Consider the following 127,610-nt stretch of genomic DNA (forward strand, 5'->3'; position numbering starts at 1 on the left):
TTATAGTAATAAAAATAAGATTTTGTTTAATATGAAATTAAAAAAAGGTACTATCTTTTTCATGTTGGGTAACTTGGAAGATACAATTTGGCCGTTCGATTAAAAAATATTTACTGTCTCGATTAATATATACGAATTATATATTTATTATATATAATTATTAATACACAGTTAAAATTTTGAGAGAATAGAGATTTTATCGTAGAATATACACATAACTTATTCCTACTTTTAGAAGATAGAAAAATGATTTATAATAGAATCTCAACTCAAAGAACGATAAAAAATAAGGCAGAAACAAAAAGCTGATAAGATGACTGAGGCTAAGGAAACAAGTAGAAATAGAAATCGAAAAATAATGAAAAACAAGAATAATATTAATACACGGAGAATGGTAAAAATTTTATTTGAACATAATTTAACTTTAAATTTCTCATTTTATATTCATAATCACACAATTTGGCACAAAAAGAGTACTAATTAGATTGTTGCAATTTCATAAACACATTAAAGATCAATAAACATATCCCATTAAAGTTTTATAATCTATTTCTTTATACATAGAATAAAGATTTGCTAACAACAGCTTATAAAAAAATTCCCTAATAAATAGTTGGGTGGCTGTAGTAAAAAATATTAAACAATTGAACTCTCTAGACTCTAAATTTTTTTTAAAAAAATGAATTAGTGAAATACACAAGATTATTTCGAAGAAAAAAAAAGATTAGTGATTTTAACTCAGCTACATTAATACAAACTATGTCTACTGCATTGTAGCAAATTACTCGTTAAATTAATCAAGATACATACAAACTAATTCAAAAGGACTAAGGTTTTTTTTTCCACAAATCAAGATGTTTGTGTAATATAAATTTGATGTAAACTATAATGAACATAAAATAACTCTTTGAATTTACTAGGACATGATGACTATCAATATTTTAAAATTTTAATAATAGTGTCTCATTACACTATAATTAAGAAATCATAGAATGGAGAGACTTTTTCTTTTCATGTTTATTATTCTATTTAATTTAATTTAAATGTGATATGACTCAAAATTTTAATATTCAAAACACTTGTTTTTGCACTGTCCCAATCAAAGAAAACCAAAAATAAATAATCATATTACAAGAAATTGTAGAAAAAGTCAAAAGATTTATAATTTATTTTGTGGTATTGTGAATTGTACTCCAATTTTAAACCAAGTAGCAACCTCATCTATTTGTAATTTCATTTACATATCACTATTAAAAAAATTGGAATTAATTAAGAAATTTATCGCTAAATAACCCATGGCTATTAATTTCTTTTGACAATTTGTCCTTAAATAAAATAAACAATGGTTTTTATTGTTAAGCAATAGAAGTTGTCCTAATTTTGTCTTTTTTATATATATATATAATTTAAGTCAACGCGTATGAATATATGCACTATTCCTTCGTTACAATGAGTACAAACTTAGAATGATATTATAGGTTTTTGCTAAAATTTCATAGTATTGTGTAATATGTTTATATCGATTAACAAAATAATATAACGACTCTTGCATTCTTTAAGATATTTCCTACCTGGAGAAAAAAAGCATCTTCGACAGGACTAAAGAAAATGTGTAAGAAATCGAGGGACCGATGATTTGAACCTATGATCGATCTGTACCTGACATGTTGGGTTAGGTAGTCGGATTAGCACCCCTTGTCGCCTAAATTAAACAATTTCCCTCAATACATTGTCAAATAAATTTTAAAGTTGATTTTTTGTTTTTCCTTGTTATTTTTTATTTTATTTTAATGATATCAAACTGTTAGTTGTTGTTAACCAATAACCATACAAAGAGTTCAAGTAAATGCAAAAATACAATAATTTAACTTTAAATTTCTCATTTTATATTTATAATCACACAATTTGGCCCAAAAAGAGTACTAATTAGATTGTTGCAATTTCATAAACACATTAAAGATCAATAAACATATCCCATTAAAGTTTTATAATCTATTTCTTTATACATAGAATAAAGATTTGCTAACAACAGCTTATAAAAAAATTCCCTAATAAATAGTTGGGTGGCTGTAGTAAAAAATATTAAACAATTGAACTCTCTAGACTCTAAATTTTTTTTAAAAAATGAATTAGTGAAATACGCAAGATTATTTTGAAGAAAAAAAAAGATTAGTGATTTTAACTCAGCTACATTAATACAAACTATGTCTACTGCATTGTAGCAAATTACTCGTTAAATTAATCAAGATACACACAAACTAATTCAAAAGGACTGAGGTTTTTTTTTCCACTAATCAAGATGTTTGTGTAATATAAATTTGATGTAAACTATAATGAACATAAAATAACTCTTTGAATTTACTAGGAAATGATGACTATTAATATTTTAAAATTTTAATAATAGATGTTTCATTACACTATAATTAAGAAATCATAGAATGGAGAGACTTTTTCTTTTCATGTTTATTATTCTATTTAATTTAATTTAAATGTGATATGACTCAAAATTTTAATATTCAAAACACTTGTTTTTGCACTGTCCCAATCAAAGAAAACCAAAAATAAATAATCATATTACAAGAAATTGTAGAAAAAGTCAAAAGATTTATAATTTATTTTGTGGTATTGTGAATTGTACTCCAATTTTAAACCAAGTAGCAACCTCATCTATTTGTAATTTCATTTACATATCACTATTTAAAAAATTGGAATTAATTAAGAAATTTATCGCTAATAACCCATGGCTATTAATTTCTTTTAACAATTTGTCCTTAAATAAAATAAACAATAGTTTTTATTGTTAAGCAATAGAAGTTGTCCTAATTTTGTCTTTTTTTTTTATATATATAATTTAAGTCAACGCGTATGAATATATGCACTACTCCTTCGTTACAATGAGTACAAACTTAGAATGATATAATAGGTTTTTGCTAAAATTTCATAGTATTGTGTAATATGTTTATATCGATTAACAAAATAATATAACGACTATTGCATTCTTTAAGATATTCCCTACCTGGAGAAAAAAGCATCTTCGATAGGACTAAAGAAAATGTGTAAGAAATCGAGGGACCGATGATTTGAACCTATGATCGATCTGTACCTGACATGTTGGGTTAGGTAGTCGGATTAGCACCCCTTGTCGCCTAAATTAAACAATTTCCCTCAATACATTGTCAAATAAATTTTAAAGTTGATTTTTTGTTTTTCCTTGTTATTTTTTATTTTATTTTAATGATATCAAACTTTTAGTTGTTGTTAACCAATAACCATACAAAGAGTTCAAGTAAATGCAAAAATACAATAATTTGAAAAAGACTAGCCTTTACTTATAATTAATGCCTCTACCTAAATCACCAATAAAAATATATCTTCACAACCAAGAAAAAAAAACATCAAAACTCCTTTATGGAGTGAATATTAAGGATTATAATGAGAATTATTTATTTTCTATATCTAAAAAATTAGGGAAAAGAGTCTGAAAAATATTTCAACTTTGGTCGAAATTGCTATTACGATACCAAACTTTATGGAGGACCTTTTACCCCTCTGCACTATTTAATAGTGTATTTTAAAGGTATATATGTGCCCACGTGGACACATTACTATTTATAATGACACAATATTTATGATGTTCACATGGGCCCATACATACCTTTAAAATACACTATTGAATAGTGCAGGGGGTAAAAGGTCTTTTCCAAAGTTCGATATTATTACAACAATTTAGTCAAAGTTCAGATATATTTCAGACCTTTTTCCCGAAAAATTAAAAGTAAATTGAAGGTATCTTTTATGGTGAATTTAATGTAGAGAATTTTGAAGTGATATTTGCTTCAATGTTTAATGTTTAGCTATCTTATTTGAGTATTTAATCTCATTTAATTTTAGGATTTTAATTATTGTGTGCATATGTTATTTGTATAATTGATTAATCTTCTTCTTCTTCTTTTCTTTACGTTGGTAAGTTGTAAGAAGTTTGTTTTTCGCTCACCTTAATCAAATGTAGCAAATTTAAATTCAAAGATTAAAGAATTTATTAATAGAGAGCGTGAATCTTAATATATTATAAATAATGATCGCACTCCGATTTAATAGATACGATGATTGTGCTCGAGCTCACTCATAAATAATGAGACGTTAGTGGTCAACCGACAAAGCTCGTTCTAATTATGAGCGCAATATATAGAAATTCTAAAGCATCACCATACTAACGCTTACATATATCGTTCTACGATATAGTTAAGTACCATCACATTGTAATGCTAACAACCAATTCTCTAACATGTTATATAATTAACAACAATAATATATTCGGCGTAGTTTTATAAGTACTAAAATTTTAGAAAGATAAAATGTATACAGACTTTACCTTTATAAGGTATAGAGATATTGTGTTTGATAGATTCTGAATGGTAGAAAAAAAGATGATAAAATAATAAAATACAAAGCAAATGCAGCAACAGATAGATAGTAATGTGTTATATAATTATATATATTTAAGCATATCATAACAATAAAGATGTGAGAGCACAACAATCAATAACCAATTCCTCATAAACATTAATTGATTGGTCAAATAAAGATGTATGGTAAGTTCAATTTCCATATATAACAAATCATTGTGGGTCCTTTTTTTTTTATATATATATTAATCAATTATGCCGGCCATTTATAGTTTTCTATAATTATTTATTATATAGGTGAAGATTAATAATGAAGTTTGATTTTACTATGTTTATATTTATCAATATGCAATTATGATTTTTTTTAAAATTGAGATCCCTTTTTCTTATACCCTTTATATAATAAATATTAATCATAATTATATAAAAGTTGGTAATCATCTCATATCACTATTACTAATTAATAATCATTTTTTCATATAAATTAAGTTACTTTTGTGTAATTATGGTATGAAAAAAAAATCTAAAATATACAAGGTTAGTCATGACAAATATGGTGAATTTTAGTCACTAAGCCATTTTCGATAACACCAAATTTCATGCCAAAAATGATTCATGAATTCAGATTTTATGATCTGAAAATCCCAGAAAAAAAATTTTAAAAAAATTATGTGTATTAAAAATACATTATCGAGTATAATTTTTTTTCTCCTAATTAATACACATTGGATATTATTTCATATATTTTAATAAAATTGTCATGCATAATTTTAAAAATATTTGGTAGATTCTTACGTAACTGTTTTTATTAGAAAAACTTAATTTACAATAAACAAATTTAGCATGTGAAAAATAGTGGAGTAGCTAAGATTCTGAAGAGGAAAAAATTAAAAGAGAAAAATATAAAATTTTATCGTAATATTCTTGTCATGACATACAAAAATATTGCTCAATTTTTTTCCCCACATCCGATGTCCAGTATCTGTTTTAAAATACCGATTAATAAGGACTCACAACACGTAAATTTCCTTAAATGGAGAAACGCTCCTTATTAAAATTATTTCATTTTCAAAACTCAAACTCGGAGATTGTTAATTAAGAGTGGAGGAATCTATCCGATCCGTCAAATACTACTATAAGTCTAAACACGAGTATATGCAAAATAAAATTGTCCACACCAAACAATTACTTGCCATTTTGTCTGATTTGTAAAGGTCAAACAATTCCATCTAAAAACCTACAAATACCTAAAAATCACCTCTCAAATTTTACTATTATAAATATTATTATGTGACATATAATTTCATTTTCTAAGAGTCATTTTCACAAGTTTTGGTTCAAAAAATAAATTTTATAGCACACACAAATTCAAAAATTAAAATATTATCAAACCAATAAATATCAAAGTTGAATAGAATTTGGCTTTTAGAAAGGTACTTATTAGATAATGCGAGCAAAAATAATAAAAATAATAATGATTTTAAAAAAAAAAAAGTATAAGAGGTGTGGCAAAGAAAAAAGTCAAATCAATCAGACTCGACAATTAGAAAAAACATTTGAATTTGACTTAAAAAGAAGCAACACTATGAAAATCATAACTTGATCACCATTGATAAATGAAAATATTTTCAAATTACTTCATGTTTGCATGGCCTTTTGATATCTAACGTATGTTGAAATTGAAATAATACAACGTTTTTGATAGAAAATAATGACTCGTTCAAAAATAATAATTATAATAATAACTATTATTACTATTACTATTACTATTATTATTATTATTATTATTATTATTATTATTATATTAAAAATTTCTCTCTCCCTTAAAATACAATAAATTCATGTCCTATACTTTGGTCAATATTGAATAATTAATTTGATGTATTAGCTTTTTCTACTTTCTTCTAGGAATTGTTTTGTCTCTTTGTCTTATAGGGAGATGTAAATTGGATATAAATCAATTTAGAAAAAAATAAAATAAGATTGAAACTAATTTAAAGAATTTTACAAAAGACAAAATATAAAACAAAAGAACTTTACAAAAAGATGGTAAGTTTGTCAACTATTTCAATAGAGCTAGTGGAATTTATCTATAACCTTGTTTTAATAAAATGTTGTCATAATGTGCAATTTTAAAAAACTTAAATATCAATTTGAGGAAAATTTTCCATATCCAACAAAGTGACTTTAATTAATATTTGCAACAATCATATTTTTGATGAGGTATAATCTCATGGAAAAAATAATTTTCATCCTACATACATCACTTATATTTTTTAAAATAAATAAATTATGTTAGATTTCTTGGCAACTAAACCACTACTAACTAAAACAAATTCAATGAGCATATCATCAAGAAAAGGACCAACAACTACTTCCAAAAAGAAGTAATGTCAAGTCATCCACAAAAACATACTCTACAACCCCCCCCCCCCCCCCCCCCCCCCCCCCCCCCCCCCCACCCCCCCACCACACACACAACCAATCATTGAAGAAAAATGAAATATTAAATAGCTAACCAACGAGGGTAGAATCGTAAGTATTTCTTCATCCTCAATCAGAAGTTTCAAGTTCAAGCTTGGGTATGAAATCGTCTTTGTTAGGAAGATTCTCAACTAAACCTGAATGTGCAACAGTCTTTTATTAGGGAGTGATTTACCCAATGTAAAACTTTCTTATGAGAATTCCGATTTAATCGAACTCCGGTGTAGATACCAAACACCAACAAACCATAACAAATCACTAAAGAAAATCGAAGAAGTAGAACATATGACCAACGAGGGTAGAGTGAAAATCACTCCTTCATCCTCAACTAGAAGTTTCGAGAACGAACAAGGGTATGAAGTTGTCTTTATTAGGGAGTGTTTTACCCCAATGTGGAACTTTCCTATGCAAATCCTGATTTAACCAGACCCCAATGTGGGTATCGAACACGAACAATCAATGATTAAAGAGCAAAAACTTTCTCTAATGTGTATAAAATAGAAAATTTGATTAATAAGACTTCAGAATATTACAACAGTACTGACTAAAGTTGAAACATAACTTCAAACATTTGGTTCAAAGGGCTCTGCAGAACAAATCTACAACCAACAAAATTGGGTTAAGAGAAGTATAAACCACATTTCTAATGAGGCAAAAAATTCCTAATCTGTTAGTCATTATTCGCCGCGACCTGCCAAGATTTACACATCCCCTAGAGCCCTGAACTATATGTCACGAACGACAACCACCATGGAAAGTGAAAACTCGAGTACAACGGAAGAGAACTAAGAAGAGTGAGCAATAGCAAGAGTAAGCTCTGAAGTGAGTAGTTTTGCTAGTGTAGAACTTGAAAGTACAACTGAATTTGCTAGTGGGGAGAAATGAGGGCTGGTTAGTCCCATGCACTAGTCACGCCAGCTGTTCCATACGATGCATTATACCCCCCAGATGCATAGCCACTGTTCATATTGGCACCACCACCATAATAGTCTGTAGCACCACCACTAGCACCTCGATTGTAAGAGGAATCTCTTCGAAAGTCACGTGCACCAAAACGAGCTCCACCACGACGATTCTTGCCTCCATAAGTGGATCGAGCAGCAAAGCGAGAGAGCCAAGCAGGTACTTCTTGGTTTGCTTCTTGCATCAAGTCAGATAGTGATCTTGCCAGTGAAGAATTGTTCTCATTGAAGAAGGCAGTAGCTAAACCTGTTTTTCCTGCTCGTCCAGTTCTTCCAATACGGTGCACATAGTCATCAATGTCATTTGGCAGATCAAAGTTAACAACATGTGCAACATGGGGGATATCGAGACCACGTGCTGCCACATCTGTTGCAACCAAGATTGGTGTGTGACCAGTTTTGAAGGATCTGAGGGCATGCTCTCTCTCCTGCCAAAGATGCACAACAATAGAACACAGGTTAAAAACAAATTAAAAAGTCTCCAGAATAAACGACATGAAGGAATAAGGTAAAAATGGAGCCTGGGATCACTGAACCCTGAGAACTAAAACACCATGCTGACATACAACAAAGAAAGCGGATTTAACTAGTCAAATTTGGCATTCTGAAACTCACTTAACTAATCAGGAATCTGCTATAGCAGAAAAGTTATGGACGATTCGATGCTCAATGTCACAATGCCAATACAAAATACCTTCCATAGGGAACCTAAAGGATGCCGTCTCATACAACATTGCCATATAGAAGCTCAAACTTAATAAACAAACGTTCATAATAGCACAAAAGAAATACAGCAGTGCTTATCTAACTAAAGCCATTTTACAACTCATTCTTTAAATAAGATATCCGTAGTCAAACCCGAACAGATGAAGCAATGAAAAGCAACTTCTTACTCTACTTTACAAAAAACCCAAGAGTGTTACATTAAAGAAGCATGTGATTGGGGACTGCAAGCATACAACGCATATTCCATTTTATGAGGAGGTAGCTCCCAGCCAAAAGGACAACGAAATTTCCATAGAAATTTGCTTACAGCAATTTCGACAACATGAAACTCTGTTACAGACAAATAAGAGCAAACGGAAGCACGATGCAGTGCCACCATATGAAATGTCATTTTAAGGAAAGAGCAGGAGGGTTTTACCCAAGGAGGAACAGAATAGGACGTCAATTTTCTTTCACTTTCATTTTAAGAGAAATAAAGAGACAAAAAGGAGATTGATTATGTGCTCTCTCAATTTTAAAACTGAGAATCAATACTTCTGATTTTATTTTACTTCTACGAGGGAAAAAACTTCTTCCATTTGTGGACAAATAAGATAACTGAAGAACCAAGGAAAGAGAGGAGGAAGGGAACCTCAACCCCCTCCCGGTTTCTAGACTATGGCCTTTCAATATTTGGTTTGAAAATTGAAGTGGCGCATACGCACTATCCATCTAATCATCACGGACAATGTAAAAGAAGTTATTTTGAATCTAGAGAAGCACCTAACATAGTGAAGATCATGAAAATTGAGATTCCACAGTAAAAAGCTATATTGAAGCATGTCCTGCTTGTTGACCTCCAAAAATTTAAATACATCCTCCATTTCAAATGTTAATTCATGGTTCAACTTGGTAAGACTTCTAATTGAGCAATGGGAAGATAATAGTTATTGAAGATGGCCAAATTATGAATCGCAAAATTCAATTCAATATATATAATGAACATAATATGAGCAGAAAGAGAGAGAAAAAGCAAACAACTCTAGAAAGATAAAATAGTTATTGTTATAAGCTTGTGTATCATTAGATAAGTCAACCAGAACGCACTAGGAGTAAGCAACCGTACCTGCTGAGTTCTATCACCATGAATAGCAGTAGCAGGGAAACCATTCATACAAAGCCAATGCTCCAGTGCATCAGCTCCCTTCTTCGTCTCCACAAAAACAAGGGTAAGAGCTTGCTGAAAAACAGAGAGAAGCAATGTGTATAAATAAGTTGAGAAGTTTGAAACTGGATGTTTATAAAGAAAAACAAAAAGTGAAAATTATGGGTATGACAACTATCGTTATAAAAGGGTAAAGTTAAATTCCTTGTGGAGTGTTCCACAGATATGAATTTATATGTTTCAACCACCAAAAGCCAGAAGAGGAGCCAGGATTTTTACTTTATGGGTTTTCGACCACAATTCTTTTTGCTTTTTGGGTTCTGAATAGTTTATTTTTACATATTAAATAATTTTTTTTAATGCAAATACAGAGCTTGAGCTAAAGTTACTTGGTTCTGGCGAATTCTTAACCACCACTGTGGCTCTGTCCCTACCAAAAGTAAAATATTATTGGAAGGACATCCCAGGGTACACCAGACACACAGCAGTGAAGCAGATAGACAATTTAGACAACTATCACCCTTGGCTGCCTCTTCCTTTAATACCTAAAGTGTTCTATCTCCAGAGGTCAATCTTTAGCACCTGTACTTGTCTTTTCTTCATCACAAACACGCTGAATTTAGTGATGTGCTGCGCTACCGCGTACACATGAATAACTGAGTAAAATTGAAATAATAGACAGGAGCTACCTTGCCATGAACACCGTTTTCCTTCTGCGCATGAAGAAGATCCATCAAGTGACTTCTCTTGTCAGTCTCTTGAACATATTCAACTCTTTGGACAATCAAATCTGTGCTAGAGCCGACCCTTCCGACAGCCAAAAAGATATAAGTGGATAGAAAATCTGAGGCCAGTCTCTGCGTTCAGATTAAAATTTTAAGTGTATTAATTTTGCAACAAACACTACCAAGGCGCTTTTTCCTATGCTTTAATCAAGTAATATACATCCAAAAATTAGAGGAAAATATGAGATCCGTTTAATTGTAGAAGAGCAAGCAGCTCGAGAATTTGTAATGATTTTAAAAGGTCGCCAGAATGTTGCTCATCCATGAGGAGGAACCAAAACTAGTTTGTAGTCAGAAGCAACAAATTCCACAGGATAATGGAGTTATTAAATAAATTAATATCAAGGGAAAAAATTGAAGGATCAATGAAGAGCCTGTCAATGTAGAAAAAATAACCTGAATCTCTTTTGGAAAAGTGGCACTGAAAAGCATGGTCTGTCGCACACCTGGCGGAGGCATGTCCATCTGCTGCACTATTTTCCTTATTTGAGGTTCAAAACCCATGTCAAGCATCCGGTCAGCCTCGTCTAGAGCCAAATACCTTATCATCTGCAACGAGACTCTTGCTCTCTCAAGTAAATCTACCAACCGTCCAGGGGTTGCTACGAGAATATGCACACCTCTCTCTAATTCTCGAAGCTGTTCACAGTGTCACAACATAAAATTGACTGTGAGAAACAAATTACAGCTTTCATGATGAAAGATGTTTTTGTCAGTAAGGGAAAAGTGTCAGACATGATAGCAATGTAGTCAACGATGTACCAAAGGAAGATAAACTTGTACACATTAAACAATGCAGAGACGCAATCTCTCTCAAGCCTCACCCACAGATTCTCATATTATTACGAGCCCAAATGAGTGCCTGCAAAGGGGTTGAAAAGTAAAGCTACTACTCTATATTTTTTTTGGGACCAGTAACATTAAAGAAAAGCTACTATACAGATATATATATATATATATATATATATATATTGAGAAGGTAGAAATCTACTTCATAGTTCCATTATGAAATGAGGATATAGAATCAGAATCCATTTCACAAATTACTCAAAAAGAATAAAACTGAGGGATAATTCTCTCTATTTCTCTCGATTCTCTCTCTGACTCACACCACATACATTTCTTAAATGCACCCATAAACATAGCAAAAACCAGATATCGCATATTCACTATCTCCAAAACATTGCAATTACAGCTACCATTATATTAACAATATCAGTTCAACTGGTATGAAACCTCTTCACGTGAGTCAAATTTCAGTAAAATGAAGGCCAACTTCACACTTGTATAGGTTTTTTTTAGACTCGTTAAGTCTCTGATTCAAGGTCAGCATTGTCATAAGAATCTACTCACTTAAGAAAGAGTCCTTATCCCAAAAAAAAAAAACTAAGAAAGAAGGTCCCTACCAAAAAATAATGATTAAGAAATAAGGTTATAGAAAGTGACAAAACGCAGGCAAGATCCAGTTTGAACTTGACAACAACTTACTCAGAACATGAATCCCTCTGGTGGCATAAGAAATCCAAATATCAGAATCTCAGAATCAATCCAACTGACCTAAAGTTAGTGATTTTGCCAAAACATTATGGAAGTGGACAAAATTTACTTCTAAGTAATTGCCCTGGGGACAATTAACTTTTGTTAGAGAATGCAACACAATATACACTCCAGAAAGTGCAGCACCAACAGTAAACGGGATGCTCTAATATGCTACGAAGTAAATGTAGCAACCTAAACACAGATGTCATATCATCGTATACTGGCTCACTTTAATTTATCACACCAATATTACGACAGAAGCTAACATTACATATGAAAGAAAACCCAACAACTAATAATTCAAATAAAAAAATAACGGATAGATGCCAGCAAAACATAAAAAATTAAGACTGAAGTACCAAGCAAACAAGAGAAAATATAGAACCTGTTGGTTTATAGGAGCACCACCATAGGCAACAACCACCCTGACCCCAGTTTGATATGAAAATTTTTTTGCCTCATCATGAATCTGCAGATCACAACACAACCTTCCTTCAGATAAAACTTGTTTTTGTGAAGCAAACCATATATCAATGTACAGAGAACAAAATCCTTCTTCATATCTTCTTCTCTTATTCATCTATATAGACCAATAACCAGAAAAACTTACTTGGCAAGAGAGCTCCCTCGTTGGGGAGAGAATAAGAGCTAGAGGAAATGCCATGCGTGGACGTGGAGGTCTAGGAAATTGGCCCCTCATGATCCCACTTATGATGGGGAAGCAGAAAGCAGCAGTTTTTCCAGAACCAGTCTGAGCACAAGCCATCAAATCCCTCCCCGCGAGTGAAATAGGTATAGCATGCCGTTGCACAGGGGTTGGCTTAACATACTTGCACCTCCTTATATTTTCATTGACAGCTTCACCTAAATCAATATCTGCAAAAGTATTAACAGGAGGGGGCACATTATCCCCGCTTGTTTCCACTGGAATATCCTCATATGCATCAAAATTGATCGCAGAACTCTCTAGTTCACTAACGGGTTCACTATCATCGTTTGTAAAGGGGTTAACTTCCCGATCCCTCCCACGATCCCAACCACCACTTCTGCCATTCCAACCACCACCACGTCCTCCTCCACCAGCATAACCAGATTGGTATTCATTCCTTTGACCACTCCAACGACTCCCAACCACATTTGGGACACCATAACCACTATGGTCATTACCTAATGATGCAGCAGCCCCAGCATACGAAGCCTGTGCAGGAGGATCAGTTGAAGGTCTGTTTCGCAGATGTGGTGGAACATATGCTGACTTAGACGGAGCTCCAGCCGGATTCTCGGCTGCAGAAACAGAATCGGCCCACGACATTGACATAGTCAAAACACCCAAAAATCACACACTCGTTACCTTCCCTCAAGTTGCCAAAACAAAAAAAACAAAGAAGATATCCCTAAAACCAAAATTTCAGCTAATTTTACAAATCCAAGCTACTTAACCTCCCGAAAACCAAAATTCAGATCAAAACCCAGCAACTTTCGTCATCATCAAATCAAATTCAAATTCACCAAGTCTCAAATCAGCCTGCAAATTCCACAACCCGGAAAATCAGTCAGCCACTTATCACCCACTTAAATAAACACATATTCTATATAAACAACCTCATATCAAGCATATGCAATCCAACCCAAATGAAAACACAGAAAATGCAACAAAAAAACCAAAACTTTGAAGTAACAAATCATAACCAAAATGATCACACCCCCACATAAAAATTGAAAACAAAAACACCCATCACTTATATGCATGTTAAGAACAATCCCCATTTCAGGCAACATATAACAATTCCCATCTCAATAACCAGCAAAAAAAACACCAAAACAGGAAAAAAAGGGAAACCCCATTTCAAAAATTGAAAACTACACCTAGAAAACACAACCATAATCAACAACACCCACTTCACAAAATTGAGATAAAAACATGAAAAACAAACAAATACCCATTTCAAGAATCAGTTAAAAACAACAAAAATTCCCAAATCAACACAACACCATATCAATATTTGAAGCAAATACATACAATGTAAGATAAAAAACAATAAATGAACTTGCAAACCTCTAAGTTTGAGAAGCAAAAAAGGTAAGTGTTTCCGATCGGAAGCAGATGAAGAAATGCAAAAAAAATATCTTCTTTGATGTTTGATTATTTTTTTTTCCTTTTTTTTTTTCTATATATATACAAAAAAAAGTTAATCTTTGTTGCTTCTCCGTTGATTAAACGTAAAGGGTTTGAAATGAAAAAGAAAAAAATGGGAAATAGAAGAACCAGTAGAGAGAATTGAGACTTCTCCGTACGTTATGTATACACAGTTCTTGATTGCGGCTGGCCTAAATTTTTGCCTATTTTTCTTCTTTTTCTTTCAACTATACTATATACTACCATTAATAATTCTCATTTGTTGTTTTTTTTATAGTTTTTTTCTTTCTTATAATCGTAATGTTCGAATCAACTTTTGCATATTAAAAATAAAGATGTATTGAAGATATCCTTTTTAACTCCATGCGAATTATGGGAAAAAGGATAAATATACCCTAAATTATCGTAAATGATATGCACATACCTTTCGTCATACTTTTGGGAAATTGGTGTCACTGTCCTAAAAAAACTAGAGCATATATACCCTTTATACTAATGGATTTACACGTGTCATAATCCTATCCACCAACCCGACATTTATTAAATATCGAATTGACGGATAAAATTGCAGCACATGTTCCTATTTAATCTTCCGTTAAAGTGAAAAGTATATATGCTTTAGTTTTTGGACATCAGGGGCACCAATGTCTCAAAAGTATGACAGATGGTATTTGCATACCGTTTTGCGAGTATATTTGTCCTCTTTCCCGCAAATTATTAGTTTCATCCTCAATTAGTGACAGTTTTAAAAACACGCTTTTACTTGTACACCTCTAATCTTGCAACACGAGTGAAATACATCCTTAAATTCTCGTCAAGTTTGGGAGTGTTCTCAACACTTCTTTCACGACTTTTTATAAAGAGTCACGTGCTTGTATAAAGTTTGAGAGCTGAGACCACTTGTTATATCATGTGATAGATTGGGGTGTATCTTAGTTATATAGAGGGTGTTTTTAAGGCTGTCAATAGTTTGACGCGAAACTAATAATACGTGCCGAGTTTACGGGTATTTTCAATACTTCTATCATGAGTGAAATAGACCCCTAAATTCTCATGAGTAAAATACATCATTAACCTAATAAAGTTAAGAACAAATATGAGCTTAAATACACCCTCGGTCTTGTAACATTAGTGAAATACACCCCTAAATTCTTGTCATGTTTAAGTATGTTTTCAACACTTCTCTGCCGACTTTTTATCAAGAGTCACACGCTCCTATAACAGTTTGAGACCACTTGCTATGTCATATGGCAAATTGAGGGTGTATCTAAGTTTAGTTAGTCAAGTAGAACGGTGTTTTTAAGGCTATCGATAGTTCAAAGACGAAATTAAGAACTTACGCTGAGTTTAGGAACTGCTAGCATAATGAACAAAATTATCTTATATGTATTGTTGGTGGTGACATATATCATATGAAATTAATCGAGACGTAAAAAAAAAAAGAGGTTAAAATTGGCTTTTCTCATTTCCCCCCTCTCCTTTTTCCATTTATTTGTTTCCATCACCACCACTCACTCTTTCCTCTCTCTCTCCCTCTCTCCCTCTCTCCCTCTCTCCCCTCTCTCTCAGTGGAGCTGAGAAAACGATGTCGTAGAACAGGAAAACCAAATCAAACCCACCCCATGTCTCCTTTTCCTCTTTGTGTAGATGTGTAAACAAAGAATCTAAGATTCTTATGCTGTAATTGTGGTAAAAATCCAATCTTTTTTGCATTTCTGTGATTGTTGTGAAGAAAGGATTCAAACCCAGAAGAGAAAAAATGAGCTTGGATCCAGTTGTGTCTTCTTCTCAAGGGAATCTTGATGAGCAGATTGCTCAGCTTATGCAGTGCAAGCCCTTATCTGAACAAGAGGTGCATTTTCAATTTTTTTTGCTGTTTTTTATTTTGCGGGTTTTGTGTTTCCTGATGTATATTGGATGATTTTTTGATGTGGGGTTGATAATTTTTGATTCATTTTGTGATATGGTGAGCTGATCTGAGAATTTGTGTCGTCTTTTTTCATTTTTTTTGAATCTTGGGTTTTTGCCTTTTGTGTTCCTCAGCCTATGTGGGGTTGATGTCCATTTGATTTTTTTGATTCAGATTGTTTTGTTCTTCGGAATTGATATGATTATTTTTCAAATTTTGTCCTATTTCTTGTTTATTATGTTTCTTTATTGTAATTTCCATATCTAAAATGATCAATTTGCTATATTTTTAAGTACCATTTTGATATTTTCTTAGCTTGATCAGTAGAGCTTGAAATTCTGTTGATTATGTTCCATACAGATTGTAGATTATAAACAGTTAATTGTATCAAGGCAGCATTTTTCTCCCTGGCAATGCAAAATGAAAACTTTGTACTTAAGCTTAAAAATATGAACTTTGTGAATGATTGATTAATTTCAGTCTTCTGATAATGGTTTCCAGCACAAGCTATAGTGCTAAACAGTGAATTTTATTTGAGACAATGTATTTTTGTTAATAAGTAATAAGAGCATATATGTGTTTTTCTTTGTGTTCGCAACATCAAATGGAAAACTTGGTCGGGTCTCCCTGTTCTTTTACCTTAAAATTTACGACTTGTTTTTGACATACAATGGTTCGTTTGATCAGGTTATGTTTTTCTCTTCTGAGATGTCTTAAATCTCTTTTCTTGGGACAATCCAAGACCTAATGATTCGTGTGTCCAGTGGTTAATCATGCCAAAAGAAAGTAATCTAAATAGATGTTTGTAGCAATATTTGGCTCTTCTGCTAAACTTGATTTTCAAATTTACATTTAGGATAGCCCAATGAACATTCTTCAGAATCCAATGTGTTAAGCTTTTGAGCTTACAGCATTTGAGCATGTCTTTAGCCACTCTTCTCAATGGCTTTTTGCATCTAGTCCTTTCTCAGAATTTCTTTCTTTTAAGGTTTCTTGCTGTGTTTGTCATGAAGGTGTTACATTTATTAGCTTGCAGGTTTTTTATTCTTATATTATTTTGATGTTACCAGGTAAAAGGATTATGTCAGAAAGCAAAGGAGATATTAATGGATGAAAGCAACGTGCAGGTATGATACTTTAATGTCTGCCTTTTCTCTTTTTATTTTATGCTGTTTATCCCCCTTCTTGCCAAGGGAGGAAGGAGCTAAGCCTTGGTCTGGACTTAAAATTCTTCTTTTTGTTCCTGACTTTAGGCTTCCTTCACTGGATTATGTTTGTTAATCTCTTTGTGTTCAAGTTTCAAACTGTAAGAAATGTGGTCTTGATCTGTCTCTGCACGACGCCAGTGGAGCATTTCATATGCTTATTTTCTTAGATATTTGTGTTTGTTTTCTTTATTTTAAAAATGTGCTTTTTTTGTTTGACATTATTGAACTGAAAGGTATTAACTGGTGGTTTGATGTTAGATAGTTTCTTTATAAATATAGGCGATCTAGTATTCTATAAACTTTTGTTATCTCTCCTCTAGATTGCTGAAGCTTTAGTCCACAAGCATGTAACCAAGGCTTTTGCATACCTTAATATACATAACACAGTAGCTGATCTGGTTAACATGAAACTATCTGATACAGGATGGTATTGATTCATTGTATCAGAGACGGAACATAAAAAAATAAATTGTTCTCTTATCAGCTTAATAGATGATATGGATCTCTTAGAAAGATTTAAATGTGCATGAATATATGATTGTTGGATTGAATCGTTTTAACTTTCCCTGTTGCAGCCTGTGAAAAGCCCTGTGACTATATGTGGTGATATTCACGGCCAATTCCATGATCTTGCTGAGCTTTTTCGTATTGGTGGGAAGGTACATTTGCCTCTTTCTAGATCTTGTTTCTCTTTATGGAATTAGCCAGTTCATGCTTGGGTTAGAAGAATTGTCTTCTTATTTTTACTTCCTTGCTTGGTAGCAATGAACATTTGGAAATATGTTAAGTCATTTGGTAACGATGAACATTTGAAAACACGTTAGTCATTTGGTTGGGAAAAACTTCTCTCTCCTGTGGGAGGAAGGTGAAGTTGTTCTCGATAGATTTGTAGAGTGACAAACACGGGTGCATATGTCATTATCTAACTATTGAATTATAGACTTGTTGTGGTAGTCAAATCACTTCCTTTCTTGGTAGCAGTGAACATTTGAAAACATGTCAGTCATTTGGTTGGAAAGAACTCTCTATCAACTTCTTTTTCCCTCTGAGGATAGGTCTTTGATATAGCTCTTTCACATTAGTCGGGCCAAATGAAACCAAATGCAAGGGAAAAGTTTTATGAGATGGTTGATCATTTGCTTAACAAGCCCTATATCTATCCTCCTATGGCAAATGAGCAATATAGTGCTAGTTTCAAAGAGCAAAAAACAATCTGGTTTTTACATACTGTTGTGTTGAGTTTTTTGATAATTTCTCTCTTTATTTTAGATAAAATTGTAATCTTGTACTTTGATGAAAGGGGATGGTAGTCAAATTTCTTTTCCTAACATGTCCTTTTTTTGTTTTACTTGCAGTGTCCTGACACTAACTATCTATTTATGGGAGATTATGTAGATCGTGGATACTATTCTGTGGAAACAGTAACGGTGAGGTTCTTTTTTGTATTATACCTCCAAAAGGATTTATGTTATGTTATTTTTTTGGATAAGGTAGGAGGATTTCATTGTGCACCGGTGATAACTCAGTTGTTTATTTGCAAAGTAGTGTCATGCTTACTTATCACCTTCTGCAAACCCCTGACACTACTCTTCCCTATTTATCGTATTTACCTTTTTTGGGAGGGAGTTATTTCTTTGGGGTGGTCTTTAAGACTTGGAAACACATTATGCTTTCCACTATAATCTGAAAAGTGCGAAGCTTTCGTTGTTGTACTATTTGAATGGAACTGGTATATGTCATGGGGTCTTGATTGTCATTTCTCTTGGATGAGTAGTTTATATGGGGTCTTGGAATATGACATTATAAAATGCACACAATTGCAGATATTAAGAAAAGCTCTTTACTGCTTTAGTAGTTTCTAACTTCAATTGGCTCAATATCATCTGAACGATGGTGTCATTTGATTGTTAACTTGTTTGCAGCTTTTGGTGGCTCTCAAAGTGCGTTATCCTCAACGGATTACAATTTTGAGGGGAAATCATGAGAGTCGTCAGGTATATATAATTATGCTAAGATTTTACTATTTACATCTTGCATCAAATGGATGCCTTTTCTCAGTGAGTTGCATAGTATTTGTTCATTATGCTTTTATTATGGATTCTGTTTTGGTTCAGGTTTATATTTTGAGATCTGATTGTCTGTTTGTATCTTGCAGATTACTCAGGTTTATGGGTTTTATGATGAATGTTTACGAAAGTGAGTCCTCCCATATTATACATTTTGTGGGTTGTTGTCTCATAGTTTTTTTTTTTTGTGGGGTGGTGTTACTGCGATACGTGGAGGATACATCTGTTCAATTATCTTATTTTTTTATCACCAGCATTCATTTACCATTTGACTTGATGTCTGTCTAAATTCTTTAACTTTACCTTCTTATAGAAGTTTATGGACACAGTATTTACCGATAGAGTCATTTACAAATGTACAGATAGCTGACATGATTGCCTGCGTGTTGTAGTGTAGTAACTTTTAAGATGTATTTGGAATGTGGTTTAGCTATGTAGGTTGTCATTCAGGAACCATTTAGCGATTTGCTTAAAATATTAGTAAAATTTCAAGGGAATGGGACAGATGGGTCAAATGTCTTATGAGAATAAAATCATTTGAAAGTAGGAGCAGCTTTACTAGTTAGAATTCTTGGAGAGAGGATATTTCCTGTTCAAAAGGTACGTAATTTGGGACAACACAAACTGATGAAAGGGAAGTGTGTTCAGCAAATTTGGGAAGGATTTCTTGTAGCTAGCGTGCTAGATCAACATCCATTACTTGGATAAAATTACAATTATGCTATGCACCCAAGAGTTAAGTTGCTCGGACTCTCCAAAAATGTTGCCGTACCCGTGTCGGATCCTTCAAAAATACACTGTTTTTGGAGGATCCAACACATACCCATCGATATTTTTGAAGAGTTCGAGCAACATAGCCCAAGAGTGTGGCCTAGTGGTCAATGATGTGGGTTGAGAATCATGAGGTCAGGTTCAAATCCCAGCGGAGGCAAAAACACTAGACAATTTCTTCCCATCTATCCAAGCTTTGGTGCACAGAGTTGCTATGGAATTAGTTGAGGTGTGCAGGCTAGCCTAGGTACCACGGTGTTAAAAAAAATAAAAATAGAATTACACTGTCAATTTTGACCGAATCTTCATGCACTCCTTTATTTTAAGTTCAAAAAGGATGCATTTAATCTGTTGTCTCTCTGAATTCCTTAAATCTACCTTAACTTTTTTTTAATGCTAAAAGTATGAGTTGGGACCATCTTGTAATATTCCTTATTTCTTCTGATGTGATTGTAAATTTTTCATCTGAATTTGAGTATTATACCTGCAAATGTGTGCTGATTGGCTGCATTTGCACTTCACAGATATGGTAATGCCAATGTGTGGAAAACTTTCACAGATCTGTTTGACTACTTTCCTCTCACAGCTTTGGTTAGTATGCTTTTCTCAGTTTAGCTATGTTCTGGATGCCATGCACGAGTATTATTTATTTGTTTTACATTACATGCATGTCTCTTCATGGTTCTTTCATCTTAGAAAAGGAATTTTGCTGCTGATGCTACTTTAATCTTGCGATACAGAAATTCAAAGACCTTTTAATATTGTTTAGGTTGTAAAACCGATTAGCGCTGCTGCCGACATGCCAAACATCATATCATCACTGTTTCTGCAATATTTGCTTGTTATTTCAAAATGAAGTTCGGTTTTCTTTCTGTGTAATTTTAGGAGGGAAAATATGCCTCCTGTGCATTTCTTCTTTATACCTTAAAAACTTAAAAACTTTTATCACTTGAAATTTGTATGATAGTTTTCTTGGAATCTTTTTAGGTTGAATCCGAAATTTTTTGCCTCCATGGTGGTTTGTCTCCATCTGTTGAAACTCTTGATAATATTCGTAATTTTGACCGCGTCCAAGAAGTCCCACATGAGGGGGCCATGTGTGATCTGTTGTGGTCCGATCCTGATGATCGTTGCGGGTGGGGTATTTCACCCAGAGGTGCTGGATATACATTTGGACAAGTAACTTGCCTACTCCTTATCACCTCACTTTCCCCCCCGTACTATGTAGTGGTTCATATGAGCTTGATATAGTGTTATTTGCGTTGCAACAGGATATATCTGAGCAGTTTAATCACACCAACGGCTTAAAACTAATTGCGAGAGCACACCAGCTGGTTATGGAGGGATTCAATTGGGCTCATGTAATCGGTTCTATCTATCTGTATATTTTATGTGCTAGTCTGATCAAAGAGAGGCTTATTTAAACAATTTCTTGTTGCAGGATCAAAAAGTGGTTACCATATTTAGTGCCCCTAATTATTGCTACCGCTGTGGGAATATGGCATCCATCTTGGAAGTTGACGATTGCAATGGCCATACATTCATTCAGGTTTCTCTCCCTCTCCGCCCGCCCCTCACACCCCACACCCCACACATAACACTCACCTATGTTGCTCGGACTCTTCAAAAATGCTACAAGGTGTGCGTTGGATCCTTCAAAAGTAGTGCATTTTTGGAGGATCCGACAACATCTTGGAGAGTCCGAGCAACATTGACAACAACTATGCGGCTATGCCTGCCTCGGGGTTGGCTATTTGAATCCTGCTTTGTCATTTAAGCTCATTTCATATCATCATCATATTAAATAAAATAAGATTGGAAAATAAGTTAAACGTATGCAGTAATAATATTAGCATTTCTAACAAGTCTAAAACTTATTCTCAACTACTAGTACGGTAGTACCTATATGGATATTTTTCTTCCATTGGGTCCTATCTTAGCTAAACCTGCCTCGATAACCCAAACCTCCTGTTACAAACTGCTGTCTTCCAAGATGACAGAGAACTACTATAACTCAAAAGTAGGGGGATCAACTATATTGATCATCAGTGTCCATATCGCTCTATGTAAGTTCATTTCGGTCCAGTTGTATACAACAACAACAACCCAGTGAAATCCCACTAGGTGGGGTCTGGGGAGGGTAAATAGTACGCAGACCTTGCCACTACCTCGTGGAGGTAGAGAGGCTGTTTCCAGGAGACCCTCAGCTTAAGAACATCAAATCTAAGTGACAGGAGAGATATATATAAAACAAAACAACCAATACAAAAGATAGCGTATAATCAACAAATGAGACAATAACATCAAGAAAGATAATGGGAGTGAAACGCAGTAAACAACATAAGGTTAGGACTACTCCAAACGCTAACAACCCAAACCCTCACAAGGGAAGACACACGCTAACCCTACTAACCTTCAACCTTAATACGCGACCTCCACTCCTTCCTATCTAGAGTCATGTCCTCGGTAATGCGAAGCATAGCCAAGTCTTGTCTAATCACCTCTTCCCAATACTTCTTGGGCCTACCTCTACCCCTCCGCGTACCCTCTACCACCATTACCTCGCACCTCCTCACTGGGGCGTCTGCGCTCCGTCTCTTCACATGTCCAAACCATCTCAGTCTCGCTTCCCTCAGCTTGTCCACCACAGAGGCCACTCCCACCTTCTCCCGGATAACCTCATTCCTAATCTTGTCGCTCCTAGTGTGTCCACACATCCATCTCAACATCCTCATCTCCGCAACATGCATTTTATGAACATGTGCGTTCTTAACTGGCCAACACTCCGCTCCATACAACAAGGCCGGTCTAACTACCACTCTGTAGAACTTACCTTTAAGTTTCGGTGAAATTTTCTTATCACACAATACTCCAGAGGCAAGCCTCCATTTCATCCAAGCAGCCCCAACGCGATGTGTGACATCATCGTCGATGTCGCCACTCCCTTGGATTACAGCCCCAAGATACTTAAAACTTTCCTTCTTAGGAATGACTTGTGCGGCAAGTCTCACTTCCACATCTGTCTCATCCAACACATCGCTAAATTTGCACCCCAAATATTCTGTTTTGGTCCTACTCAACCTGAACCCTTTGGACTCCAGCGTTTGTCTCCACACCTCCAACCGCGCATTAACTCTGTCCCGCGTCTCATCAATCAGTACTATGTCATCCGCAAATAACATACACCACGGGACCGTCTCCTGAATAGACCGCGTCAACTCGTCCATCACCAAAGCAAATCGGTCCAGTTGTATATAAAATAAAAATCAGAATAAAAAATACTATTAGTTTTTCATATTTAATATTGGTGTATAAATCTCTGTCAACACTAAAAGATTCCTAGAAACACTGAACTAAAACTTAATTCTAATTACTCCCTCCGTTTTAAAAAGAATGCTTTTTTCCCTTTTTGACAACTCTTAAATTCTAACTTTTCACGTGACATGCTTAAGACCACAAGATTAAAGGACATTTTGGTACATTCTACGTATCTTTAGTTCAATGCCACAAGATTCAAAAGTCTTCTTTCTCAAACTTCCTGCCAAGTCAAAACCAGTCAGATGAAACAGAGGCAGTAATTAGTATCGCCTATTATTCATGATGTTTGAAATAACCCTTTTTTTCTTCCGTTGCACCCTATGTTTCGTAAGATGATCTGTGAGTTCTCGCTAATAACAAGTGGTAGTTTGGAAATTGCTATTATTCATGATGTTTGAAATAACCCTTTTTTTCTTCTTCTTTCTGTTTTGCAGTTTGAACCAGCTCCTAGGAGAGGAGAGCCAGATGTAACGCGAAGAACACCAGATTACTTCTTATGATCAGAGCTGCACAAACTTGGTGATTTTCTCGCAGCAGTTCTCGATAAACTGGTCTTTATGCTATGACCATCTGTGAAATCCTATAGTTATTACAGCTATAGTATTGCGACACTGCAAATTGCACAAAGCATGTAAATCGGGCAGGTGATGCATTCTGTCTTACATACAGTTCTCCTGAAACTTAACGAAAATGCAGCAAAGAGACTGCGAAAACTGGTGAAGGAGTCACTATGCATGTATCATTTCCTCCTACAAACAATGATTTATCCTTTTTCTCTCCTTATAGTAAGTTTTTTGTTACTCATAGAAAGGACCATCATTTCGTTCCCCGATTAATTTCTCACCCTGTTAAAGGACGATAACTCTCGTGTGAGCTCTGTAGAGACAAGACATTATTTTTACCTTGTAATGGGGTGCTTGAGTAATTTATAATCTTTCACCTTGCTCAGTTTGCTCTCTTTTTTGATTCTGCTTAAGTGGTTATATTCAAGTTGGTTGATATTTTGAACTCATACTAGCTAGTTTTCTTAATCACCTCATGGGGGTTTGTTGCCCACAATTACGCCTCAGTTCTGAACAAGTTAGGGTCGGTTACATAATTGCAATTTGCACATGGTATGCTTTGAAGTTCACATGTTTTGTCAATGTGAATCTTACCTACAAAGTATAAACTTCCAAAACACAATAACAATACTCTTTAGTTGTATGTGTGTGTGACTTGATTCTATCATACTTGGAAAAATTCAAGATAAATTTGTAGTTTTGTCTATGCTTGTACTTCTCTTCATTTTTCGAGATTGAGTTGTTGTTTGGTCTACTTCTAAAGACTCTTTCTTCATCAAGCTGAGTCTACTAGTTGATCGAAAAAGCACTATCCAAAGGGCCTCATAGAGACGGTCACCGATAGACTAAAATCATTCAAAGTTGAAACGAAGAAAGTAACTTTTTTTGCTTTTTCAACTATAAGGTCGGATTTTTCACTAGAAGCTTAGCCTAGAGTTGATCGTACTATTCTCAAACTATGTAGAGGTCTATATTAATAGAATGATACTTTTTTACATTATACAATTTTCTTGTATTTTGTCTATTGAATGGCCAAACTAGGCAAAGATAAAGCTCTAGCATATGAAACAGGTAAAGTGACCAACTTCTTAGCTCTTCCAACATAAGCTCTCTTTGTCAAGTTATCATAATCATTCTCCTCTATTGCATCCAATATCTTCCTGTACAAAATTAAGGATGACCAAACCTACAAAATCACAACACATACAAAAAACTTATCAAGAACTTGTAACAAGAGGTCAATCCAAGATTTGAAGTTTACGAGTTCCTACAGTAATAACTACGTTTTGTTTTCCCCTCTTTAGTGAGTCCCATGCGTTAGTTTGTGGATCGTGGTCTCATATACTAACACCTACAAGCTAAGTTGTTCAAACTCCAAAAATGTTGTCGTGCCCTTGTTGGATCCTCCAGAAAAACACTAGTACTTATGGAGGATCCGACATACAATTGTCGACATTTTTTAAGAGTCTGAACAACATAGACACAACCTTTTGTTTAATCTTGAATTGATTTTTGGGAAAAAGGACAAATATACCCTCGAACTATCGTAAATGGTATGCAGATACCCTCCGTCATACTTTTGGGATATTGGTGCCCCTGTCGTCTAAAAACTAGAGCAAATATACCATTTATACTAACAAACATACACGTGTAATAATCTTATGCACCGACCCAACAATTATTAAATATCGGATCGACGGATAAAATTGCGCCACGTGTCCCTATTTAGTCTCCCGTTAGAGTGAAGGGCATATATGCTCTAGTTTTTGGACGGCAGGGGCACCAATGTCCCAAAAGTATGACGGAGGGTATCTGCATACCATTCACAATAGTTCGGGGTATATTTGTCCTCTTTCCCTTGATTTTTTTGTTGAAGTGAACTTACTGGCCAACGACTAGCTTTGTTAAGATGTGAAGCACCCTCCTCAGCCAGATTGAAGTAAAATCTTGCCCTTCTGATCTGCTCCTTCATGAATTTTCTCCATTGATCTGTCACTTTCCTCGTGAACACGTCCTCATCGCGTATTCCAAACTGTGCTAGTTCATCTTGTGGCAGATAAACTCTTCCTCTCAATGCACTAGAAACATATCAATAGCAAAATGGTTAGATAGTTGTGACACTCATGACAGAGGACGGGCCGCCAAGGGCTGGTTAAAGAGAAGGACTGACAGACTTCTAAGCTGACAAGCTTCTAAAGAAGTGAAGAGTTTTCTAACACATAACACAAGTTCACATGGTACACATGCTCAAGGGACAAATCCGTGAGACCTGTTGTACCAAAACAAACAATACATGTCATGGGCTCGGATTGTGACAATAATACAATATGAGTACTTTTAACTTACTCTTCTCCAACATCTCTTAGAATGTTAGTAAGTTGATTCCCTATGCCCAAATGTAGTGCTGCATTATATACAGTTTGAGCTGAAACAGAACTTTCTGGTGCAATTCCCATTATTGGCACACTCATTAGGCCAACTGTTCCAGCCACACAGTAACAGTACATATACAGCTCCTGGAAATTCGCGTATCGGCTTTTCCTTGTGTCCATTCTCATTCCATCTATCATGTCCTTGAACGGCTACACATCATAAACGCGAAAAATTCATCTCAACATACTATAAAAGGTTAGTTTTTTTCGACAAGAGATATCGAAAATTTTGTTACCTTGATGTCTAAAGGAAATTTGCAAATGGTATCAGTTAAAGCAGCATCAAGCATGTCATAAGGTTTGTTGTTGAAAATGTCTTCTAATCTTTGTTCCCATCTATCAAGAACTGAGTTGTTCATGTAATCTGCATTAGGACCATCAACAAGTTCATCTGTCCTTCTGCACCATACTGAAAGAAAACAAAAAAAAAAAACAATTTTCAATTGTTCTGTTGGACGATATTCTTAACATGGTGTGATATTATCTGCTATGAGCCAAACTCGCAAAGTTTTCCCCAAAAGGCGTCATACCATTAAGAATATCACTACACCTTATATGTAGCTTATTCTCTTATATTGGGCGATACTCTTAACATGGTGTGATATTGTCTGTTATGAGTCAAGCTCGCAAAGTTTTTCCCAAAAGGCATCGTATCATTAAGAATATCACTACACCTTATATGTAGCTTTTTTTCTTATATTAGGAGATACTCTTAACATGGTGTGATATTGTCTGTTATGAGTCAAACTCGCAAAGTTTTCCCCAAAAGGCGTTATACCATTAAGAATATCACTACACCTTATATGTAGTTTTTTCTCTTATATTGGACGATACTCTTAACATGGTGTGATATTGTCTGTTATGAGTCAAACTCACAAAGTTTTCCCCAAAAGGCGTTATACCATTAAGAATATCACTACACCTTATATGTAGCTTTCTTTCTTATATTGGGCGATACTCTTAGCATGGTGTGATATTGCCTGTTATGAGCCAAACTCGCAAAATTTTCCCCAAAAGGCGTTATACCATTAAGAATATCACAACACCTTATATGTAGCTTTTTCTCTTATATTGGGCTATACTCTTAACATGGTGTGATATTGTCTGTTATGAGCCAAACTCGCAAAGTTTTTCCCAAAAAGCGTTATATCATTAAGAATATCACTACACCTTATATGTAGCTTTTTTTCTTATGTTGCGCGATACTCTTAGTCTTAACATGGTGTGATATTGTCTGCTATGAGCCAAACTCGCAAAGTTTTCCCCAAAAGGCGTCATACTATTAAGAATATCACTACACCTTATATGTAGCTTTTTCTCTTATATTGGACGATACTCTTAACATGATGTGATATTGTCTGTTATGAGTCAAACTCGCAAAGTTTTTCCCAAAAGGCGTTATATCATTAAGAATATTACTACACCTTATATGTAGCTTTTTCTCTTATATTGGGCGATACTCTTAACATGGTGTGATATTGTCTGTTATGAGTCAAACTCGCAAAGTTTCCCCAAAAGGTGTTATATCATTAAGAATATCACTACACCTTATATATAGCTTTGTTTCTTATGTTGCGTGATACTCTTAGTCTTAACATGGTGTGATATTGCCTGCTATGAGCCAAACTTGCAAAGTTTTTCCCAAAAGACGTTATATCATTAAGAATATCACTACACCTTATATGTAGCATTTTTTTCTTATGTTGCGCGATACTCTTAGTCTTAACATGGTGTGATATTGTCTGTTATGAGCCAAACTCGCAAAGTTTTCCCCAAAAGGCGTCATACTATTAAGAATATCACTACACCTTATATGTAGCTTTTTCTCTTATATTGGATGATACTCTTAACATGATGTGATATTGTCTGTTATGAGTCAAACTCGCAAAGTTTTTCCCAAAAGGCATTATATCATTAAGAATATTACTACACCTTATATGTAGCTTTTTCTCTTATATTGGGCGATACTCTTAACATGGTGTGATATTGTCTGTTATGAGTCAAACTCGCAAAGTTTTCCCCAAAAGGTGTTATATCATTAAGAATATCACTACACCTTATATATAGCTTTGTTTCTTATGTTGCGTGATACTCTTAGTCTTAACATGGTGTGATATTGCCTGCTATGAGCCAAACTTGCAAAGTTTTTCCAAAAGGCGTCATACCATTAAGAATATCACTCCACCATCTCCATACTCATCTCGCGGAACCATTGACTCTGATACTAGTTAAGGCCTAGTAATTTGAAAATTTTGAGATAATTAAATCACTATAGCTTACCATAGATAGCCCATATTGCCTTTTGTCTGTCTTCAGTCATTAGCTTAGTCCCTACAACATGATCAAATTGAACATTAAGTTATATTTAAACAACAATGAAGGGAGTTGGAAAAAACTCAATAGGGGAAAGAGTACTACTCATGATCTATATTACTCAGACCCTCCAAAAATGTTGTCTCACCAGTGTCGATTCCTCCAAAAATGCACTGCTTTTGGAGGATCGTCCACAGACACTCCGTCAACATTTTTGAATAGTCCGAGCAACATAGCTCTTGATTGGAAGGCTTAAAAAAGATGGTTTATAACCATCAAAATAAAAACTTTGAAAACAAAAACTTCATACTAGAATATTAGCAATTATAGCAAAAACTTGAAGTCATAAATTGTACAACAATAACATACACATGGAAATCCCACTAGTAGGGTCTGAGGAGGGTAGAGTGTACGTAGACCTTACTCCTACCTCGTGGAGGTAGAGAAGCTGAAAGGACCCTCGACTCAAATGCAACAAATCAAACTAGTTCATAAAAGGAAAAACGACAATAAAGAAAGCACAACAACTAATAAGGAAAACAACACAACACATTTACAACAACGACAAAATAGTATGATAATCGAGACACAATAAACAACAGAAAGCCATAAAATGTACAAGAAATAGATATCTATTAGTACTATAAGTAACATGTCAAACTTGAAAAGAAAAAAAGGGATCATCAAGAAAATGTACCTAAGTAGAAAGTCTTAGCATATTCTTCACAAATTTTCCTGCATAATTCATAAGCTTCATCAAGAAACATAGGATCAAATCTTGGATTTCTACAACACAAATATTCATTTGTAACATTTGTTTGTTTCCAAACTACTTCGCGAACGCGACGATGAGTATGAGCAATTCCTTGTACTGATAATAATTCATGAATGGATTGTTCTCTCTTCTTAGGAGAAACTGTAAGAACTTGATCAGCTCTTATTAGTAATTTTGTTTTGCATTTTTTAGATGAAAATATTTCATTTCTTGCATTAAGGCAAGAATTGGATGAATAAGAAAGTGTTGCTGGACACATTTTTACAAATTGTAACAACAAAAAAAGATGTGAAAAATAAGAGAGTTATGGAGATATAGTATACTTTATATATACACAAGGAACTAACAAAAATTCTCTCCATTATTAAGATATTATAATATACTAAACTCCATCTGTTCCAAAATAAGTGTCGTTTTTTTGCTCTATACTCCATTTGTTCCAAAATAAGAGTTGTTTTAGTAAAGATAACTGCTGTTTTTGGAATTTCAAGATGATAATTAGTACTCGCTTTGTTTCAGTTTGTTTGTTTTATTCACTTTTAGTCTATTTGAAAAAAAATGTATGTTTCCTTTTTGACAACTGTTTAATTCTGGCTTTACACATGACATATTTAAGATTATAAGATTAAAAAGGGTATTTTGATACATTTTACATATTTTTAATTTAAGACTACAAGATTCAAGAATCTTCTTTGCTTTTTAAAACTCTGGTTCGTAATAAGTCAAAGTCAGACAAACAAATTAAAATAAAGAGAGTAATTCTTTTCGATTTTATCCTTATATTAAAGAACTACTTCTTTTTATTAGTGCTTAATGCTCAAGAAATATATGTTAAAAATAGGCATATGTATTATTTTTTTTAATGAATGTAAGAAAAAAGCTAAAACATCACTTATTTTGATACGGAAGAAAAACAATTTGGCTGAAATTTGAGAAAAGTTGTAAAACTCAAAGTTTTATGTGCTTATTGTTGGATTTTATACACTAAAGTGCTTAAAACTTGGTCCATTTTCGTATGCTTTTTAATATTTAATTTAACTTATATATACCGATCATCATCGTATGAAGAATATAATATGTTATCGCAAGTAACTTATTTTATTTTTGAGGTTACTAATCCAAATTTATATGAATAATTACTTGTAATTATCTTTTTAGTGACTTAATAATAGCATAAAAATCCATTTGCATTGACAGTATTTAAACTCTTTACTACTTTCTTTAAGTATTTTTGAGACTCGCTAGATGAGAAATTATAATTTCCTTTTTGGTGTGGCCTATAAGTTTTGAGGTCAGATCGTTGAATAAGCCACTAATACTTGCATCAAAATAAGCTATCTACATCGCCTTTTCTGATTCTTACTTAAATGTGAAATGATTTGTATATCGAAATATTCATTTTATGCTTTGGACTTAAAAAAGAAAATGCTCTTTTAGGCTATGATTATTGTTCTTTTGGTCTCTTAGTCTGATTATTAATCATGTCATTTTATTATGTGAAGTATCCTATATAGGGACATGCCACTCATAACCTGACAAATTGCATGTTCATATTAGACAGAGTCAGAATATGAAGTTTATGAATTCAAAATTTTATTCCGTTTAAGTTATTTAATTTTAAAGTAATAATTTATACATATTTGATAAATTTCTTGAGATAAATATAATGAGTTTGGAGTAAAGCTAACAGGTTCATCCGAACTTGTAACCTGTATTCTAGGAATCAAATCCAAAATAACTAATTAAAAATAAAATTTTTTTATCTATCTATCCCGTACCGAACATAGAGTACTTTAAAAGCCTGCAATTAAAATTATATTATTTCTCATAGTTCTAAGTTAGATATACATAGTATTGTTGGTATTAGAGTTACAATGCTTATTCCCAAAAGATGCTATTTTGTTTTTTTATTTATATGACAAAATGTTAAAAAATAATTATTGGAAGAATCGTCCCTCATGCAAAAGTATAGAATTAATAATTAAGGATCTTGTCAACATTTGATACCTCTAACATGAAACTTTTAGATTTTGTTTTCTTTTGATAAAAAAATATGAGCAAATAAAAATAATAGAGTTTAATTTTTTTATGAATAAAATAATATATATACATTGAAATAATGCTATGTTAGAGTAAACTAAATCCATTTCACCACAAACAAAAATAGGAATGTAAAAAAATCTTAGGGTTATTAATTAAGTGACAGATCAACGATGAATTTCGTAGCTAATTTATATTTGTTAAGTGGTTGAAGGAGGTCGACATCAATCTATTAGATTGATATCATTTTGTATTTTATTTTACTTATCTTATTGAGTTCTTTTTCTTTATTGTTTTCCTAATTTAATTCGCGATGAGTTTAAATTTCGTGCACAGTTAATATATAAATTTTTTTGTTTGTTTTTAATTCAATGTTTGGTACTTTCGTACTAGAGCTCGATTATTTCAGATTCGTGCCGCGTAGGGCTTTATTCGGGAGAAGCGTTCCCTACCAAATATTTTTTCATAATCAGGGCTCGAACCCGAAACCTCTAGCTATATTAAAGGATAAGCAACCCATCCACTGCACCATAACCATTGATGGTTCAAGCTTGATATGATAACATGAAAAATTGGTAAAAATTTAATTATTTTCTATTAATTTAATGAATATTATAATTATTAATACTCACAAAATGTTAAACTCAAGTTTGTTGGAATAATCGTCTACCAAGTAGAATTAAGGATCTTGTCTACATTTGATACCTCTAAAATGAAGCTTTTATATTTTGTTTTTTTCTGCAAATTTATGGGGGAAAAAACAATTTAGTGTGAATTTTTGTATTAATTAGAAGAGTATATACATTGGAATAATTCGATTTTGTGAGTAAATTAAGTCCATTTGAAAGATGTCAACATCAATATATTATTCTCCGTTTGGAGACACATTCATGATTTTAAAGTTTATGGAATACTCTGCCTAAATTCAGATCACGCACTGCAGGGCCATGGAGCTTTGACTGTGTTTGGATCACACACTACAAGGCCCATTCGGGGGTGACGCTCCCAACAAGATTTTCTCTATACTCAGAGCTCAAACCCAAAACCTCTACTCTCCCACCAATGCACACAACCAGTGGCGGACCCAGAATTTTCGTTCAGGGGGTTCGAAAAATAAAAGTATAAACGTATAAATAAGCCAACAAAATAAAATTTCAAGGAAGTAGTAGTATATAGTTTATAGGTACAAAAAGTTAGTTTCGTTACAAGAAATCTGAAACTAACATGAGTGATTATAGTGAAACAAAAAGTTAGCCCTTTACAATATGTCAATCTAGAACTAGGATGCTAAGTAGAGCAAAAAATGGAGCTAACTAGAACAAAAAAAAATTAGCACTTCGTAATGTCTCACTCTAGGACTAGAGTGCTAACTACAAACTCCAAAAAGAGGTCAGTGCTAATACTTCTCAAGCATGTTTACAATACTATTCGACGAGGTTTCATTGCTTGAAAAAGGCTTTTACCTTTTAAGCAATAAGCATGAGTTTTGATTTTTCATTTCGAATTGAATGTGAGATTCAAGCATGAAGTATAAAGTATAAAACAATCAACAATAGAATATTATGGGAGATGATTTTCATATTTGAGTTTTGAGTTGGGGAAGAACAAGAAAATGATTTAGGGATTTGAAAAGTGAAAAAGTTATTAGCTTTTAGGAATGGGAGTATGGGAGTTGGGACCCTTTAATTTTTTGGGTTTAACACCACATTTTAGCACGTTTTATTAAAAAAAAAAAAAACTGAAAGTAAAAAACGCTAACCCAGGGATTCGATCCCTAGACGTCAGGCTTAACTTTGAAGGGAGCTGCCATTGGGCTATCTCCTTCACCTTGTCATTGAGGGGGTTCAAAATATATATATCCACATAAATCCAGAAAATTCACCTTATATATAGTGTAATTTTTTTTTGAGGGGGTTCGGGTGAACCCCCTGGGCAACACGTGGGTCCGCCCCTGCACACAACCCATGTTGGTGAATTCAAGTTAGTAATATATAATAATAACTGAATTCATAATTGAATATTTTAGTGAATTTTTAATATATATGAATAAAAATTATTGGGTTTTGGGTTAACATGAATTCGTAATTAAAACTGTAGATCCATTGTTGAGTGGATACCCTTATGAAATGATCAATCAACTTTATTCTAGATGAATTTAAACTTTATGCACAATAAATATATTATTTTTTATTACGATATACTATTATAACGTACAATAAATATTATAATAAGATAACGTATAACTCAAGGAGATTGGAAAATGATAGAGATAGAATATTAATTGGCCAATAAATGATGATTATATTATGATTCTTAGTTTGGAAATACTCTATATTTGCAAAGAAATTAAAATTCCATGTTGACCATATATTAGGTTGTACTTAAGCTCGTGATTAATAATCTTTATTAGATGGATAATTAATCGAAAGACTTGAGCAACCGTCGAACGATGTGCTTATTGATCTTGTATAACAATCAGTCAATCACTATACAAATACAAAGCGAATCGCTCTTCTATTATACGAATAAAATATTGCTTTTCGTGAAAATATGTTATGATTATAATATCCTCATGCAATAGTGGTGAGTTTCACACACTCTAAGCCTAATTTTACGAGCGATTAGAAAATCAGATACGATGTAAGTGTTCACCACCCAACTTACCCTACCCTACCACCTATAGGCGATCGTCTTACGACCACATATACTTGTGCATTGTTATATACTTTTTCACTTTAGAAACAATTGAATTTAAAATAAAAAAATTATGTAAACTTTGAAGCACAACAAAGCGTTTGTAGTCCAACGGTTAGGATAATTGCCTTCCAAGCAATAGACCCGGGTTCGACTCCCGGCAGACGCATTTTTATTTTATAGACGTAACTTTGGCACGGAATCTTACAATCAAATATAATCCAGTTTCCCATAGACTCTCTGCTCAAGTATAGAAATATCGAAAAACAAGTGTATAAAACAAATATGTCGATTCTATACATCTTTCTGTTCTGTTATTACTCTGTATAAGCTATACATGAATGTGCAATATGAGTATAGTATCATTTGTTCTCTCTTAAACCTCCTGTTATCGGTACGAAAGCAGCCAAAATAACGGATACCTTAGACAGTAGAAATCCGATCGTTCCAAGCATGAGATCTTGAGGTGTCAGCACTCTGGCAACGTCTCCGAGAGCATATTTTGCTGCAACAGTTGTAACTGCAAGAGCTAATACTATGTTCAACACTGAGCCTTTGAATTCTTTATCAGTTTGATCAAGTGTTTGTGTTCTGTTACTTGGAGTCAGTTCTGAAGATGGTATACCGTCAACAGATCTCTGCACGAGTAATAGATAGAGGAATCCTCCGATACCACCTGTTAAGAAGGCGATTGCAGACTTATCCCCGGCTAAGAATGCAATAGACGAGCCAGCAATGGTAAGGATTGCGTCGTATAGCAATAAAGATAGCTTCAAATCTGTGTATTCCTTCATTGTGTCTTCGTTTGATATGTTCTGAGTACTAATGGAAGATGATGGCGAAGTTTTCTCACTTAATGACACAATGTTGTCCTCGGAAAACTCAGTAACAGAACATGGTCTAAACTCCATCATGGAACTATCACTTTTCTCACCGAGCAAGACATCCTCGATATCAAAGTCATACTGGATGGCTGTACAGTCTGATAAATTCTTCTCATTTCCTACCAATGCAGAATTTAGAAGGGAAATGACGGTTACGTTCATGCCTCCGAGTCTCCACTGACCTGCTTATTCATATTGGCACGAAAATTTAGAAACTGTTGGGCTACATGTTCATTTATTTCCTTTTTGATGCTTAAAATATGCATAATAGTAATCAAACAAATGCTTCACAGCTATGTTGCTCGGACTCTTCAAAAATGTTGAGCAGTTTTTCCAATGCTTGATGAGCTTTTACTGGAGAGTAATCGGGATTCTTACTGATTTGAGACAGATTCAGACATTTTTGAAGAGTCCGAGCAGTTCGGAAAATATCATATGCCAGCCAGATGTACTTTTCTAGACAAAAAGATCACATCTCGATCCTTATAAGAATTGATCTTACATGCTATGTCAGTTGGACTCTTCAGAAATGTCGACAGTTGCATGTCGGATCCTCCAAAAGTAGTGCATTTTGGTGACGATCCGACACGAATGCAACAACATTTTTTTGAAAAGTCCGAGCAACATAGCTTACATGTACGTCACTTAGTTGGAAATACTGACCTGATTCTGGACTAATCCAAACAGCTGCAAGTTTTCCAAGTTTAGGTCCCTCAAATATGAACTCATCTAAGGAACCTCTTCGGAATTGGAGAAGATCAGAATCCTGTGACTGCACAGAACGGACGTTCTCCAGACCAGCCGATATCCTCTGTAAGATTGAGTCACCATTTTCATCTATCAAACAAAGCAGGACTTCAGAGTTTATATCGGTAAGATCTGATCCATATGCATTACTCGTTTGCAGCTTGACTTGGTAAATCGAATTGGATCTATCCAATTTCGAATGATTGAGCAATGTTTCCAGCGACCATTCTCCACAGAATTTCACGTTACTGGCTGGTAAAAGGCGGGAAGGTTTTACATAGTCCCGAAAATCTGAAAAATCAGTTAGCATGATTAATCATTAAAGTGAGAAGATGAAACAATAACGGAAGCTAAAACGAGTGAATGAAATATAAGGTGTTCGAAAAACAAAAATGTGAAAAATTTATTAAGTAAAGTCTCGACTAAGAAGTCTTCCAACACTTCTCTCCGTTCCTTCAAATCATGCAGAGTATATAACTTAAGTTTAAAGCAAATTCATTTACCAATCAATAGGCGCTCAACGTAAAATAAAGAATTTTTCCCTCTTTATGCGATAAGAAATGGAAAACACATTACTTAAACTCCGGTAATAAGCATATTTTAAGCAAAAATTACAGCAAAGCTCAAACATGTTTGTCTTTATCCCATGTCAGAGCTACAATTTTCACTGAGAGGATTCAAAATATAAAGAAGTAAATACACGAAGAAACGAAGAAGATTCAACACCTACTATATATATGCGCATTGTATGAATGTATATAAAATTTAACCTTGTGTATACGATATAATTTCCTAGTGAAGGGGGTTCGGAGAAAGCTCTTCGCACCCATCTGATAGGTTTTTAGGCACTACATAAAACTCTTCTATACATGTCAAAACTTTCATAAAAGTTCACATTACTTTTTTCTCAGTATGTTAAAGTGTCCCAATATCAAGAAACAAAATAACACAACAGTGTTATCAGAGGGGAAAAATGCAAATAAACTCTAAGGTCCATTGACCGTTGGCCTTTAATAGCAAATCGCAAATAAAGTGTGGCCTCTGATGAAGAAACGCAAAATGGAGAAACAAATACAAAAAATGTATGTATTGTCCAATATATATAATTTTAAGCATGAATAACGAATATACGGACAGATTTTTTTTACACTCATTCGCAAGGAAAAGTATGCCTTAGAGCCTTGATAACAGACTGAAGAAAATAAGCAGAAGCTTAGCAGTAAGTCAATTAACTAATTCAAAGTTAGTTCATAATCTCACATTAAAACAAATATAAATTGCTTCTAACCATTTATGTTGCTCGGACTCATCAAAAATCCCTCTAGGTGTGTCGAATCCTCCAAAAATACATTTTTGAAGTATCCAACATGTATACGACAATATTTTTGAAGGGTCCGAACAACCTAACTACTAGACTAACAGTTATAACAACAAGGTTGCCAAAAAAAAAAACATCATACATAAATGTGCCCTTTAACTTCGATTTATTTCACATTTTCGCAGGACACTTAAAATTGTATAAAGTTGAACAAGTAAACACACGAGTTCTACATGACATAATACATGTAGGACAACACGTATGACACAAATTATCATAACTAACTGTTGTAGCAATAAAGAAGACTTTTAAAATTTATGATCTAAAAACACTCGGAGACTATATGTATAAATCATTTCGTTAATAATAAAAAGAGTAACTTTAGACGGACTAAAAAGGAAAGTGTAACACGTAAATTGAGACAAAAAGGGTACCTTGAAAGTCTGATTTTTTGACGTGAATTTTCCAAGAAGAGCTGCAAATCCTTCTAATACGAATTGGGTTTATTGAATTACTCTTTGGGACAGCAATTTGAGTTGCAAAGATCAAATTTTTGATGAATAATGACTCCATTTTTAGCTAATTTCTCTTCAAAAAATTCAACTTTTCTTGAATTTGACTGATAGAAGAAGAAGAAGAAGAAGCGTATGGAAATGGAACAACTAAAAATATCTTTTGAGGCCCAAATGGTTAAAAAAAAAAAAAAGCCCAATAAGAAGGGATTTGGGCTATTTTGATTATTTTTGGGTCATTTGCACATGTTCTTATTTTTGGGTGGTCTTTAATTTTTATTGTCGTAAAAATAAGTGGTTGAAAATGTTCATGACGTCGTGATAACAAAGAATTTTCGTTCAACATAAGTGTATAGTTTTGCATCATAATATAGCACGAGTTATGCTGCTTAGCCGCTTAGGTCCTATAAAACTTATGTCAATAGAGGCAGAAGTTCAGTTGGGAATCCACAAGTTAGGTAGTAAAGGACATAATATAACTTAAATCCTGTAGAACTTATGCTGATAGAGAAAAAATTAGTTTCAAAACCTACAAATTATGTTATAAAATACATAACTTAAGTCCTACACAACGTATGCCGAGTAAAACATAATTCTCTAAACTTATGTCTAGCGAAATTAAGTCATAAAAATACTACACAATTTATGTTGCATAACTTTATTCTTATAGAATTTGCCGAACGAGGCAAAAACTCTCTAAATTTATGTCTAAAGAAATTAGGTCATACATAATGGTGCTTGGTGCTTTGGTCCTCAAAAAATTAAAGGTCACACCGAAATAAGGGCAATCCGTGCAAAAACTTCACTCGTTGGGTAATCTATTGAGATAATTATAATCCAATATATATGAGTGATCTAGTTTTTTTTTTAAAAGCAAGCAAATATATAGGTTTTGTATATTTCAATAGCTATAATATACATAATCAATAAATTTCCATAATATTATCTAAATTATTATTTCTCTCCTTAAACATCTCACTTAATTAACATTCTCACTAATTAAAACACTAAAAGTAGGGCACTTAAAGATGATGGGCATTTGAACCTAATTCCACCAAATTTGTGGAAATTAGGGTGTTCACTAATTGAGCTAGCTAGCATTAGGATTTGCTAATAGAAAATTTTAAATTAGTACTTAAACTTCAAAATATAATTAGTACTTCCTTTTGATCCTTTTTATTTTATCACTTTTAACTAAAAATATTTAGTCTAAAATAATTATTTACAAAACCAATAAGGTATTACTCATTTAAGAAAGAGCAGAAAGGTATTTTCATCAAAAGGAAATAATGCAAATTTAAATAAATAATTTGTATGACAAGACCACTGATAAATATAATGGGATGATTGTGAATTCTTCATTTCTAATTAAATACATCGAGTCCGAGTTTTGAAAACATGAGAATGATTTACCCCTTAGTAGGTGGTCTATCGTGTGTGCAATTTAGATTAGTCGAGGCAATAACAAATCTAATGTGTAATATTTATAAATATGTAATTATGACTCTATTTACTACTTTATATTTATTTGAGTTCATTATAAAAATTTATAAACTTAAATCCTGCATCGAGTGATGATTTATCTTAACCGTTAAATCAACTTTACAAAGTTCGAAGACTCCAAAATTTTAAAAATACTGACTGATAAATTGATTCTAAGAATAGTATCATATACTTTTGATATTATTGACATAAGTTTGGTATTTTACAGATCATATTCCTCAATTATTTATTCTCTTTTACTTTATTATTCCAAACAAGGTTTTGGTTCTACTCTATCTACCATAAAAGAAAAAGAAAAAATTATTAGGCGATGCACAATTAATATGGAATGCCTAATGTCATTTATTTAACTTATTTTTTTTTTACCTTATGTTAAGAAAATAATTCTTTATTTTTAAGCAACTTATATTATTAGAAAAATATTCTTCAAAGATTGGTAGTAACAACCTGCTATAAAATTACAGAGCATGAGTAAAAATACGATAAGTAGATGCATAATTTTGAGTTTGATCAGATCAGACAATGACACACCGAAAAAAGAGCAAAAAATAGGAATGATAGAATGAAGAACAAAACTTTATGACAGATTATTTTTGTAAGAGTTCAGTTTGCATGTGCTAAGCATATAGTAGTGTTCCTTCGTAAATCTTCGAATTTCATCCTAATCAAAGATTTTCTTTTATACAAGGAGACTCATCCCGACATGTTGCAAGATCAAATTTTACTTGCTCAATGAACATGTCGAAGTAGTCTAGACAAGTATAAATTGATCCTGTTAATCACTTTACCTTCCAACAACACAAATAACTATAACTTATTTTCTATTACAAATTCTTACTTAGTTAAACTTCGTATTCAAACAAACATCATCACATGCATATTACTAAAAATAATATTTTAAAGAACTTACCCACTTTAGTGGTTATCAAGTAACAAATTTGCCTTCACATGTTAATTGTTGAATTGTTTTTTCCGCTGTTAATTTATTCACACAATTTGTCATGTGAAACTTAGGTGGTTAAACTTAATATTCCCTCCGTTTTACTTTATATGACATTATTTTTTATTAATTTTATTTTAAAACAAACAACATAATTTTTTTTATATTTCTCTTACGAAAAATTCTTGTATCCAAATAAATATTATGACATATTTACGTAAAATATAATCCAAGTTCTTTGAGATGACTCAATTGATTTGAAGGGTGATCGTCCACATGTATGATTCGAGATCAATTCCCATCTTAATTCCTTTTGAAACGAGCATGTCGCAAAGGCTGCGATAGAAATTTATCGACAGCTAGTTATTCAGTTTCAAAAAGAATATTCAACCTACCAAGGGATTATTTTTGTCACTTGGCATACGTGTAAAGCCTTTTGACCAATTAATAAATGAAAATTAAAAAAAAACATGTTTTTTATGTCTTGATATTATTGAAGATAGTGTTTCCACATAGATAATAATAATTTAATGAATAACGTGAAACAAGTTATTACTCATCTTAGGTCATAGGTCCACTTGATAATAATTTTTAAAAAATTGAGCAGAAAATATTATACAAGAAGGCTCCAATTGAGCACCATGTGCAAATATTTAAAAATAAAGTACAAACCATAACAACCTTTTTTGGAAACATAAAATAATAAAAAATGATTCGATGATGATTATTATAATAATAATTTTTCGTATAATTATTTGACATTAAATATCATTGGTTTTTAAAAATTATTTTTACAAATCTCAAAATTCAAATTCGAGATATGATATAATAAAACAATCCATGATCCATCACACTTGTTGGTAGTAATATAAATAGTTAATTATACTAATATTAATACAAAAAAAAATAAAAATTGAGACAATAATGATATGTATTTTGTAGTAGTTGTAGTAGTAGTAATAATAATAATTATTGAGAATCATGAAGTATTAAGAATACAAAAAGTGATTTCATTCCATATGTCCACGTAGTTATTTGATACTCTTGGCTAGTGAGAAATGACAGATAACTAGTTAAGGTATACACACGATAATGTGTTGATGTAAGATAACAAACACCCCGTAAAATCAATTAAAATGCTGTATCATACATAAACGTGTCATTTAACTTGACCTCAGCTGAAAACTATGCCCTCTAACTTTGAGTCTACGTAACTTGTATAAAGTTGAACAAATAGATACATATGTCCTACTTGACATCCTAAATGACAATTCACGTTCTACATGACCTATGTGTACTATGTCACAAAGAACACATGTGTCTACTTGTGCACACGTAAAACTAAGAAACATAAATATCTACTAACACCATATTCAAAAACATATATATATATTATACCTTAAAATACACACAAACCGACTCGAACACCATCCATCCCACCATCCATCCCACCATCCATACTATTTAAAATTGTCCCACTCTTGGTACTTCTATATTACTAGTCCATCTTCCAAGAAACTTGTATAGTCAACTCTTTCACCACTCCAAAACCAAAAAGAGAAAATGACACAAAAGATTGAGACACCAAATCTTGATTCACCTTCCTCCACCATAGAACCACCACAACACCTCCCAACAACCACCAACCCCACCACCCCAAAAAAAAACCACAAACTTACCCTCATCCCATTAATCTTCCTCATATACTTTGAAGTAGCTGGTGGTCCATATGGTGAAGAACCAGCTGTTAAAGCAGCTGGTCCTTTACTAGCAATTCTTGGATTTCTAATTTTCCCCTTTATTTGGAGTGTACCAGAAGCCCTAATTACAGCTGAACTTTCAACAACTTTCCCAGGTAATGGGGGTTTTGTCATTTGGGCTGATAAAGCTTTTGGACCCTTTTGGGGTTCTTTAATGGGTTCTTGGAAATTCCTTACTGGTGTCATAAATATTGCATCTTTCCCTGTTTTATGTATTAGTTATTTAGAAGAAATTTTCCCAATTCTTGATTCTGGGGTTCCAAGAAAATTAGCAATTCTTGGTTCAACTTTGTTTTTATCACTTGTTAACTATACTGGATTAACAATTGTTGGGTATGTAGCTGTTGCACTTGGGGTTATTTCACTTGCCCCTTTTATCATAATGTCATTAATTGCTATACCAAAGATTCATCCTCATAGATGGTTGAGTTTAGGTCAAAAGGGGGTTAAAAAAGATTGGAACTTGTTCTTTAATACACTCTTTTGGAACTTGAATTTTTGGGATAATGTTAGTACTATGGCTGGTGAAGTTGAAAATCCAAGAAAGACATTTCCTTTAGCACTTTTTTCTAGTGTAGTGTTCACTTGTTTAGGGTATATTATACCACTTATGGCTGTAACGGGGGCGGTAGACGTGGACCAACGCGATTGGGACACAGGGTTTATGGCTAACGCCGCGGAGATCATATCAGGGAGGTGGTTGAAGTTTTGGATTGAGATTGGTGCTGTATTGTCTACCATTGGATTGTTTGAAGCTCAATTGAGTAGTTCAGCATTTCAAATTTTGGGTATGGCTGAAATTGCATTTTTACCTAAGTTTTTTGGGCTAAGGTCTAAATGGTTTAATACACCTTGGGTTGGGATTGTGTTGTCAACAACTATATCACTTGGGATGAGTTATATGAATTTTCAAGATATTATTTCTAGTGCAAATTTCTTGTATAGTTTAGGTATGCTTTTGGAGTTTGCATCATTTCTTTGGTTAAGGAGGAAGTTTCCATTGATTAAAAGGCCTTATAGGGTGCCAATGAGATTGCCACTTTTGGTGATTATGTGTTTGGTTCCATGTGGTTTTTTGGTATTCATCATGGCTATAGCAACAAAGCTTGTGTATTTGATTAGTGGATTGATGACTATTGGAGGGATTGGATGGTACTTTTTGATGAAGTATTGTAAGTCAAAGAAGTTGTTAAAGTTCAATGATAAGGTAGATGATGCTTATGAGGAATATGTGGAGTAAATGTAATCAATAGGGAGGTAGTTGGTGTGTTGACTTTTTTTTTTTTTTTTTTTTTTTTTTTAATTTTGTATTTTTATAGATGTGACTTCATATATTGGAAAGATTGTTGCTTTAATTTGAGAAAGAATTGAATGCAAAAATGTCCTCTTTTGTCCTATTCATTTTCTAAATTTTCTTTTGTTTATTGTACTTCTTTTTGGTTTTCTATCGATGTTCGATATCTGTATTGGATCCTCATTTAATCTGGACTCTCGTTGTGTAAGACTTATTTAAGGGGGAAGTGCTTCCTAACAGAGAGCTCAAAAGAGATCTTATCTATCCAATCACAATCTGATCGAGGACTAATTACAAGCTTGGATGTCCTCCTAACAACCACCACAAGCTTTGCCTTATTCATTTTCTCAATTTTCTTTTGATTTTTGTACTTCTTTTTGTTTTTCCATCGATGTTCGATATTTGTATTGGGTCCTCATTTAATATGGACTCTCGCTGTGTAAGACTTATTTAAAGGGGAAGTGCTTCCTAACATAGAGCTCAAAAGAGATCTTATCTATCCAATCACAATCTGATCAAGGACTAATTACAAGCTTGGATGTCCTTCTAACAACCACCACAAGCTGTCTTATTCATTTTCTCAATTTTCTTTTGTTTTTTGTACTTCTTTTTTGGTATTTCATTGATGTTCGATACTTATGTTGAGTTCTTAATTAATATGGACGCGCATTGTGTAAGGCCAAGTTAAGGGGGAACTGCTCTTTAATAGGATTTTTTTTTTCATATTCAAGGCTCTGAAAGAAAACTTATTCATCCCACCACAATCTTTGTTGGAAAATGATTTTTAAGTATGTAACTTACACACATCTCATCTAATAGCTTAATTTTTGTATTTTGTACTTAAGAATAACAGATCATGAATAAAAAACACACCTGAACTATCACTTTTTCACGAATTTCATGCATCTACTTACTTAGTTGATTGATGACTATTTGAAGGATAGGATGGTATTTTTGATGAAGTTCTGTATAAGTCAAAAGAAGTTGGCTAAAGTTCAACCCTAAGGTTGATGATGATATTTATGTTGAATAATTAATAGGTATACAAGTGGGGATGGATTTTTTTTTTTTTTTGTCTTTTCTAGTTAGTTTGGTGCATGGTTTTTCCCTTGCTTTTTGGTATGGAAAGCTTATGATTTGTGAAGATTTTTCATGATGTAGACTTCATATATGGAAAAGATGTACACTTTTAGTTCACAAAGAATTTGAAGGCAAAATATATTTTTGCTTTGTCATATTCATTTTCAATTTTCTTTTGTATTTTATACTTTAGGATTTAACATATATACGCTGCAACAACAATAACATATCAAATATAATCTCATAAAGTGGAGTTTGGAAAGGGCAGAGTATACACAAATTGTATCTCTAACTTTGAAGTAAAGAGACTGTTTTCGATAGTTTACTCAAGGAAAAACAATCCAAAGAACTAATTGTGGGATCACACTATTAATGTAATTTACTTGAGCTTTTTCAAACCAATTTTGAATTGTTTTACTTGAGCCAATGATATTTTGGAAACAGCCACTTTACCTCACACAAGATAAGGGTAAAGATCTGCTTACACACTATCCTTCTGTCACGACTCAATTTCTCAGGTCATGATGACACCTACTACATCCTATAAGTAGGTAAGCCTAACTCATAGCCCGAAACCATAAGCAACGGGCTATCAAGCAGAAGTCGTCAATAAGAAGCAAGAAGTTTATTACAAAGCAAAGAAAATGGTAATTAACAGAAATGCAACATCACCAAGACAATGAGCATCTAATCAAAATAAGAGTACAAGACTTTTACAAATACAAAAATTCGCATAAAAACCAAACGAACGATTAAGTGACCGAACTATCTATCCCAACAAGTCATAAAGTACTTGGAGTCGCTATAGGAATGCTCTAAACAACGAAAGGAAGACACAAATACAAAAATGACCTAGAGGGTCATTACACGTTCACAAACTCCACTTATTATTTAATACTAGTTATTAATAGTTAGTAGCACTTATTATGTTGATAGATTAGACAAAAAAAGAAGAAGAAGAGAACAACCGATAGTTGGAGGGTAAAACTCCCAAAATATGATAGGTCTAGTATATTTTTGACCATTAACTCTTCGGGTTATACATACCAAGACTAGCATCAGCATGAACATGATCCAAAAAGAGCGAAAATACGTACGTGGTCTTTTCTAGATTCAGTATCGAATAGGGGCTGCGAGAATGCAGACTTCCACTACCACAAATTATGATGTAGGCTCGACCACTTGAGCTGGCACCCCTCCCAAGTGTAATGGAGTTCACCAGCCTAGGCCATAGGCCTTCTTGATCACCCATTGACTCCGTCTAGGTAAGTCAATAGGTGGATCATGCTTTCTGTACTGAAGTCAATTCAAACTGTTCATCTTGTGCTACTATCAAGATCAACATCAGGTTACAAAAGCACGATTCACCCAAGAATTATACACACAAAGGTCTCATGAAGGCAAAGCTAGTGAAACTTTTCTTGATATTGCAATTTATAGAAGGATTTTAGTTGCATTTTGCATCGTAAATATGTTGTATACAGTTTTTCTGTGGTATCTCATAGACCAAAAAATAAGGCGAAGTAAACAATGAGGACTACTGAGGGGTCATACTAAACTTACCGCTAAGCTTACAAAGAATCCGAGAAATGCACCAGCTATGACTTCAACCTCTGTATGACCAACCTGTTCTTTCAACGGAGCAAAACTAGACGATGAGGCTCTTCTCTCATTGGGTTTAAGCAATAAAGTAGCATTCTTTGACCTTGGTTGAAATGGACTTGATTCCTCTGATAATTGAGGATCGAAGCTCTCTGTATCTGAGGATAATTTCTCTTGTATAGAATCCGTCAAAACATCAAGTTCGTTAGTAGACGGAACTGAGTTTATTTGATTTCTGAACAAAGCTTTATTGAACGCTTTTGCGTGAATGCCTACTTCCCTTCGGACTCCCTACAGAAGCAACATGTTGATGGTGAGACAAACCAGGTGTATAAAACAAGGAAAAGGAAGAACAATTTTTTTTTTACCAATGCAATTTTTCAGTTGAAATTGAACCTTATGTTGCTCGGACTCTTAAAAATGTAGCAAGGTGCATGTCGTATCCTACAAAATAGTGTATTTTTGAAGGATCCACACAGATGCAACATCATTTTTGGAGAGTTTGAGTGTAATAGATTAAACTTGGCCTAGAATATTAATTAGCAAGGACATCGATCTGGTGAAGTGTGAAGGATATGGTTCACGTTTTGAATGTAAGATAGTGTCTAAACATGATTAGCAGCTGAAATGAAACAAAATGTTCGAGCAGTTGGATTTGTATCATCCCCGTGATGATCCAGGCCAAGTCTGATGTGATCCGAGAAACTTAAGGATAGCACGAACCGTATGTACCTTACAAGAATCAGATGATACATATGGTCGAATCCATACTCGGGTAGATATGATGGTATGGTATTATTTTAGGCTTCACATTTTGTGGAAAATTTACACTTTCACGCTATGTTGCTTGGACTCTTGGATAATATTGTCAGGTGTGTATGAATCTCCAAAAGTAGTGCATTTTTAAGGATCAGACATGGGTATGACAACATTTTTAGAGTCCGAGTTCAACAACATAATAGCACAAAGAGAAACTTAGCTCAACTCGTATAGCCTTTGTTTGAAAATATAATTGGTTCACATCTGTTTAACTGGGTAAATGACTGAAAACACTCAAGTTTCGTTACATACCTGTGCATCATACATCACAAGGCCTGCGTAAACCACTGCTAAACCAAAAATCGAATCAGAAAACCCCCTGCAGTTACCGCACTAATAGCATGTCACTCATAGCTAGAAAACACCAACTAGCCAAGAAAAAAGAACTAATTGCAACACTACAATGTTTTCTCCCAAGCTCTAATTCACGCGTAACTTCCATTAGAGGAAAATAGAAAAGGAGTAAATACCTTTCCAAGCCAAGGGCAGTGGCTGTGGCGACTACAGCCTGTCATTTGAAAGTAGATGAAATTAAATGAGACAATAGACAGAAATGGTATGCTGCTCGGACTCTTAAAAAATGCTGCTGGATCTGTGTTGGATCCTCCAAAAGTAGTGCATTTTTGAAGGATCCGACATGAGTGCAGCAACACTGTTGGAGAGTCTGAGCAACATAGCAGAAAAGAAAAGACAACAAAGCTGCTACTTTGTGAATAACTAAATTTTCTTTTATCATAGACTAATCTGGGATTGAACTTTGAAGCGTTGATCAGTTTATCGTAAAACATTGGCTTAGGAAGCAGATGTGTAAATGATAGGTGAAGTTATACAAGGTTGCACAAAGATAGAAAGATGAAATCTTACAGATGAGTGTGTGGAAGGGAAACCCCCAGCCTGAAAGGCAGTCTTGAAATTGAACTCATTGCCATAAAATAGAGATGAAGTAAATGGCTTCATTAGCTGACCAACAGCTGCAGAAATAGCTGCTGCAACCAAAACCTGTGGGGCGGCTTAAACGAATCAATAACATTTAAAGGCATACCATCATACAGCAATGAGATTTTCTGAGACAAATGTCTACATATTAATGAAATCGATGTTTCAGTTTGAGAGACGTTGAGCCATTTTCTGGAATCGTGTACCAAATAAGTAGAGCTCATACAGAGTTCCTAACATAGTAATTGAAGAGAAACAACGGAGAGTTCCTGCTTGACATCTGAGCTAATCGCTTGGTATTATGATAACATAACTTGATTATCCAAAAACAAAGACTAAAAGGACATCTTGCATTATTTTGTTTTGTGTAACATAAACATTAAGTCCAATAAGCGAAATGCCTGGAACAAGAACCAAACGAGACATCTTTCAAGTTTCACCAAACATAATGGATATCGGAACCTAAGAAGCTATGAAGTGGAGTGACTAACCTTGTTACGAATAACATCAGTAAAGTCTTTTATTCCAAACCCATGAAGATTGAAGACACAACAACTTAGGCAAACGTTTATAGGTCAAAGAAGAGTAAGAAAAACATCTACCATGTTTTCCAAGACAGGGAAATACTAGGATTTTGCTTGTTGAGTTCTTGTACATTGAAGTATTATGTCTCACCATTAGCAATGACAATCCAACTGAACTTTAGCTCAATTGATACATAAAGACACCAACTTTACAACATAGTGTAAATCCAACCAATTTAGGATTCTACTTTTGTTTGTTTTAATAACAGTGGTGTTTGAACCAACTCGCACACACCTCAACTAATTCCACTAGTACCTACTAGCTCCCACCAACACATGTAACGTAATGAGAAAAGTCTATCCACCAAGGCTTTTGGACAAATGGCAACAACAACCAATTTGGAATCTAATTGACAAGTTTACACACATTATAAAAACTAACATACAATAGGAGCGGGGGTTTTACCCTGTGCGCACCCAAAGGTAGCGGCTACGGGTTTCCTTGTCATCAAAAAAAATAAAAACTATCATATAATAAGTAACAACCATTCAAACAAATTGTAAGTTAATTTAATCATCTATCTGAAACTGACCCTCCAACTATCACCATAAACAATGACAATCCAACTGAACATAACCCCAATTGATTCATAAAAACACAATCTTTACACAAAAGAACCTTAGAACATCAAGAATTGAAAAAAGATTGCAACTTTTTATCAAACCTATGAAATAGAGTGACTAACCTTGTTATGGACAACATCAGTTATGTCTTCTATACCAAACCCATGAAAACAAACCAACTTAAGCAAAGGTTTATAGGTCATAGAAGAGGAAGAAAAACATCTACCATGTTTTCCAAAACAGGGAAATACTAGGATTTTGGTTGTTGGGTTTTTGTAAATTGAAGGGTTTTGTTTGTTGTAGAAACTTGAAGAAACAGCAGATGGGTAGCCCCAATTCTGCAATAACAACATGTTCCTAAGAGGAGAAGTTTCCCCTTTTTAGATGTGTCCTGTGCTAAACTTTGCTCCAACCAAATGAACTACACAATAGTGATGGAGCTTGTGTGAATTTACTTAATTTTGGTTTTTGTTTTCCCCTTATTGATTCTTTTATTTCTTTTTGTACTTTTCTCAAGGGTATAATGGGTTATGTTGGGAGATTTGTCTAATGGCTAGGATTTTTCAGAGGAAGATGTCATTCGTTTGATGAGAAATAAAAAGGAATATCGAAAATTTGAATGACCCAAGCTAAAGCAATTATTGTTTTGTAAGACAAAGTTGCTCGTTATCTATATTAGTGGGAGGTAGGAGATATATTAAGAAATTAGTGAAGTTAGGAGGAGGCTCCTCTCCAGTGCTAGTGCTACCCTATACAATTGACACGTGTTTAAATGGATCAGATTAATTTTCTTGACTAAATACTATTAACCATGGTCATTACTAATTTTCTTTCTCTCTCATCTCTCCTCTCTTTCCTTTTTAAGCTTAATTCTGCAAGAACTTGTTCTCAATCAGCAAAGAATTTGCTTTGTTAGCAAAAAGATGAAGAATACTAATAACAAAATCGTTTTTTCTTCCCATTATTTTCACACCATAATAAAATAAGACAACATTCAAAGGATGTATTTGGGTTATAAAATTTTAAAAGTCCAACCAAATGAGACTACTTTGAAGCTTGGTTTGATTTCAATGGTGATCGACAAAATTCCGCCGTCTTTTTGTAATATCATTTTTTTCAATTGGAGTTTCTACAAGGGCCAACTAAAGGACCTGGAGAGGGCATGGAAAATGGGTGGAAAAATGTGTTGTCATATATCTTTTTTTTTTTTGTGAAATTCTCCATTGGATTTTTTGGGTTTCTTCTTGTCTTGTGGTATTTATAACTGTAATCTTTAATTGAGGCTACTACTCCATTTCAATCTTTCTCTTTTCAGACTCCCTATTTGTTCATATGTAAATGACAAATCAAATTTAACATTATTGATGTAATTTTAATTTTCAGTTGTTTGATTTACACGAATGACGTTTGATTGCTCTGTTTTTCAGAGAGTTTTTGAAGGGAATGAAGTGTTTATGATTGAGAAAGGAATGAAGGAGAGAGAATTAGTAATAACCATAGTTAATGGTATTTGGTCAAGAAATTAATCTGGTCCATTAAAAAATCAAATTGACTCGTGTCAATTATATAGGATAGCACTGTGGAAAACTAGAGGGATCGGAGAGGAGCCTCGTCCGTGAAGTTATTAGTTTGGACACCGAAGCAGAGGCGTATCTAGGATCTCAAGAACATGGGGGCACCATTATCTTCAAAATAGGCAATTAATTCAATTATATAAATTTTACGGTGAGAACAAGTTGACGAGCAAGTAGGTAGTAGCAATCTTTATATAGTAATATATTAGCAAAAAACATCATTCACTTACAATTGTCCTCGACGAGTTTTCATATTTTGAAAACGGTCAATAATGGCATCATTACTTACATTTTTAAATATACTACGCTCTATATAGCAAACTAAACAACCATTCAAAAGATCTTCATCCATCCTATTACGCAAATCATTCTTTATGTATTTCATTGATGAGAATGCTCTTTCCACGCTTGCGGTAGCAACAGGAATAATCAAAGTTAACTTCACAAGTAGATACACAAGTGACCAAGTTTGATCTAGTTTTGTCTCTATCATCACTTTTGCAAGATCCTTGATTCCCTTCAAGTTGAGAAACTTGCTATCACACTTTTGAGCATAGACAATAAAATCATCAAGTTGAAAATTGAGTTCCCGAAGCTCTTTATCACCAAACTCACTTGGGTAGTACTCGGCTAGTTTCATTATCCTATCCTTGTGAAAATTAGCAAATGAATCAACCGGACTCAAACTAGCCATACCGAGAAGCAAGTCACTAGTCACCACATCAAAACGATTATTGAGTTCTTGAAGTGCCAAATCAATGACGGCATAAAATACTTCCACACGAAAGTGATGCAAATATGAAATATTGGACCTCTTACGCTTCGACTTCCCATTAGAGTAGTCTTCATTCATTTTGGGAATTGAAATTCCATGTTTACCACAAAATAAGCTAACCTCATCCATCATAGAGTCCCATTCATCCTCTCTCATCATTTGCAATCGTTTCTTTGAAAGGTCAAGCAATCCCATAGCATTAACGATATCTTGATCTTTCTTTTGTAAAACTTTATTCAACTCATTCGTCAATAGCAACACCTTAAACATCAAGTGCAACATAAAGACAAATTCAAATTCATGAATCTTGCTCAAAAGATTTTCCGCCGCAAATCTATCAAGATGATATGGACAATCACGTTTCATATCCTTAAGCACATTAACAATTGAAGAAAAAAGAATCAGGAAATTGTCCAAGGTTTTAAAATGAGACCCCCAACGAGTATCACCCGGTCGTTGGAGGCCACGTTCTTGATTCAAACCTTGCCCTGTATGAACTTCTCCAAATTTAAGCAACTCTTCCAACTTATCTTCTTGATGTTGTCGAAGTGAATCTCTGCGTTTAAATGAAGCTCCAATAGTATTCAAAATATTAGTGAGAACATAAAAAAAATTATCCACATCCGAATTCTTTTTGGAAAGACCTACAAGTGCCAATTGCAATTGGTGAGCAAAACAGTGAATAGAATATGCAGATGACGTATCTTGTAAAATCAAAGACTTGAGACCATTTATTTCCCCTTGCATATTACTAGCCCCATCATAACCTTGACCACGTATTTTGGATGTACATAATGAGTGATCCAAAAGCAAAGAATAAATTGCCTTTTTTAATGATTGAGAAGATGTATCATTTACGTGGACAATACCCAAGAATCGCTCTATCACCATTCCACTTTTGTTGACATATCTCAAAATTAGAGCCATTTGCTCCTTATGAGAAACATCCTTTGATTCATCAACTAATATTCCAAAATAATCACCGTCCAAGTCTTCAATGATAGCCTTAGTTGTTTCTTTAGCACAAGCCTCCACAATATCTTTTTGAATTGTCGGACAAATCATCATATCATTTTGTGGAGCATTACCTAATATTACTCTTCCCACATCAAAACTTCTATCCCCATACCATTTCAAAAGTTCAAGAAAAGCACCCTTATATTCGGAACCTTCACTTTCATCATGTCCACGAAATGGAAATTCCGATGTTAAGAGAAATCTTGCTACATCAATTGAGGCATTTAAACGCATCCGATAATCACTTCTTGCCTTTTCACTTTGCTTGTCAAAAGAAGATTGGATCGATTGCCGTTGGTTTTTCAAATCTTGCATCCTATTGAAACATTTATGATGGATACTATTTACCTTACCAACATGTTTTTTGAATCTTTCTAAAGCTTTGTTCCAACACCTAAAACCATCTCTTGTAAATGAATCTCTGGCATTTCCACGACTTTCAAGTTCATTCTTGAACAAATAACAACACAAACAAAATGCCGCATCTGCTTTAATGCTATATTCCAACCATTGAGATCTTCTCTTAAACCAAGTTGGTCGAAATTGACGCATTTTATCTACAAACTTAGTTTTAGGGAAGATATGATCAACAGGTTGACATGGCTTTTTTTGAATGTAATACCTCCTTACCGCATCTCGAATATTAGGACCATAAGATGAAATAGGCATTCGATCTTTGGGATCTGCTTCAAGAGAGTTAAAATCAAGCATACTATCCATATTTGAAAGTGGAAAAGAATTTGTATGTCTTTGAACTTTCGGAGCAACTTGTGAACTCACAAATGGTTGATTAGAGCTAGAACTTGGTTGGCCATCTTTTGGCTTTGGTAATTTGATGAGAAACTTATCCATTTATGATTTGATGAATTGATTGTAAGAATTATTTTACCTACAAAATTAAATATTCACACTTCTATTCAATCTTATAAAAACAAAATAATTTTTAAAAAATATAAGCGCAAATAACAAGTTTACTAATGAAGGAATCACAATTATTAGATAACTATTTAGTAATCAAGAAATTCTTATAAATTTAAATATTCAAGCAATCAAATAATGGAACCACTTCATAAATCAAGAAAAACATATAAAACAAATGAAGTACATTAATAAATAATTTTTTTTTTAGATAACATATCTTGTTACTTGTTCTCAAATCTCACTTCTCCTTCACCATGAACAACAAAGTGGAAATGTGGAATGAAGCCAAAAGAAGAACAATATGATGTCTTTACTCCTTTTTACCTTTTAGTTTAGGGCTTTGAAAAGTCAAAAGAAAAAGTTAAAAAAAATAAATAAGAAAAACGTCTAAATAAAGAAGGAAAGGAGAAAAAGAAAGTAAAAAATATAATTTGACTTTATTGACACTTCTAGCTTAAGGTCTAAACATAGCTAATGCAACCTAAAAATATGGGTATTTGAACCTCTTTTTATTTATAAATTATTAAAAAGATCTATGAAAAGTGACACATTTTGTTATATTAATTAAAAATTAAAAATGTTAATGTTGATAGAAAAATTTGAACCACAAATCTATAAGTTATGCACCCCCTATTTGTACTTACTTATCAATATACTAGAGTATTCTTTTTAACTTTGGGTTCACCAATACAAATTTAAAAAGATAATTAGAAAAACAGTAGTATTATATAGGGGTTAGGAAGGGGAGGATGGGTGCATGTGAACCCCCTCCCCTTCATATACATACGCCTCTGCACCGAAGTTAAGAAAATATAACTAAAGAGAGATTGGAAAAATAAAATAAAATTTTGTAGTATTAAATTTATTTCTTCAATATTCTCTTTACGAATCATTAATCCAAATTCATATGAAAGGTCTCATTTAAGAAAACACTATTGAATCTATGGCTTTGAGAAGTTGAGAGACTAAAAAAAGCCCAAATCTATCGACCTTAGTAAGAGTCGTACCTTGGTAGGTGAAGAGGCTGATTCCAGTGAGGAATTGATATTATCTTAGTTGGACAAGAGATTTTGACAACTGTATTAGAAATCACAAAAAGTATATTAGATATTATTCGGCTAGAAAGAAAAATGCTTGTAATAATAAAAGACCGTATTTTCTATCGAAGATAATTCTATTGTTAAAATTGGAACATTAAAATTAAGTAAACAATAGAAGAAGAAAACAAACATGAGAAATTTTTGGATCACAATAATAAATGTAACCAAAATTTGCATCTAAGATCTTCAAAACAAAAAAAAAGTCCAACACTTTCCCATCTTTGAAAAGAGGAAAAAAAAGAAAGCTTTTTTCCCTCATTTTCTTTGCAGTTACACCATGAAAGCTTCTGAAATTCCTTCTTCATCTCAACACCTTCTTGAAAATGAAGATCAACCCACTACCCTCACCCCTACCCCCACCCCCACCAAAAACTCCAAGAAATTAGCTCTTATACCACTTATTTTCATCATCTTTTTTGAGGTATCTGGTGGCCCTTATGGTGCAGAAGCAGCAATTGGGGCAGCTGGACCTCTTCTTGCAATTCTTGGATTTCTGATTTTCCCATTTATTTGGAGTGTCCCTGAAGCTCTTGTAACTGCTGAACTTGCTACTACTTTCCCAGGTAATGGGGGTTTTGTTATTTGGGCTGATAAAGCTTTTGGACCCTTTTGGGGTTCTTTAATGGGTTCTTGGAAATTACTTAGTGCTGTTTGTAACTTAGCTTCTTACCCTGTTCTTTGTTTAGATTACATTAAATTGATTTACCCAATTCTTGATTCTGGTTTACCCAGGTATATTGCTATTTTCTTCATATCTATGTTCTTATCTTTCTTGAATTACTTAGGTTTGTCTATAGTTGGTTACACTGCTGTTGTTCTTGGTGTGCTTTCCCTTTGCCCCTTTTGGTTAATTACATTGTTTTCAATTCCAAAGATTGATCCTAGTAGATGGTTGAGTTTAGGCCAAAAGGGTGTTAAAAAAGATTGGAACTTGTTCTTTAATACCCTTTTTTGGAACTTGAATTTTTGGGATAATGCTAGTACTTTAGCTGGTGAAGTTGAACAACCTCAAAAGACATTTCCTAAGGCACTTTTTTCAGCTGGGATTGTTACATGTATTAGTTATGTGTTACCACTTTTGGGTACTAGTGGTGCTGTCCCTTTGGAACAAGGTGAGTGGATTGATGGTTATTTTGCTAATTTGGCTTCTATGATTGCTGGAAATTGGTTGAAGTATTGGATGGAACTTGGGATTGTTCTGTCTGTGATTGGTTTGTATGAGGCTCAGTTGAGTAGTTGTGCTTACCAGATTCTTGGAATGGCTGAGATGGGGTTGTTGCCTCGGGTTTTCGGTGTAAGATCAGAATGGTTCAATACACCTTGGGTTGGGATTCTTGTACCAACACTAGTAGCATTGGTTGTGTCCTACATGACATTCACGGACATCGTGTCATCTGTGAATTTCTTGTATAGTCTCGGGATGTTGTTAGAGTTTGCGTCGTTTTTGTGGTTGAGGAGGAAGATGCCTAAAGCTAAGAGGCCGTATCGAGTGCCATTGTCAATGCCAGGACTGTTGCTGATGTGCTTCATTCCATCTTGTTTTCTGGTTTATGTTATGTTTGTTGCTCATAGCACCGTGTATATAGTCAGTGCCTTGCTCACTGCTTTCGCCATTGCTTGGTACTTCTTCATGGAGTTTTGTAAAACCAAGATGTGGTTTGATTTTGAAACTGTTGATCAACACAAAGTTGATGATGAGATATTTTGATCCACCGAGTTTCAAACCATGCACCAGCTTGCCCTCGAGGATTTCTTGATATATAATAAAGAATTGTAAGTTTGATTTATTTATCATTTCTCATGTCTTTTTCGTATTGTAAAGTATTGGGAACACGAGTAATGTGATTCTTTGAACACACCTTGGATTGGAATTCTTGTACAGCATTGGTTGTATCCTTCTTGACATTTGCAAACATCGCGTTGTTTGTGAATTTCTTGTATAGTTCAGAATGATGCTAGAGTTCGCGTTGTTTTTGGTGTTGAGGAGGAAATGCCTAACGCTAAGAGGTCGTATCAAGTGCCATTGTCAATGCCAGGGTTGGTGGTGGTGTGCTAAGCTTCGTTCCGTCTTGTTTTCTAGTTTATGTTATGGTTGGTACTTCTTCATGGAGTTATGTAAAACCAAGATGTGGTTTGGTTTTCAAAGTTCTAAAGACAAGGTTGGTGATGACATTTTTTAATCCATCGAGTTTCGAACTGTGCACCAGCTGGCCCTTGAAGATTTTTTTCTTGATGTAAAATAAAATAAAAACGTTAGTTTGATTTATGTATGAATTTATGATGTGTTTGCTTAGTGTAAAGTAGTTGGAACATGTAAAATGTGATTATTTCTTAATTTGAGTTGAAGATTTGCTTGTTGACTTTTCTCCAATTATTGCTTAAAATCTTTAATGTAATAATAAAAGATATTGAAGTCCTATATTTTCATGAAATTGTAAATTGACCCCTTATTTTCTTTCTTTTGGCACTATTGGAATAGTATTAAAAAAAACCATACATGTGAAAGAGTCTAATAATAATAATTCATGGGATTAAGTACTAGCCACTTTTTGATTTGATCAAATGAAAAATTATTTCTTGATTTTCAAATCAGACAAGCAATATTTAATGAAGGGATGACAAGTTTCTGAAGAAGGGATGCATATTGTACCATAGACGACTTGTTGATAAAAGTGAAAAACTTGTTGACAAATCTTAATGAGAACGTTGAGTCTCGAAAAACATATTTCTTGTGTAACAACATTGGCAAGTCTCATACATGACATAATATTATAATTCATAATTTACTCGATTATTAATCACTAAGTCACACACTTAACTAAGTTTGTAGTTTCATTGAATGTTCAATTAATGTCTGTATAATGGAATATTTATCCCACCAAACAATGAGTGGTACAACAGCAAGAAAGAAACAAGTGAAGTGGCATGACAAATATCAGCGCGGAAATGGATTCAAGATTTTAAGTTTTATGTATTTTTAACTCAGATTATAGTTAACTATTTATAAATCAATTTTAAAAGTTCAAGTTAATGATCAGTCAAAATATAATAATTCAAAAATAAAGAGCCATTAACCACCCCTTTCCCACCAAAAATAAATAAATAAAAAAAAAGCATCAACATGTTTCATTCAACTTTTTTTGCTACCTACCAAATTTTCAAACTATATAAACAAGAAGTGTACAATAGTCTATAAGGCAATCATTATTCTCCTACCGCCACCATTCTCGTCCGTCCACCGCCACGAAAATGGACGTAAAAATCGAGGAAACAACTGTAATTCACCCGTCAACACCTCCTTTCATCGACGACCACATCCTCTCTCTATCCCACCTAGACACAGACATAAACCTTCATGTCACATTTCGGTACCTCCGGGTCTATGTCAACGACCCGGAAATCCAACCCATAGAACGACCCGACCCATTTCAAGTTGTCACATCTTCTCTCTCATCCACCCTTGTCCACTACTACCACTACACGGGTAGCCTTATTCGACGTGAAGACGAACACTTGGAGCTCCACTGTCATGCTGGCAGTGGGGTCCCCGTGGCATGTGGCGTGGTGGATTGTACCTTGAGTGGAATTAACTACCTTGATGATTACCATGATGTGAATTTCATCGAAAAATTGGTACCCGACCCGAAAGGGGAAGATGCTTTGACCCGACCCTTTATTCTCCAAGTGACCCGGTTTGAGTGTGGCGGGTGGGTTCTTGGAGCCGCGATCCATCACTCGTTATGTGATGGACTCGGGGCAACCCTTTTTTTCAATACAATGGCGGAGCTAGCTCGTGGGTCGGGTCGGGTCAAATTCGAACCGGTCTGGAACCGATCAAAATTACTCGGACCGAGGAACCCGCCCCGAGTCGAGTTCCCATTTCATGAGTTCCTTAGTTTGGATAAAAACTCTTTGCCTTATATCGAACCGAGTAAACCAGCGGTTCGAGAGTGTTTTAAGGTGAAGGATGAGTGGTTGAACCGGCTTAAGGGTTTTTTACATGAACAATCCGGTTCAAATTATACTACTTTTGAGGCATTGGGAGCTTTTATATGGAGAGCAAGGTATATATAATCTTGACTTTTAAAAATTAATTTTATATATATATATATTCTAGAAAGGTACGCAAAAATATATCAATTCGAATTTTTTTTACTTGTTATAATAAAATATTGTCAAATAAAGTAATCAGTATTATAGAAAGATCTAATATAAGATCTATGTGAATACAGGGTGAAGGCAAGTAAAATTCCAAGTGAAGAAAAAGTGAAATTTGCATATGCAACAAATATAAGAAGAATAACAATACCAAAATTGCCCTTTGGCTATTGGGGAAATGGATGTGTCCCAATGTATGTTCAATTTCTTGCACAAGAACTTGTGAATCAACCATTGTCAAAAACTGCAGATTCAATCAAGAAGAGTAAATTCAACACGACCGATGAATACGTAAGATCGTTCATCGATTTCCAGGAACTGCATTACCATGAAGGGATTACGGCAGGTAATTCTTAGCACTGAACTCGTTGTACTTTTGAAATTTAGATATTTGTTGAAAGGAGAATTTGCACTTTTAGTCCCTCTAATATTAATAAAATTGTATTTTAGTCCTTGTAATATCTGACTAAGTAATTTAACCTTCGATTAATGTACATTCACTAATAAATTTTGAATCTGTCACTGATATTTATATTGATTGATGAAAATATTGAATTCAGTTAAATCTGTTAATTAAATTCTGAATCCGTCTCTGCAGGTAATAGGGTGAGTGGTTTCACTGATTGGAGACATTTGGGACATGCAACTGTTGATTTTGGATGGGGTGGTCCAGTGACTGTTTTTCCACTTTCAAGGCACTTAGTTGGAAGTATTGAGCCTTGTTTTTTCTTGCCCTATTCTTCTACTAATGAAGGGGGAAAAAATGGATTCAAAGTTTTGGTGTATTTGCAAGAAGAAGCAATGGTTGATTTCAAAAAAGAGATGAAGAAATTGGAACATATTGTTCTTTCTTGATTTTAGTAATTTGAGTGTTTTCTTTGGGGTAGTGGTGGGTGGTGGGTGGGGGGTGGGGGGTAGAAGACAGAGGGTAGGGGAAATAATTGTGTGATTGTAAGGTAGTAAGAGAAATGAAGAATGGTCATCAAATAAAAGAAATATAATTATGAGAATTAAGATGATTTTACTTTTGTTTTTAATTATGATACAAACATTTATTGTTGCCTCTTCATTTAAAAAAAAAGAAAGAGATTTAACATTTTCTTCCTCAAGCAAAAGTTTATATGTGTACAAGCTAAGAAAAAAAAAGAGATTTATGGTTTATGCATTAACAACCTAAAAGAATATTTGTATATTCATGTTAGTTATAAGGTAATAACTAGTAAAAAAAAAAATTATGGTTGTACATTAATTCGCAACCTAATAGAAATAATATTGTAACTAATGTTAAACTTTAGCTTGTACACAAATATATGACTCGATATATCGACTGATATATGATAGTAAAGAACATTTTGGATGTAACTGTGATAGATATCGACGATTACCCTTCTTGTGCAAGATGATCAGAGGACTCTATGTGAAAAGAATTCATCATTTCTAGTTTTTCGAAATGAAAAATCATTAAAAGAAAGTCAAAATCGAATTCATCTATTAATTGATCTTTTTCAATTAAAAATTTTAGTCAATTAATCAATCCGTTTAATCATTCTAGAGACATTGTTGATCTTAGCTAAGATTCTATCAATTTTAATTTTGAAATTTTTTTGTTTTGTGAGGCAGTTATTATAGGAACTATTAACACTATCTTATAAGCTATATACACACATTTAAAAACAAATCATGTATTGACTAGAATCACATATGTTTTTAAGAATGCAATTATCATCATTTGATTAGATCAAAAGGAGGTTGATACAATAAGCCAAAATGTTATATTTTGATTAGATCAAAAGGAGGTTGATACAATGAGCCAAAATGTTGGAGATCTCAACATCTTACATAAATATAAAAAATTGCATATTATAAATTATTAGTACAAAAGATCACATAACAAGAAAAATCGACCCTTTGGGAAAACACACATACAAATTTAGCAGTTGAAATGGAATTTCTCCAATTAGGAGGAAGAAAAGGATTTAAGAGTAAAAGAAATGGTGAAATGGTTGAAGTGAATTGTTTGATAAATATTTCTAGTAGACTGGTGGTGGTGGTGGAGGTGAGTAGTATGATGGCGATTGTTCATAGGTCTTTGGTGGAGGAGGAGGTGATTTGTATGAAGGTGTAGATTCTTCGTAGTATGGTGGAGGGGGAGGGGATTTATAGGAAGGGGTAGATTCTTCGTAGTATGGTGGAGGAGGAGGAGATTTATAGGAAGGTGTAGATTCTTCGTAGTATGGTGGAGGAGGAGGGGATTTATAGGAAGGGGTAGATTCTTTGTAGTATGGTGGAGGGGGAAGGGAGTTATAGTAAGAAGGTGATTTCTCATAATAAGTTGGTGGTGGTGGTGGAGGAGACTTGTAGTAAACTGGCGACTTGTAATATTTTGTTGGTGATGGTGATTTGTAATATTTTGAAGGAGTAGGTGATTTATAATACTTTCCAGGTGATGGAGATTTGTAGTACTTTGCAGGAGCTGGTGACTTGTAGTACTCTTTTGAAGGGACATGTGCCTTGTAGTAATTCTTTGAAGGAGCTGGTGACTTGTAATACTTCACTACCACTGGAGCCTTGTAGTATTGTTTCGAAGGAGCAGGTGACTTGTAATACTTCGTAACAACAGGTGCCTTGTAGTAGTGCTTTGAAGGAGTGTGTGACTTGTAATACTTCGTAATAATAGGTGCCTTGTAGTAGTGCTTTGAAGGAGCATGGGGCTTGTAATACTTCGCAACAATAGGTGTCTTGTAGTAGTGTTTTGAAGGAGCATGCGACTTGTAATAGTAATGTGATGGAGAATGTTCAACATGTTTTTCCGGTTTCTTGTAGTATGGAGAAGGTGCTTTGTAGTCTTTCTTAGAATTGTAAGAAGGTGAATGAGAAGTATAGTCATAAGAGTAGTCAGCAACAACAGTGCTGGCTACAAAGCAAATTGCCAAAGCAAATGCAAGTAGAGGCCATTGCCCCAAATTTCCAAAGCTTCTCATTTTGATTTTTATGGGGAAAAAAAAAGATAGAACTAAGACTTTTGTTGCATAGTTGAGTTGGGATCTTTGGTTTTTATAGTAGCAAAAGTAACATCCTTAGCTTCTTGAGATTAATGTAATGACTTTATGGTTAGCCACTAAGATCATTATATTAATTAAAGTCCAAATAAATATTAGTTTACTTTAATTAGTGGCTAACATTTCATTTTGGTGATTGAAAAAATATTTTGCAAGTGGGATAATTTAGAAAGAATATATAAGTTGACTTGTATATTGAACATTGAAGTTCAAAAACAACAAGGCAAAAAGAAAGATATACACACACTAGATTATACCTTACATAAGTCATTTATAAGGCGAATTATTTTTCGTAGAAAATATTTTCCTTCCTACCAAACGCATCCTAAGACTCGGAGCTCACCTTGTACGATGCATTCTTAGTAAAACATTTGAGGCATCGCAAATCAACACTTCAAGAATGTGTTCAACGCGCAATTGTATTAGGCTTGGGGATCGTCCCATCATTTTTGTGCAATCGAATATATATCGAAAACAATCTTTTTAGTATTTATATATCTTCAAAAGCCATCTTTATTGATCATAAATTAGAAGTTGAACACATTGAAACTCAAAATTAGAGGTTCTTATATCTTATATTCTACTCTAGGAATATTACAATTTTGATGTTTTAAGTTTTTCAAGATCCTCATTATGCAACCTCCATATTTCTTTGTTTCTTTTTAACGATCTCATCCGCAGTGAGTGTTTATATCAAATCAATGAATGCATGTCATGTGTTTGAAAATACAGTAATATCATATAACCATGATTAATGATGTATATATATATATATATATATATATATATATACACACACTCTATTAAATTATATATCTAATTACAGTAAGTTACATCAATATAATGTAAACACCCGATGCGAGTAAGTATTTACCTAACTATATTATCCTTGTTTCCTCGGGTATAGAAATGTTAGGGAATAACAAACATATATATATATTCACTCTATTAAATTATATATCTAATTACAATAAGTTACATATCAGATGTAAACACGCGATGCGAGTAAGTATTTACCTAACTATATTATCCATGTTTCCTCGGGTATAGAAATGTTAGGGAATAACACACAACTTAAAAATATCCATATCTAATCATTACTCTTTTATTGAAGAATAATTGTATAATGTTGGAGTTGTATTATATCATGTAATTAAGAGTAACTGATCCTATAACTTATAAGGCTAAATATCATTTTAAATTTATTTATCTAAAACTTGGTTGTATCACAATCATCAAGAAATTCAACAATGGAAAGAGTTGTCTTTAAACGCTAAATGAATTTTTCTCGTGTGTCTAAGCTTTGGTGGAGTAAAGTTACTCGATCCTTATATTAGTGGGAACTAGATAACAAGTACATGAAAGGAATATATAGTTGTTGCACACACAAATTGATCCAGACACAATTCGACTAATTAATTAAAGAGAGAGATATTCAAATAATAATTCTAAGAAAATGTATTTTGATTATTTAAATCTGAAAGAGTCGAGGGTACATATGACGATTTGTTTCCAAATAAATTTGATTTCATTCATATTTATGGATCGTTAGGTGTTGTAGTTGAGTTGTATTTTCTGTTATTATATAAAGTTGATTGTATATTTCATAGTTATATTAGAATTTTTTAGAATATGCTAACTTTTTCACGTTTTATTTTATTTTAAGATTTTACAATTTTAATATATTTATTCTTGTTTCATACTATTTATGAATTTAGATATTAAAAAAAGTAGTAATTTCACCAATTTTTTTAGTAGATAGGTTACAAACTATTATAGGAAAAATAAATCTCTAGAGATAATGAGTTCAATTAACAATTCAGATACAGTATTATACAAAGAAGATAGGTAATAATCTTGATACAATTAGGAACTTACTTAATCCTCAAGTTATTAATACATAATACAATTCATTAGAACAAAACAATATCGAACACACAATAAGCAAAGCCCATCATTGCGACAAGCATATATTAAATTTTGGAAGAAAAAATGGAATTAAAATAGGATGTAAAAGTCATGGAAGTGATAGAGTTATTGAACGTTTAGTAGTACGTTGGTGGAGGAGATGCTGGCGGCGGTGGAGGTGAAGCATAGATGACAGTTTGCTCGTACTCCTGAGGTGGAGGTGGTGAGTTATAGGTTGTAGGTGATTGTTCATAGTACTTTGGTGGAGGTGGAGGAGATTTATAGGAAGGCGTAGATTCTTCTACGTATGGTGGAGGGGGAGGGGATTTATAGGAAGGCGTAGATTCTTTGTAGTATGGGGGAGGGGGAGGGGATTTATAAGAAGGGGTAGATTCTTTGTAGTATGGTGGTGGGGGAGGGGATTTATAAGAAGGGGTAGATTCTTTGTAGTATGGTGGAGGGGGAGGGGAGTTGTAGTAAGAAGGTGATTTCTCATAATAAGTTGGTGGTGGTGGTGGAGACTTGTAGTAAACTGGCGACTTGTAATATTTTGTAGGTGATGGTGATTTATAATATTTAGAAGGAGTAGGTGATTTGTAATATTTTGATGGAGTAGGCGACTTGTAGTACTTTGCAGGTGATGGTGACTTGTAGTAGTACTTTGAGGGAGTTGGCGCCTTATAGTACTTCTTTAAAGGGGCAGGTGACTTGTAATACTTCTCTACCACCGGTGCCTTGTAGTAGTGTTTCGAAGGAGCAGGTGACTTGTAATACTTCACAACCACTGGTGCCTTGTTGTAATTCTTTGAAGGAGCTGGTGACTTGTAATACTTCACAACCACGGGTGCCTTGTAGTAGTGCTTTGAAGGAGCATGTGACTTGTAATACTTCGTAACAACAGGTGCCTTGTAGTAGTGTTTTGAAGGAGCATGTGACTTGTAATACTTCGCAACAACAGGCGCCTTATAGTAGTGCTTTGAAGGAGCATGTGACTTGTAATACTTCGCTACAACAGGTGTCTTATAGTAATGTTTTGAAGGAGCATGTGACTTGTAATAATAATGCGATGGAGAATGTTCAACATGTTTTTCCGGCTTCTTGTAGTATGGAGAGGGTGAATGAGAAGTATAGTCATAAGAGTAGTCAGCAACAACAGTGCTAGCTACAAAGCAAAATGCCAAAGCAAATGCAAGTAGATGCCATTGCCCCAAATTTCCAAAGCTTCTCATTTTGATTTTTGGAGAAAAAAGATAGAACTAAGACTTGTGTTGCATAGTTGAGTTGGGATCTTTGGTTTTTATAGTAGCAAAGTAATATACTTCTTGAGATTAATTAATGTAATGGTTTCATGGTTAGCCACTAAGATGATAGGAAAGTCCAAATAAAGATTAGTTTAGTGTAATTAGTGGCAAGCATTTATTTTGGTGATTGAAAAAATAATTTGCAAGTAGGCTAATTTAGAAATAATAGATAAGTTGACTTGAATATTGAACATGAAGTTCAAAAACAAGGCAAAAAGATCATATACACACACCAGATTACAACAACAACAATATATTCAGTATAATTTCACAAAGTAAGGTCTGGGGAGGGTAGAGTGTACCCAGACACCATTGTTACGATAGTGGGTTAATTTGATGGAATTTCCATAAGAAAAATCTTGATGTTTTTTTTTACTTTTTCAAGATCTTCATTATACAACCTCCATATTTTTTTGTAAGTCTTGTTATTTTAACTTCCGCATTAGGTGTTTAAATCAAATTAATGAATGTATGTCATGTGTATAAATATACAATAACTTCACTTAATCATGGTTAATTAATATATTCACTCCATTAAATTATCTAACTACAATAAATTATATAAATTTGGTGTAAATACCCAATGCTCATAAATATTTACCCAAACAGTGTTGGTGTTGGAGTTGTACTATGCAATTGTAACTTTCCTATATAAGACTATAAGTAACATTTTTTTTTTATATCTAAAACTTGGTTTTATGTCAAGCAAGAAATTCAATAATGGAAAGAGTTGTCTTCGAACATTATATGATATTTTTCCATCTGCCTAAAGCGAGTAAAGTTACTTGGTACATGTATTATAGTGGGAGCTAGCCGCTAGATAGCAAGTACATGATGGAATAGTCGCGGTACGAATAAATTGGTCCAAACACAACTCGTTTAATCAAAGAGAGAAATTCAAGTAATAATATTAATATATTTATTTCTCAAGAGGAACATATGATATTTTGTTTCCTTCTAATATTTGGATTGTTAGGCGTTGTAATTAGAGTTGTATCTCATGATATTATATAAAGTTGATTGTATATTTCATAGTCATATATTAGCATTTCTAAAATTTATGCCAACTTTTTCACATTTTTATTTTATTTTAAAATTTTATAATGTTAATGTATTTTAGGCGTTCTTGTTGAGTTGTATAGCATGATATTAGATTTTGTTAATTTATAAATATTTTTTTGTAGATTTTACCAATTTTCTTAATTAGATAGGTTACAAACTATTGCAGGGAAGAAATTATCTAGGGACAATACCACTTCATTTCAATTAACAATTTGGATACAATATTATTACACAAAAAAGAGAAGATAAGTAACAAACTATTAATCTTGATACAATGAGGAAAACTTAATTAATTCTCAAGTAATACATAATACAAATCATTAGAACAAAACAATATAGAACACACAATAAATAAAGTCGATCATTTCGACTAACATACATTAAATTTTGGAAGGGAAATGGAATAAAAATAGGATGTAAAATTCATGGAAATAATAGAGTTATTGAATGTTTAGTTGTATGTTGGCGGGGGTGGAGGTGAGGCATAGGTGGGAGTTTGCTAATAATAGATTGGTGATGGTGGAGGTGGTGAGTTGTATTTTGTAGGCGATTGCTCATAGTACTTTGGTGGAGGGGGAGGAGATTTATAGGAAGGGGTAGATTCTTTGTAGTATGGTGGAGGTGGAGGAGATTTATATGAAGGTGTAGATTCCTTGTAGTATGGGGGAGGTGGAGGTGATTTATAGGAAGGGGTAGATTCCTTGTAGTATGGGGGAGGTGGAGGTGATTTATAGGAAGGGGTAGATTCCTTGTAGTATGGGGGCAGTGGAGATGATTTATAGGAAGGGGTAGATTCTTTGTAGTATGGGGGAGGTGGTGGGGATTTGTAGGAAGGGGTTGATTCTTTGTAGTACGGGGGAGGGGGAGGGGACTTGTAGTAAGGTGTAGATTCTTTGTAGTATGGGGGAGGTGGTGGGGATTTGTAGGAAGGGGTTGATTCTTTGTAGTACGGGGGAGGGGGAGGGGACTTGTAGTAAGGCGTAGATTCTTTGTAGTATGGGGGAGGTGGAGGGGACTTGTAGTAAGGGGTAGATTCTTTGTAGTATGGGGGTGGTGGAGGGGACTTGTAGTAAGGGGTAGATTCTTTGTAGTATGGAGGAGGAGGAGGAGACTTGTAGTAAGGGGTAGATTCTTTGTAGTATGGTGGAGGGGGAGGGGACTTGTAATAAACTGGTGACTTGTAATATGTTGGTGGTGGCGGCGATTTATAGTACTTAGAAGGAGCGGGTGATTTGTAATATTGTGATGGGGATGGTGACTTATAGTAATAATGCTTTAATGGAGCAGGTGACTTGTAGTATTTTGCTGGTGATGGAGATTTGTAGTACTTTACAGGGGATGGTGACTTGTAGTAATAGTTCTTTGCTGGAGCAGGCGACTTGTAGTAATTTGCAGGCGATGGAGATTTGTAGTATTTTGCAAGCGATGGAGATTTGTAGTATTTTGCAGGCGATGGAGATTTGTAGTACTTTGCAGGGGATGGTGACTTGTAGTAATAGTTCTTTGATGGAGCAGGCGACTTGTAGTACTTTGCAGGCGATGGAGATTTGTAGTACTTCTTTGAAGGGGATGGTGACTTGTAGTACTTCTTCGAAGGGGCATGCGACTTGTAATAGTACTTTGAAGGGGAAAGTGACTTGTAGTATTTCTTTGAAGGAGCCGGTGATTTGTAATACTTCACTACTACCGGCGATTTGTAGTAGTGCTTTGAAGGAGTGGGGGACTTGTAGTAGTCGTGTTTGGAAGGCACCGGTGACTTGTAATAGTGTGACGGAGAATGTTCAGCATGTTTCTCCGGTGTCTTGTAGTATGGAGATGGAGATGGTGATTTGTAGTACTTCTTAGAGGTGTAAGAAGGTGAAGGAGAAGTATAGCCATAAGAGTAATCAGCAACAACAGTGCTGGCTACAAAGCAAATTGCCAAAGCAAATGCTAGTAGAGGCAATTGCCCCAAATTCCCAAAGCTTCTCATTTTGATTGTAAAAAAAAAGGATAAAACTAAGACTTTTGTTGCATAGTTGAGTTGAGATGTCTAGTTTTTATAGTAGCAAAGTGACATCCTTCATGGTTAGCCACTAATATCATAGCAAAGTCCAAATAAAGACTAGGTCAATACTTAGTGGGAAGCATTTTTCCACAACTTTTTTTCTTAAAACTTATTCTAATGATTGAACAAATCATTTGAAACATAAAAAAATGAGAAGATTAGAAGAGGAATGCCACAACTTCCATCCCATTGGGAAAGTAAAAGATTAATGACCATTTGCAGAACAAGAATCTATATGTTCACTTGTACAAAAACTGAACAAGAAGTTCAAAAACTTACAGAGGATCACACATGGAAGGCAAACTTGAGACTCGTTAGGGACTCGAGATGAGGTACTTTGGGACAGATGTGGAGGCTGTTGCCTCGCGAGACTTACACCTCAAGTGTCAGCATGTATACCTGAGAGGCATCAAACGTCCAACACACGGGGCTTGTCTCAATAGTTCCTGTGCAATCTATGTACTTAGTCTTTCTAAATCACCCTTCACTGATAATAAAAAAAACAATGAGTTAAGAAAATTGCAAGTAAAAAGATTAGAGTCAAATGTCACATATTCTTCGTCAAGAATGCTAAATACAGAGAGGTTTCACAACACCTTTTATCGAAAACATCTTGATATGTCTTATTTTTAGCTGAGTCTTCGTTAATCAAACTCTATATTTTCGTCTTCAAATCTGTTTTTTTAGTTACTTGAGTCAGATTGATAACAATATTGTCCTCTTCATGTTCATGGGGTATGACATTTATTTTATTAGTTAAAACATGTAAAGGGTAACCATTTTTTTTTTTGATAACCGAGAAATATGCCTGTGACCCACCCTTTGGACCAATTACAGCCTTCTAAACTCGGTGGATAATGGGTACGCCCCTCTTGTAAGAGGTAACAATTTACAAATAACTACATAAGAAGATTAATCTTTTACTAATGAGTATCATAGTGTTATGAGTTGTTGGTTAATTTATTAACTTATGACTCTTTATTTCTTTTTGCTTTATATAATTTTCTTTTTCAAAAGTTGATTAGTATAATTACAATCCAAAAAATGGATAGTATGTCAAAGAAGGCTTATTGTAAAATAAAGAGACAATGGAACGAATCTCCTTATCATATTATTCCAAGAGTGAGCTATTTATAGGTGTACAAGTAAATCTATCTAAGGAAACAAAGTCACAAAATCCCTAATATCTCAACCTACGATTGTATGAAGATGCGTCTATATACATTATGTAGCACTCCCCCTCAAGTTGGAGTATAGATATTAATCATGTCCAACATGTTACAAAGATATTCCACACGAGTACCATTTATAGCCTTCTTTAATATATTACCAGATTTCTCTCGTCTTTACATAGCCAGTAGAAATCATGTTCTCTATCTTCTCGGAAACAAAGTGTGTAATGACCCTGAAGGTCATATTTGGATTTATTTTTTTGGAAAAATTACCGTTTTACCCCTCTCAATAGTTACCCCGAGTCATGTTTGATAAGCTTTTGAGGTTAAATTTGAAACCAAATCGAAAAGTTGAGATTTTTATAAGTTTTGGAAGCTTTTAAGTTGAAATGATTGACTTTAGTCAACATTTGAAGTTCCGAGTCTCGAAATAGAATTCCGTCGGTTCCTTCAACTCCTTTCAAACAACACAAGATCTGTTCCAAGACTACCCAATGTTTAACTGTTCGTGCAGACATGAACTGACTGACAATACTAACTGCATAGCCAATATCTGGACGGGTCACTGTAAGGTAGTTTAGTTTCCCAACTAACCTTTTGTATCTTTCTGTATCATCAAATATATGTTATGGAGGTATACTATACTTGAAAGAATTACGTCGATTAAAACCACAGAATATTACACAAAGAAGAGAAGATAGGTAACAAACTATTAATCTTGATACAATGAGAAAAACTAATGAAGACATAATACAAAATACAAATCATTAGAACAAAACAATATTGAACATAGAGTAAGCAAAGCTGATCATTTTGACAAGCATACATTAAATTTTGGAAGAGGGAATGAAATCAAAATAGGATGTAGAAGTCATGGAAATGATGAGAGGTATTGAATGTTTAGTAGTATGTCGGTGGGGGAGATGCTGGCGGGGGTGGAGGTGAAGCATAGGTGACAGATTGCTCGTACTTCTGAGGTGGTGGAGGTGAGGCATAGGTGGGAGCTTGCTTGTAATAGGCTGGTGGTGGTGGAGGTGGTGAGTTATAGGTTGTAGGAGATTGCTCATAGTACTTTGGTTGGGGTGGAGGAGATTTATAGGAAAGTGTAGATTCTTTGTAATATGGTGGAGGTGGAGGAGATTTATAGGAAGGCGTAGATTCTTCATAGTATGGTGGAGGGGGAGGAGATTTATAAGAAGGGGTAGATTCTTTGTAGTATGGGGGAGGTGGAGGGGAGTTGTAGTAAGGAGTAGATTCTTTGTAGTATGGTGGAGGGGGAGGGGACTTGTAGTAAGGGGTAGATTCTTTGTAGTATGGGGGAGGTGGAGGGGACTTGTAGTAAGGGGTAGATTCTTTGTAGTATGGGGGAGGTGGAGGGGACTTGTAGTAAGGGGTAGATTCTTTGTAGTATGGGGGAGGTGGAGGGGACTTGTAGTAAGGGGTAGATTCTTTGTAGTATGGGGGAGGTGGAGGGGACTTGTAGTAAGGGGTAGATTCTTTGTAGTATGGGGGAGGTGGAGGGGACTTGTAGTAAGGGGTAGATTCTTTGTAGTATGGGGGAGGTGGAGGGGACTTGTAGTAAGGGGTAGATTCTTTGTAGTATGGGGGAGGTGGAGGGGACTTGTAGTAAGGGGTAGATTCTTTGTAGTATGGGGGAGGTGGAGGGGACTTGTAGTAAGGGGTAGATTCTTTGTAGTATGGGGGAGGTGGAGGGGACTTGTAGTAAGGGGTAGATTCTTTGTAGTATGGGGGAGGTGGAGGGGACTTGTAGTAAGGGGTAGATTCTTTGTAGTATGGGGGAGGTGGAGGGGACTTGTAGTAAGGGGTAGATTCTTTGTAGTATGGGGGAGGTGGAGGGGACTTGTAGTAAGGGGTAGATTCTTTGTAGTATGGGGGAGGTGGAGGGGACTTGTAGTAAGGGGTAGATTCTTTGTAGTATGGGGGAGGTGGAGGGGACTTGTAGTAAGGGGTAGATTCTTTGTAGTATGGGGGAGGTGGAGGGGACTTGTAGTAAGGGGTAGATTCTTTGTAGTATGGGGGAGGTGGAGGGGACTTGTAGTAAGGGGTAGATTCTTTGTAGTATGGGGGAGGTGGAGGGGACTTGTAGTAAGGGGTAGATTCTTTGTAGTATGGGGGAGGTGGAGGGGACTTGTAGTAAGGGGTAGATTCTTTGTAGTATGGGGGAGGTGGAGGGGACTTGTAGTAAGGGGTAGATTCTTTGTAGTATGGGGGAGGTGGAGGGGACTTGTAGTAAGGGGTAGATTCTTTGTAGTATGGGGGAGGTGGAGGGGACTTGTAGTAAGGGGTAGATTCTTTGTAGTATGGGGGAGGTGGAGGGGACTTGTAGTAAGGGGTAGATTCTTTGTAGTATGGGGGAGGTGGAGGGGACTTGTAGTAAGGGGTAGATTCTTTGTAGTATGGGGGAGGTGGAGGGGACTTGTAGTAAGGGGTAGATTCTTTGTAGTATGGGGGAGGTGGAGGGGACTTGTAGTAAGGGGTAGATTCTTTGTAGTATGGGGGAGGTGGAGGGGACTTGTAGTAAGGGGTAGATTCTTTGTAGTATGGGGGAGGTGGAGGGGACTTGTAGTAAGGGGTAGATTCTTTGTAGTATGGGGGAGGTGGAGGGGACTTGTAGTAAGGGGTAGATTCTTTGTAGTATGGGGGAGGTGGAGGGGACTTGTAGTAAGGGGTAGATTCTTTGTAGTATGGGGGAGGTGGAGGGGACTTGTAGTAAGGGGTAGATTCTTTGTAGTATGGGGGAGGTGGAGGGGACTTGTAGTAAGGGGTAGATTCTTTGTAGTATGGGGGAGGTGGAGGGGACTTGTAGTAAGGGGTAGATTCTTTGTAGTATGGGGGAGGTGGAGGGGACTTGTAGTAAGGGGTAGATTCTTTGTAGTATGGGGGAGGTGGAGGGGACTTGTAGTAAGGGGTAGATTCTTTGTAGTATGGGGGAGGTGGAGGGGACTTGTAGTAAGGGGTAGATTCTTTGTAGTATGGGGGAGGTGGAGGGGACTTGTAGTAAGGGGTAGATTCTTTGTAGTATGGGGGAGGTGGAGGGGACTTGTAGTAAGGGGTAGATTCTTTGTAGTATGGGGGAGGTGGAGGGGACTTGTAGTAAGGGGTAGATTCTTTGTAGTATGGGGGAGGTGGAGGAGACTTGTAGTAAGGGGTAGATTCTTTGTAGTATGGGGGAGGTGGAGGGGACTTGTAGTAAGGGGTAGATTCTTTGTAGTATGGGGGAGGTGGAGGGGACTTGTAGTAAGGGGTAGATTCTTTGTAGTATGGGGGAGGTGGAGGGGACTTGTAGTAAGGGGTAGATTCTTTGTAGTATGGGGGAGGTGGAGGGGACTTGTAGTAAGGGGTAGATTCTTTGTAGTATGGGGGAGGTGGAGGGGACTTGTAGTAAGGGGTAGATTCTTTGTAGTATGGGGGAGGTGGAGGGGACTTGTAGTAAGGGGTAGATTCTTTGTAGTATGGGGGAGGTGGAGGGGACTTGTAGTAAGGGGTAGATTCTTTGTAGTATGGGGGAGGTGGAGGGGACTTGTAGTAAGGGGTAGATTCTTTATAGTATGGGGGAGGTGGAGGGGACTTGTAGTAAGGGGTAGATTCTTTGTAGTATGGAGGAGGTGGAGGAGACTTGTAGTAAGGGGTAGATTCTTTGTAGTATGGGGGAGGTGGAGGGGACTTGTAGTAAGGGGTAGATTCTTTGTAGTATGGGGGAGGTGGAGGGGACTTGTAGTAAGGAGTAGATTCTTTGTAGTATGGGGGAGGTGGAGGGGACTTGTAGTAAGGGGTAGATTCTTTGTAGTATGGGGGAGGTGGAGGGGACTTGTAGTAAGGAGTAGATTCTTTGTAGTATGGGGGAGGTGGAGGGGACTTGTAGTAAGGGGTAGATTCTTTGTAGTATGGGGGAGGTGGAGGGGACTTGTAGTAAGGAGTAGATTCTTTGTAGTATGGGGGAGGTGGAGGGGACTTGTAGTAAGGGGTAGATTCTTTGTAGTATGGGGGAGGTGGAGGGGACTTGTAGTAAGGAGTAGATTCTTTGTAGTATGGGGGAGGTGGAGGGGACTTGTAGTAAGGGGTAGATTCTTTGTAGTATGGGGGAGGTGGAGGGGACTTGTAGTAAGGAGTAGATTCTTTGTAGTATGGGGGAGGTGGAGGGGACTTGTAGTAAGGGGTAGATTTATAGTATTTAGAAGGAGCGGGTGACTTGTAATATTTTGTTGGAGATGGTGACTTGTAGTAATAGTGATTTGATGGCGAAGGCCACTTGTAGTATTTTGCAGGCGATGGAGATTTGTAGTAATAGTGCTTTGATGGAGCAGGCGACTTGTAGTATTTTGCAGGCGATGGAGATTTGTAGTACTTTGTAGGGGATGGTGACTTATAGTAATAGTGCTTTGATGGAGCAGGTGACTTGTAGTATTTTGCAGGTGAAGGAGATTTGTAGTACTTTGCAGGAGATGGTGACTTGTAATAGTTCTTTGAAGGGGCAGGGGACTTGTAGTACTTCTTTGAAGGAGCAGGGGCCTTGTAGTACTTGTTTGAATGGGAAGGTGCCTTGTAGTAGTACTTCTTTGAAGGAACTGGTGATTTGTAATACTTCACTACTACTGGTGATTTGTAATAATGCTTTGAAGGAGTAGGGGACTTGTAATAGTCGTGCTTGGAAGGCACCGGTGACTTGTAATAGTGTGATGGAGAATGTTCAGCATGTTTCTCCGGTTTCTTGTAGTATGGAGTTGGTTCATGATAGTTGGATGGAGATGGTGATTTGTAGTACTTCTTAGCGGTGTAAGAAGGTGAGGGAGAAGTATAGCCATAAGAGTAATCAGCAACAACAGTGCTGGCAACAAAGCAAATTGCCAAAGCAAATGCTAGTAGAGGCAATTGCCCCAAATTCCAAAAGCTTCTCATTGTGATTCTTGGAGAGAAAAGAAAGGATAGAACTAAGACTTGTGTTGCATAGTTGAGTTAGGATCTCTGGTTTTTATACTGCAATTGTGACATCCTTCTTAACATTTTTGTATTTGCTTCATGGTTAACCACTAAGATGATAGCAAAGATCAAATAAAGACTAGGTCGGTACTAAGAGCCTTCATGGTTACCCACTAAAAAGGCAGGATATTCCTAAGTTATGGCATCCTACTAAGTATAAGGTTGACTTTTTCTTAAAATAATATAACCAGAAAAAGTGGGTGGGAAATTCTCTTTCTTCCTCTATCTACACCATAACATTAGATGTTAAACATGGAGTTCAAGAAAAAACAGTGAATACACATACAATGTATGGATTTAATTGCAGGTTCAACCTGGGGGCAATGGGCCTACCGGAAGTTCGCCATGTCTATCGAGAAGTCAACTTTGTGGTGGAATCCCTTAGCAGTGGGAGAAACTGTGATGCAACTACAACTAACGGGCACAACGTCATGTTCTAACATGGCATTTAGTTCCTCTATGTAATGACTCCAACTAGTTCTACTTGCTTTCAATAAAAGATCCAAAAAAATGAGAACTTCACATGATGCAAGATTAATCGAATTTTAGGGTAAAACCTGTCCTTAGTTTCATTCTGCTTTATTGGTTCAGCCTCAAATATGTTTTCCTACTTAAGTCGGATTAATATCAGTATGTTTCTTTTCGTGTTCTTGGGGTATGAAACTTATTTATTTAATAGTTAGATGTAAGGGGATAACAACTTATGAATAACTACATAAGAAGATTACTCTTTTTTACTGATCAAGAAGTTACACAGGGACATCCTATATTGCTGAATAGAGCATCCAATCTGCATAGATTAGGCATACAGGCATTCCAGCCTGTTTTAGTGGAGGGACGCTATTTGTTTACATCCATTAGTTTTCAAGGGATTCTATACCGATTTTTATGGAGATCAAATGGTTGTTCATGTACCTTTATCCTTGGAGGTTCAAGTAGAGGCTCGTTTACTTATGTTTTCTCATAAGAATCTTTTGTCTCTTGCTATTGGGATCCCATTTCCGTACGAATTGTTTGTTAATTTATTAGTAACTTAATGGAGGCAATAATGTTGGAGTTGCACATATAGTTTTTAATTTAACCTATAAAACTAAGAATACTTTTCTAACAAATCTGAAACTTGGTTACATCTTCACAGAAGGAAAAATCAATAATGAAAACAGTAATCTTTGAAGAGAAAAATGTCGATAAACCTTGACTATGTTGCCTTTTCCTCTTCTCTATCTTAGAAAAGAATTGTCAAAATGATGTATTTTCTTAGTTTAAATGCCTCATTATTTCTTTCTTATTCTGTTTATTTTACATAATTTTACTTTCTCAAAAGTTAATGAGTACAGTTACCAAACTATACTCAGAAGTGGTTTCTCTTCATATAAGAGTTTAGCATAGATGTCCAGAAGGTGAATGCTTATGGAACAATGAAAGAAGTCAAGAACTCAACCAATAAGAGAACGCAATATTTGATAAAGAAGAAGATAGTATTACACAAAGTTGAACTCTCAAGAGATTACATCAAAAAGAATCTTGATACAATGAACCAAACTGAAGGAGATCTTGAGGATCTCAAACAATGCATATTACAAATTATTAAAAGAAAGGAACACACAAAACAAGCAAAACCTTCTTGAAGAATACATAAAATTTTGGCTGAGGAAATAGAGATACTAAAAGTAGGAGTTACAATTCATGGAAATGGTGGAAATGATAGAATTAGTAACTATTTCAATAGTAGGTTGATGGGGGTGGAGGAGATTTATAGGAAGGTGTAGATTCTTTGTAGTATGGTGGAGGAGGAGGGGATTTATAGGAAGGGGTAGATTCTTTGTAGTATGGGGGAGGTGGAGGTGATTTATAGGAAGGTGTAGATTCTTTGTAGTATGGTGGAGGGGGAGGGGACTTGTAGGAAGGCGTAGATTCTTTGTAGTATGGGGGAGGTGGAGGGGACTTGTAGTAAGGGGTAGATTCTTTGTAGTATGGGGGAGGTGGAGGGGACTTGTAGTAAGGGGTAGATTCTTTGTAGTATGGGGGAGGTGGAGGGGACTTGTAGTAAGGGGTAGATTTATAGTATTTAGAAGGAGCGGGTGACTTGTATGTTGGAGATGGTGACTTGTAGTAATAGTGATTTGATGGTGAAGGCCACTTGTAGTATTTTGCAGGTGATGGAGATTTGTAGTAATAGTGCTTTGATGGAGCAGGCGACTTGTAGTATTTTGTAGGCGATGGAGATTTGTAGTACTTTGTAGGGGATGGTGACTTATAGTAATAGTGCTTTGATGGAGCAGGTGACTTGTAGTATTTTGCAGGTGAAGGAGATTTGTAGTACTTTGCAGGAGATGGTGACTTGTAATAATTCTTTGAAGGGGCAGGGGACTTGTAGTACTTCTTTGAAGGAGCAGGGGCTTTGTAGTACTTGTTTGAATGGGAAGGTGCCTTGTAGTAGTACTTCTTTGGATGGGAAGGCGCTTTGTAGTACTTCTTTGAAGGAACTGGTGATTTGTAATACTTCACTACTACTGGTGATTTGTAGTAATGCTTTGAAGGAGTAGGGGACTTGTAATAGTGTGATGGAGAATGTTCAGCATGTTTCTCCGGTTTCTTGTAGTATGGAGTTGGTTCATGATAGTTGGATGGAGATGGAGATGGTGATTTGTAGTACTTCTTAGAGATGTAAGAAGGTGAGGGAGAAGTATAGCCATAAGAGTAATCAGCAACAACAGTGCTGGCTACAAAGCAAATTGCCAAAGCAAATGCTAGAAGAGGCAATTGCCCCAAATTCCAAAAGCTTCTCATTGTGATTCTTGGAGAGAAAAGAAAGGATAGAACTAAGACTTGTGTTGCATAGTTGAGTTAGGATCTCTGGTTTTTATAGTCCAATTGTGACATCCTTCTTAACATTTATGTATTTGCTTCATGGTTAGCCACTAAGATGATAGCAAAGTTCAAATAAAGACTAGGTCAGTACTAAGAGCCTTCATGGCTACCCACTAAAAAGGCAGGATACCCCTAAGTTATGGCATCCTACTAAGTATATGGTTGACTTTTTCTTAAAGTAATATAACCAGAAAAAGAGGGTGGGAAATTCTCTTTCTTCCTCTATCTACATCATAACATTAGATGTTAAACATGGAGTTCAAGAAACAAAAAAACAATGAATACACAACATACAAAGTATGGAATTACCTGCAGGTTCAACCTGGGAGAATGGGCCTACTGAAGTTTGCCATGTATATCGAGATGACAATGTTGTGGTGGAATCCCTTAGCAAGCTTTGGGAGGAACTGTGATGCAACTACAACTAACGGGCACAACGTCATGTTCTAACATGGCGTTCAGTTCCTCTTTGTAATGACTCTGACTAGTTCTACTTGCTTTCAATAAAAGATCCAAAAAAAAAAAAAGCACTTCACATGATGCAAGATTAATCGAATTTTAGGGTAAAACCTGTCCTCCAGTTTCATTCTGTTTTATTGGTTCAGCCTCAAGGACTTGTAAATGAAGGAAAGAACTATTCAACAAACAAATAAAGCAACAGGTCTAAATGTGAAATTTGGAAAATTAGTTTAACAGAAGTTGAATTTATTTATATGAATTATATACAGGTTGTAAGTTTAAATATCGTCTACAACAGCTCTTCTATGCTTGTAAAACTTCAAACTAAGCAATGGCTGACCTGAACTTGTTAAAAAAGTTCCACATCAAGTTCTTCTTTCACCTTGCAAATCTCAGTGTCCACTGTGCAGCTATTTCATCATGTTTGGCTTTATCTCCCAAGTATAAGTGTGCAATACCAGGAACAACCGGCTTATCTGCAAGAAGCGGAACTGTAAGATACAAAAAAAAGGTAGTTTTGTACACTCTGTTCTACAGTTATTATTTTCAACTATTCATTTTACTCTTAACCCATGCAAACCAAATAGGGAGACGGCATAAAACACCTTCAACAAGCAATATATGAAGACTCTTTTCATGGTTATATGTTTTCCTCTCATTTTTCTACTGTTTATTTTAATGACTTTTTCACTGCTGTATTGTCTTTTCATATTGTATTTTTATGTGTTACTTGGGCTGAGGGTCCTTTGGAAACAGCCTCTCTACCTTCACAAGATAGGGATAAGGCTGCATACACACTACCCTCCTCATATCCCACTTGTGGACTACACCGGGTATTGTTGTTGTTGTTGTTTTCCTCTCTTTATAAAATTAATATTTTTCATCTATTTCACTTCTTTTGAGAGAGGACATAGGACCGAAGATAGAAGATGTACTTACAAGTTTCAGGATTGGTGAACATTGATCTCAGAGCAAGTAACACCTTTGAGATTGTTAACGCTGGACTCCAGTTCTCTGTTAGGATGTCCAAGCTAACATTGCCGGAAGGATCTACATTACAATGATATATGCGAGTTTTGAATACAACCTGCAAAAGCCTGAGATCAGAACGAAAAGAAAAGGGAAGAAAAAGTTAATTTCCACCAAATTCAGCCGACAAACAAGAACTATAACCAAGTCTGTGAAGATGATTCTTGTTTATCGGCTTGGTGGTGAAATATTTCAACCAAAAGGAAGCCATTCTTTTATTTTCTTAATTTAATACAATAACGACTGTCATTCGGAAGAATGGTACTGCATAAAGATGAAAGTAACAACACAGATACCAGATCTTACGAAATTGTTTACTCAATTTACTCATTTACTGTACACCAAAACAAAGTTCAGGAAGGAGCAAAGTACTCTTCTTCTATTTTTAATCAACAAAAGGTGTAAGAAACAAGAGATTTGGGAATGACATGCTTGATTTTTCCCATTAATAATGGAAAACAAACTTAGAGTAGAATGTAAGAGTTCGGCAGAACCCAGTCACTTTGATCCAAACCCTGTCGTTGCCTTCGAAAACACATTTAATGTGCACAAATTATTAATTTAGAATCCAATAACTCAAAAGGCTATAATCTAGAACTCATAAACCTCAAGAGTAACAAGTTCCCACAATGACCATGCATTTACACATGACCTAAAATTCAAAAGAGCACAAGTGATAGTTTTCATAAGTGAGGGAAGCAACTAGTTCATAGCAATTACCATTTCTTATCTAAGTTCTATTCAGCAGAAAAGAACTCCACAAACATTTTATCAGAAGACGGTGAACAAGGATCTTTGCGTTTCATCCTAGTTTTAAAGTTTATATCAGAACAAATGGTATAACTGATGGAGAATATTGGAAGTTTGTTGTTCAGATAAAATACAAAAGTAGATGCCTGGATCAGGAAAAATACAACGCTAGATGCATAGGAGATTCACTGTGTAACCTTCAACATACCTTTGGAGGTTTAAATGGATAATCAGAAGGAAAGGTTATATCAAGAAAAAATATTCCACCCTTATAAGGTGTTCCTGCAAGAAACAGGAAGATTTCAGTTAGAGAAGTAACAGAAACTCTTCAGTAAACTGAAAGCAATAAACTTGGTTATCTAAATATCGGAAAATCAAGCAGAAATACAACCAAATTTGAAGTATGACAATTCATTTAAATCAAGCACTTAAAGAGTTCAAGTTCGGTACATTGAGAAATCTTTTACACCCTCAAATTAGTTTAACATATTGCAGGACACAACTCTTCTTGGCAGATCAATATGGTAACATGATAAATAAAGAAATAGATTGTTGTAGCCAGTTAACTTGCATTGCAAGTGTAAGGTTTGTGTACACTCTACCCTTTCCAGACCCCACATGTGGGATTACACACTGTATATGTTGTTTTATAACTGAAATCCTTATCCTAACTATTACTTCATGCATAATGAATTAACATCCTATTATTCTCTTTGTTCATTTGATAAAGGATTGACTGATTCAGCAGAACAGATTCTTCAAATGGCTCCTCAAGCTAACACTTAAATTCATATTCAGACGCAACTTCAATTAACAAATATCTTTTCTCTACTAAACTTCAAATACTACTCCCCCGTCTCAATTTATGTGACTCTTTCTTTTTTAGTCGGTCTAAAAATGAATTGACACTTTTTTATATTTAATACTCCCTCCGTCCCAATTTATGTGACACATTTCAGATTTTGAGATTCAAACAAGTCTATCTTTGATCATAAATTTTTCATATATCTTTTAAATATTTTGAATTATCAATTATTGTGACTTATAGTACTTTTTACATAGTTTACGGATATATAAATTTCATTATAAAAAAATTGAAGATTCCATGAGCAAATTCTCGGTCAAACTTAAATTGTTTGACTCTCGAAAAAACAAAATGTGTCACAGAAATTGGGACAGAGGGAGTAATAATTTAACTGTAAAAACTATCTATTATACTCTTTCTACTCTCGTTCAAACAAATTCGAATACGTAAGAAAAATGCACAAAAAAGCTCTAAGATTTGTTGGGGTGTTAAAGCGCAAAAAGCAAATAAAGCGCACGCTTTAATAATACGGGAGCTAATGGAGAATAAATACAAATATATATGTTATTCCAAAACTAATAATTATAAGCATGAATAACAAATATATGGACAAAAAAGTTGAATAAACAATAACAATAAAGAGAAATATTCAATGTGTAGGGTCGTCACTTTGGGGGACACTCATTGGCAAGGAAAAGTACGTCTTAAAGTCTTGATGCAACACTGAAGCACACATTAAGCAAAGCGAAGCGCTCAATATGTTTTGAGTCTCGCTTCAGGGCTTAAGCGCTCCTTTGACAACACTAATACTCAATACATATTCGAAAGGTAAAATTGGTTATAGTCACACAAATATCTATTATGTGTTTTAGAGCACTAGTCTAGTCGAACGCAATCACATCAATCGAGACAGAGGGAGTACACTTTTTTCAAATATCACAATTTTTATGTCCAAACGCCTATAAAGAATGTACATTTATACTTCAAACTCAACAACTAGCACTCATCCTCATAGAAAATGAAGAAAAAAAAGATCATTTTTTTCTTAGAAGAACGGAAAAAAAGAGATAATGATCAAAAACCCACCTGAATTATCACTTTTTCGTAAATTTCACAGCCCAACTATCATCTATTCCTTTTTCCTACTTGAACTATCACTCTCTATGTATTAAAACACACATCAACTATCATATGTTCTCTTTTTCTACATGAATGTCTATTATAATTGTAATAGGAAAAGGAAATAGGAAATAGCTTATAGTTGAAAAGTGTTTTAACACATAAATAGTGATAGTTTAACTCCCTTAAGTAGGAAAATGGAACAAACGGATAGTTGAGATATGAAACTCGCAAAAAGTCAGAAAGATTAAATCTTTATAGCTAATCAAAGAGAAATTACCAGGTGGTCCAAAGAGAGTAGCAACCCAATGGTAAATATTATCTCCTTTAGGTCCAGCTGCACAATCTGGTGGTGCTTCCATGCTTAATTCTGTCATTTCCTTCTGTATTCTCTTCCCTGATGTTGATACCGACGTCTTCGACGGCCATGTTCTTCCTCCTCCTCTTCCTCTCCCTCCGCCGCCGCCGCCGCCGCCGATTGCTATTCCGCCGGACGGAGCGCCGCTGTACATTTTTACTTTATCCTGCTAGAAGATAATCTTTCAGCTTTATCCAAGTGGAAGCCTTTTGCTGATTCTGCTTTGTTCAAATACGACGTCGGTTTGGAGTTTCATTCCAACTTTTTTTTGAAAAAAACAAATTAATTAACTTTAGGAATCATTTGGTCGGATTCAGAGGCGAATTCACAATTTAAATTATATTTGATTCAATCGTATAGATTTCTTGCATTGAGCTCGTTGTAACAAATTTTAACAATGAATTAGTGTTTGGTACAGAAATTATTGAATTCAGATAAATTCGATGTCAGAAAATGAGTCGAACACTAGTATTATCAACTTTGTAAGCTTATATTTTTCTTCTAAACTTTTTTTAGCTTTCTTTACTCAAGATAATGATTTTTGCAACAAAAAAAATATCTAACTTTGAATATGGTGGAATCAATTATCAAATTCTATCCTTTAAGAATCTCAACATTCAAAGAATTTTATCCATCTAAAAGGACTTTGCAAATTTTGTTATCCAAACATATCTTCATCTTCAAAAATAAAGATTAAAGAACATTTTTTAAAAAAAAATCCACAACTTTTACAAATAGATTCTATCTTGATTAAGTAATTTCTTCGTGTTTGTTTAAGCTTTGATAAAAAGTGTAATTTTTTTCTCATATGTCTAGGCATTAATAAAATAAAAAAAAGGTGATTTCTTCTCATTAGTATAAGCTTTGATAAAAAGTAACTTGTTCTCGTATTTCTTAAACATTAATAGAAAAAGTGATTTCTTCGTATTTGTATAAACTTTGATGGAAAGTAATTTTTTCTCGTATGTCTTGAGCTTTAACAGAAAAAAGTGATTTCTTCGCATTTGTATAAGCTTTGATGGAAAGTAAATTTTCCTCCTATGTCTCAAGCTTTTATAGGAAGTGGTTTCTTCTTATATGTTCAGCTTTTATAGGAAGTGGTTTCTTCTTATATGTTTGAACATTGATGGACAAAATTCCGCGTGTACTTGAACTAATGGGAGTAAACGTGTGTCAAGCTGACCTGAACACCACTGTTATAACGATCACGGATGGGGTGGGGGTGGGGGTGGGGGTCATGGTAAGGAAGCTTTTCACCAACAAGAAAAATAATGCAAAAAATGGATTTAAATCATCATCTAGTTGAGTGTTAAAAGACAAATATCAATCATCTAAACTAACAAACTAAAAGAGTTGGTTCAATTTTCCTGCAAAATACACAGAGGGAATCCAAAAATGCAAAGATCTCAATCTTCCTAAATATGCTAGAAAACAAAATGTCCATTCACATCAAGAATCAACAAAGCCAAAAAAACAACCATTGTGTAAGCAATAACCGGCAATCGAATCGTTGAACACTGAGAAGTCGCACCGATAGGTCCAAATGCTGCCGGAGGGAACACCCCACCACCTGAATTCGAACTGTCGGATGAAAAAGAAGTAAATTCAGTCCAAATAGAGGCAATATTTGTGCAAATGCAACATGTTAGTATAGTCAAGCTTCTCTATGACAGCGTCAACAACGAAATGTTGTAATAGAGAACATATAATATAACATGAAGAATCAATCCCAACAAAAATGTGGTTGTTACATAGGATGACTGTTATAGAGAGGCTTGATTGTACTCGTAAAGATAATTTGTGTATTGTACTTGGTTTAGATATCTCACCTTCCGGTAAATTTACATGTTCTGGAACCTGCACCAGGAAAACCATTAAATGAATCAGGTTTCAAGAAAGAAAACGAAAAATGGTTCAGATAACATACACAGAGGATGAAAAAGGTAGCAATTTTAATGAATACTTCCTAGATTGTTATTGACGATTTTGAAAAGCAAAAGAGAACGGAAGAGCAAAAGAGCTTCGTATAGACTAAAATGTAAGGTTCAGCATGTTGAAATGTTACTAAGAAACATACAGCTAGAAGCATTTCGCAATAATGTAGAAACGCATACTTTGCATGTTAATTAAAGCGTCACAACTCCGAGAATCATTGCTTAAACTGTATGAAATTAAGTAGACACAACAAGGCTTTCTTGTAAATAAGCGATGCTTCAGTCCCATATATCATACACAAACATTTGAAGAAATTAATGTCATTCATCTAATATAGCAGTAAAAAATAAAGATATTGCCATATTGAACAACTAAAACATTTCTATCAACTTCACCCCAGACGTCAGTAAGGAGCAATAAAACTCTACTTATGCAATAGAAACACACTTGTACTCCAGCTTCATCAAGTAATATGAACTAGAATATGTGATATTACATCATGTCAAACATGACGGGAGTTGATATTTATTTGTTTCAGCAAGGGAAAATAAGATCTCTAAGAGCATATTTGCCTTCAGCCAGATAGGCAAAATAGATTCTTACTGATATGGGAGTGAAAAATAAAAGAGGGATATCAACATGTCGTTGACTGTTAATTTACCGAATCACTATTATCAGCCAAAATGATCCAGACACCAATCAAGTCATCTCCTGGAACTCCATGTAAAGATGAAAAAGAAAATTGCATACTAAAACTTACTTGGATCTTGTGTTGTCATTGTTGCTGTACCATCAAAATCACATGTTCCACCAAGACTATGCATTCTTTGATAATAGTCGTTGTAAGCATACGAAGCATGATTTTGTATAGTATCTGGGAAATAACAAGGCTGCCCAGATTGAATTGCACTGCAATTAGCACGTCCCTGGCCACAAGCCCAGTTAATTCCATCTTGCAATTTGTTCTCATCTGCACCCGGTTTCGCTACACAAAAAGCTGTACTAGAATTGTCAGAAATGCTGTCTGACGAACCCAGACCAAGGGTATAAACATCGCTCCCGTTCGTAGAAAAGACCCCCCAACTTCTTTCTGAGATTGGCCCGGGTCTTTTGTCTTCATTGAACATCTCGTAAATAAAGGTGTTAATGGGAATTTTGGGTTGACTGGGTGGACCGGTATCATTTGAAACACGCCGAATCAGGTTATTATTAAAAGTTTCCGCATTTTCCTTAGTAGCATCTGGCTCATTTGAACCGCCAGCCCATGGCCAACCAGTCTCCGTCACAACAACAGGGATATCTGAAAAGTTGAGTGCTTCTATAGAGTTGTATGTAGCATCAACTAAAGCATCAAACATGCTTACATAATGAAATAAGGTGTTCGGATCAACAATTTGCTTCACCGCAGAGAGTGGTTGGAAAAGAGCATATTCAATTGGAAAGATTCCATCAGAGTGAACATACTCATAATATGGATAAGCATTCAACATGTAATACGAGTTTGTATTTCTTAGAAACTGAAGGATCTGGAAGATCGTTGAGTTCCATGAAGAATTGAAAGTGGCAGTGGAAGGAGGAAATGCCTTAGCAATCACGTCCATTGATTGTGGGGTTGAAACTTTAACTTGGTTATTTAGTCGTGAAGCTACTAATGCTTTATGTAAGTAATTCATAGCAGGAACCAAAACTGGTGCAGCATTTGGGATTGCGGTGAGAACTTCACTTCCCACAGCAATAGCCGTAATATTTGTTCCGGGCATGTAAGCTGCTACATTTCTATTTACCCAAGAAGCTGCAGTTGATGGAGACTCTCCAATCCCTAGGACTTCTTCATTTGTAACGCCTATAATAACTTCGATACTAGTGTTGGCTAAAGCTTTCAACATATGGGCATCAGCATTAAATAGGCGCACATGAGTTATCTGACGAGCTTTAAGGAGTGCAACCACATCTGAAGCTGGGGGTAAATTTGTTACATCAGTGCCGATGTTTATTCCAACAAATGCACCTACAATTTTGAAGAACATGCACGTTAGCACTACAAATGAATCAAAGCACCATCATGCAAGGCCATTATGTAAGCTGCTCAGATGGTTGGATCCCATTATAAATAAAAATGTAAGTATATAACATAAACAGCAGAAATCACAACACAATACTGGCCCAACTATCAAAACAACAACATATATACCAAGTGTAATCCCACAAGTAGGGTCTGGGGAGGGTGGTGTGTACGCAGCCTTACCCCTACCCTGTGAAGGTAGATAGGTTGTTTCTGATGGACCCTCAGTGGAACAACTATCAAAATACCAATGCTAAAACCGATTCTCGAGAAAGCATATCAAACAACTTTCTAGGTACAAAATAAGAAGATAACACTAGATTTCTTCTGACTTGCCATTATTGGTTTGTCTTTTTTTCCAATTGCATTCTTACAACGATAATATGATGCTACTAGTTTCTTCATCAAGTCGCTACGAAACACCAAGATTTTGTAAGACAGCGTCAATGCTTCTTCCTGTAGCCTTTCCTAACTCATTGTTCTATCAATGACTTGTGAAGGATGATCCTTTAGTTAAACCTTAGTCATGTTTTTTAGGTAACTAACTTTTTCTGGTAATCACCAAATGTGTAATTACAAAAATTTGTCTAAAGTGGGAGAAGGAGCTTGAGCTTTGGAGGCAGAGGGACCAGAAGAAGCTTCAGGGACCAGTTGATGGCGGAGCAAGAAGCACTTTTTGGGTCAAATACTCAATACCTAATCCTTCAAAGAGTGCAAAGAAGAATTTTAGACCATCAATGGGAGGCTTGATCGATAAACCTTAATTGATTGGCAGAACTATTAAATGTCACAACGCTACCTGGCGTTTCACTGTCAAATCACCATGCAGTCTCCCATAATGGTTTTTTGTACTCCATGACACAGCCACTATCTGGTGAACTCCTTACCTCTTTTGCCCTCTTCTAATCATGTAGCACAATCAAGCTACTCCAAGCAATTTTACTATATTCAGTTAACTATTTCATCTATGAAATTTCTTATAATAACTTCATCTTTGAAAAGTTAACATACTTTACTCAAAGCTTATAGATCTATCTTATAAATTAGAACATTTTTTGGTTCAACAAGCATTTAGTACTGTATAATAGTACATGTTACAACTTATCTTGCATGATTAGCATATGCATTATCGCCCAAAAGAAATGTTTGATAAACTAAACGTAGAAAGCCAATAAAGGAGGAAATAAATGATATTTATACCTAAGTTGCATGACACCACAAAATAAACAAATAAACAAGAAGAATTCCATTAAGCATTCAATAAATGATACAGACAACACGATGCATAGTTTTTAATAATTCAAATTTGATGGTCTGTTTCCAAACATACCCTATCTATCAATTGATACGAACTGATATTTACCATTATAAGGCATATCATATAACCAAATAAGGACCCTTGCATGATATTAACTAGAGTGCTGAATCAATACACAGCAATAACATTATAGAGCTGACAGGGAGAAACTTACTGCATTACCTATTACATTTGAGATAAAGAAAAAAAATAGAATAGATATGGCAAGCCACGGTTTAAGCGTCATCAGAAGCATCCAAAACTTCAACTCTAATATCAATCAGCCGGCAACTGTTGCTTCAAACGGTATTTGTCAAGAGGGTGCTACAGGAAAAAGATTACAAGAAATTAAAGCTAGTTTGATTGAATAGAGAGCAAATGAGCTCAGTTGTATGACTATAACATTGAATGATAAGCAGAACTGCAAAACTTAACAGGCGAAAAGTTCATTCTTCTAGTAATACTGACCCCAGAAATCTAAAAACCGAGTAAAGTAGACAAATAGAAAATGAGACTGTTCAGCAAAGATGCTCGAACTTAAATTAACAGTGTCCTTCTATGTCATTGGGTTTCTCCTAACCATATTAACTAGGGATGAAGAACCCACCAAATGAATATGAAACAAAGTATACACGTGCATGACCTCAAGGGAAATGGCTGAGTCACCACATGATATCTACTGAGGATCGTGTTTATAGCAAAGTAATTCAAAACAAAACCAGTATCAGAAAGTGGAAATGGCTGTTTGCTGTCTAACTTGTTGACGCTGCTCAAGTATAGGATCTTGTACTACCAACATGAACTATATAGAAGAATATACAGCATATTCCCATCCCATCCCACCCCGTGTGATATTAAAAACGCAAACCACACACCCATAAACAAAAGAAGTCTTAGCATAGTAATCCACTAAAAGATGTCTAGCTGAACCCAGAATTACATCAGTGAACAGCACCTAATACAGTCTGGTTCCATTTAACAAGAACCTAACAAAAGATTCAAACTTTACGCAGTTTAGCATGCTTGTCTACCAAAACAATAGGTCACAGATTCACAAGAATTTAACATTTCTGTCTCATAGTAGTACACAAATTAAGACATATAGTTATCACTCCACTTCATGGCAGCTTAAAAACAAAAAACATTGTCACTACAGAGGTAACATTGATTATGACATGTGTTTTATCAGTTCATAAGAGCAAAACAGTCACTCTCATCCACATCTCCAAAGCAAGAAATGCTTAAGAAACTTCAAAGAACCAAACTTTATCAAAAACTAACACTACCTTACACCTTAAATAGCATAGACAACACCAAAATCCCAAGAAATATCTAAAGATTAAGAAACCCTTTACAAGTTTAGCCTCAACACTCAAAAACCCCACATCTCAAAACTGATTTAGAAGTACAAAACATTTCAACCAGAAGCAGAAAATGAAGGAACAAAAGGAAAAGAAACAAAGTACCTGAATTCAACTTCTGCTCCACTATAGCAAAACCAAGAAAATCTATTAACCAAGATCCTATTAAGAGTTGGTAAAACTCAAATGTAAACACCAAATAGTTAAGTGGACAAAGCTGACAACACAAAAACCAAAAATTTGAAGAAAACCCTCTTACCCCACTTCACACTACACTTTGTTGAGTACAAAATAACAGAGAAATGAGTGGTCACAAAGAGGAAAACTGAAACAGCACAAGACACTAGTCTACTGTAGCAGTAACTTCAAGAGACTCCCAAAAATGACTGTTCAATTACTACATAATTATTGATAAAGATTAAAACTTTAACCTTAAACTATACTTATAATTAAAAAACATAAACACCCATATACAGTATAGTTCCAAATAATTATTTTATTCAAGTTTTTGTACATATACACAATTAAAAAGATTACTTTTTTTGGGTACACATAGGAAAGAAGAAGACAAGAAAGTAATAAAGAAGCCTTAAATGTAGCACTTGTGCTATATCAAACCTCAATTCTAGAACTTTACACATCTATCTATACACACTATACAATTCTTGTTTTTCTACTAGCAATATGAAAAAAGTACAAAAAAGAAAAACTTTTATCACTTTTTTTTTCTTCTCTAGATCTGAAGATTCTTGAAAAATGTGACAGATTTCGATGACACATCAAGATTTTAGCCGCGTATCTAGCTTAAATTCCCTTAAATTCCTCTCTTATTTTATTATTTTTTAATAAGTAAAAAATAGTAAAAAGTACTACTCCCTTCATTTCAAAATATTTATTATAATATTTTTTTTGAGATTTAAATAGTATAAATTAAACCTCTCTTATTTTATATTTTTAATAAGTAAGTAAAAAATAAAAGTACTACTCCCTTTATTTCAAAATATTTATTATAATATTTTTTTGAGATTTAAATAGTATAAATTAAAAATTCATAATTTATAAATAATATCTTTTTAATAATTTTTTGATAATTGATATTTCAATTTATAATTTTAAATTCATATTTTAAAAAATAAAACATGATAACTATTTTGAAACTGGCAGAGTATAATGACTTTTGGTGTATTTACCTCTCAAAAGAAATGAATCAATAATTTCAGGTTGAGGTTAAAAAAAAATGTGAAAAGTCTATGTGGAAGAATGATTGAATATTTTATGAATAAAATTTTTATTTATTTCTTTTCTTTAGTTGAAGACAACTAAGCATGTGTGGGGACCTATGGAGCCATGGTCTCTAGAATTCAAATATAAATTCAAAAAGGGAAAAAGAACAAACCTACCCGAACTATCGTAAATGATATGCAGATATTCTCCGTCATACTTTTGGAATACTGGTGCCCCTATCGTTTAAAAATTATAGCATATATTAACGGACATACACATGTCATAATCTTATCCACCGACCCGACATTTATTGAATACTGGATCGACAAATAAGATTGTGTCATGTGTCCCTATTTAATCCTCTGTTAGAGTGATGAAACTAGAATTATAAAAAATCATTAATTAGCCTAGTCTATATTACTACTACCTTCATTTTTATTTCTTAATTTTAAAATTTTAATAAACGGCCAAGTAATTTTATGACTTTTTTTTATTTTATAAGATTGGATTAATAATGAGAGGAAATTCATTAACTTGGTAAAAATGTTTGCAAAAAGTTAGCCAAGGTGAACAAATAATACAAGTTGGAAAGTGACAATTTCTCAATAATGGCCAACATCATTCACATTTTGTTGATATATGTTTTTTTTTTTTTTCAAATTCTAGACCTATTTCCTTTCTTCTTTCTGTCAGAAACCATGTGCTTCACGCGACAAATTAAGATAATCTTAAATTCTTGTCTTGTGATTTAAAGATTCTAAAGAGAAAAAAAAGGTAAATGATAGTTCTTAAGAAACACTTTTTAGTATCATTCATTAGATCATTTCAAATAAACTCGCAAAAAATTAAGGTCAAACAGAGTTAATCAGTCATACTCTGTAAATTCATCAATCTAATACACATGAAGAGCTTAGATAATCTTTAATGAGTGTTTTGTGATCCTGAAACTCCAAAAGGGTAACGCTGGCCCTGCAGAGGTAATGTATATCATTTTCCAGATCGTCACAAATGGCTCATAATATTTGGGGTAAAGAAGAACCGGTCTTATAATACATCTTACAAGTCTAGATAATCCTGAAATCTTATTTCGTAACCCCAAATCATTTTTGATGGACCAATCAAATTACATGTTAATTGGAGTGTATCAACCAAATTCAAAAAATCAGCATGTAATAATACATACAAAGAACACTTGTAATCAGGAATTCATTTTTGTAGACTTCTAATCACCAAAAAACTTGAGATTCATCAATGGTCAGTATCAATCACCAGGACATTTCCAATTGTCCAAACAAAATTAAGATTAATTGGAGTGTCAAAATCACAAGATTCAAACATAGTGACAAAAACTTCATTTAATATATACAATTTACTAACTACTTCAACAAAAGAGCGCACAAGATTCGAAAATCTTCTAAGTCGCAAGTTTCATGGGTAAATTTCGTTTGAGAACATGTTATATCTCAATAATAATGAGTTTTTAAGTAGCAACTCCAAACCTTCAAAATTCTAGGTTAAATACAATAGATGTTGAATGCACATGTTTGACCACAAACACACATGTCCAAACAGCACTAAATGCATAAACTCAACAGTAATGAGCGCACACAACATATTTCAAAGACCATCCAATGGCACGAACAATCCAAATTGATGTAGTATACTGCACGAGTCTAAAATCTGTTGCCAATGCCAACTTAAGTTCTACTCGAGTTTAGAAACAACACCAGAGAGTCGTACAAATAGAAAGATCCATATTACAGCATTAATCCTACTTAAGATATAGAGCTCAGTATCATGGAGACACATTGCAGTTTGGATCATGGCGAGTAGGGAGCACAACCAGGGCTCCTACTAGGGCTCCTGCTGTGACCCCTAACAGGAGAACGCTCCCTCCTAACTGGACTTCTGCTACGGCTCCTTGGACTGCCATTATATGGTGGGCGCTCTCTGACTGGAGTTTGACTGCGACTCCTTGACCCATTATGTGGTGGAGGAGAAAGGTCTCGAGGAGGGGATCGTGAATATGACCTCTCACGACTGTATCTTTTCTCTTCAGGTGAGACAGACCTGCAAAGTAGAAGTAAATCATCAAGTGGAAATTAGATGGGATAGAGATACACAGACAAATAGCTTGTATTACTTATTGTTGTCTCAAAAGATGTGAAAAAAGAGCTAAAACAATAGCTAAAAAGGTAGTACATAGGGCAAGCGAATTTCTAAAATGTCTGATTAACTTCCTAGGACCAACTTGCAGGCAGTAAACAAGTTCAAAATATGCTTTTTAACAAGCAAACAATGGATAGTATCATAAAACAGGCAGCATGCCTTATCAGCTAAATGAATCAGACTATGCACGCAATAAAACAAAAAAAATGAACTTAATACCAAAGATAGTGTCTGATATGCCTGGCTGGTTGTTGGAAGCGCATCATTATTACAATCTAGAGCCCCTTTAATTAAACAAACAACAAATATAAGTAACATTGCATACCTCGAGTACTGCCTTCTCTTGGGAGAGTAATCACGGCTGTGTGATCCTGCTCTTGCATACCGTGAAGGTGGAGTACGTCTCCGATCATGGCTGCGGCTACTCCTATGACTGGCAAGAAAATCAAACTAAATGAATATCCAAATCCAAAATAATCAGCCAATCATTTACAAAGCCAAAAGGGACAGACAATTTTACAACAATGTAGACTACTTATTGTTTTACTTTCAAACATCAAAGCCAAATTTAGAATACTGTCATGAAAGACACAGGAAACTTCCACCACTACACGAGACAATAAGGACTACTCAAGACAGAATTTAAATGGACTAATATGATATTAGCAAATGAAATACAAAGTATTACCTTCCACTGCGTTCCCTAGATCTCATTTCAGTAGGTTTTTTCCTGTTTTCCTCGGCAAAAACCACAGTCAGTTGCCGACCTTGAAAACCTTGTCCATCCATCTGATACTTGGCATCTGCAGCATCAGCAGGATCCACAAACTGGACAAATCCAAAGCCTCGTGGTTCACTGTGAAAAAGAGGTGGGAACACAAGAACAGATTTAGAACAGATATTTCTCAAACAATATGGTGTTCGGCAGGCGATCAGAATATAAGACACCCTAGCTACAGTCATTTGATCAGAGTTTAAAAGGTAAGACCCAATCTGTGAATACAAGGCCAATAAGGGTTAAAGAATCAAATTTGTCGAGCGCTAGCAATTCCACCAAATCCCCATAAGGACTGATCAAGAACAAATATTGGGGAACTAGATTCTAAGAGATATATTGAGGAAAGCAAAGAACTAGCCTAAACAGTAACAAAGTTAAAAACAGCACAAATTCAAATAATCCCACCAAAAAATAACGTCTTCATAAGCACATAAGCAAGCACATGGCTGCTGACCTTGAATGTATCAGTTTAAAGATGACTTGAAATTCTTCAAGACTTGAAATCTTGAAATCTTCACATTGTATTCAAATCCAAATTCCTTCAAATCTTCACTACCATTAACATCACCTTCAACTCTTACTACCTGATTGATGTCAAGAACTCTTACTACTTCAATGTGTCAACAGAATGCTTATTACTTGATTGAAGTCTTCAAGACTCTTAGTTTCGCTGCTAAATTTCACAATTTAAATAAAGCACAGGCCGGTTTCTAACAACAAAAAAAATTAACCAACAAATTTTAAGAAGGAAAAAACTTTATGCCTTTATGGTATCACCGACAAACAAAATTTAGCCAAATCCATTAACGGGGATATTGGTACCAAACAATGTGTGCTAGAAAAATAAAATCTTCAATATTTATTTTTCAGCAGAGCAGAGCTTGACTGTAAATAAAGAATATCTGGTCAGAGAGAGAGAGACTCCACTCTTTTTTTCTTTCTTCTTCCTTCTGAGACCAGAAGAATTGAGCAGATGAATAATCACATGCAAAACAAGCTCACCCAGTGTAGTAGTCCTTTGGCAAGTAAATATCCTTCACAGGGCCAAATTGCCCGAACGGCCTTCTGAGGTCTTCTGGCCTGCATGCAAGCAGTAAACTGTGGGGTACCAATTTATAAAAGTACTACAAGTCTACTGGTAATGTAATACAATGAAGGAAAGTAACACAACTATATTTCTTGAATCCTAACAGCATGATTTTTCAACAACTGTTTCTGCTTATACCAATAATTTGTCATCTTGGCCCGCTTCACTATGGACATAGCCTCAAGATAAGAATCATCTGAGAATTTTCTATAAAAGTAATATATCTACATGATCAGTTACAAGCTCAAAATCACTAAAAACTGATATAGCAATTCAGGAATGAACTGGCAAAAGGAAGACATGGAATACTTCAAACATATCATAAATTTGAGGACACTCATTAGTGCATACCGACAATCATGGCGAAGATTTCGAACTAAAAGACTAGTCGGACCATCTCTACTATGACCACCATATCGACCTCTGGGACTCGGACTCCTTCCTCTTCTGCCATAACCTCTCTGTGGTGATGGGCTGTAACTTCTCCTCCTCATTCCAACAGAATCAATTTAATCTGTCCACAGTACAGAAATGAGTGAGGAAGCTCTTGTACAAAAATAAAATTCATTAGATAAACCAATACATAAACCACACTAAGGATGCAAAAGAAGGATGATAACAAAAGGCAACTACACTCCTTGAGAAAAGCCAAAGCATGTCTACTCAGATATTTCAAATAAGAGAAGATACGGTAAATATCCCCAACTACTCACATCCTTGCTACAGTCTAGTTAAATTACTCAAATAAACATGAGATTGCACCATAGAAAATTCTCTTTCAAGGCAAACAACAAAACAATGGGGGGAAAAAGCCCAACATTTCCCCTCAGATGTGAAGAAAACCAGGAAATTAATTACTCAAGTCAAGAGCTAAGATACTATAATGTTAGGTAAAAAAAAAAGGAAACCAATTCAAGGAAACAAAATTAGAGTGGACAGAAAGAGAATGATCAGCTAGAGCTAATACATGATAAAATGCCATCATATCAGCAATCACTAGTATGAAGTTCATCATATCATTCTCAATCCACAACCATATTGAGCTACTTCATGTTAAAGAAGAGCGACAAGAAGCAAAAATTTGCCATTAGAACTACTCCATATTAGGAGGATAAAATGTCAAGGTAAAAGTATGAAGACAATTCATTTGAAATTTTAAATTGTGTATATCTTGTGTAAGGTAGAGATTGACCAGTCATTGCAGCATATCAATAAAATGCAATAACAAGACTACTCTCAACACACAGGAGGAACCAATTTAAGTCACACAAAAGAGAATGATCAGCTAGAGCTAATACATGATAAAATGCCATCATATCAGCAGCAATCACTATTATGAAGTTCATCATATCATTCTCAATCAACCATATTGACCTATTTCATGTTAAAGAAGTGCGTTAACAAGCAAAAAATTGGCTTAAGAACTACATATTAGGAGGATAAAATGTCAAAAGGTAAAAGTGTGAAGGACAATTTATTTAATATTTTAACTTGTATAAGGTAGAGATCGACCGGTCGTTAAAGCATGTCAATCAAATGCATTAACAAGACTACTCAACACACAGGAAGAACCAATATAAGTCGCCCAAAAGAGAATGATCAGCTAGAGCTAATACATGATAATACGCCATCATATCAGCTATCAAACTTGTATAACACTCATCATCTCATTCTCCAAATTGATGGTTGGTTCAGAATGTGATACGTAAATATGACTGAAAAGATTTCAATAGTTAAGCAATACTCAAAAAGTAATAGTTCAAGGAATACATTTTAAATCCCAAAATAAAAATGAAAACCAGATATTAATAAAAACTCCAAGACGAAAATATAATTCAAGAAGAACAATCAGCCAGTACGAATACATGATGAATGGTATCATACAACAGTCATGACAGTATAATATTCATCATCTCGTTCTCTTGAGTAATAAGAAAAAAAGAAGATTTTGAACAACAAATAACAGGAAACTCAAGGAGTCCACTGACAGTTTCTGGTTCAGTTTGAAACTAAAACATATGTATAAGTGCAAAGACGATAAAAAATGTAGTCAAATCACTTCAAAGCAACATTAAGAATAATTGACAATAAACAATCTTGGCGGTAGCTGCAGAAGTGATCAGACAGTACGAATACAAAACAAGTTGCTGTCATATCAGCATTCCAAGTTGTAATGATCATCATATACTTCTCCAACACCCATAAAAAAAATTAAAATGGACATCATTACCTCATAAAAGATGTGCTCAGAGCAAAATAAAGTTACAAAAAAAGTGAAAAAACAACTATAGCATAAAATAGTATTTAAAGAAAATCAGTGTGCATGTGGATTCAATATGGCTGTCTTCCACGACTTTAAAGAGAAACAATCAAGCTAATGCAATTTTTTTGCAAGTATGTGTAAAATGTACACACAAATAACTAGTTAAGTAACAACATTTAAATTCACAATCATCAAATAACAAACAGGCTCACTATGCAGCTCCTTAAAAGCTACAATCGACAAAAAGGAAAATAAGGTAAGACTTGGCACTTACCCATTAGACAATCCCAGCATAAAACCTCACACTTTCAATTTCAATGTGCACACCAAAAAGCAATTAAACCACTGCAGAGACGAGAAAGCTAAAAGTTTGGAAGCATCGAGCTTCTAGCACCTAAAGTTACTCCCAATATTTGACACACCACAGGTTCTTCACTAAGGACTCAGTCTATAAACAGAATCTTCCAGAAACACCCTAGCTTTCTAACTTCCATCGAATCAAGATTTTAACCACACACTGATATAGCAAAAACTAAAACCCCAAAAAGAACACTGCATTTCTGCATGCAAGAGGCTGTTTCCACAGCTCGAACCCGTGACCTTGTGCATCCGCTATACATCCACTATACAAGAACACCTACCCCTCAACCCCAACTAGTCGGGGACAATCCATTTTGCTCTATATAGACAGATTCCACCTCAAATAATTTGAGGTTTTGTAACACTAGAACCTCTCTACAATTCCTAATGACATACAAATCACTAGATAGACTAAAAGACTCCTACCAAGTATAGAAATAGGTGATTAGTCCATTTCAGTTCACAAGATCTTAACAAATATCCCAACTTGCAACAACCCAAAAGCTAATTAACAATTCTAACATATACCCACATGACAAAGAATCATTCTAAGCAAAACCCAGATAGAACAAAGTACAGAAATAGTAATTAGTCCATTTCAGCTTACAAGATCTTAAAAAAAAAACTTGCAACAACCCAAAAGCTAATTAACAATTCTAACACATAACCACATAACAAACAATTATTCTAAGCAAAACCCATATAGAACAAGTACAGAAATAGGTAATTAGTCCATTTCAGTTCACAAGATCTTAGCAAAAAACCCAACTTGCAACAACCCAAAAGCTAATTAACAATTCTAACACATACCCACATAACAAACAATCATAATAAGCAAAACCCACAAGAAAAAAGAGAAAGAAAATGCTTTTTTTAAAAAAAGAAAACTTAGAACATCAAGATTCAAAGAAACCCATGATAGTTTTCAACAAAACTTAACTAAAACATTCAATAGAATGATATTTGAGAGGATTTTCTTATACCTATGAAGAAACAACAAGCTGAATTTGAGTATAGATTCACAAATTAGGTGACGGCGGATAGAGAAAAGTTTGCACCTAATTAGGGCAAACAACGATTTCTTATTGGCAGATGAGAAGGGAAAAAGGGTCTATATAAAGTTGTGTAGTTTTCCTTTCATGGTCTCCAATTTAGGTGAAAATCATTTTTGTACCCCAAAAGTTTTATTATGTTTAAATCCGACCCCCCTCTTTGCTCTTTTACAAAAAAAATGTTTTTGCTATTCTTATCGTGTGTTTTATTGTATTGTATTGTTTTAACTAATACAATGTTTGGATATATTGTATTGTTCTCTTTGTAGCTACATAATGTTACATATTAATAATTATAATGATAAAAATTATAAGAAAAGTAAAGTTCAAAATCATATCGAATCACCACAACAACAATATACTCGATGAAATTCTGCAAAAGCAGGGTATGAGGAGGATATAATGTATGAAGGTCTTACAACTACTTCTCTGAGTTAGAGAGTTGTTTTTGAAAGATCGTCAGCTCAAAAGAAAAGAAAAATTAAGATGACGATACGATCACATCAAATTGATCGTTACACAAAATAAAACTTTTCAATGTTAACAAACGATTAATTTAACTGTACGATGCAATTAAATTTAAATAATAATAATAACAACAAACATTGTGTTTTATCTAACAATACAATGGGTAACAAACATCAAAACAAGATATTAGAAAGTGCTTGAATTGCTATTTCGTACAGTACTATAATGTATCATATTGTATTGTCTTAATAATAACTACAATGTTTCAAATAAATTGCATCTAGGGATGGAGTCATGGTAGTTATGAATTCAACAAAACCTAATAACCTTTGATTCAAGCCTTGTATTTGATTTTAAAAAAATTATTTAATATGTACAAATAACCTATTCAATACCCGATAAGAAAATAAATTGTGATCCAGAACCTATAAATAAAAAAACAAAATAAAATAATTGTCCCTTCCTTTTATTGTAGTGTGTAGGGCAAGGTAATGAAAAAATAAGTTAACGATACGATCACACCAAGTCAATTGTTAAAAATAAAAGGGTAAATTACATAAATCTCATAGTTTTAATATGAAATTACAATATACCCCTAATAAGTTTCTAATTACATTAATCCCTTGAAAATTTTAAAAAACGGGATACAATAATTGAAACTCAAATACATTAAATACTGTCTCGAATACATTAATATGTAGCTCGAATACATTAAAAACTAGCTCGGATACATTAATATGCCGCTCGGATACATTAAAGAAATAAGAGATTTTGGAGATTTTTAAAAGTAATAGAGGATAATGGAAATAAGTGAAACAAAAGGAGTGTATTTCTATAATTTGTCCAAAATAAAATGGAACTTTTCATAGAGCAATGGCAAGATGAAGGGGAAAATAAGGTAATGAGATGAGTAATACAAAATCATTTCTTCCAGCCATTGTGTTATGGGCCTAAAGATCACAACCCAAGCTGATTATGGGACTATAACCAAATCAGATTTGGCCCAGCCCAAGAGTTTTTTTTCTTCTATTTTCTACTCGAAAATACGAACAATTACCACAAAAATTGTTACTACAACATCAAAATTTAGTACGATCCAGTTTGTTCTATCTCTTCGCGTAACATTGTGTCCAACCAAATCTTTTTGCCGTGCCACTTAGAAAGCAAGCTCTCATTGTACTGTTGTCTGTCTTGCACTTGTATCGTCGTGCTCAACCTAGGAGATAAATAACAAAAAAATGATTTTTTTCAAAACAAAACAAGAATTAAGTGTGCAGTAAAGCAGTACACAATAGGAAACAAAATTAAGGGCAGTCTTGTGCACTAAGTTCACGCTATGCACGGGATCTTGGGAAGAACCCAACCACAACAGTTTATTATATGTTAGGAAACAAATATGTGTTAGTAATTTTTACCTCCACGAGTACTTTCGCCTTTTTCTTTGCTTTGGCACTTGGATCATCTTTCTCAGCTCTTCTTCTAGCTAAAGCAGAATCTTTTCCACCACTCTTCCGATGAACTGTAACAGCCTCTTCGTCATCGTCGTCATCATCTTCATCGTCTCCTAGTGGAGTGATTCCCACATTAGACGAGTATATATATAAAGCATAGACAATGATTAACACTACCAGACAAGCTTTAGATAAGAAACACAAGATTCTGATCATACACAACTAGTTCACAATTATTAATTTTAAATCAACTTTGTCACAATAATAGACATGAATACATGCTTCAGCCAAAGATATAATATGTGTATCAGTCACAATACACCAGAAGAATGCGACCGCTACAAATTTGTGATTTCTACTTCAAAAGCAGAAAACTTCATAAAGTATACAAGCTAGTACTCTTTTCATACTCTTTTTCAGCTTCAAATGCTCTTTCTTTTCTACTTGAACCAAGTATTGTCTAAACGCTTACTAAACATCACAAGAATACAAATGCATATTCTTTTACTTCCTGGTGTCTAGGTAAACCTATGGGGGCTGTTAGTTATGAGTTGAATTCACTAAAGGATGAAGTGTCATTAATATATTGCACTAACAGAACGGTGGGAAGGGGAGACAGGATGAGCAAAGGAGAGCATATCCATCAAGAAATTTACCGGTATCAGCATCCAAGCCATTGTCTCTAATTCCAAAACCATCAAAATCTTCAATGTCATCTTCTTCTTCAAGATCTTCATAGCCTTCAACATATTCTACTTCAAATTCCTGTTTATTTCAGTCATTAACAGAAGAATGAATAAATTGACCAATCTCATTGTATCAGCCAAAGTTTCACTAGAGGAGGGTAATCCCAAGTTACTAGCTAGAATCACAATACCCTCACACCAAACTCCCAAAAGAAATAAAAAAATGGAGGGTGGGTAGCAACCAAGAGAGGAAGGCAAAACTAGGAAAACAAGGAATATTGAGAAAATATCACAAAGCTTTTGAGAAAGACCTCCTCGTCTTCTTCTTCACTAGCCACTTGCTCTGCTTCTCTAGCAAGAATCTCTTGATACTTCTGCTCAGGATAATTGTATATGTCGCCATACATTCCTTTTGAAAGGCGTTCAAGCAGTTCCTTCTCAATATTCTGCAGAATACAAATGGCATAAATTGTAAAGGATATAGCCAGATGATCTACCAAGTAGGAAGAAAACAACAAGCTACCATGAACAAAAGGGAATGAATTCCAAGCATAAACTCACTTTATCGAGAAGAGCAGCTTTTTCAGCCTTTTCCTGTCGCCGAGATTCTCTTTTTGTTTCTTTCCTTGGTGTGGTCATTATCTTCTCCCTGGACACACAACAAATTAAAACATATACTAGCTAGTGCAGAAAAATGTGAACAGCCAAACATCCATAAGCAAAGATCTATTTCCTAAAGGGGAGGTGGTACCACCAAATGGAAGTAAACAAACCCCTTATTGAAAGTTGATAGGAGTGTTTATGATCTCAAAAACACAACTGGTACCATTAATTCATTGGTTTAAAGCAAGCTTTTTTGTAAGTACTAGTTTGAATTAGGAGAAACAGAAATATTCTCCTAGCAACACCTAATTGACATGGGAGATTAAGCCCACTAAACGAATTTGAAACCACCCAGCTGTTAAAAAGTTCATTGTCATATCAAATACTTATAGGACGAACATAGTGCTATTACAGCTATGGCAATTATGTTGTACATAATCTGGATGGGAAGGAATAAAAGGATGTCCAGGCCTTTGCCAAAAGCAATGACCGTTGATATGATCATAGAGGAAGGTTACTTGAACTATTTAACTCAAGTTAAATGATGGCCCTACCAATAACTAGGCAATTTAAAGAAACGTATCAGAGCAAATTCTTTCACGGATGATTAGCTGTATATCCAGGAACTAAAGGGCAACTGGATAAGCTGTGATAGTTATGATTCTGCATACACTGGGTATGTCCTTATCCAATATCGCAGGCCATTGGTATAGTTATCGAAGATGTAATAAATAAATGCTCTTTGATGAAGCCCCACAACCCCACCTTCTTTAATCAAAGCAGGGCACTCCCTTTCACTTCTGGATTGTTAGATGAACATCTAACTGCAAGTCTACTTGTACTGCATCTAAGCGTCCTCCCAACCTTTACTAACGAAGAATCCAGGGAATTAATTGTTTTATATTCATTCTTCTGGAAGAAGGGTGAGAGAAGGTGAAATGGAATGAAGACGCAGATCAATTAAACAAACGAGAATCTAAAACTTTGAAGCATGCACCTTTAAACTCCTCAATAGTAATGCTCAAGGCCATAAAAAGTAAAATTTAAGCCAATAAATTGATAAGTGTATGTATATTAAGTGTCTTAGAAGGGAAGTCGAACCTTGTTTTCAAAGCAAGTTTCCTCATTCTTATTCGCATCTGAGTCATTTTTGTTAAACGTTGTTTTGCCTTGTGCACAAGAAACTTAGGCCAATACATCTGTGGTAGTTGACAAAGAGAGGATGGAGGAGGGAAGTTATTGCATTGAAGAACAAAACGTATACAGCAGTAAGTAAAAAAAAAGAAGCTAATTTCATTACCAAATGTTTATCAATGATTTCAAGAGCCTTTTCGTAATTTCTTGGCAATTTAACTCGTTCCCAAAGTTTGTTTGGCATGTGAGCCCTTTCTATTGTTTTCATGTACAAATAGAATACTCCTGCATAGCACAAAAAAACAAGTAAATAAGCAAATGCACACCAACTAGAGTTCATCGGAGGATCCAAAAGAAACTCTACCAAAGTACATGATTTATGATTAAACTTTGGAGATACCCACAATCACTCCTATGATTAACAGAGTACCAGTTTCCACAGAAAATATACAGAAAGAAGCAGTCTTGGAGAAGCCTTCGAAACCAGACTAGATTCCTTAGACAGATTACTATAAATATCAGAACATTTAGACGACCACATTGACTTACCGCATCAACCAAATTTCAAGTTAACCTCATGATTCATAACTCAAAACCCAGAAGAAAAACATTAAATCAGTATAATCCAAATATATGGCCATTCCTGTAGCAGCCAAGTTATTCATTTAATGAGATAACATAAAAAAACTTTTCTAATATACAGACGGAAGAACGTTCAACTCATATCCTGTATTCCTTAGAATTCCAGTGACAACCATTTACTTATTCTTACTCTTTTTTTGCCTGAAACTTGAAAAAAGCAGATACCTTTTTGTGGGTTCTTTTATTTAAACAAAAGCTATAACATCTTTATAACATTTCAACAATTACAGTAAAATAAGCTGCAAATCAGTACCATCATGATCCCGAATGGTGGCGTACCGGCTATTAGCCAGAGGACATGAGCTACGGTTGCAAATCCCAGTTACATTATATGGGTTTCGACAAAATATCCCAGTCTCAATCCTGTAAATGTCGCAACAAAAAAAATCAAATAAAAACCTCTAACAGATATCATATGAAGTGAAAACTCAAAAACTAAAAAAGAACTCACTTGGCCATGAAACTGCAATGCTTGTGTCTGATAACTTGCCATATAACCTCATCATGTTGCATCTTTTATCACTTCTAAACCTAGTTACAGACAAATTCAAACTCAAATTCAAACCTCTAGCAAATTACACAAAAAGTTATCACTTTCGCTGAAAATTACATCAAAATTTAGCTTGAAAATTGGAGAAATACATAAAAACTTACCAGTTATAGCGAATCGCTCAATTTCGAGGTGAATTTCTCCCCAATTACTGCAGCTCTACTTGCACAGAGAGAAAAAAGAGAAAATTGAAAAGGGGAAATAGTTTATGACCTAATTGGTTCAAATGGAGTTAAACCCTAACGGGTATGGGCTAAAATATTAGGAATTTAATATTTGGGCTATAAGGGTGTTGGGCTTTGGCCCAACACTTAAAAAAAATTAAAATGAAAACCGACGAAAAATCGAAGAACTGAATTAATTTGGTTCGATATGATTTTTTTTATCTTTTTGGTTTTTATGTATCCTTCAATGAAAAGATATTCCATTTTACGAGTTTGTGTTGAAATGGAAGGACTTTATTCAATTTTGAATAATAATAGATGATAGACTCTTTTGTCTTTAATCGGACATTTTAAATATGTACCTCATTTTATCCCTTTAAATTATTACTTTGTATTTCTTGTTAATCAATCGGAGGTTTAACTCTCCCTGTATACTCTTCTGCAATTGTGGTCTGACCTTTCATGCTTTCACTGAGTTAGAATATTCACAAATATTTAACTATAAATCTAACTGTTACTAAAGATTATGTAAAAACTCGTCAAGTTTAAATTTTAAATTCGTCTAATATAAATTACATCGTGAAATGATTTGACTTTTCATCAATCAAAATAGTATAAAAAGGTCCCAAAAAAATAAGTAGAAGACAACACAAAGTCAACTACTTGCAAAAAGAGGAATAAACCAATGTATTATTTGCAACTTGTGAAAAAGTGTCTCCCCATCATAAGTTCATAACCTAATTTCAATAAATACTAAGGTTATATTTATTTATTTACTTGTTATTAGTCTAATAAACAAATTAATAATTTGCAATATTGGAATTCACATGGGCAAGTTGCTAATCAACAACCCCTATGTGAATGATTCGGTGAAGGGGCATAATAGTTGCAGAGTTCAAGGAAAGATCGTACCACATCTTTTGTGCGCAATTTTTTTTATATTTCTGCAATAAGTTATTTATATAACTTGTACTCAAAATCTTCTAACCACGTGATAACAACTTTATCAATTACATCTACGTTCCTCTTTCACCTCCTTGTCATAGTCTATTCATAATAAATTTAGATTATTAGCTAGTAGGTAAACTTTTTATAGGGTGAGAGTTCATAAATTGTTGTTTTAGTGAATTACATAGTGGGTGGACTTTTTTATTCTATATTTTTTCAATTTTCACCCATAGTGGGTAAATCTATTGAAGTTTTATATGTGCAATACCAACAAAAATAATTGTTTTTACTATAATTAATCATGGAAGAAGAGAAAATAATTGAATAATATGTAGTACGATGGTTGGTTGTTCATAACCTTATAGTAAAAAGGTTAGAATGTGTATAACATATATAATATATATATTTTAAAATATTACTTATGTATTGGTGGCCATCATTTTCTTGTAAGTTTGTCCACTTTTACTCTGCATTTTCTTTTTCTTTAGATAGAAATTTTCAAGAACTTGCTTGACAAGCTCTTTGTTTGTTTGACCAACTAAAAATACTTGCTAGACAAAGTCTTTTTTTCTTTGAAGTGTATTTGGTATGGAGAAAAATGTTTGGTGGATCAAAACATTAGGGAAACAAGCTTCTCAAAACTGAGGAAAATGATTTTTTTAATGAAAGGAGAAAAAACAAGTTTCATTAGTGACATTTCAAGTTTGTTGTCTCCTCCCCAACGACCCAACATCCCCAAAACCCGCCATTTGATCATCCCACCACCGAACCCTCACTCTCCATGCCATTCCGATCCATCCACATAGTATTTTACTAGACTATATATAAATAGTCAAGATAATATACTTTTATTTACTTATCAAACACAAAAAAGTAAATAAAAAATAATAATAAGTCCACTTATTTTCCAACAAAACATTTTTTCGGAAAAAATATTTCCCTTTCAATTTATTCTTTTAAAACACAACCCTATAAGGTTATATACTTTTTTTTTTGTTTCCCATCCGGTGTCCGGTACCCACATTGGAGCTCGACTAAATCCGGATTCGCACCGGAAAGTCCCACATTGAGGGGCAAAACGCTTCCTAACAAAGGCGATTCCGTACCTAAGGGGGCTCGAACCCGAGACATTTTGATTAAGGATGAAAGAGTACTTACCACTCCACCACAACCCTTGTTGGTAGGTTATATACTAGCTATAGTTCCCTCTTTGTAAGAATGAGTCATAATAAAATTTATGCGATCAGTAGAATTTAATAGTTTTAATTCAACTTTCTAAGATATTCGCCTAATATGTATAGTAAAAAAAATTATGATTCAAAATTCATAAATTTTGAATTCATGTCTACCTCATTGTAATATTCTATTTGAATATACATAAAATTTAACAAAGAAAGATTGACTTTTAAGTCCAATATAAACAAGTCTTAGACATCTTAATATGTTTTCTTGGTTTCATCTAGTATTCAACTACCATATCAGGGCCCGACTATTTTCATATATTCATATTTGTGTCGGAAAATTTGTATCGAGGGTAAACCGCTCTTTAATAAAGACGAGTTCATACTTAAGGCTTGAACTCACGATTTCTAATTAAGGATATATAGGAATATCTATAACTTTATCGTAACATTGTCGGTTATAATAAGTTAAACTACACTGATACCGTATACGACCTAATTACTCTAGATTAACGATTCAACGGGACCCACGAACCGTCCTCTGAACCGTTCATGGGCCCACATCCTTTACAAAGTAGATGGGTCAAATTTGGGCTTTTATTACCATACACGGTTTATGGGTATTTGGTCCCACATTAACTATGAAAAATGATTTTCAAAGCCTTTTTTTTCTTTATATTAAAATGACATTTTTTCTTTGACATATTTTTTCTTTTTGTTTCCCAAAAGGAAACACATTGATCTTAAAATATTTTGACTTTTATGAAATGTATTTGTATATTGGATAGTTCATACTTCATAGTAGTACCTCCTTTCCTTAGTTATCGATAATTTTAATATAGTGTGTTGTGATTTTTTAGATATAAAAAATGTTATCTTTTGAACTATTTTTATAATTGTTCTCAATGTAACAATACGAGATGTAATTGAATAGTGGAATAATTGATAATCATGATAGATTTTTAAATATTTTGCAAATACAGAGATTAAATGTGCATATTTCAATTAATTAAAAACTAAATGTGATTAATTATATACCATTTGAGGATTAAAATCAGAATTAATTAAGGGTAAATCACATAAATATGCTATATTAAAAAAATATTTACCATCTATGACAATATAACTTTTTTAACTTAATATAACATTTTTTTGGAATTGAAAATGTTGTACAGTTTTTCTCTTCGCTTCCTCCTCTTCTTTTTTTTATTCTTCTTCTTTGTCTCTTTCTCCGTCATTTTTCTTCTTCTTCTTTTTGTTCTTTTTCTTCTTCTTTAAAATTTTCATTTAATTAACTATCCTCAAATTAATATTTGCTCATATTTTACTATCTTTACTCAAGAACATGACGAGAAGAGGAACAGAAAAACTAAAATTTGTATAGAAATATGTTTTCAAGCAGAAATTCAAATCTCTAAAATTACAGCGGTAAGAGTTCATCATTGATAGTCATTATAAAGCTTCAAATTTTAGATTCATTATTTGAATTTTACGAATTTGTGATTAGTTTGGATAGGTTGTTACTATAAATAATTGAAAATGACGTTTGTAGTTTATATCTCAATTTTGAGAGGGTTTAGTTAAGTTTATAATTGGTAACACACTTATACTACATTTATAATACATGCACATTACATTTTTAATACATATTGCAAATATCACTCGTGTTCTTAGTGATACAAACCAAAATAATTTATAAGACACATATAGTACATGTTTTATTCAAAAATAATACAAGCTTAATTCAGTTTATCTTGTCTTTCGTTAGTTACGTTTTTCATTTATTCTTAATTTTCTCTTCTAATTCAACTTTAATACTATGTAATACACTTTTAATGCAAATTTAAATCATTTTGTAGTTTATTATTTGTTACTATTAGATTACTTGTTTAATTCATTATTGATATAAGTTTAATTCACTTTATAGATCATTGTTTGGTCTTTCATCGGTTACATTTTTTATTCATGCTTTACTTCTCTCTTCTAATTCAACTTTAATATTTGTGTAATACAAGTTAATTCATTTTTCAGTTTATTGGTTAATTTGTTACGATTGAATTACTTGTTTAATTCACTATTGATACAAGTTTTATTCAGTTTACAGATCACAAAATGCTCTTTCGTATGCTACATTGCATTCATGTTTAATTCGCTTCTAATTCAACTTTAATATGTGTGTAATACATTTTTAATTCAAGTTTAATTCATTTCGCAGTTTATTATGTTTCTTCATTTGTTACGATTAATTACTTGTCTAATTCATTATTGATACAAATTTTATTCAGTCTACGAATCATTGACTGCTCTTTTGGTTGCTACATTTTGCATTCATATTTATTTCTCTTCTAATTCAATTTTAATTCAAATTTAATTCAAGTTTAATTCATTTTGTAGTTTATTGGTGATGCGTAGAAAAAAAACCTGACTAATCTGGTCATGCTGATTTAAATCAATTTATAAGACATGTATAATATATGTTTATTCATTAACAATATATTTATAATACATTTTGCAGACTTCACTCTCTTTTTAGTGATCCCAATCAAATTATAATTTATAATACATGCATAATACATTTTTAATGCATATTGCAGACATCATTCCAATTTAGTACAATCTTTAAAAACAACATACATAATAACTTTTAGGGGCTAATTTTTTATAAGAGCTACATATTCGTTAACGTTTATTTTGATCCATATCATTTCTTGTACCACATTAAATTTTGAAGGATCATTAATAATACATATTGCAAACATCACTTGTTCTTAGTGATACAAACCAAAAATAATTTGTAAGACACATATAATAGATGTTTTATTCTTGAATAATACATTTATAATACATATTGCATGCTTCACTCCTTTCTTACAAATGCCAACAAGAATAATTTAGGTAACACACTAATAATACATTTATAAGACAAGCACAATACATTTTTAAATACATATTGCAACCGTCACTCATTTTCTTAGTGATACAAATCAAAATAATTATAAGACGCATTTAATATAAATTTTATTCATGAACAATATATTTATATATAGTAATACATCTTGCAAACTTCACTCTCTTCTTAGTGATACCAACCAAATGATTTAGGTAACACACTTATAATACATTTATAATACATGCACACTACATTTTTAATACATATTGCAAACATCACTCACTCATGTTCTTAGTGATACAAACCAAAATAATTTATAAGACACATATAATACTTGTTTTATTCATGAATAATACAAGTTTAATTTAGTCTATAGATCATTGTCTTGTCTTTCGTTACTTACACTTTTCAATCATTCTTAATTCTCTCTTCTAATTCAATTTTAATAATGTGTAATACACTTTTAATGCAAATTTAATTCATTTTGCAGTTTATTGGTTGATTTTGTTACTATGAAATTACTTGTTTAATTCATTATTGATACAAGTTTAATTCACTCTATAGATCAACGTCTTTCATCGGTTACGTTTTTTTATTCATGATTAATTCTCTCTTTCAATTCAACTTTAATATTTTTGTAATACACTTTTAATACAAGTTTAATTCATTTTACAGTTTATTGGTTGATTTGTTACGATTAAATTACTTGTTTAATTCATTATTGATACAAATTTTATTCCATTTAAGGATAATAAGATGCTCTTTCGTTTGCCACATTTTGCATACTCCATAATATCTGGTAATATTGAATCATTAAGGTCAAAGAGAAACCAAACTAAACATGCTGGCGGTTTCACCACAACTTATTTTACTTAGTTGCTTCTCTTTATTTTGAGAGATCAAAAAAGAGCTCATAAAAAGTGTGTAGAGAGAAAGAAAGGAAGAAAGAGTGTGCCAGAGAGAGAAAAAAAAAGAGCGAAAGAGAGAAAAAAAAGAGCGAGAGAGACAATTTAATAAAATACATAGTATTATTATATATTGTTATAAATGGTAATAATTAAAGAGTATATTTAAAATATGTAATTATTTCTTAAAAGGGATCCACTCAAGTAATTAATCCATTAATTAATAAGGTCTGAGGGGCCAAAAAAAAATTCATAATGATTTAATTAACAAATATTTATGCTATTAAATAAATTGATGAAGTGTAACAAGAATGTTTTAAGTCAATAACTAGAATTAACATTGACCCTTTTCACTTAAAAAAATAATAGCTACAATATTCATTGTTGATTATTTTTTTCATCCAGTGTCTGGTACCGTGTTAGAGCCCGACCAATCCAAGTTCATGCCGTGTTAATCGGACTCCCAATATAAATATCGAACATCGAATGAAAAAAAGTTCAACAATATATTGTAGCTAATTCTTATTTCTTTTTAAGTGAAAGGGTTTATGTTCATTGTTGATAAATAGCTCGTAACTAACGTGATGTTCTAATAATCCTTAGTTAAATAGGATTAATAGTACATTTTTTTGTTTAACGACAAAAGTTGTTGCATTTAGCATCAATCTAGTGTAGAAATTATCACCATTCACACAATACATGTAACATATTATTTATGTCACATTGAAAGGTTTATAAAACATGCATATAATTGGGATTTGGGAACAAAAGAAAAGATAAAATGCAACGTTGAGAAACACGTAAAAAGGTTTACTTTTTATTTCTTTAGATGTGGACCTCATGTATGTCAATGTCACAAAAAAAAATTCCATAATGATTTCCCATAAATCTTATTCAAAAGGTTTCGTTTCTGGTTTATTATTCGGTGTTTGATATTTATATTTAGGTCTAACAAAAATTTATGTCAATACTTTTTCATTTTCAGTGAATCACGCTTTCTGTCAAGGGCGATTTTATTCCTAAAGTTTTTTTTTTTTTTGAGATGTGGACCTTATGTGTGTCATGTCACAAAAAAGTTCCATAATGATTTTCTATAAATCAGCTTGCTCAAAAGGTTTTATTTCTTGTTTGTTATAGAGTATTGTGTTTGATTATAGTTTGAATAACATTTGTATCGCTTTTTTTTTTTTTTTGAGAAGTAGAACGTGTTTTTTTAAAATCAAATCTTTAATTAATAATGAAAAAAAAATACTTAACAACCTTACAACAATGTTGGATAATTCTCAAGAAAGCCTTTGTTTTTATTTTCTTACTCGGTATTCAAAGTGCTCACTTTGAGATTGACTATGTGGATTCATGTTGAAATATCTCAAATTGAGGAGTAATTTTTTTAAATTAAAGGTGATTTTAATTCTAAAACTCGAACCAAAAGTATTCTTTGATACTTAACGATGAAAGAATTTTTACTGCTCCATTGCGATTTTGGACGGTTTTCAAGTACATATGAATGAGTTTATATGTGTAGAGAGTGCCAAATATAAACACACAATTAGTCCTTTAGTTGCACGTGGATGACTTCAAGTCCTACACAATAACACAAAGACTTTTTTTCTGAAATCTTAATGTTTTACAAGTCCTAATTCAATGTGTGACATTGAAAAAGATTATTACAAAAACATATGTATTGTGTGAATTGTGGTATTTCTATTGGAATTGGGAATTATAATGCCAAGTAAAATTTCCCTTTTTAGTCAAAATTTGGTTCTACATCATATGAAAAATCTTATTGTATGATCAAAGTAATAATAGTCGTTGGAGACTTGGCCTAGTTTGATTTGAGTTTCTCTAAATCATTTCATAACTAGCTATAGCTATTTTTAGTTTGATTATTATTTGTGACTTAAAAGTCGATTATTTGCGGTCTTCTAAATTTGTCTGCATCTTTTATTTTGACGTTGAAATTTGAATTTATTCACATTAATCACTTAAATTTTTAATTTAGATACATATTTTCGAACAATGTAAATGCTTAATAGGAATAAGTCTAAATTTAAGTGTCAAGACTCAAGAGGGTCGCTTACGACTTTATTCATGATAATTGTGATTTGTTCTATATATATTTCCTTCTTCTCAAATTACATGTCGTAATGTTTAAAAAAAGTTATCGATCTTAAATTGTATTAGTCACTTTAAAAAAGTTTAAGATAAAATTAATTATTCTTTTCCCATTTTACCCTTAGCATATAATTGTTGTGAAGATTACAAACACTTCAATTGTGGGGTAATGACTTGTAAATAGAGTAATATATATTTAATGAAGAGAAATTATATCTTAAGACATAAATAAAGATAAAGATCGTCAAAACTCTTCTTAATTAATATTTTCTTACCACTCATGTTAGCCAAAAAAAATCTGTCACCGACCAATCTAACACAATAAATCAAAATAGAAAAAAAAAAATCCATTTGATGAAGACAAAAAAGTGTGTGGAAAAAAAGTATACATAAATGTTTGACAAATTGCACCAAATTAAGGATGTGAGTTGTAACGCTGTTTTGGGTAGTTACAAGTTACAACTTGCTGAGATGTTGTTTTTAAAATAACACGTTCGGATTAATTTATGCACACTTTGATTGATTTTATGAGTATTTAACTTATCGATAAAAAATATGATGAAGTGATAACTAATAACTAATAAATACGTCTTCTTTATCTTTAATCTGAGGTTTCAAATTCAAATCGTGTTGAATACGAAAATCAAGTGAAAAATAAAAATAATAAAATTATTAGATATTTCTATTCATTAAGGCTTGAAAAAATGAGCATAGATTAGTCGGCGGATTCACCTAGAAGGGGTGTAAATCTTACCTATTAATTATTATATTATAATAGATGTAGGTTTGAGAGGACTTTTTCACCACAATATGATGGATTATAGTTGTTGCAGATCCATTTTCACTAAAAAAAAAACTTTCTCCTAAGTTCTAATGAACTCGAATCTTTCGAAAATAACTTATTTATCTCGAAAATAAAAATAAGATATGTGTACATTCTGTCCTCTTCAAGTCTCTCTTTATAGTACACTCTACCCTCTTCAAACTTCTTTTCGTAGGATTACAATTTACACTTAATAATAGTAAGACTTAGAATTAAAAGACCATTACTCTAAAATCAAGTACACACAAAAGTCAAGAGTCAAACACATAAACAAAAAAAAAAGTGTGTTAATAATAATAGTACAAAAAATACAGATAAAAACGCGCTGACTTATTATAATAATAATAATAATAATTATTTACTCTACTTTGATACATGTGTAGTGGACTTTAGTAGTAATATATTTTCCAAAAACTTTACAACAACACCATGTAAAAATATTCGTCGGCGTTACGTTTTTGTTTATGATTTTGACCGTCGGTGCATGTCAAGATAATGTACTTAGTCATTCTCGTTTCGAAATATTCGAAATTTACTGACTTGATTGATTTAAATTTGTATAGTAATAATTTACTATCGTAGTAAAGATTATTCTCAGATTTTAAATTTGAGATAATTAGTTAAAGGTAAATTCAAAACTAAGTGTGATAATGTCGATTTCGAGATCATGATAATGTTTAAATTTTGGTGCACCTCTAGTTATTATCGATATAAGTTCTGGTGTGAGATGAAATTTATCATTCTTAATTAGTGCTCTTGGATTTGAACTTGTGTAAATAAGAAAAATTCTATTGGGAGTGCGTGTGTCCTCGGAAATGAATTCTACAATGTATGTGAATCAGAATTTAATCGAATCGTAATACAAATATCGAATATCGAACGGAAACTTTAAATAAAAATAAAAATAGGAGCTTGTTGTGGTCTCCAGCTACTGCTGTGCTGGTTACTCACTCATTCTTTTTCAATTTTCACAACCTCATGCCGGCAAAACTTCTTTTTCGAATTGAATGATATAAATCAATGTAGTGAATAAAATATATTTAAAGTATGAATTAAGCTAGTACATTGTTTATAAAAAAAAAATTAAAATAACTTTATTTAATAACTAAGTTAATTTTGTAAAAATGATTATGGATTTAAATATGCCATACATTTTTTAATAAGAGAATGTCATTAATTTATTAGTAGCGTTTCTTATCAGATCGGTGTTTTCATCAAGTCTTGAACTTGAGACTTATGATTGATACATTTTGTATACAAATCTAACACGGTCTTTTAAACAAGATAGCATAACTTTTTCATTCTTTTAAGTCTTGATTTTGATACTTTTGATTAATACATTTTGCATACATATCTAATTAAATAATCTCAATTAATAAACAAAATATAATCTTGCTTAGCTAGACAAAATCCCCCTTTTAAAAAAAAATGACTTTGTACAGCTAACTCTTTTGTATCATTATATGCAAACATTGGTAAACAGTAAATCTGATTAAAATATATTGTGTTTCCAACTTTGATTACAATATGAAGATTACAATATCATTTAAGCAAGTAATTAAAAACCAAGAGATTAATTTACAAAAAAAATTGATACCTAAAATTAAAAGGTTTGGTGGTATATACTTTATAATACTAAGAATTAATTTTTTTTTTTTGTTATCAATAGTATTAGCACTATATTTGTTATTAAAAAAAAGCACTATTTTTGTAGTTCATATTCTTCGATTTTAGTTATTATTTGTGTTTTAGTACGTTATCATATTATTTTGTTGCTATTACTGTTCTCTATTTCAAATTATTTCGTTGATGTTACTGCTCTCAATTCTGTATTTCTCTTTTCAAATTACTTGGAAATGTTTTATTTTAAGTCGGGGGATTATTAGAAATAAGATTTCTATTTTTAACAGGTAATCGTAAAGTCAGCATATACTCTAATCATTTCAAACTCCATTTATAAAATTATATTGAGTATATATATATTATTGTTGTTATTATTGTATTATATGCTTTATAAATTGAAACACGTATTACATGTTTATAGATAATTTATATGCATTACGAGCTTAATTAGTGACCACAATTCTTGCATCTTTAATTTTTTAATTTTTATTATTTTTATATATAGTGTTCTTGTGTCGGTTTTACATAATGACACCTAACTTTATGAATAATATATATTAATTAAGTGATCTAATTAAAGCTTTGTGGCAATATGACATTGCACCATTAATATGATAAGAACCAACAACGTCAATGTATCTCCATGAGATACACTTGTCTCATCCTGATAGTAAATATGAGTCGTTTCGAGTCTTTTTAAATAATACAAAATAACTTATGTCTGATATGAGGAGTTTTTTTATTCATATAATTATCGATACGAATAAATCGTTGACACATTAGATCGGAATCAACTTTATCATTCATCTTTTTCTCTCTCTCATAAATTAGATCTACATATTTTAGAGCCAATGATTCATGTGATCAAGAAAGAGTAACAATAATATCACTGTTTAGTTTAGGGATTTAGGGTTTACGCCCTAAAAAAAATTACACTCACGACCAAGTACGTATGTAGTTAGCGTTCACTGTCTCATTCTTCTCTCTTCTTTTTTCACTCTCATATCATCACACAAGCTAACGATCAAAGAATAATTTACAAAAATTATAAAAGACAGATAATACGAATCGAAAAAAATATTAAAAAGAGACAAGACCACGTGGTCCAATTGCATGCGGAGACGTGGATATGTGAGCCATGGCCGGCTCATTGTACGGTACAAAGTACCCATCAAAATGGGAAAAGAATTATCTACTTATATTAATTGTACTTAAAAGTACTACTTTAAATTAAAATAAAAAATATTTTAAAATAAAGTTTTATTAATAATAATAGGAGCAATTGCTAGGTTTGCATGGAGATCTGAAATTTGACAGTTGGATATGTCATGTAATGTCTGATTATTATTTTAGTCAAATAATAATTTTATATTATGGTGTAAGAATTTTTGTTTTTTATATTGTTAAAAAGAAAATTGGAAGTTGCAATTTTATTACTAGTAGTATTAAAAAAAAATGTCTAGAGAAAATGACACTGCATACCTCAAAATAGAGGTTTTTAGGGTTTGACTTCATGTTTGAGTTTTTTTATTTATGTGAGACACTTTATAATTATAATATATTAGTAACTAGTTGCTATAAGAAAAATAAAATAAAATAAAATAAATAAAATAAATATATATATATATATATATAATGTTTTTTTAAAAGAAAAAATAATTTGTGTAGGTTTCTTGTTTCTTTTCATTGCTTATTACATTATTATGACCAATATAATTTTATGTAAATGCCTTAATATTTACGAATTTCTTATTTATTCTCGCCCTCCATTATTAGTTATCATGTTTTGTTTCTTAAGAATCAGACTATGTAAATTTTATTTTTTTATATATCAAATTAGCATGACAAAAGTTGTGACTTATAATACTTATCGTGTAGTTTTTTAATATTAAAATATTAATGTAATATATTGAATTAATATGATTATCTAATTTGGTTTCGAAAATTAGTCGATTGCCTTTCGAAAATGGATAATGAAAATTAATTTCGGGTGGAGGGAGTAGTTTCCAAACTTCAAAAGCATGTCTAACTTTTATTTGAATCCTATCCTTTTTTTTTTTTTTTTTGGCATTTAGTAGAAAAAAAATACATTAAATTAAATTAAATAAATAAATCTGTAAATTAGCTTAGTGGGAAACACCTACATTTTGTGCCGAACTATTATTTTTATTATTTTTGTTGCAACTTTTGGTTTGGTCAAATATCCCTCCTAAGCAAAAGAGCAAAAGTCAGATTCTTCTTTTTTATAAAAATATAAAAAGAAAAAAATATATAACCAAAACTTTAATGAAAAACATCTCTTTGCATCATAACTTTTTTATAATTTTTTTAAAAAATGTAAAGTATCAATTTTATCCTTAAATTGATTGAAATTAGATAATTTTCCCTCCATTTATTTTTCTCCACAAAATGCATATTCTTACCGTAAATAAAGTAGCTTAGAACACATTCGTTGTTAATTAAGTAGCTCAAAAATACTTTCAAATCACTAACGATTGCTTCTTCTTGAATGAAAAATTATGCATGAAATATTTGAAATGGGGTAATTTTCTTATATTATTTATCAATATAAAAAGAAAGATTATTTTCATTGCTAATAAAGTATAAGGATTTGACTTAATACTTTCCACAAAAAAATAAATAAATAAAATACAGATATTACTATATATAATTTAATTAATCGAGTTTTATTGTTTTCTTCTTTTTGGGCTACGCGTTAGCTATAAAGTATTTTTTTTTTCTATAAAATACTACACTTATTTTTTGTCTATTTAATTATTTGTTTAATGAATAATTACACATTTTTATGTGTGCGTGCATGTTGATTTGAAGTGTAAAGTTTTTACTGTTCACACTCTATATGAAGACTTTTTAAAAAAAATTAAAAACATAATCAATCTTTACTAGTTCAGTTATCGTATTTCTTCATCCGATCCATCGATCGATCTATATATTAATTCTCACGAATCAATTTGTATGGTTCATTATGGATTGTGCCACTTATATAGGTTTAAAGTGGGCAATATACGTGTTATGGATTTGTCCTGATCACAGAGATAGGGATCATCAAAAGACTGGAGAAGCTAGCAGAGTGTCGACCCGTCCTATTAAGATTTGAGTCAGTGATATTAATATTATATAAAAATAAGATATAGTAAGTTGGTGTTGTTGAAAATAACTTTTTTTGTGTCCAAGAATACACCAATTCAACAAACGTTTTCTTCTTGGGTACGTAAGATTTGGTTTCATGACATTTTCTAGTGCTCCAAGAAAATTTCTTCAAAAAAGTACTCCAATAAATGGTATTTAATTTGGTCTAATAATATGTTAAAGAAATTAAAAAGAAACATATAAATTATTAAACAATAAAAATAACTAAATTGGCAACGACTATGCTTGGTAGCCACTCATTTAATCCACAACCTTCAACTATATATAAATGGACAATCGATGTATAAAATATCCCGCGTTCACGTAGAATTCAGGAAAGGACCGCACCTTAAGGTGTGTGTGAGGTAGACAACCTACCCTAATATAAACATTAGTAACTGCTTCACGGCTTGAATCTTCAGAGACAATTTTATCGTTGCTCCAAGATCACTCTTACATTCAATTATTTATGTACTAGATAAATGAAAAATCAAAATAATACTCCTATATATAAGTTTATATTAAATCTTTGACAGGTAGTATGAGTTATAACAAAATGACACCAAAAATGTGTAGGCCTGATTAATGTTAAATTCTTTGCATTAAATAAATATTTTTTTAAAAAAATATCTGTCTCTTTAGACTTATCTAAAAAACCTTTTGTTGTTATTAACTCATCAAACCCCCTCTTTATTATTAAAATAAAATTATTATGGGATTTAATTAGTCAACTTGTGGGTCATCTAAGAAGTATACATGGAAGTTTCAAATAACTTTGAGCTTTCACTTTTTCTCTAATAATATTATTATTTATTCCCAAATATTTACCAACTCAAAAAAATAAAAAATCAACATCCTCTATCCAAATTCCAACCTAAGCAAATACATCATTATGAGTTATGACTAATCAACATTTAATTAGTACTATTAATTATCTATATGACCTTATAATACATGATGTATGAAATATCTCTAAATCTCGCCTTAAGATATATCGCTATTAGAAATCAATCATAACATTTCATCAGAAAAAAATGATCGTTGAAAATATTTTCGACTACTAAAAATTAATCAATTTTTGACGATTCATCAGAAAAACAGTTGTTGAAAATATTTTCGATGAATATTTAGCTGATTTTTTTAAAATTATTTTTAGGAGGGTATATATTAATTCTTGTAGATCATGAAACAACACATTAATGGTGATTGTTGTAAGATTTTTCTTGATTTTTAAAAAAGCTTGGAGGCTAAGTTATTTATGATGTTTGGTTAGTGAAACTACCTAACTATTTACATCTTCAATTGAGATTTATTCATAACTATACTAGGTCAATGTCATTAGTGTGGAATTTTATTATTAAATATATACTAGAATTTGACTTCCACACAAGAAGCTGTTTTTTTTTTCTTCCAAGTCTTCCTATTTGTCATCTCTTTTCCTATTATCCTGACTGGTGTTTGATATTTGTATTAATGTCCTGACTAATTTGAATTTATCATGTAAGGCTTATTAAAGGAGAACATGTTTTTTATTGAGATTTTTTTTTATATTCAAGACTTAAATTTGAAACTTTTGATAAAAGCAGTATAAGAAATATCCTATTCATTCTACCACGACTTTTGATGGTCTATTTGTCACCTTTCATTTGCCTACATTGCTTTTAATTAATTCACGGAGGTAAATTTAAAATTTGAAGTTTATGAATTTTTATAAAAATACTAAGTTAATAAATAATAATAATTTATCTCACAATTGATTAAATATTCATAAAAATATATACTAATATATTTCTTAATACATATAAAACAATATAAAAACTACTCCCTCTATTTCATATTAAGTGAATTTTTTATTCTTTTTTTTAATATTGTTCAAAGTTCAAGATAGATGTTTGAATTTTTTTTCATATTTGCCCTTTCATTTATTGAAGTTTTATATTTTCTAGGAGATAAAATACAATACATACAAAATTATATTTATGATTTCATAAATGGACAATAGTAGAAATTACAACTTAAATTATGTTCTTGAATATTTTTCTTAATATGTGTGCATTGTCTCATAAATTCAGTTCATATGGAATGAAGGGAGTATTACGTTTACGTGAAATCACATATTACATGTGGATCCAGCCCTACCAACACAACAACGACGACACCACCACCACCACCACCAACAACAACAACAATAACATATCCAACAAAATTTCACAAGTGAATCTGTGAAAAGTGAATTGTACGCCTTATTCCTACCTTAGTAAGAATATTTCCAATAGACTTTCGACTCATTTCATAATTTTTAGAAATAGATGCGTTAGAAGTGAAAATAAAGTATATTATGGAAATGAAAATCAAGGATTTGAGTCGAGTGAAATTCCAATTATATGATAAAATGTGAACTTAGATATTCAAGTTTTAATAAAAATAAATTATCTGTAAAAAAATTGTTGGTTTTATTTATTCCAATAAAAATAAAGTAGGGTGGAATTTTTCAAAAAGCTATATGAAAACCATTCGTGCTCAACAAGTTTTAAAAGAATTATAGGAGTATGATTTATAATCTTGCATACTTGATAAAGTTTGAACTAGATATTGTTCACATTGACTATAAGGAATTAAAGAGAAAATAATGAGAAAGAAATGGTAAATCTATGTACTTACTAAATCTGGTTGAAATTGAAGAAGAGTCTTGGAGTAACGATAAAAATTGTCATCCTGTGATCTATGAATCACCCGTTAAAGTAAGTTTCCTACATTTACTCTAAGCTCAATCACTAATGCTTGCATCATATAGACGATTATCTACATAAATTACTTATATTACGTCTCGAATCCTCCATAAACGCGTAACAAATTTATTTTATTTTTTCATTTTGAAAGAGTACAAGGGTTAAAATACAAAATAATGAAAATTGTCAGCCTTACTAAGTACTTACTGAATTTAATTAAAATTCGATAAAAATTATCATCGTATATATGATCTATGAGTTACGAGTTTGAGATGTGAAATCATACTCTAATGCCTTTATCAAACTAAACTTCCTATTATACACCTTAAAATACAGTCACTAATACTTGCATCATACATATGATTATCAACATAAACTACTTATATTACCTCTCGAATTTTACATGATCGCGTAACAATTATGTTTTTTTTTTTTTTCATTTTGAAAGAGTAAAAGTTTTTTTTTTTTTTTTTAAATACAAATTTTATTACAGCCTCACTAAAAAGTCCATCCACGTGCCAACCCAACCCAACCCCCTCTCCCAACACCACCTCACACACCCCCTCCAACAACCCCACACTTTCCTATGTCTTCTCTTTTCCTCCTATTATACACACACATATACATATATGTATATATAAATCAGCTAATAGCCATCAGTATATTCATATTCATTCTGTTTATAGCACACCTATTCAGAAAAATACCCATAAAGCACAAAAGAGAAAAAGAACAGTTTTTTTTTTGTGTATCAATCATAGCCAAAAAAACAAACTAATACCCATTTTTTGCAATTTTTGGTTCCAAAGATTGTTGCATTTGAGGTAAAGATTGAATCTTTATTGTCCCTTTTCATGATTTCTTGTGTTTTTGCAAATTGGGTTTTCAAGAATCTTGTGAAAATGGTCTTTTTGTGTTTTTGTTGGGTTGCTTCTTGTTCTTATGATCTGTCAAATGTGGGTTCTTTTCTGTTTTTTTTTTTCTCTTTGTTTGAATGTGTTTGTTGGGATTTTTAGAGATTGAGCTGAATTCATTAGAAAAATATATGCATTTTTGTTTTCTGAGGTGTTTGGGACATTGAAAATGGGTTATTGGTTCAAAGATTCTTGCATTGAGGTAAAGTTTGAATCTTTACCAACAAAGGGTTGGGGTGGAGTGGTAAGGTTTCGAGTTCGAGTTTAAGTATAGAGTCGTCTTTGTTAGGGAACACATTATCTCCAATATGCAACTTTCCAGTGTGAATCCGGATTTAGTTAGGTCCCAATGCGGGTATCAGACACTGGATGGGAAAACAAAAAAAAGTTTGAATCTTTATTGTTCTTTTCATGGTTTTTTTTGCAACTTGGGTTTTCAAGAATCTTGTAAAATTGGTCTTTTTTTGTTTTTTTGTTTTTATGGGGTTGCTGCTTTTAATTATGATCTGCCAAATGTGGATTCTTTTCTGTTTTTTTCCACTTTGAATGTGTTTCTTGAGATTTTTAGAGATTTAAGTAAATTAGAAAGTGCCAATAGATTCATATTTTAAAGTTTATGCCTTTGTTTCATACTTTAATAGCTTTGTAATATTCATTCTCCCTTGGAAATGTTCTTCTGTTTTTTGAGAATCTGTATCTTCTTGCTTTGACTTGTTCAAATATAAAAATGTAAAATATGAAGTGATTATAACTTTTTCTTGAAGAATATCTTCTTGGTCAAAATTTGCAAAAAGTTGGTTCTTGCAAATGATACTTATTGATTTGTCTACATTTGGAGATTAAATGGTAATATTAGTTTATACTTTATACTTTATAGTACAGCTCATAATGTGATGTACAAAAGTTTTACTTGTTGATGTGTTTCCATTTGGCATTTTGATTAATATAATTTGAATGAATCAACTCTAAATGTATGTTACTATTGACAGGATTTTAAGGTCTCAATAAGCTATTCAAGATTCGATTTTGAAATCGTATGGGGTTATCCTTTTCGAGCCCACTAGCCTCTCAAAGTGATACGGAAACAGGCGTTGATTCTGTCGTTGTGAAATCTATCGATTTCGGACATGATGAGCGGAAGACGCCACTACGGTCAGTTAGCTTTAAGAGCCATGACACAGAACCAACAATATTGCAATCAGATGGCTCCGGAAGGATGTCGATAGAAAAAAGTATCAGCTTTAGGACAATGGGAAGTGCAATGGAGTTAAAGAGAACTTCATCAGAAGAGAAGCCCGAGTTTAGCGAGTTTCGTAGGTTAGGAAGCATGAATGGAGAGTCTCAAAAATCTCCTCTAGCATATACTAGCAGCCCCAAACATGAAGCAGCTTTAAAGTTGCAGAAAGTGTACAAGAGTTTTAGGACTAGAAGAAAATTAGCTGACTGTGCAGTACTTATAGAGCAAAGCTGGTACGTTTTCTATGCCGAAAAAACAGCCTATCGATAAACTCTATTGATTTGAATGTTCCTGACATGTATTTTTCGGAAAATTTCAGGTGGAAGCTATTAGATTTTGCTGAACTTAAGCATAGTTCTATTTCATTTTTTGATCTTGATAAACATGAGACAGCAGTTTCTCGTTGGTCGAGGGCAAGAACTAGAGCAGCCAAGGTAAATTTTGGATCATTTCGTAAATGCTGATGAAAGTTATTGCAAAGATTTTGAATTTACTCTTAAGACTTTTGCTGATCTTTTTCTTCTTCATGCAGGTTGGCAAGGGCTTATCTAAGAATGGCAAAGCCCAGAAACTAGCTCTACAGCACTGGCTTGAAGCTGTAAGTAGATCTTTTTAATGGTATACTGAACTTGTGTTTTACGCCAATATTCAATTTCGCTAATAAGGGAAAGGCTTTTTTTGTGTAACAGATCGACCCACGACATCGGTATGGACACAACTTGCATTTCTATTATGTCCAATGGTTGCATTCTCAAAGCAAAGAACCCTTCTTCTACTGGTAATTGTCTAGATGAAGAATGATTGAGTTTTAACGATAATACATCATGAAAGTTTCTCGTTTGCTAACTGTGTTTCTCTGAATCAGGTTGGATATTGGAGAAGGAAAAGAAGTGAACATTGTTGATAAATGCCCTCGATGGAAACTTCAGCAGCAGTGCATTAAGTACCTCGGTCCGGTAAGTCCTTACTCCATTTATCAGTCCATTAGTATCTTTGCTAGTTGCACTTGTGGGAATTTGGAAACTTTACTCATCGTTTTTTTTTAAAACTACAGATGGAAAGAAAGGCTTATGAAGTTGAGGTGGAAGATGGGAAACTCTTCTACAAGGAAACCGGAAAGCTCCTTGACACGACTGATGGACCAAAAGGAACTAAGTGGATTTTTGTCCTCAGCACCTCGAAAACCTTATACGTTGGCAAGAAAACTAAAGGCACATTTCAGCATTCTAGTTTCTTGGCTGGAGGAGCTACATTAGCTGCTGGGAGAATAGTTGCAGAACGAGGAGTATTGAAGGTATGTTAATATACCTTCGAGTCATTTTCACACTTCTGATTCGACTTATATTGACAGCTTATTTGTGATTTCGATCTAAACTCTTTTTTCATTTGTTACCTGAATTCTACAGGCTGTCTGGCCTCATAGTGGACATTACCGACCTACCCCAGAAAACTTCCAGGATTTCATTTCATTCATGACAGAGAACAATGTCGACCTCAATGATGTTAAGCTTGATTCTGATGAAGACGAGGAAGAATCGATTGGCAAGAAGAGTGGCGTTTTCCTCAGAGGCGACTCCTCTGAGGACGACTTACAAAAAGATGGTTTGGAGACAGAGGAGAATGATCTAGAAGAGTCAACTTCAGAGAAAAGAGACTTGAAAGTGCAAGAGCAAGCTGCTGATATACAACTTTCTGATTCAAAACCATCTCATAACTTCAGTATCAAATTGCCTAATCTTCAAATTCCCCGGAATGATGGTTTCATAGAGAAGTTAAAGAATGAAAGTGAAGCTGCTAAATCTATTTCCGACTTAGAATCACCAACAGACGGATACAAAACAGCAAGAGAATTGTTTGCTCCTGAACAAGATCAAATGGATTTAAAACACAGCTCTTCTGTTGAAGAACTTGATGAAAGTAAAGAAGAGATAATTCCAGATGAATCTATCATCCAAAGGATAAATTCACACAAGGATCTTAAATCGTATCAGTTGGGAAAGCAACTGTCTTGCAAATGGAGCACAGGAGCTGGACCTCGTATCGGATGTTTGAGGGATTACCCCTCACAGCTGCAATCCCATGCTTTAGAACAAGTGAGCTTGTCCCCGAGAAGTGCTTTCCGTCTCAAAATGAACTTCCCTTCAAGAGCATCAACTCCAACGAGCCTGAGCCGCGTAATGCAGGTTTCCTGTTCCCTTTCTCCTATGGGCAACAAAACTTTATCTTGCCTCAATAGCAAATATTCCTCTCCACCACATAAAGGACCCTAACTTCATATTCATTTGCACTAGGATTAGTTTTTTTTTCTTTCAGTAGTCTGTTCTTTCACTGTGAATAGACAAAATGACATAGAGATTCTTTCCTTTATTCTTTACATAAGAAAACTTCCATAGTATTTTTTTTTCCTATTCAACTGTACACAAGTTTTGTTCATCCTAGTGGTAGATTGCAATATGCAAATTGTAAAATTTTGAATTCCAATACTTATTTGTAAGTGGAAAAGAAAGAAAAGAGAAACAGAAAAAAGAAAGGAAATCATTCATTCTTTATCTATGGCATTCTTAGCTTAATTTTTTTTTCTTGAGAAGTTGATCTTGTTGATGTACTCTGACAGTCACAAAGGGCTGAGCTCCCACTTATGTTGCTCGGACTCTCTAAAAATGATGCTGCATAGCTGTCGGATCCTCCAAATATGCAAATATGCACTACTTTTGGAGGATCTGACACAAACTCAGTTGCACTTTTGAAGAGTCCGAGCAAGTCCTTAGTACACATGGTAAATATTTAGCCATGAGTAAATTGAAACCAAGTTAAAATCTGAGTTTAGCTCTTTAGGTGTTATCTCACTATTGGATTGAGCCTTTGAAGACTATAAACTTTTGAGTGAAAAAGTTAGTTTTGAACAAAGTTCCCTTGTTCTATATTTAGTTTGCATTGTTCTTGTTGTTCTTGATAACCGGTAAGTTGTTGATTACAACATATAAACTAGGTGGATAATGAGTCCGTTCCTCTGCCTTTTTTCCATGTAAGACCTGGTTTTCCAGTAAGGTTTGAGCCCCTGACGTGCTGCTCTTTGTGTTGCTCGGATTTACCAAGAATGTTGCTGTAGCTGTATTGAATCCTCAAAAACTATACTACTTTTGGAGGATCAGACACACGACCATCAACATTTTTGAATAGTCCGAGCAACATAAGCTGCTCTTATCACACATCATGTGTTGTACTACCTTGGACATTGAACCAAAACACTAGGGGTTGTTTGGTTTTGTTAATTTTCTAGTTTATGTTAAGATTAGGTACTGTTGACATGATAAACTGACATAAAACATGCCTCTTTAACAAAGTCAAGTGTAATTAACATTATTTCTTTCTGACAATTTGTTGTTAAGCAAATAATAGAGGCAGTTTTGATAAGACTGAATCACAGGTCATTAGCATAACTACTTATTAAAACTACTAATTAATTTCTTTAATACTCAATCATTATGATGTGCTTACAACTTCTTGGAAGTGAAAAAAATATTAATGAAATCCCAATATTTAAAAAAGGTGTTAAGCACATGTACTTGACCTAGATCAAGATTCAAAGGATCAAATGTTTGTACATTATACATATCTTTAGTTTAAGACAACAAAATGCTGACGTTTTTTCTTAAACTTCGTGTGCAGTCAAACTAAGACACGTGAAATGAAATAACAGTAGATGATTTCTCACCATCTACCTAAGCATTAGTGGATCAGAGTTACTCGATATCTATGCATGCACGCAAGCTGACTCGACACTAGAAATCATTCTTGAGACATGAGAAGAAGTGGAACCTAATCTAACATATGTAAAGACAATATGATGGCCATATGTTGGATGAGGAATTGCATTATTTCAAAAGCCAATTGTTACTGTCTATGAGATTCAAAACATGGGATTGTTAAAAGTACAGACAAAAACTGGAGAAAAAAAAAACAAAATACATCTTTTTTCTGCAAAATTTGCAATTATAGACCTTAATGTTTGTTGGATAAGTTCATGAACTTGTCAATAATTAGGGAATATTGACAAGTAAATGCTTATTCTATTTTCCTAAAGGCTGCATGCACTTATATATCATGCTATATACACATTTAAAACTTGCAACATGAGCTATCATGTAAGTATTCTTGGTTTCCACCGATGTTCGATACCTGTATTAGAGCTTGATTAAATTTAGATCCGCGTTGAGAAGTTCTCATTGATAGGTAAATTAGTCTCTAACAAAGGCAATTGCCTATCTAGTGCTCGAACCTGAGACATCTGATTAATAATGAATGAGTACTAGAGCCCGACTAAATTTAGATTCGCACTGAGAAGTTCACATTGATAGGTAAATAAGTCTCTAACAAAAGCAACTTCATATTTAGTGCTCGAATCCGAGACATCAATCTGATTAATAATGAATTAGTACTAGAGCCCGGTTAAATTTAGATTCGCGTCGAGAAGTTCACATTGATAGGTAAATTACTCTCTAGCAAAGCCGACTTCATATTCAGCGCTCGAACTCGAGACATCTGATTAAGGATGAATGAGTACTTACTACTCTGCCAAGATAGTTATTGGTGGAGGGATTACTTATTGGTCCAACACATTAGTGGTTTAAATAATTGTTGTACCATTTGTAAAGGGCATCATGTGTTTTTCTTTTTTCTTTTTTGAACTTTCCTTTTAATGTTTTTTTTTTTGTTTTATTTGAGATAAAAAGAACATTAAGAGTATAAAGTCTAAGTTTTGCTATCTACTTCCAGCTCATTAGAATATACTTGGAGTTCAACAATTGGTTTAAGTGTTAATTGAAAGATTTGTGATCTTAAATATGCAGATTTCATATCTAGGAAGTTTATTCAATTATGGATAATTCTTCTTAAATTATTGTTTAAAAGATCTATGGAAGATTTGCATATTAACTAATATCCAAATATCTTATGGGTTTATTGGGAAAAAAAATTCATGTAACTTGTAATTTTTGATAGTTAAAATATAACTTGTAACTTATAGATCTATCTGTACTCTTTTATCTTTAATTAGAGGTTTCAAGTTTGAGTTTTGAGTATGGAGTGTTTTAACTCAAATATGAGATTTTTGGGTGTGCATCTGAATTTTATCGAACCCTTATAATATGAATAAGAGATTTTCTATATTCCTTTATTCATTATAAGAGAATTTCAGTTCGAGCTTTGAGTAGGAAGTTGTCGTTGTTCTAGAGTGTTTTACTTCAAACGTGAGATTTTTGATGTGAATCTGAATATAGTTGGACTTAAATATGAATACCAAACATCGGCCGAAAAGAATAATTATAAAAATATATGCTTAAGTCATTTTTTTTTTTACAATTATTCCAACTTTTAGTTTCATATCACTTATTCCAAGTTCCAATTAATATAATTGTAACATTATTATTATCTAATTTTAATAGCAAAAAAATTTCATTATAATTCTTAAAATCAGAACACGAACCTATTTCTTGCTATTCCAAAATCCACAAACAACACACTTTCTTTACTCTTATTACTTTAATTAAATTTGTTAAATTTTCAAGTAAGAGTAAAATAATTTGATTTTTTTGAAGTTCAAATTCTTACATGTGGCATTAATTAGTTGAGCAGACACAACAACCATAAGACAAAATCATAATGTAAGCACTTTCATTGAATAAAAAGATTTGCTTAATTATAATATATGATTAGCCTTGTTAATTAGAGCTGGCACATTTATTTTAAACAATTAATATTAAACTTTAAATTTAAACTTGCACTTTGAACTCGTACGGATATAATATTTAGTTGTAATAATTATAATAATAATCTAAGATCCATGCATTTAATTTGTTGATTGAATTATTGCATAATTTGTATACTACGTGGACTAATCTTTACCTTAAAATAATTAATTTGGACTTTTGTGTGTTATTTATCAAGTTTAAGTGATATATATTATCATTATAAGATTTTTTTTCTATATAAATTAGATTATCTTTATCTGTTATAGATACTTTTTGAATAATCCGTGAGTGTAAATTTTCTTGAAATTAGTTTAAAGTGAGGTTAAAATCATTCACTTATTATGTTATTTCGTCATAATGAACTGCATCCCACGAGCAATAATCTATACTTCTATTCCATAATAAATAGTGATTATTGACCATTTTTCAGGCACTTCTTTAAAAAAATAGTTAAAGTCATAAAATTTCAAATTTAATACGTGATATGAATAGATATTTGTGAATTTTAACCCCTATTCCATTAACGTGTTTGGGATAAGAACAAGAATATTACACATCTCACATTCTTTTGATACAATTTTCAGTTGATGGTCATTAAAATCATTTTTTCCCTCCATCTCAAATTACTTGTCATATTTTTTTTTTCCGAAAATTAAACTACATAAATTTTGACCAATATTTTAAAATATATTTTTTATCATATTGATATGAGAAAAACTGCTTCTTATAATACTTTTCATGAAGTTTTCTGTTACTAACAT

General features: G+C 33.4%; 19 protein-coding genes, 4 non-coding genes and 1 pseudogene across 29 annotated transcripts; 6 read left to right on the forward strand and 18 right to left on the reverse strand.

Annotated features, from left to right (window-relative positions):
- Positions 1 to 7,359: 7,359 nt before the first annotated feature.
- Positions 7,360 to 14,425, reverse strand: LOC125847175 (DEAD-box ATP-dependent RNA helicase 37-like). Of its 2 annotated transcripts, none has more exons than XM_049526860.1 (7): positions 14,342 to 14,425; positions 12,657 to 13,571; positions 12,432 to 12,515; positions 10,904 to 11,146; positions 10,412 to 10,579; positions 9,684 to 9,797; positions 7,360 to 8,280 (listed from the first exon to the last, which is right to left on the reverse strand). In XM_049526860.1, exons 2-7 carry the CDS (start codon positions 13,362 to 13,364, stop codon positions 7,783 to 7,785), a joined length of 1,815 nt encoding a protein of 604 aa, XP_049382817.1. In that variant the 5' UTR covers positions 13,365 to 13,571; positions 14,342 to 14,425; the 3' UTR covers positions 7,360 to 7,782. The 2 variants fall into 2 exon arrangements, with proteins under 2 accessions (XP_049382817.1, XP_049382815.1); XM_049526858.1 differs by having other exon boundaries at positions 14,103 to 14,387.
- Positions 14,426 to 15,741: 1,316 nt separating this feature from the next.
- Positions 15,742 to 24,403, forward strand: LOC125847238 (serine/threonine-protein phosphatase PP2A catalytic subunit-like). The gene is made up of 11 exons (XM_049526902.1): positions 15,742 to 16,035; positions 17,163 to 17,219; positions 17,876 to 17,959; positions 18,656 to 18,727; positions 19,223 to 19,294; positions 19,456 to 19,496; positions 20,662 to 20,728; positions 21,125 to 21,316; positions 21,409 to 21,498; positions 21,579 to 21,686; positions 23,890 to 24,403. The coding sequence occupies exons 1-11, from the start codon at positions 15,943 to 15,945 to the stop codon at positions 23,953 to 23,955; spliced, it is 942 nt and encodes a 313-aa protein (XP_049382859.1). The 5' UTR covers positions 15,742 to 15,942; the 3' UTR covers positions 23,956 to 24,403.
- Positions 24,404 to 25,039: 636 nt separating this feature from the next.
- Positions 25,040 to 29,797, reverse strand: LOC125860211 (phytoene synthase 2, chloroplastic-like). Its single transcript, XM_049540134.1, has 6 exons — positions 29,461 to 29,797; positions 28,731 to 28,781; positions 26,687 to 26,859; positions 26,365 to 26,600; positions 25,904 to 26,096; positions 25,040 to 25,204 (listed from the first exon to the last, which is right to left on the reverse strand). Exons 1-6 carry the CDS (start codon positions 29,795 to 29,797, stop codon positions 25,040 to 25,042), a joined length of 1,155 nt encoding a protein of 384 aa, XP_049396091.1.
- A 4,572-nt stretch (positions 29,798 to 34,369) lies between these two features.
- On the forward strand, positions 34,370 to 34,441 carry TRNAG-UCC (transfer RNA glycine (anticodon UCC)). The gene has a single exon. It is a non-coding gene; the product is annotated as a tRNA-Gly (tRNA).
- A 75-nt stretch (positions 34,442 to 34,516) lies between these two features.
- On the reverse strand, positions 34,517 to 37,852 carry LOC125847213 (uncharacterized). The gene is made up of 3 exons (XM_049526881.1): positions 37,656 to 37,852; positions 35,820 to 36,194; positions 34,517 to 35,338 (listed from the first exon to the last, which is right to left on the reverse strand). Exons 1-3 carry the CDS (start codon positions 37,792 to 37,794, stop codon positions 34,635 to 34,637), a joined length of 1,218 nt encoding a protein of 405 aa, XP_049382838.1. The 5' UTR covers positions 37,795 to 37,852; the 3' UTR covers positions 34,517 to 34,634.
- A 3,811-nt stretch (positions 37,853 to 41,663) lies between these two features.
- Positions 41,664 to 43,210, forward strand: LOC125847189 (probable polyamine transporter At3g13620). The gene has a single exon (XM_049526867.1). The coding sequence runs from the start codon at positions 41,740 to 41,742 to the stop codon at positions 43,174 to 43,176; it is 1,437 nt and encodes a 478-aa protein (XP_049382824.1). The 5' UTR covers positions 41,664 to 41,739; the 3' UTR covers positions 43,177 to 43,210.
- A 2,223-nt stretch (positions 43,211 to 45,433) lies between these two features.
- LOC125853948 (U1 spliceosomal RNA) lies at positions 45,434 to 45,583 on the reverse strand (annotated as a pseudogene).
- LOC125847244 (uncharacterized) lies at positions 45,434 to 49,360 on the reverse strand. 5 transcript variants are annotated; one of them, XM_049526906.1, is made up of 6 exons: positions 48,938 to 49,360; positions 47,596 to 47,730; positions 47,202 to 47,239; positions 46,984 to 47,050; positions 45,874 to 46,203; positions 45,434 to 45,606 (listed from the first exon to the last, which is right to left on the reverse strand). In XM_049526906.1, exons 1-6 carry the CDS (start codon positions 49,166 to 49,168, stop codon positions 45,526 to 45,528), a joined length of 882 nt encoding a protein of 293 aa, XP_049382863.1. In that variant the 5' UTR covers positions 49,169 to 49,360; the 3' UTR covers positions 45,434 to 45,525. The 5 variants fall into 5 exon arrangements, with proteins under 5 accessions (XP_049382863.1, XP_049382874.1, XP_049382879.1 ...); XM_049526917.1 differs by having other exon boundaries at positions 45,485 to 45,601; positions 48,938 to 49,356; XM_049526922.1 differs by having other exon boundaries at positions 45,521 to 45,639; positions 48,938 to 49,356.
- A 1,255-nt stretch (positions 49,361 to 50,615) lies between these two features.
- Positions 50,616 to 53,033, reverse strand: LOC125860219 (uncharacterized). Its single transcript, XM_049540146.1, has one exon. The coding sequence runs from the start codon at positions 53,031 to 53,033 to the stop codon at positions 50,616 to 50,618; it is 2,418 nt and encodes an 805-aa protein (XP_049396103.1).
- Positions 53,034 to 54,409: 1,376 nt separating this feature from the next.
- Positions 54,410 to 55,949, forward strand: LOC125847197 (probable polyamine transporter At3g13620). The gene has a single exon (XM_049526872.1). It carries the CDS (start codon positions 54,480 to 54,482, stop codon positions 55,908 to 55,910), a length of 1,431 nt encoding a protein of 476 aa, XP_049382829.1. The 5' UTR covers positions 54,410 to 54,479; the 3' UTR covers positions 55,911 to 55,949.
- A 1,502-nt stretch (positions 55,950 to 57,451) lies between these two features.
- LOC125860226 (spermidine sinapoyl-CoA acyltransferase-like) lies at positions 57,452 to 59,215 on the forward strand. Its single transcript, XM_049540153.1, has 3 exons — positions 57,452 to 58,266; positions 58,435 to 58,706; positions 58,959 to 59,215. Exons 1-3 carry the CDS (start codon positions 57,452 to 57,454, stop codon positions 59,213 to 59,215), a joined length of 1,344 nt encoding a protein of 447 aa, XP_049396110.1.
- A 946-nt stretch (positions 59,216 to 60,161) lies between these two features.
- LOC125847231 (extensin-1-like) lies at positions 60,162 to 61,345 on the reverse strand. The gene has a single exon (XM_049526898.1). The coding sequence runs from the start codon at positions 61,339 to 61,341 to the stop codon at positions 60,391 to 60,393; it is 951 nt and encodes a 316-aa protein (XP_049382855.1). The 5' UTR covers positions 61,342 to 61,345; the 3' UTR covers positions 60,162 to 60,390.
- Positions 61,346 to 63,281: 1,936 nt separating this feature from the next.
- On the reverse strand, positions 63,282 to 64,573 carry LOC125847222 (extensin-2-like). The gene has a single exon (XM_049526891.1). It carries the CDS (start codon positions 64,554 to 64,556, stop codon positions 63,465 to 63,467), a length of 1,092 nt encoding a protein of 363 aa, XP_049382848.1. The 5' UTR covers positions 64,557 to 64,573; the 3' UTR covers positions 63,282 to 63,464.
- A 1,305-nt stretch (positions 64,574 to 65,878) lies between these two features.
- LOC125842662 (extensin-2-like) lies at positions 65,879 to 67,683 on the reverse strand. The gene has a single exon (XM_049521988.1). It carries the CDS (start codon positions 67,660 to 67,662, stop codon positions 66,190 to 66,192), a length of 1,473 nt encoding a protein of 490 aa, XP_049377945.1. The 5' UTR covers positions 67,663 to 67,683; the 3' UTR covers positions 65,879 to 66,189.
- A 2,126-nt stretch (positions 67,684 to 69,809) lies between these two features.
- On the reverse strand, positions 69,810 to 74,424 carry LOC125860235 (extensin-2-like). The gene has a single exon (XM_049540163.1). It carries the CDS (start codon positions 73,824 to 73,826, stop codon positions 69,810 to 69,812), a length of 4,017 nt encoding a protein of 1,338 aa, XP_049396120.1. The 5' UTR covers positions 73,827 to 74,424.
- An 82-nt stretch (positions 74,425 to 74,506) lies between these two features.
- LOC125842672 (extensin-2-like) lies at positions 74,507 to 76,836 on the reverse strand. The gene has a single exon (XM_049522001.1). The coding sequence runs from the start codon at positions 76,695 to 76,697 to the stop codon at positions 75,630 to 75,632; it is 1,068 nt and encodes a 355-aa protein (XP_049377958.1). The 5' UTR covers positions 76,698 to 76,836; the 3' UTR covers positions 74,507 to 75,629.
- Positions 76,837 to 77,462: 626 nt separating this feature from the next.
- On the reverse strand, positions 77,463 to 81,483 carry LOC125842681 (constitutive photomorphogenesis protein 10). Its single transcript, XM_049522012.1, has 4 exons — positions 81,221 to 81,483; positions 79,225 to 79,298; positions 78,177 to 78,324; positions 77,463 to 77,713 (listed from the first exon to the last, which is right to left on the reverse strand). Exons 1-4 carry the CDS (start codon positions 81,450 to 81,452, stop codon positions 77,616 to 77,618), a joined length of 552 nt encoding a protein of 183 aa, XP_049377969.1. The 5' UTR covers positions 81,453 to 81,483; the 3' UTR covers positions 77,463 to 77,615.
- Positions 81,484 to 82,621: 1,138 nt separating this feature from the next.
- LOC125874028 (glucan endo-1,3-beta-glucosidase 4) lies at positions 82,622 to 88,729 on the reverse strand. Of its 2 annotated transcripts, XM_049554840.1 has the most exons (6): positions 88,213 to 88,348; positions 88,059 to 88,115; positions 86,776 to 86,916; positions 83,994 to 85,241; positions 83,128 to 83,155; positions 82,622 to 82,879 (listed from the first exon to the last, which is right to left on the reverse strand). In XM_049554840.1, the coding sequence occupies exons 3-6, from the start codon at positions 86,846 to 86,848 to the stop codon at positions 82,723 to 82,725; spliced, it is 1,506 nt and encodes a 501-aa protein (XP_049410797.1). In that variant the 5' UTR covers positions 86,849 to 86,916; positions 88,059 to 88,115; positions 88,213 to 88,348; the 3' UTR covers positions 82,622 to 82,722. The 2 variants fall into 2 exon arrangements, with proteins under 2 accessions (XP_049410797.1, XP_049410805.1); XM_049554848.1 differs by having other exon boundaries at positions 88,059 to 88,729.
- A 2,009-nt stretch (positions 88,730 to 90,738) lies between these two features.
- Positions 90,739 to 96,955, reverse strand: LOC125874352 (serine/arginine-rich SC35-like splicing factor SCL30A). Its single transcript, XM_049555231.1, has 6 exons — positions 96,818 to 96,955; positions 93,563 to 93,725; positions 93,127 to 93,204; positions 92,035 to 92,202; positions 91,672 to 91,779; positions 90,739 to 91,247 (listed from the first exon to the last, which is right to left on the reverse strand). The coding sequence occupies exons 2-6, from the start codon at positions 93,703 to 93,705 to the stop codon at positions 90,998 to 91,000; spliced, it is 747 nt and encodes a 248-aa protein (XP_049411188.1). The 5' UTR covers positions 93,706 to 93,725; positions 96,818 to 96,955; the 3' UTR covers positions 90,739 to 90,997.
- LOC125854026 (small nucleolar RNA Z102/R77) lies at positions 94,156 to 94,233 on the reverse strand. The gene has a single exon (XR_007445324.1). It is a non-coding gene; the product is annotated as a small nucleolar RNA Z102/R77 (small nucleolar RNA).
- LOC125854028 (small nucleolar RNA Z102/R77) lies at positions 94,487 to 94,567 on the reverse strand. Its single transcript, XR_007445326.1, has one exon. It is a non-coding gene; the product is annotated as a small nucleolar RNA Z102/R77 (small nucleolar RNA).
- LOC125854027 (small nucleolar RNA Z102/R77) lies at positions 94,805 to 94,884 on the reverse strand. The gene has a single exon (XR_007445325.1). It is a non-coding gene; the product is annotated as a small nucleolar RNA Z102/R77 (small nucleolar RNA).
- A 1,237-nt stretch (positions 96,956 to 98,192) lies between the features above and the next one.
- Positions 98,193 to 102,658, reverse strand: LOC125853461 (uncharacterized). The gene is made up of 10 exons (XM_049533152.1): positions 102,525 to 102,658; positions 102,322 to 102,401; positions 102,124 to 102,233; positions 101,395 to 101,513; positions 101,196 to 101,293; positions 100,053 to 100,140; positions 99,803 to 99,937; positions 99,462 to 99,570; positions 98,770 to 98,918; positions 98,193 to 98,570 (listed from the first exon to the last, which is right to left on the reverse strand). The coding sequence occupies exons 2-10, from the start codon at positions 102,381 to 102,383 to the stop codon at positions 98,526 to 98,528; spliced, it is 915 nt and encodes a 304-aa protein (XP_049389109.1). The 5' UTR covers positions 102,384 to 102,401; positions 102,525 to 102,658; the 3' UTR covers positions 98,193 to 98,525.
- A 16,960-nt stretch (positions 102,659 to 119,618) lies between these two features.
- LOC125853598 (IQ domain-containing protein IQM2-like) lies at positions 119,619 to 123,648 on the forward strand. The gene is made up of 8 exons (XM_049533321.1): positions 119,619 to 119,772; positions 120,852 to 121,332; positions 121,419 to 121,533; positions 121,632 to 121,697; positions 121,789 to 121,877; positions 121,965 to 122,055; positions 122,154 to 122,393; positions 122,506 to 123,648. The coding sequence occupies exons 2-8, from the start codon at positions 120,899 to 120,901 to the stop codon at positions 123,367 to 123,369; spliced, it is 1,899 nt and encodes a 632-aa protein (XP_049389278.1). The 5' UTR covers positions 119,619 to 119,772; positions 120,852 to 120,898; the 3' UTR covers positions 123,370 to 123,648.
- The last annotated feature ends 3,962 nt before the right edge of the window (positions 123,649 to 127,610 follow it).

Source organism: Solanum stenotomum, chromosome 1 (genome assembly GCF_019186545.1).
Source record: "Solanum stenotomum isolate F172 chromosome 1, ASM1918654v1, whole genome shotgun sequence".
Taxonomy (NCBI): domain Eukaryota; kingdom Viridiplantae; phylum Streptophyta; class Magnoliopsida; order Solanales; family Solanaceae; genus Solanum; species Solanum stenotomum.

What these genes read in the sequence shown, in the direction of transcription:
- LOC125874028 (XM_049554848.1), bottom strand. Translation starts at nt 86,848, where the DNA reads ATGCTTCTGATGACGCTTAAACCGTGGCTTGCCATATCTATTCTATTT. An exon ending in CTTTATCTCAAATGTAATAG is followed by an intron (nt 85,242 to 86,775) that starts GTAATGCAGTAA and finishes TCAAAATTGTAG; the next exon opens with GTGCATTTGTTGGAATAAAC. An exon ending in AATGACAACACAAGATCCAA is followed by an intron (nt 83,156 to 83,993) that starts GTAAGTTTTAGT and finishes TTCCTGGTGCAG; the next exon opens with GTTCCAGAACATGTAAATTT.
- LOC125847222 (XM_049526891.1), bottom strand. Translation starts at nt 64,556, where the DNA reads ATGAGAAGCTTTGGAAATTTGGGGCAATGGCATCTACTTGCATTTGCT.
- LOC125860226 (XM_049540153.1), top strand. Translation starts at nt 57,452, where the DNA reads ATGGACGTAAAAATCGAGGAAACAACTGTAATTCACCCGTCAACACCT. An exon ending in GCTTTTATATGGAGAGCAAG is followed by an intron (nt 58,267 to 58,434) that starts GTATATATAATC and finishes ATGTGAATACAG; the next exon opens with GGTGAAGGCAAGTAAAATTC. An exon ending in CCATGAAGGGATTACGGCAG is followed by an intron (nt 58,707 to 58,958) that starts GTAATTCTTAGC and finishes CCGTCTCTGCAG; the next exon opens with GTAATAGGGTGAGTGGTTTC.
- LOC125847189 (XM_049526867.1), top strand. Translation starts at nt 41,740, where the DNA reads ATGACACAAAAGATTGAGACACCAAATCTTGATTCACCTTCCTCCACC.
- LOC125847197 (XM_049526872.1), top strand. Translation starts at nt 54,480, where the DNA reads ATGAAAGCTTCTGAAATTCCTTCTTCATCTCAACACCTTCTTGAAAAT.
- LOC125847175 (XM_049526860.1), bottom strand. Translation starts at nt 13,364, where the DNA reads ATGTCAATGTCGTGGGCCGATTCTGTTTCTGCAGCCGAGAATCCGGCT. An exon ending in CGAGGGAGCTCTCTTGCCAA is followed by an intron (nt 12,516 to 12,656) that starts GTAAGTTTTTCT and finishes TGTGATCTGCAG; the next exon opens with ATTCATGATGAGGCAAAAAA. An exon ending in GTGCTCCTATAAACCAACAG is followed by an intron (nt 11,147 to 12,431) that starts GTTCTATATTTT and finishes CACTGTGAACAG; the next exon opens with CTTCGAGAATTAGAGAGAGG.
- LOC125847244 (XM_049526906.1), bottom strand. Translation starts at nt 49,168, where the DNA reads ATGTTGTTATTGCAGAATTGGGGCTACCCATCTGCTGTTTCTTCAAGT. An exon ending in ACTGCCCTTGGCTTGGAAAG is followed by an intron (nt 47,051 to 47,201) that starts GTATTTACTCCT and finishes CGGTAACTGCAG; the next exon opens with GGGGTTTTCTGATTCGATTT. An exon ending in GATTCTTTGTAAGCTTAGCG is followed by an intron (nt 45,607 to 45,873) that starts GTAAGTTTAGTA and finishes AATTGACTTCAG; the next exon opens with TACAGAAAGCATGATCCACC.
- LOC125853598 (XM_049533321.1), top strand. Translation starts at nt 120,899, where the DNA reads ATGGGGTTATCCTTTTCGAGCCCACTAGCCTCTCAAAGTGATACGGAA. An exon ending in TACAGCACTGGCTTGAAGCT is followed by an intron (nt 121,698 to 121,788) that starts GTAAGTAGATCT and finishes TTTGTGTAACAG; the next exon opens with ATCGACCCACGACATCGGTA. An exon ending in AAAGAACCCTTCTTCTACTG is followed by an intron (nt 121,878 to 121,964) that starts GTAATTGTCTAG and finishes TCTCTGAATCAG; the next exon opens with GTTGGATATTGGAGAAGGAA.
- LOC125842662 (XM_049521988.1), bottom strand. Translation starts at nt 67,662, where the DNA reads ATGAGAAGCTTTGGGAATTTGGGGCAATTGCCTCTACTAGCATTTGCT.
- LOC125860235 (XM_049540163.1), bottom strand. Translation starts at nt 73,826, where the DNA reads ATGAGAAGCTTTTGGAATTTGGGGCAATTGCCTCTACTAGCATTTGCT.
- LOC125847231 (XM_049526898.1), bottom strand. Translation starts at nt 61,341, where the DNA reads ATGAGAAGCTTTGGAAATTTGGGGCAATGGCCTCTACTTGCATTTGCT.
- LOC125842681 (XM_049522012.1), bottom strand. Translation starts at nt 81,452, where the DNA reads ATGTACAGCGGCGCTCCGTCCGGCGGAATAGCAATCGGCGGCGGCGGC. An exon ending in TACTCTCTTTGGACCACCTG is followed by an intron (nt 79,299 to 81,220) that starts GTAATTTCTCTT and finishes TGTTTCTTGCAG; the next exon opens with GAACACCTTATAAGGGTGGA. An exon ending in ATCCATTTAAACCTCCAAAG is followed by an intron (nt 78,325 to 79,224) that starts GTATGTTGAAGG and finishes AGGCTTTTGCAG; the next exon opens with GTTGTATTCAAAACTCGCAT.
- LOC125860211 (XM_049540134.1), bottom strand. Translation starts at nt 29,797, where the DNA reads ATGTGTCCAGCAACACTTTCTTATTCATCCAATTCTTGCCTTAATGCA. An exon ending in GGCAATATGGGCTATCTATG is followed by an intron (nt 26,860 to 28,730) that starts GTAAGCTATAGT and finishes GTTTTCTTTCAG; the next exon opens with TATGGTGCAGAAGGACAGAT. An exon ending in CTAAGAGATGTTGGAGAAGA is followed by an intron (nt 26,097 to 26,364) that starts GTAAGTTAAAAG and finishes ATATGTTTCTAG; the next exon opens with TGCATTGAGAGGAAGAGTTT.
- LOC125853461 (XM_049533152.1), bottom strand. Translation starts at nt 102,383, where the DNA reads ATGCAACATGATGAGGTTATATGGCAAGTTATCAGACACAAGCATTGC. An exon ending in AAACTTGCTTTGAAAACAAG is followed by an intron (nt 100,141 to 101,195) that starts GTTCGACTTCCC and finishes TTGTGTGTCCAG; the next exon opens with GGAGAAGATAATGACCACAC. An exon ending in AAGCTGCTCTTCTCGATAAA is followed by an intron (nt 99,938 to 100,052) that starts GTGAGTTTATGC and finishes TGTATTCTGCAG; the next exon opens with AATATTGAGAAGGAACTGCT.
- LOC125874352 (XM_049555231.1), bottom strand. Translation starts at nt 93,705, where the DNA reads ATGAGGAGGAGAAGTTACAGCCCATCACCACAGAGAGGTTATGGCAGA. An exon ending in AATCTTCGCCATGATTGTCG is followed by an intron (nt 93,205 to 93,562) that starts GTATGCACTAAT and finishes GCTTGCATGCAG; the next exon opens with GCCAGAAGACCTCAGAAGGC. An exon ending in CCAAAGGACTACTACACTGG is followed by an intron (nt 92,203 to 93,126) that starts GTGAGCTTGTTT and finishes TCTTTTTCACAG; the next exon opens with TGAACCACGAGGCTTTGGAT.
- LOC125847213 (XM_049526881.1), bottom strand. Translation starts at nt 37,794, where the DNA reads ATGGAGTCATTATTCATCAAAAATTTGATCTTTGCAACTCAAATTGCT. An exon ending in CAAAAAATCAGACTTTCAAG is followed by an intron (nt 36,195 to 37,655) that starts GTACCCTTTTTG and finishes CTGATTTTTCAG; the next exon opens with ATTTTCGGGACTATGTAAAA. An exon ending in TTGGATTAGTCCAGAATCAG is followed by an intron (nt 35,339 to 35,819) that starts GTCAGTATTTCC and finishes ATGAATAAGCAG; the next exon opens with GTCAGTGGAGACTCGGAGGC.
- LOC125847238 (XM_049526902.1), top strand. Translation starts at nt 15,943, where the DNA reads ATGAGCTTGGATCCAGTTGTGTCTTCTTCTCAAGGGAATCTTGATGAG. An exon ending in AGGGATTCAATTGGGCTCAT is followed by an intron (nt 21,499 to 21,578) that starts GTAATCGGTTCT and finishes TTCTTGTTGCAG; the next exon opens with GATCAAAAAGTGGTTACCAT. An exon ending in ATGGCCATACATTCATTCAG is followed by an intron (nt 21,687 to 23,889) that starts GTTTCTCTCCCT and finishes TCTGTTTTGCAG; the next exon opens with TTTGAACCAGCTCCTAGGAG.
- LOC125842672 (XM_049522001.1), bottom strand. Translation starts at nt 76,697, where the DNA reads ATGAGAAGCTTTTGGAATTTGGGGCAATTGCCTCTTCTAGCATTTGCT.
- LOC125860219 (XM_049540146.1), bottom strand. Translation starts at nt 53,033, where the DNA reads ATGGATAAGTTTCTCATCAAATTACCAAAGCCAAAAGATGGCCAACCA.